The sequence below is a fragment of the Pinus tabuliformis genome, chromosome X (genome assembly GCF_031772625.1).
Source record: "Pinus tabuliformis cultivar Carrire ecotype Pingquan chromosome X, CPIR1, whole genome shotgun sequence".
Classification (NCBI taxonomy): Eukaryota; Viridiplantae; Streptophyta; class Pinopsida; order Pinales; family Pinaceae; genus Pinus; species Pinus tabuliformis.
In genome coordinates, this window is record NC_142308.1 from 671,639,614 (window position 1) to 671,783,792 (window position 144,179).

Sequence of the window (144,179 nt, forward strand, 5' to 3'; positions counted from 1 at the left end):
CTACCAAAAGTTGGGTTGATGGCAATTAAAAGAATTGCGCAAAGAGTAATATATTTTTTGATGCAGAATTAACGCACCAAGAACGCAAAAGCACGTGAAGTATTGTGATATCAATTACAATATGGAATAACCTGCACCGACGTATAATTATTAAAACGCCACATTGTGAAGATATATCGATGTCGGTGCATTTAAAAGGACGTATTACAAAGTGTCGAATCTCGAATATTAAAAATGTTGGGAGAAGGGTATATTAAAAATGTTTCGGAATCATTGCAATCACATGCACAAATAATATCTTAGAGGCGTTGAATGGATTATAGGATTACAGGAAATAAAACATATGATTAAAGGAGGTTCCAAAAAAATGTCGAATGGGCACATATACACTGCCACTAATTTTGTGTTAGCAATTTATAAAGACGCTCACGATGGACAATAAAATAATACATAAAACAATTTATAAAGACGCTTTTGTTACCCATTTATAAAACAAAAGCAATAATACATGATGTTGTGGTTATAATAATAATGCATGATAATAACGCAGGGACTATCACAGGTTTGAATGATAATAACGCATAAAAATAGTAAAACCTATTCAACATGTGAGGAATTTTGACAGAGTTGAAGAATATTTCATCAAATACATCAAAAGGAATGCACAGAAAAGAACAAAAGGATAAAGGATACAGTGAAGCTAAGAATAAGATCGGAATCGCAGGGATATAATTAATTGATCAACCTTAATGTTCGGAGAAAGTAATGATCATTATTTCAAAGCCATGAAATCTCATCACCCTCTCAATACTGATGATATTGACCAGTATTATTTATGAAAATTGTTTCTTACGCCGGAATCGACGGGCCGCCCACCGGCCGCCCGTGGTGGCGCGGCGGTGGGCGGAGGGGGCGGGCGCGGCGGTGGGCGGAGGGGGCTGAGTGTGTTAGGCAAGTTGGCTGACATTAGAACTACTTCCTTGGACTCATTTGATTGGGTACATTAGTGCCCGCTAAGTGCTAGAAGGGGTTCAACCCTATATTTAGGGAGCTTTTTCGAAAGAAAGTATTGGTTTCGGGGTCAACAACGGGCTCTGTCTCCAATACCTTTGCTTTTCTCTTAACCTCCGTGGGTACTCTCTCTGCTGCTTTTGCTTCTGATGGCACAGGATCCGGATCTGCCTCTGATGCCTTTGCCTTAAGTGCTTCCCGGAGAGGAACACATTCTATCTCTTACTGCCTTACCTCCATCCAAGCAAAGTCTATAAGGGTAGGCAAGAGGAGAAGCTACAAGGTCAGACTAAGCCGTGTCTAGAGCTGCCAACGCGGATAATGATACCAGAAAGGCGTAATTGTAAGAATGCCAGACTGTTACGCAAAGAAGCCAACCGCACTAGAGGAAAGAGAAAGTGGAGTTACTGGCCTAATCTCACGGCACCTACACTCTAATAAATACTATAGGGATCTCCTTCTTCAATTACGGGAATAAAGAGAAAGCCAATCGAAGTCCACAAGGTCTGGATTTGGGATGTGAAACCGACTCCACTAAATAAACAACCAGCTTGGCTATTGGTATTTTATAACAGTAAGGGCACCTAACCTATACGTAATTCCACCCAATCCCCCCTCTTTATAACACCTTATTAATGCCTTATTCTCTCCCTTCCTCCATGACAACAAGAAAGAGTAAACTAATTTGAACCAAAGGCCTTGTCCCCCTCCGCCCACCGCCGCGCCACCATGGGCGGCTGGTGGGCGGCCCGTCGATTTCCGGAATCGACGGGCCGCCCACCGGCCGCCCGTGGTGGCGGCGATGGGCGGAGGGCCTACGTGCAGCCCCTCCGCCCACCGCCGCACCACCACGGGCGGCCCGTAAATTTTTTTTTTTAATAATTAAAAAAAAATGTTAATTTTTTAATATTTAAATAAAAAATATATATAATTTTTTTTTTAATTATTATTTTTATTATTTATATTTTTAAATAAAAAACAAAAAAAATGTTTAAAAAAAAGTTTATTTTTTTTTTAATAAAAAAAGAATCGTTTAAAAAAGAAAATTAATTTTATTAATTTTTTTTAAATAAAAAAGAAATGTAATTTTTTTTTTTAAATTTAGGTTTTATTTATTTATTTATTTTTTTAAATATAAAACGTAGATTTAATAATTTGTATTTTTAGGGAAAAAATAAAAATAAAAATAAAAATTGTTTTAAAAAAATTATATATATTTTTTTTAAATAATAAAAAAGGTTGTTTAAAAAAAAAATTAATATATATATATATATATATATTAAATAAAATATGTATGTTTAATAAAAAATAATTACATTTTTTTTAATAAAAATTACGTATTTTTTGTTTTTTTTTTTATAATTTGAATTTATTTTTGTTTTTTTAATATTAATTTTACTATTTTTTCAATTTTTTTTTCGTTAATTTTCTATTTTTTTTTCTAAACTAGTTTTTTTTTTTTTTTTTTTTTTTTTTTTTTTTTTTCAGTTTTGCTAATGTTTTTTTTTTGCGAGATAATTTTTTTAATATTTTTTTTATTATTTTTTTAATTTATTTTTTGGTTAATTTTCTATTTTTTTTTTTAAACTAGTTTGTTTTTAAAATTTTATTCCTAGTTTTTGCTAATGTTTTTTTTTTTTTTTATTTCTCAATTTTTATCGACTTAATTATATATATATATTATTTTATTTTATTTTTCCAAAGTGTTTTATGGTTTATAAGATAATTTTTTTTTAACACTTTTTTATGTTTTATTTTTGTCTTTTTTTATATATAATTTTATATTTTTTTTTTAGAGACAATTATTTCATTTGGATTGAAAATTTAATTACCGATGTATAAATATGTAAAATATGGAAAATGCAAAATATTGACCTTCTTTTTTAAATATGCAAATCAATAAAAACATCACTACCAAAAAAAATAAAAATTAAAATAAAAACAAAAAAATATGAAGAAGAAGACCACTTCCAAAATTATTAAATTTACAAAATAATTATTTACATTATATACATTAGAAAAGTTAAAGTCAAAAAATAGGTCTTTTAAAAAAAGGGTCTCATGCAGAATAACCACTTTTTAAAATCAGCATGAAAATCACTACCATTCTAAAACACAATGTACATAAAAAAAATTAAAAAAAATAAAGTGCCAAAAACTATGCTCTAAAAAAAACATGTGTGTTCTGCATCACCCCTTTTCAAAATCGGGTCACTTTTTTGCTATCTCTACAAAACATGTGTATTCTGCATCACCCCTTTTCAAAATCGGGTCACTTTTTTGCTATCTCTACAAAACGGGTAACAGTATCAGTTCATGTTTCAAAGTTTACATTGTTGATGCCTTAGTTGGTCTTCAATTATGCCTTGATTTCAATCTTGACTCATCAGTTAAAAGTCTTGGAGGTTAAGTCAAAGGTCACACTGGATCATGACATCTCAAATCTAGACGCAGACGAAGTTGCTTTGTCAAGTTGTTTATCTCATTCCAATTCAAATTTTGTTTCAATACTTAAGAGCCTCAAGGATCTGAAGAATCTTATGTCATAAATCGATGCAAAGTACCTCCTGGAATCCTACCACAATGAAAATTTTGAAGAAAAATAATGGTTACAAAGATAAGGTTGAAGTTATCTTTAGAAGTCAAATCCCTTGAGAAGTCGAGCCAGTGTTGTAACAAGCAACCAAAGGAAATCCCTAGAAATACCAGCAAAGTTCTACTTCAAAATATCTCATGGATCTCATATCTATCAAAGTCATGCACTATACTCAAGGAAAGTCTGCTGACAAGATTAAAATATTGGCATCCTAGGTGATAAAGTTGTAGTGTTTAAGCAAGCTTTTTCAAGTTCGCTACAAAGTTGAGTTAGACTCAGAATCCATCGAAATCAAAAGTTTGTGATGCATTTCGAGCTAGTATATTTTGAAGGAAGCGGGATGTAGAAGTGTGAAGAAATCTATGTGTGCAAGAAATGATCATAATAGCAATCAAAAGGAGTATGAGGATCGGGAAGCCAGAGATATTAACTACAATAAATTCTGAGAAGTATGTACTTAGAAATTTGTGTTTGATCAAGTTGCTCAAGGACCAAGTATGAGACTTGTGTCAAAGGATCTCCTTAAAATTGTTGATCACTAGTGAAATAAAGTAATGGGACTATAAGATCCCTTGAAGAAATAAATATTGTAGAAGTCTCATTCAATCTTCAATTGTGTTAAAGAAAGAGTGTTATGTTGAAAATAGCAACAAGAAATGCTAAAAATAACATTTCTATAGATAGCATTTCAGGATATATTTCAATTTTAATTTGTCCTTAAATTAAAATTGAGAATTAAAATTAGAATTTAGTCTCACGAGTTGTTTGAAAATAATTAATTAATTCATCTTGAGTTAATTAGTTGGTAAAAATCAAACATGAAGTCTTTGTGAAAACATGCAACAGTTATCCCTTTAATTGAGGAAGTTATCCCTTAATTAAGGAGATAAGTATGAGTTGTATTTGGGTTGTAATTAGTTAGCTCAGTTAACTAAGTTAGTCTAGTTAAATTAGTTCCAAACAGTTTGTGGAACTAATTGTGAGTTCAGTCAATTAATGCATGCATGCATGCAACTAGTGTTCTCCAGATAACTGAATATTCTCTCATAAATAACTCGTGCATGTCAGTTTAGACAAAGACCCAGTTGAGATTAAAGGCAGGAACAGTGTACTATCAGTTGCTAGAATATTCCCATGTGAATATCTCTTGCATGCAGAAGGAATTCATTCCTTGAGGATTTCGCAGTTACTACAGAGGTCAGAGCAGTGTGTGAGGTGAGAATCACACAGGTGGCAACTGGAGGACCCAGGAGAAATTGTGCAAGGAAATAGGAGGTTTGGAGGACAAAGGGGAAGGCATATGTGTTGTCTATTCTGTCTATGAGCAGCAGTGAGGCATCGTACTGAGAGTTGGATAGCTTGTGAGCTAAAGCTTTGTGTAATCCTGAGATATTTCCACTTGTATGATAATACAGATAGCGGGGTTTTTAGCTGAGGCTTTCCCCGAAGTATTATTCTATGTTTCATCTGTGATTGAATCTTCTTCTCTGGTATATGTGTTTTGTTTGATTTAGCTCAAAATCGATTAAGCTTCCACAAGCTTGATTGTAGAAGTAGATTAAGTATTTTTCTTTAGTACATTGCATACTCAGTTTAATCTACAGTGAGAATTTATACATGTTAAACATATGATAAACATCTTATGAAACAAAAGGAAATGACAACAGTACATTGTGGCTCAAAGTAAGTATTGAAAGAAATTTGACCAATAAGAGTTGTTGGAAACTAACCAAGACCTAATATGCACCTCATATTGAGAATCCACAAATAATAACTTCTAGTACTAAACTATAAAAATTCTTGGTGCCATCATCTATATGAAAAAATTGTGAAATAAGGTTATCATTGATTGATGCTCCTCTCTGAGCCCAAGGGAGTTAAAGAGGGCATTGGACTTGGCAAGCAATATTGCAGGGTTGCCCCCCTGTCCAACTTTGAGAAGCTTGGAAGATTCCTTGAATGAAATAAATGTAAGCAAAAGCCAGAGCACTCTATCTTGTGTCTATAGTGGTGAACATTTAGGTTCTGAGAACAAATGTTCAACCCAGGATGATTGAATCCATTCTCTAAAAATTGAAATGAAGAATGTGTGTCTAAAAGGGTTTTGTACATATGAATATGAATTGAAAATTTTAGGGAAAACCCTAGGGTTTACAAACAAACTCTGGGGTTTGACCTAGAACATCATTTCTACTAAAACAAGGAACCCTAGCCTATGCATGATGATGTGGATGAATTTGTCTTACAAGCTGGATGCCAGAAGGCTTTGTCATCTTCTAATATCAAGAGGGAATTGATATCTTCTCAAAAGATAAGTAATTTATATCTCTCTTGTTTGATATCATTATTTTTATTATTTTACTATTAGTTATTCTCTTGTCTTTGAATTCTTTGCTTGGTTGTAATTTTTCTTCCATAGCCTCCTAGTAAGGATTGTGGGTACCTAGTAAAAGTCGCCAATGCCCTAACAAGCATATAGAAGATGTGTGAGAATGATCGGCATTGGATCATTATATTGTTTTTCATCCATCTCAATGCATTTGGAGTGGAAAAGGTGGAGGAATCAGCTCACGAGACCGTTTTTACCAATGGGACCTAGCTTGGCAAAACAGAGTTTGAAACCTTCCGGGAGCATTTTGAGTCATCAATTTTTATTTTATTTTTTTGGTAAAAAATTGTTACTTTAGCATAGCACCATTTCATGCTATTTTACACACAAATATATTTCCAACGGCGTAAGAAGCGCGTCAATCGGAGTCCATATGCAAAAGTTATGCCACTCAAAAGTTGACCTTCCTGTTTTCACACCTACCGTTCGGGAGGATGTCGCGTCAACTCCCATTATTCATGGAAAAGGGACTAGCCACATGATTATGACATAAAATACTCTAGAATGTTCTATATTGTAACTCTAGTTAAGAGTTGATGTGTTCAAAATTAACCACTAGTAAGCTATCGGGTTGTGTTATAACCGGGTCACTAGGAGGGAGAGGCATTCCATTCTTTCGAGAGAATTTTGTTCCATAGTTGAGCAAAAATAGCCAGGAGAGGTAGGAGGTAGAGCACACAGAGAGGATTTTTGCATTGTAGTAGCCCACAGGCCACGGGCATTACTTCTTTGTACCTACAACCATATTTCCAGACAGAGAAAGAGAGCGAAGCGGCCTCACCTTCCAACTAGGTTTTCTCCCAAAGGGGTTTCCCAAAGAGCATATCTTGTGTCTTATGTGTGTGTGTGTGTGTGTGTGTGAGCTTATTTTGTCGTTCTCTACTTTTCTACATAATTTTCATTCGTATACATGCATTAATTACAGTTAAATCTACATATCTTAAAGTTTAATAAAACTGTAATAGTGTTGAATATCAAATTTTTAATATAATATTATCAGATATGTTGTGACAAATTGTCCAATGGAATATCCACGGCAATTTACGTATCAGAGAACGAAGAAAAGCAAGAGAGATTTCCCAACATCATGACTTGTGTTGAAAGATATTATGATATCTAAAATCAAGAGGGAGCGATTAGGTCAGAGAGCTTGAAGTATGCTTTGATCATGATGTCTACAAGATATAGAATAGAAGGTTCTCCTAGTAAAGAGGGAGTGGATTATTACAAATTGTTTAAGAGGTATTTGTCGAAAGGTCTTGTTTTAACAGGAAGTAGACCTCTAAGATCAATATTTTGGATTTCCATTAACATTGTCAGGCTAGATAGTTGAAAGACAACAGTGGCAGAGGGAGCAGCCTGAATTACCACAGAAAGATATGTCTAAGTTTGAGAGAGAGCACCTAGTTGGGGTAACCAGAAAGCATTAATGATCTAGTGAAGGGAGAAGAACATTTTAAGATTGAGCCAAGATATGTTGCTCAACATGTGTTGGAGTAGCAACATGGTACAATTGGTCATGGATGATTTGACAAGTACAGTTGCATATTTAGTTTGGGTAGAGAGTGTTGAAAATAGAAAGAATTCATCAAGATGTTGTTTCAGCTTGGGTTCCATTATAATTTCTTGGATGAGCATGAAGCAATCACCTGTCACACTTAGTATGGCAAAGGTCAAGTATATTGTAGTTAAATTAGCCAGTTGAGTAGTATGACTTCAAAGATTACTTGCAATATTATCTTGATCAAGTGTTGGTGATGATCGTGATGACAGGTAGAAACACATTGGGATCAAGTATCACTTTATTTGATACATGGTGTTGTAGTGAGTTGAGAAGATCCAGTACATCTCCATTGCTGAGCAAGTAGTTGATATTCTTACAATGCCTCTTTCTAGGGGGAGTTTGTGTACTTCTAAGACAATCTTGGGCTTGTGCATATTGCCTGTCTCGTTGAGAAGGATATTTGATGAGACACCATTATGGATGGACATTCTCCCTGTGTCTTCACGACTTTGGTTGGAAAGTGGTCTCATATTCTCCCTGTGTCATTATGACCTTGGTTGGAGAATGGTTTGATAGATTAGATAGCATCATGGACTAACATTCTTTTTATGCCTTTATGACCTTGGTTGAAGAATGGTCCAGCGGACTAACATTCTTCCTGTGTCACTTTGACCTTGGTTGGAGAATGATCCAATAGAAGACATTCTCCTTGTGTCACTTTGACCTTGGTTTGAAGAATGGTCTGACAGAGGATATTCTCCTTGTGTCGATTAGACCTTGGTTGGAGAATAGTCCTAGAGGTTGCTCAGATGAGAATGAGCCTCCCAGCATCATGCTCAGATCTCTTTCTAGAGTGAGCTTGTTTATCATTGATGAGGCCTCTGGTGTTTCACCTAGACTATGTCTATAGTTGTTTGATGGTGAACCATGATTATGTATGGTTGATGTTGGTGATTATGATATTGATGATGATGCTTATCTTAATCTTGATCCTTCCTTATAGAATTTTCAACTTGAGAACATCTTGATAGTCATTATGAATACCTCCCTAGTTAAGAGGGAGTGTTGAATTTTGTAACTATGGTCGGTCTTCATAATGTATATTTTCATCATTTATGTATTTATTAAGCATGTTCTTCATGCTCAAAAGAAAATTTATATTATTTCTAGTTGCAAAGAAAAAGAAGGCTTGTTCTTCAAGACCTTCCAAAAGAAAATTTGTTTTTTCTATTAAATAGCTCCACAAGGTGACCAAGTCAAACCCTCTTGTTCAAGTCGGCATGGCCCCTTGAGAGGCACTCATTCAAACCTGTTGGACGTCTATAAATATGCATTTGTCCCTTCTCCTTGATACACACATTCGACTCACATACAAGAAAAATATATATGCTCCCAAGCAAAGAGAAGACAATGAAGTAGAAAAGTTGATGAGTCAAAGCAGGAAAGAAAGAAGCTCGCACATGTGGAAGGAAACACTAAATTTTTTGTGATAATTTCTCTGTGATCTGGCCGAACTTCAATGGAGAGAGAAGGTTGAAATTCAGTCTCCTATTGCAGAGCTTGTAGCAAACCTTTAACAAAGTTTTTGTAGAGGATTGACTTGGCATCTTGGTGGTCAATTAGTCTTTAACTTTGATGTCTCTCTTGTTGAATTGATTCTATAAGGAAAGGATTGTTGGGATTTTCCCCCTTGTCAGTTTTCCTAGGGTAATCTCTGGTGTTATTGTGTGGTTGTCTCTTTATGACCCTCATGTCATTTTGTTTTTACTACTGAACTCTATGTGCAATTGCTTTATGATTAAAAGAATCACAAGAAAATGATTAAATTAACGAAAATCATAAGAAGTAATTATCAGTATAGAGGATGCCCTATATTTTCAACAATAAGTTTCAATTTTGGGTTGAAAGAGACAAGGAAGACAAAGGCTTAAATACATTATTGAATGCCATGGGCATCTATCTATTTTTGTTTATATTAGTAAAAATACAAATATTTATTTAAGGGATTAAAAAATGTCATTTAACTTCATTTTGTACGTATTTTTATATGTGATATTTATATAAACTAATCAATTTCAGTCCAACGAAATCTTGTTTTATCAAATGGGTAACACGATAGAAATGATGATCATTGCTCTACTATTATGCAATCTTCTATATACTCGATCGCTTTTTATAATGAAACACATAAGTTAATTTTTTTTATGAGATTTACACTACAATTACTTTCGAGTCATGTTCTAATTTCACATTGATTCACTACAATTGAAGATTGCATCTAGCTAGAAATTTAAAATCACATCGATCCAACATGTTTACATTAAATAATAACAATCTCTTGCACCAACTAATTCTTAGATCATTTTATTTTTACATTTAAAATTATTTTTGTTTATATTGCTACACTGCCACCCTCCACCCTAAAGGTGAGAATGAGATTATCAATGCCATGCCAACCCAATCAACAAATACCTTACAAAGACGCCTAATCGCTCATGTAGGACTAATATATTGCAAGTGAAATTTGAACTATTTTTGCCACTTGAACTAGATGCAATGAACAACACTTCAAATTAATTACTTTATGTTATCTTGTAATTTAAATTCGATAAAATATAAGCCTCTAATACACCTTAACCACGCCAATCCTACCTCCTCCAGAGTTTTCCCTATCTCTCTTTGCAACTCCTGAAAATTCTAACGAAAATCATTGCCAACAAAATTAAACCCTTGCTCCCGTCCATTATCTCTGAGAACCAGGGTGGGTTTATGCAACACCAGAATACTCTGGATAATATCATCCTGGTACAGGAAGCAATGCACTCAAGCAATGAAGAGGGAGAAGTTGGAATGGTTATCAAACTGGATATGGCAAATGATTTTGATCGGGTAAATCACTCCTTCCTCTTTTTTGTTATGGAAAAATTAAGATTTAACGTTGAATTTATCTCTTGGATCAAAGCTTTTATTGGATCTCCTTGGATTGCCCCTCTTATCAATGGGTGTCCTAGGCCTTTCTTTGCCGCTTCAAGTGGGTTGTGACAAGGATGCCCCCTCTCCCCTCTTCTCTACATAATCATGGATGAATCTTTTAGTATCAACCTTGAGGTTGGGCGGTTGGATGGATGCCTTCCGGGTCTCAACATTGCAAGAAATGTTAGAGGAATTAATCACTCACAATTTGTTTATGATACTCTTCTAATTGGTGGAGCCTCCTTAGCGATTACATCAAGATTTAAAAAAATCTTGATGGGTTCCTCCTTCACTTCGAGGGTTTGATCAACAATTGGAAATGTCAGTTAATTGGTTGGAATTGTCAAGGGGACTCATTGAATGCAATAGGTCAGCTGCTAGGAATCCCGGTGGATCTTCATCGCTCTTCCTTCAAATATCTCTGGATTCCTATCTCCCTAAAACAATCATCTGCGGAAGAATGGGGGAATGTACTTCAAAAAATCAGGAACAGAGTGCAGTCTTGGGGTGTTAAATGGCTCAACCTGGCAGGGAGGGTCACTCTTATTAAATCGGTGCTTTCCTCCCTTCCAGTATATTTGGGTGCTAGCCTCTTAGCACCAGGCTACATCAATCAACAAATAAGCAATCTTATCAGGAAATTCTTATGGTAAGGAGGAAAGGGTAACGAGCACAAATTCCATCTGGTAAATTGGAATTTGGTCAAGCAACCTAAGAAGTTGGGAGGATTGGCAATAAAGGATCCTGAATTAATGAACCTAGTGTTGAGGGAAAAATTGGTTTGGAGGCTCTTTTCAGAATCCAATGAGTGGTGGAAAAAAGCCTTTATTAGGAAATATTTCCATAAAAATCACCTCATAAGGCCGAAGGACGAATCCTAGGAAAGGAAAGGATCAAAAATATGGGGACTCTGCAAAGCCTCGTCCTCTCTCATCTTGAATCATCTTGGTTGGCTCCCTGGAAACGGGAAACGCATTCAAATTGGAATTGACGTGCGAATGGTATAGACCCAGCTCTCTCTGGATGGTTGGTTGAGCATGGGTTCTCCCATCTTGCGGACATCTCTTGCTGGGATGATCACAGCATGTGGTGTGGGTGGCTCGCCCTGGATTTACCTTATCACCTTCACACTCAGTGGAATCTTCTAATCGAAAGCCTCTTTGGGTTTTCTCCTATAACCACGAGCAAACTGGACAAACATGTTTGGTTGGGAGGAAAAGCAAAAAAGTATTGTGTTAAGGATGGATATGCCCTTTTATCTAATCCTGCACCCACCCTTCTCCCTTCTAATCTGTGGGGGGGAACTCGAAATGGTGATGGTCTTCCTAAGATAAGCATCTTTTGTTGGGAGTTGGGTACATGAGAAAATTCTGACAGCAGAAAACTTTAAAAAGAGGAAAACCAGTGGTCCTTCCAGGTGCGTATTGTGTGGCAATCGGAGGAATCAATTAAGTACTTGTTTTGTCATTGCCCTTTCTCGTGGGAAGTCTGGAACTATGCTCTAGCTCCTTTGGCCCTTGTTCCCCAAATTGTTGATGACTAGAGTGATATGTTTATCCATTGGCAAAAAAATTTCCTTTACTCCCCAAATCCTTTGCTAAGGCGTTGTTGGATGGAATTTCCTAAATATATGTGTCGGTCAATATGGATGTGTTGTAACCAAGCTATCTTTCAAAATCAGCATCATAGTTTTGAGTCTGTTGCAATTAAAGGATTGACGCTGCTATTCAAGGTCATTTCTTCTCGAGGCTTCGATGCTTCGGACATGAAAGAATTGTCTAGTTCCGAAAAAAATTGGCTCAAGATCTCCTTTCCCACTCTAAAAGCCCCTTGTTTAAGATCTCATGAAACCCTAAAATACTTTATTAGATTGAAAGGAGATGAATTCACTTAATGGCAAAGGAAAGTCGAGAACAAACAATTGTATTTTGATGGAGCACCGAAAGGTAACCCCGGGGAGGTTGTAGCAGGAGGGGTAATAATCAACCTCGAAGAAAATACAGAAGTAAAATACGCATGTGGACATGTTACAACCAACAATCAGGCCGAGACTCCTGCACTTTGGCAAGGACTGGAAATATGCTTGGATAAAGGTTTCAAAACTTTGAATATAGTGGGTGATTCCAAGCTAATCATCCAAAAATGTATTAAGCTTATCGAGAATGCCACTCACCTAGAAGAAGAAACTTCCTCAATCATGGTAAGGATCACATACATGTTAAAAAAACCGAGAAAGTTCACTTGTTCCACATGATGCACGCCAACAACCATTTGGCGGACAGTCAAGCTAATGCGGGAGTTATATTAGGAATCGGTTGAATTTACATAAACCATCATATTACGCATGTCCCATTCCCTAATTGAAGGCTTTTGAACGGTGTTGTATACTGGGGGTACGGGTCATCAAAGCATTAAGGAAGCAATTAAGGAGGCCAACTCACAAAAGCGCCTCAGTGTGATGGCAATTAGGAAGAATAGTCCCCCCTTGGATACAGGGTCAGTGGGTGATGAGTTAATTCACAGTTGTGGCGTCGTCGGAAGGCAATTCATGTATGTGGACAAGTGGGTGATGAGACATTGTTTTCTCACCGGAATTTGCAATATAATTGATTCCCTTCGGGATGAAGGAACCACCGTTGCTCGAATTTGGTTTCGGACGATGGAAAACAAGGAAGGAATAGGAATTGACAAGACTATGCACTGATTCACATTTATGAAAGATAGACTTAGGAGGAATGTCGGGATGGATCAGGTCGTTATATGCCTCAACTGGCTCCAGTCAGTTTACCACAAGATCTTCATCGTACAAAAGTGTCTTGCTGCAAAAATGTCATCTGTGAGAAATGGCAGTGGGGGAGGATCTGGTCCTAGAAGCTCGGGGTCTGGCCATGGCGCAGGGCATGTAAGAGTTGAGAGCCTGGTGGAGGGCTATTGCAAGCAAGTGGTTAAGGAAATTGTCAAAGAATTGAACGAAAACATGGTGGTCATTTATGCCCAATTATCTGGGTTGGGTAAAGACTGGGAACTAATGCAAAAAACCATGGAAGGCCTACGCATGGATGTTCTAAGTGTCCAGCAGAAGGTTGATAATATTGAAATCAAGGTGGAGATAACCACGGTTGGAGTTTTAAAGGAAGTGTTCGGGGTTGGAAATTCATCCATTGTCAATGTTGATAATGTCGAGAAGGTTGTTGTGAGGGCTCTGGAAGAAGACGAGGATGTTGTTGCTGTTGTTGTTGCGAGGGTTCAGGAAGAAGAAGAGATTGAAACGGAGGAATTAAACAAGTTTGTGGGCGAGCCTGTAGGTGATAATGCCGAGACTGGCAATAGTTGATTGTGTTTGTTTTAATTTCCATTTATGCAATTTCGTTGTATAGAATATACAGGAGTTTTTTGGAGAATATATAAATATAGTTTTCCCAATAGAATATATGTAAATAATAGGGGTAGCAAGAAGGTCCATACTCAATGTAAGGAGAGGGAAGATGCAGATGAAACAAATCTGAATTTTGTAAGGGCCCTAGCCCATTTCCAGTCATTACATTGAAATGTTATCCGTTCCTTTAAAAAAAAATATAGCTTAACCACACAAGGCACTTGTTGAATAATTCATGTTACAATGAGTTATTTATTCATGTCATTACAAACCCTTGGAACAAATAGCATGGGCACTATGAACATTGCTCAAAAATATTTAATCACACTTTAAAAAAAAAATACTTAGCCTTGCACAAATCATCAAACTATAATAACTTACATATTTAAAAATATCTCCCAGATGCAACAGCTTTGTTAGAATTCATTTGGTAGAGAGAATAAATAAATAAATTTTATCATAAATGTTTCAGCTTTGCATCTCTCGCACCCTATAAATCACTAAACTTGAAATATTTATAAAGCCATAGTTAAATAAACAGTAACTACTAGTTTAAAAACCAACAATACATTGATAACATCACTAACATATAAAATTACATATGTATTAACGACTTCTAATTATGTTATCACTCCTAACACCCCCAAAATACAAATTAATATTTTTTTAATCCAAATTATAGTCTCCTCCCCCATAATACTAAAGTCCAAATTTTACATGAAAATTTTACAAAAATGGCTGATGTGAACTCTACCTATAGATAAGCATCAAACCGACGAATCACCTAGATAACTAGCTGTAGTGTCTACCAACACTCTCGAAAAGCTCCATAGGTATGTGATATGTCTTTGATACAATAACTTATTTTTCAAAACCTACATCAAAACATGTTTTCTATAAAAACATTTGGTGGGTAGAACATTAAATATTTTTTTCATATAGGAGACTAAATAGAGAGTTTAGCTCAAAATACAATGACAAAAGTTTAAACTAATGAAATTGCGCCTTTGATTGGTTGCATACTACGCAAGTATCCAGGGGGTTCTCAATATGTCTACACGAAATTCTACTTCAGATCAACATGACGGTGGCTAGAAAGTTGGTAAAGCATTTTGATAGACCCTAGCGAATAAGTAGTGATTGCATTAAAGACACACCATAAAGTCAACACTAAATCTTTTGTTGAGTTTGTAAAATTTTGAAGTTTTGTATTAAGGATTAAGATCCAGGTAAAATAAAGTCTTACTTTTGTGTAGTGGGGCTACAGTGGTAGCCCTGAATAACAAATATAAATACACCAATAGATATTTTATTTCACTTAAAGCCTTGTGACCAATCGATTGTTAAATGTCGGGGTTTGAGGGTGGTTAAGCTACCTAACCAACTAGGGGTGGCTATGCCATAAATATGTCGTGGATTATTTATGGTGTGTGAAGTATGTACCATTACAGTGTTAATAATAAAGTTAAACCTTCCAAGAAAACAGAATATCTATGAATTTCGTAAGATTCAACACTCTGACCAAGAAGCGGAAGTTCCCGTTTTCAATTCGCTTCACTAACGAAATTTTGGAAGCCATGTGAATGTACTCTTTCTTAGATGGTTCCCTAGATATAAATATGACCCTTGCTAAAGAAGATAGGTTGAAGACTAATGTATCACAAAGCACAGAACCTGCATATAATATAATGTCGCTTGACTAGTGCAATGCCCCAGTGATGTTCCAAACAATGAGTGTGAGTGTGATTGCTTGAAAATTTAGTGACAAGAATTTTTAAGTGTTTCTGGATGAGTGTTCCATGTATGGATTATTAAAGGAACATACCCAGTTCCTAAAACAGTCTGGAAACATTGAAAGGCGTTATTAGCCTTGAATCGTAAGAAGTGTCTTTGTAACATCAAGTTGTAAATCGTAGGGTCATGTGGTCAATGGTAAGGCATTGGCAATTGGCACTAATAAAATGTCATTATCAATCTAGCACCACCAAAACATGTCCACAATGTAAAGGGCTTTCTCGGGGCATGTGGAATATTACCGACACTTCAAAAAAAAATTTAGCAAAAATTAACCCATTAGAAGAGGAAGAAGGAATTTCCATTTTAGTGAGGTGGTGCACAGCAGAAGCTTTTTAAGAGTAGAAACGGAAATGTTGCATCTCTTCTTGCCTGCCTTGGCTAAAGTAACAAGTTACACATACATTTAGGCACTTCACAATAGCCTATTGGTTGCACATTGGCACAAAAGGGGCCCATTAAGGAGGCCCTTGAAGAGTTGAAACAATGGCTAATTGGCTCACCCACTCTTGTTTACCATGGCATACACGTGTATGCTTCACAATAGTCACTGGACTCATATAGCATAAGAGAGACCACATAAAGCTAGATTACCCTATCTACTCTGCCAGCAGGAAATTGAATAAGGTCAAACTAACTATAGCCCAACCCAGCATCAAGGGTAGAGACTGATCTATGCGATGAATAAATTTCAACAGTATCTATTGCCCATCCATTCCCTCTTACACTGGATTAATAAACTAGTGATTGGTGGAAAGATTTGAGGTGGCTTCTACTCTTGCAGCTTGTCAGGCCAGGCAGTAACTCCATTAAGCAAAAATTGATTCGTATTATCTAGTCCATCAGGTAGGTCTGTTATATACATGAGGGAGAGACTGTTCAGTTCATCTCCCGATCACTGTTCACATTTCTCATTTATTTATTTACATATATTTACCCAATCACAAGGATTAGGTGTCAACATTCCTCCCCTTAATCTGAAGGGATGTTGGTGAGTCCAAGCATCATTCTGAATCGTTCAAGCTTTTCTCTTCCAAGCGCTTTGGTGAAGATGTCTGCAATTTGCTCATTTGTCGAACAATGACGGAGATGGATTGTTTTGGCCTCAACATGATGTCGAATCATATGATATTTAGTATTGATGTGCTTTGTTTGATCATGGAACTTTTGGTTCTTGGCCAACTTTATTGTAGAGGTATTGTCAATCATGAGTGGAGTTGATTGTACTTGTTTTACCTGCAAATCTTGAAGAATTTTCCTGAGCCACACAATTTCTTTTGTTGCTTTAGCTGCTGCCACATATTCTGCTTCTGTTGTGGAATCTGTTGGAACTGATTGTTTGCGTGACCTCCAGGAGAGAGCCCCTGATCCAAGACTCATAGCATATCTTGAAGTTGATACTCCAGTTTCCTTGTCTCCATCGAAGTCTGAATCAGAGTATCCAATCAAGCTGAAGTCGTCTACCTGTGTATACTTGATTCCAAAGTCTTGAGTTCCCTTCAAGTACCTTAGAACCTTTTTTGCAGCAAACCAATGTCCCTCACAAGGCTTTTGCATAAACCTGGAGAGGATTCCAACAACAAACGAAATGTCTGGTCTAGTAGTAGTTAGGTAGTTGAGACTTCCTACAAGTTGTCTATACTTTGTTGCATCCTCAAATTCTTTTCATTCAATAGATGTGAGCTTTAAGTTTTGTTCCATTGGAGTAGTAAGAGGATTGCACTCTGTCATGCCAAACCTGTTCAACAAATCTCCAATGTATTTCTTTTGAGAAAGAAATATGGACTTTGGATGTTGGATTACTTCAATGCCAAGATAGTAATGAACATAGCCCAAATCAGTGATTTCAAAACTATTCCTCAATTCCTTCTTTATGGATGCAATGTAGTTTTCATTGTTCCCTGTCATCAAAAAATCATCTACATATACCACAAGATCTACAACTGTTTTGCCAACTTTCTTGACAAATAAAGTTGCATCATCAAGATAAAAATGTTTGAAATTGAGTTTCAGAAGATGCTCAGTTAGTTTTTCATACCAAGCTCGCAGTGCTTGTTTGAGGCCATACAAGGACTTCACAAGTTTGCATACTTTATGTTCATGTCCTTTCACAGCAAATCCTTCAGGCTAGGACATAAAAACATTCTCTTTTAGATCTTCATTCAAGAAAGCAGTTTTTACATCCATTTGATGGTCTTTCCAACCGTTCTGAGCTACTAGTGCAAAGAGTGTCCCGGGTAGCCCATTTCGCTGTGGGGGCAAAAGTCTCCTCATAATCGACCCCTCCCTTTTGTGCAAAACCTTTTGCCACAAGCCTAGCTTTGTGCTTGTTAAGTGAGCCATCAGCTTTATACTTGTTCTTGTAGACCCACTTGCAGCCAATTGGTTTGGTTCCAAATGGAGGATCAACCAGCTTCCAAGTGTCGTTCTTTATGAGGGCATCATACTCTTTTTGCATTGCTTCTTCCCATTCATCATGAGAAGCAGCTTCTTTGAAGGAAGTTGGTTCAACATATGTAGACAAGTTCAATTCACAATCATAAGAAACATCCATATCAACAGGTGAATTAGAGTCATCTGCATCACCTCCATTTTGTTGGTTTGAATCTCTGGTTCCTGTCTTTCCAACTTCATCAGGATGAACACTTTCAAGTGTCTTTGTCACCCACTTTGGGTGACCTTTTTTAGATGGTCTAAGTTGTTCCGTTGATTGAGTTGAGATTGAATCAAGATTGAGTCTCCCAATTCTATCAATTACATCACTTAAAGCATCATCCGTTGTTGGAGTTTCATGCGGGGGAGAGTGTTCTTCAGAAGAAGATTCCACATGTTGATCTAGTATAGGAATCCCCCCTTCAAGATGTGGAATCTGATTATCAAATTCTTGAAATGATTTTGCTTTTGTGAATCTATCCAAGTGATCAAGTTGTCGCTCAACAACATTGTTAGTTTTGGATGATTCAAAGAAAATTACATCTCTAGATACAACAAATTTCTTATTTACTTCATCATAGAGACGGTATGCTTTGGAGGTGTTTGAATACCCCAGGGAAATACACTTACGACTTCTAGCACCAAGTTTGTTTCTATGTACCTTTGGTATCAAAGCATAACAGGTGGAACCAAAGACCCTGAAATGCTTTACCGAAGGAACATGTCCATACCACATTTCATATGGAGTCTTGTTTCTTATAGCATTGGATGGACATCTATTCTTTATATATGCAGCACATAGAACAGCATCAACCCAAAACATTATCTTTACATTTTTGAAGAAGAGCATGGATCGTACCATATTTAAGATTGCCCTATTCATTCTTTTAGCTACACCATTCTGTTGGGGATTATAAGGCACAGTTGTTTGATGTTTGATCCCATGTTGGCGAAGATAGTTTTCAAATTCATTTGATGTGTATTCTTTTCCATTATCAGTGCGAATAGATCTAATATGAGATTGTGCATCATTTTCAATCCATTTATGAAAATTCTTGAATGTTTGAAAAGTATCAGATTTGTTCTTCAATAAATAAACCCAACACCATTCTGGTGTAGTCATCAATAAATGTCATGATATATTTATTTCCATTTGCAGAAGGAACAAGCATTGGACCACATAAATATGAATGAATGAGTTCAAGTTTCCTATGCGCTCTTGAATGTGAATCATGAAAACACTGTTTGCTATGCTTTCCTAGAATGCAAGCATCACATTGCTTAAGTTTTCTAGGAATTGTAGGCAAACCAGCAACACCATTTTTCTTCAACAAGCGGACACTGTCATAGTTCAAATGTCCAAATCTAGCATGCCATAATAAACTTGATGGAAGTGTACCTTCTTCTTGATGAGAATTGTATGAGAAATGTTGTGCATAAGCAGAGATTCCTTGCAGTTTGAAAAGCCTTTTTTCTTCTATTCCCCTCATGACAAGTGAGTGGTCATATGTTTTTCTTACCTCAAGCTTGCCATCAAACATATGAATGGAGTGACCTTGCTGGCGGATGTGGACCAAGGACAGCAAGTTTCTCTTGAGCTGTGGGAGATATAGAACATAATCCAGAATAAAGTTTGGAAGACCAGGCAGTTTAAGCGTGATTGTGACAAGCCCTGATGGCATGATTTTTTATTGATCTGCAAAGTACACTGCTCCATCAACATTGTCAGTAAAATCTTCAAAAAAATATTTTCTATGAGTCATATTGCAAGTTGCTCCTGAATCAAGCAACCAATCATTTTTCCAGGAAGCAAGTGAAGCATTAAATAAATCTTTGTTTACTCCAATATTACATTGTGCCACAACATAGTGAGCGGATTCAGGTGCTTTACCTTTGTCTGTATCATCAGTTTTACCTTTTTGTTGGTTTTTTTTCTGCTCAATTTTGTCCCATAGTAGTTTGCATGTAGAGGCATCATGTGATCCACTTCTTTTGCAACGAATGCAGTGCAAATCTGCCTTTTCTCCTTGAGAATGTCTACCCCCCCTGCCTCTGAAATATCTTCCTCTTCCTCTTCGTCCACCTCTTTCTCTTGTAGAATCTTGAGCAAGATGCTTTTCTTTATGAGCAAGGCACACAGTGTCTTCAGAAAATTCAGGGGTTGTCTTCTTTCCAAAAGTTTTCTCTCTTTCAGCAAACTTTTTCACAAGAGAGTCAAAGGTTATATCTTTGAGATTTCCATTTGCTTGCAATGACTCAAGATAACTGGAGTAAGTAGGATAAAGTGACTTGAGAAAAGCGATAAGAGGAATATCCAATTCAACCTTAGTGGATTTAATATCATGCATTATAGATTTTACTTCAGATGCAAGAGCAAGAGGATCATTATTTTGCAGTTCAAGAGTGAAGAGTTTAATCATGAGTTGGAAAACTTCAAGTGCAGAATGTGAGTCATAGAGTTCTTTCAGCTTTTGTAAGGCTTCAAAGGTAGTTGAATATAACGAAATATGTCGACTCACCTCTTCATTTACAGATGCTGCGATTAATGCATAAGCTTTGTTGTTCTTGTTTTCCCAAATGACGAGCTCTTTCTCTGAGGTAGGCTGTACTGGGTCATTGTCTCCTTCTCCGACACACACTCCTTTCCACAACTCATTGAAGATGAGGGTGTGTTTTATCATCCGAGACCATTCAGGATAGTTCTCCTTGCCAGTGAGAACTATTCCCACCATGGATATGATTGAATGCATTCTGTAAAAAAATTACTTTTGCTGATAGAAAAATACTTCTGCCAATATACAGTAAAATTGTACTCGAAAAAGCATTCTCAAAAGATTTCAAATCCACAATGTGACCCATATAAATCCATCATTATATAAATCCACCTCACATAAACCTCATATAAATTTCATATAAATCTCATAAAACTTCACCATATAAATCTTATATAAATCCCCTATAAACTTCATATATAAATACCATGGTCATGACCATGTAGGTCAACGCATTCTTCAACACTGGAGTATGGTGAGGAGTGTTCAGAAAACAGCGTATATATGAAGTGGATATGAAAACCGCGTATATATAACAGAGTTTATGTAAAGCAGCGTTTTAACACATAGCATTTCTGTAAAACAGCGTTTCTGTAAAGCAGCATTTAACACATAGCATTTCTGTAAACCGCGTATTCAATGGACTCCACGCTCACCGCATCTCCACGATACCCTGCATCTCCACTCGGCCTCGCATCTCCACCAGACTCCAAACGGGAACGAGGTTTGGTGTTCAATACAAGACTTGATAAGACTATCTTAGCCACAGAGGGTAGGCAACCACGGAGTAGGTCGGACCAGCGATAGAGCAACGTGACCAGGAGTGCGTTACTATAGTTCTGTCTGATCTGAGTTTAGGGCAGCAACCATTCTAGATATAGTTGTTTGAGCTCTCTTAATAGAGTTGTAAAGATGTTGGCAGCGGGTCGAAAAGATGAAAAGAATGAGCAGGTTCTGAAAAATCACATGGGTCACCCCCAAACAGGCAGAGATTGCGCATTTACCCTCCAAGACTACTTCAAGCATGCTCCGCTACTCTCAACCATTGATGGAGGGCCGACTGTCAAAGGAGAGGAGTCGCTAGCTTTCAAAAGAGTCGCCATCATTCAATACATTCAACCTGAGTCTCCAGATATGGAGGCCGGACGCACAGTCGAGTGTTAGAAGCTCATTACCTCGTTCTCAGCAGAAAAGAAGGCAACGGTTCGAATGCCAGCTCTATTCCAAAACGCAGAGGAACGTAGCAGCGTATGGGAGCCAAACGCAGTATGTTTACACATGATATCAGGCTTGACAGAAAAGGTCAGACAACTGACAGGCAGGTAATGGCAGCGTATTGTACAAAGCGGGGTTTGTATGGAGCAATGCTTTTAATTGGAGCGTTTATGGACAGAGAGCACAGGTAATGGTAGACAGAACGCAAGCAGTGTCAGACAGGCGTACGGGCACTCTGACACTGAATTATATGGAGAGCAGAGAAGCAGATAAGGGAGTTACAAGGCACAAAAGCTAAAAAAATGAGTTGGCTCTGATACGATGTCAGGCCAAGCAGTAACTCCATTAAGCAAAAACTGATTCGTATTATCTATTCCATCAGGTAGATCTGTTATATACATGAGGGAAAGACTGTTCAGTTCATCTCCAGATGACTGTTCACATTTCTCATTTATTTATTTACATATATTTACCCAATCACAAGGATTAGGTGTCAACACAGCTGTTCAGGTTTTGTGGGGTGGTGCAGCTTTCAAGGTCCCATGTGACAGCTGCCTACCAGCCAAGAATCACAAGTAAACAGCCCTTTCTCAATGAACTACGAGGTCCAAATCCGTTCTCAATAACAGTACGAGAATGGTACATAGGGATTTTAGAATATCTGTCTACATCACAATTTCCATTCGAAATGAAAAATAATGTAGTAGCATAGTCAAGGGAGAAACTTCCTTTCAGCTCATTTAAGGAAACATGCTCTGATTCTGTTGAGAACGTATTGGTCACCAAGGTATATGATTCATAACACACATCCGTACAATATTGACCTGCACTGTTTACATAATGCTTTGTAATTATTACGTAATCTTCATGATATATCAGCACTCTTATTACTTGTACGCAACTATATTACTTGCATTAATGATTATTTTAGGGTTAACATTCTTTATATCGATAGAAGTTGTCAGCCTAAATCAGTTGATACAGAACATAAACTTGGTAAACACAGTTAGAAGAGCTCCACTTCATGACAGAACAAGGGCCATCAACTTTGCATAACAGGAGATAAGATTTTGATCAATTGAAAGGTACAAGCATTCAATGAGTATTCCAGAACTACCCATGGAGAATTGCATTCCCTTGGCACCATGCTAATGAGACAAAGTTCACTCACACACAAAATATTCAGAATCTCTGGAATATGAAAATATCCACATGGACGAATAATATATATATATATAGTAGATGGGATGCCCTTTCAGAAACAATCATGTTTTTTGAGACATGCCCTTTTGTTAATACTAATTATTAATATTATTTATGTTAATAAAGCTAATGTTCAAACTAATGATCTTGCCTAAATATCAAATCAATTTTGATACAAAAATTTGTATTCATCAATGCTGATTTGTAAGATTATATCAAGAAATATGCACCAGAAACTTGGTAGAACTCTAATTCAGAAGATTTCCACTTTTGAAAAAAATCATGTCATCAACTTTGAACGGAGGATAATTTTCAAACTTTCCTAAATCACCGTGGAGAAATGGATACCCCTGACATCATGCTAAAGTCTCAAACTGATGATCTTGTTTCAATATCTTGCAACCGCAATGTCACTGCTCTCTTATGAGCCTCCAAACCTTCTACCTCTGCCATCTTAACAACATGTGGACCAAGAGTTTTCAGGCCTTCCTCTGTCAAGGATTGCACAGTGATATACTTCATGAAGGAATCCAACGATACACCTCCATACATCCTTGCATATCCGTAAGTAGGAAGCACATGATTTGTGCCACTCGCATAGTCCCCAATGCTCTCAGGACTCCACCTTCCTATGAATACAGAACCTGCAACAAAAACTCTCAACTTGCTTATAAACCATAAAGAATGAAAGAAATGCATAGAATTCTGAATATCACATACTCATAATCTCAATGTTGTTCATGTGGACACTAAAATACAAACATATTACCTGCATTTTCAATATAATCCACCCACTGATCTGCATCTTCAACATTTATGATTAAATGCTCAGGTGCATACAAATTAGAGAAGGAAATTGCCTGGCAGAACAGCAAATTGTTAATAATACGCTGAAAGGATTTTGGCTATTCAGACAAACAAATCAATTACTTTATTTCCCTCTGACCTCTGCCTTGTTATGGGCAAGAACAGTAAAGCTATGAGACAGAGCCTTGAGAGCAAACTGCCCACGTGGAAGACTTTTGCATTGCTTCTCCAGTTCCATCTCAATTTCATCCAGATTCACACCCTCTCCCACAAGCACAAGAACAACCTGACTATCAGGCCCATGTTCAGCCTACAGAAATTACAAATACCAAATCAGTTTAAGAGTAAGCCATGCCTACTTTTCTATATGTGTCAAATCAAGTCACATTTATTAAAATTTGATTGCAGGTACATAGGATCAAACAAATTGTCCCTTTTTGTGTGTTTCCCCAATCACACTTGTTTCCTACTTCCTTTGTTTTCCTCCAAGTTCTTTCAAAAGAAACGATACAAAAGTTTGCAAATGAATAAGAGAAAAATACCGATTGAGTACCTGGGATAGCAAATCTGCAGCTATGTAAACAGGATTTGCATGCTTATCAGCAATTACAAGAACCTCTGATGGACCTGCTGGCATGTCGATGGATATCATCGCTTCACTATTCTGCACAATAAAAACAGGCGTGAAAATTTATTAACAGAACTGTGAATTTAAAATGCAAAGGATCACCTTTATATTGAACATTTCAAATCTCACACTATTTCTTTTGTATATTTAATGGTACAAACAATGAATTTAACAGCTGTTTCTCGAAACAAATTCCACCCTGGTATCCTCATAAGCCACAAGATTTTATAGATGAAAATAATAAATATAGCTTGGGATAAAAATTTATAAATTCTTCCATTTAATTACACCTCCTACAATGAAAGCAAATAGCATTATTGCATTCCTATATAAGGCAAGATAATACAATACAGAATGTTTTGCTGGGACAACTTTTTCTTCAGCAAATAGTTGAGCTGACATCTAGAGGCAAGAGCAAAAAGATAATGACAATGATATAGATAACTACATGCGTGGAAATAATAAAGGATAAATGTAGAAGCACGGTGTAATATTTTGTTCGTTGCAAAACCGATAAACATTCATCGATAATAATATTGTTATTTTATATTTGATTCAGAATAACAAACAGTACCAGCCATAGAAGGATGCAATCTGCCTCACATGTTGCATTAGAGATTCTTACAAAATCTAGGCAACGTAAATGAGAAGAGGCACTTTGACAAAGTTAACCTTCAACCAACAGACTCTAATTTCCTGCCACAATGATTAAGGATACATGTTCATCCAAGGTTTGAGTCCTCAAACCCTAGGTCTTCAACTCTTACATCAACACAAGCACCAAAACCTCAATGGAACATCAAGAATACAATAACATAAACCAAGTCTTCTTCAAAGCAAGGCATCACACCAAGCTCAAGACTCATCGAGCTAGGTTCTCTATGATCTTGTTCTAGCCTCCATGCTTCACACACAAACAAGGCTACTAAATCATGCAAGGCATTAGCTCCACTTTCCCTGCCTTCTACTATAGTAGAAACATTCACACTACAATAAGAGCCACAATCTCCAACAACATATTCTTCTCTAGGGATTACTTACATAGCACTAACTCTAGCTTCTCTCAGGAGAAAACCCTAGCATCACAAAACAGCAATCTCTCTAAGGGCAACCAAAACATCTCTCTTTCTTCTTGTCTTCTATTATTCCTCGTGAACCCTAGTGTCTACTCTTTGCAAGACCTCTGTCAAATCAAGATACAACATAACACAATGAATGATGATCAATACAAGATCTCCCTCCTCCCTTTATAGATAGAGTAGGTGAGCGAGGCTAACATAAGACAAGGATACAAGTCCATACAAGTAACCAAAACAACCCCACATGGAGCGCTCTACTATACAATGATGTACAAGTGCCAAATGAGGGTTTATCCAACCCCCAAGGTGAAACATCCTCCAAGCATAATACTCCTTGGCCTCAACACCCCTCTTCCAAGATGGTGCACTTTCCAACAAGCTCTTAGTCCAACACTCTCTCTTCCATAGTGGTTTGCTGAAGAGTCCTCATGCAAGAAACTCCTTTAACTACGTGCCACATACTCTTTCACATGCCCAGTGTTGTTCTTATAGTGTCAATGTAGGCACCAAGCACCAATGCTCCTCCTCAAAATGTGTCTAAGACCATCACCAACCTCCATGAAGTATGATCCAACCCATCCATCCTCAAGTCAACTGTCCAAATTCCAAGATGTATATCACATTGTCCATGCTCCTAGGGCTAAGTTCCCCCATCCAAGTGCCTAGTGCTCTTCCTCCTAGGTACGTACTTCCCCCTTATTGAACAACCAACTCCCCCATTCTGTGTATCCAATGGGTTAGCCATCATGCCAATCAATGTAACAACCTCCAAGGTAAGGGTGTTATGCTAGCACTCTAGCCAAGGTCAAGCCTCCACCCAAACTGAGTCATCCATATGTTGATGAAGCAACACCAAAAGCTAGGAGACCTAGTGCACTCTTAGCAAGGTGAAAACACTTTTGGAGTAACCCCAAAATCTAGCATTATATATATGACACTTTATCGATAAGCTTCATTTTTAATCATGGTCAACCTCAAACTGTATCATTTATTATGTTTAGGTTTGGTTAAGGTTGACATAGGCTCATAACCCCTCCTGAAGAAAGTGCCCTATCCCTAAAGTTGTGTGTTATACACCAACTATCTTTTGTAATATTCATTCAAGCAAATTATGCTAGTGTTTATTTTCTCCTTATAGGGTTATTTTTCCCTGCCACTAGTCTTTGTTTTCTTTTTCACAAAATTGGAGTTTCTTTGTTCCATTCAAACATCTTTCTCTCTCTTATGAATCTCAACATGGTACCAAAGTAGGTGTGAGCCGCACTCCATTTAGCAGTTGATACAAAGATTTTTTACCAGTGACATTTAACCAAGGATAGCACAACTAAGATTTTGATCATCTCTTTTTTTAGGATCTTCTAGATTTTAAAGCCTCCTTCAAGAGCTCATTTCAGTAGTTTATCTAAATAATTTTGGCTGGTGGCATCATTAAGCATTTCTCTACAACTATGGAACCTTCAAGAGCAAATTTCAATAGTTTATCTAAATAATTTTGGCTAGTGGCATCATTAAGCATTTCTCTACAACTATGGAACTTTGGTTTTTGGATCATCTCTTTTTCTAAGATTTAAACCCTCCTCAACGGCTTATGTCTCTATTTCTAGGGTTTCCTGGAGATTTTCCTAGGGTTTAAAACCCTTCTTCAAAGCCAACATACTATATTTTTTTTCAAAAGTTGGTACCTCTCCTATTGGGTGTATAATGGAGAAACTTCTAAAGACTTACAGAGGCGTCTTCTTTGTTGTCATTGAACCTATGGACTCAGTGGGATGTTTTTTGGATCAAGTACATGGACCCATATTCAAGCATATTGTCTATATGATCCTTCCTCTCACAAGGTGGTTGAAGTTCAAGATGTTATCATTGATAAAGTTCTTATTCATGATTCACAAAGATCTATTCCATTTTCTAATAGTTGATTCTCAACAAGTTTAGCAAATCTTTCTCTTTATGATGTTGGCCCATTCTAGATACATTGCATTCCATAGCTCCATTCTAAGGGACAGTTTGTGTCAAATGTTGCAAACCAATATGTTATCGTGGATCTTTCTTTTCACCATAATGATGTTACTCCTACATCTTGGGTAGATAAATGTCGATAACCATAACCTTACAACTCTTTCAAATCCTATCCTGCAGAAGTCTATTTAGGCCTACTCCACTACATTTGGCAACTTTATTCTCAATGACAACTTGTGCCAATCTTTGTACCCTCATTGAACCAAGTTGTCAACATATTCACAGAACTTATGGGGAAGTGCCCTACCCCTTGAGTGTATATACACCAACTCTCTTTTGTAATATTCATTTGAGTGGATAATTTTGCATCATTAATAGTGCTATGCCTAAGGGCAACATCAAGGAGCGGCACTCTCTTATGATTGGGATTTTCCTCTCTCATGCAGTTATGCTAAGGTTTATTTTCTCTCTAGGGTTATTTTTCCCTACTAGTAGTATTTTTTTCATTTTTCATAGAATTGAAGTTTTGTTGGTTCCATTCAAACAACTTCTCTCTTATGAATCTCAACATGTTATCAAAGCAGGTGTGAACCTCACTCCATTTATCAATTAACTAAAAATGTTTTGGCTAGTAATATTACTCAAAGCATCTAAACTAGGGTTTTGATCATCTCTTTGTTTCGGATTTCCTAGGGTTTAAACCCTCCTTCAAGATCTCATCTATTTTTCTAAGATTTTGTAATATTCCTAATTAGCCATGGCTAATTGGAATATTCGATTTTGCTCAATTTTGCCTTCTATAGTTATTTATAAATAAAAAGGTGAGGAAAGGGGGACATAACTCACTTATGAATAAAGTCACTCCCTAGTAGCACAACGTTGTAACTTAAAAGGGGAGCCAAGGGGACCCAAGGACCACGTAGAGAAGGGGCCCACGTAGACACTTGGAGGGATTGCGCAGATGGAGAAGGAACACGTGACAAGAGAGAGGCTACATTGGAGGAGGTGGGCCTTAGGGTTTTGAGAGAGGCCAACGCTATAAAGGAGAGAGGAGCCTCCTCATTTTGATCATTGGATTATATTGCATTTGAGCTAGTCACTTCGACTTAGAGCACGCTGGCTGTTTAGCCTGTCTGCAACACTGTTTAGTGCATCGAGTGTCTTCGTTCTGAGATCTCACCCTTAGCCATGGGGGACTTCGAGTGCCTACTCGGGCAAGGTAGTTTCATCAGTGTTTTGCAGGAGGAGCGATCTTTGGAGTTGAGGAGGAGCTGAGCATTTGATGACTGTGCAGTCTTGAGAGGGGAGGATGCAGTTTCTTTTGCTAGGAGCTCAGGGTTGGGGTTTTGTGGAGGATTTGAGCTTGGAGATTAAGCAAGGGATCAGCCCTTGCATATTGGAGGATTTTGGCAGAGTTTCGGGTAGAGTTTTGGAGGATTCTCTTCAGGAGCAGCGCAGAGCCTTGAGGGATAGTGTAGATCCTCAAGGGGGTGATTTTCGGGGGTTAGCTATTTTAGAAAAGCTTTCTGGGCTTTTCTGGGTTTATTGAGCAGAGGTTGATTCCAGAGTTTCAACATTTTCTGAGGAGGGGAACAGCCCCAAATCCTCATTTGATTCTAGTAGTAACAGCAGCACAGCAGTTCTCCAGCAGCTTGGACGCAGTTCAGAGAGAGGCCATTTCCTTACCATTCTGAGTGTATTTCTTCACTTGCCTTGTGCAAGTCGAGGTGCTATCTTTCTGATCACCTCTTGTACTCTTTCCATTACTCAGTATAATAAAATGGCTTAGCATTTCTCTCTGCATTTTTCGAGTATCTGCTTATATTCCATGTATACATTATTGTATGTTGCACTACTGTTATTTCTCTGGTTGGAGTTTGCTTGTGTTTGAGGGATTTCCCTGATAAGGGATATTACAGTGGTATCAGAGCATAGATCTAGCTCAGCCTGTGGAGCTAGCAGTCTATGACACCGAGGGAGAAGCCCTACATCTGTTACAGAGGTAGGAAATACAGAGATATTGAGCGTAGGTTGGAGAACACCTACGGAGAAGGAGACTGTGTTCGGGTGGTGGACGCAGAACAGGAGGAGCTTGTGGTGAACACAGAACAAGAGGAGCCTATGGTGGACGCAGAGCAACAGGATCCGATGGCAGATGAGGACGTGAAGAGGTTTGCGGACATGCTCCTCAAATCAGTACAGGATCTGTCGAGGCAGATCGAGGTGATGGGGCAGAGATTCACAGCGGTGGAGGCTAGACAGCGTGAGAACCCACGAGTTTTCCAGGTTGGTGAGGGATCAGGTACATCCCACCATTTGCCAGAGCAGGGTGCCACTCAGCATGATACTACTCAGCAAATGGCCTCACATGCCCCTACACGCTCTACCATGCCCACTTTCCTAGGAGCAGACATGGGGGCCGGAGCCCAGTAGGACGCAAAGCCCGGACATATGAGCAATTATTTCGCAGAGTACCAAGCCTATGGGCAGGTGTTCAGGGATGCTCTCTCATTCAGAGACTTTGTTCAGCTCCAGCGGGATAGTAGACCCCGCGACCATCACAGAGCGACCATCACAGAGGATATCGGCATTATCATGATGGAGACACCCACCGCACAGCTAGTAGATTCCACTTGCCTACGTTTGATGGTTCATCAAACAGTTCGGCAAAGTCTTGGGTGGAGAAGCTAGACATCTATTTCCAGCTTAACCAGATGTCGGAGACAGAGGCCATCAAGGTGGCGACATTACATTTGGATGGTGAGGCTCAGGACTGGTGGTTCCATGGGATGGTTACACTCGGACACTCCACAGTGATGACATATGCCGAGTTCACCAGGATATTGATGGAGAGGTTTGACCGAAGGGATTGGAACAGCACTTTGTTGAGCTGACGAGGCTCAAACAGACCGGAAGCGCAGAGACCTACATTGCAGACTTCTTGAGGGTTTCAGTGATGGTGCCAGATCTATCCACGGCACGGAGCATCTACATGTTTGTTGAGAGGTTAGCAGAGCCACTTCGGGGTCTAGTCAGATCCACTAGACCAGCCACACTCCAGGATGCTATTAGCAAGACCAGGGACTTACAAGATGCCTTACCCAGGACCCGGACACCTTACCCCCATAATCAGGCTTTTCAGCCTAAGGGGAAGGATGTGAGGATTCCGCCTCCAAAGGGGAATCCAGGACGAGCACAAATTGATGATGATGCTAGGAGGGAGCTGAAGAAGAAGTGGTTGTGCTTTACCTGTCAGGAGCCGTGGGCACCGAGACATAGATGTGTTGCTGGCAAAGCACATTTTATTGAGGTCTTCTCCAAGAGCAGCGAGGAAGAGGATGAGGAGGATGATGTGGAGGCAGGAGGTAGTCATGTCGCGCAGGATCCTTTGCCACCTCCACCACCAGCAGCAGGTGGTGCAGCTTTTGCACCTACCGGAGGGGCCCTTGCAGCATTGCGAGGAGTTCCCAAGTATTTGACGTTGCGCGTACGGGGGACAGTACGTGGCCAGCGAGTATCAATTTTGGTTGACAGTGGGGCAACCCACAACTTCATCGATGCACAGATGGTTGAGCGGAGAGGTATACAGATAGAGAGCTTCGATGGATTTTCAGTTTTGGTCCCAGGAGATCAGACCATGGTGTGTGCTCGTTATGTCCCAGAGTTATCAGTGACGATGGGCACCTACACACTGACTGACCACTTTTTCGTGGTCGATATTCCGGACACCAACATGATACTGGGTGTTCAGTGGCTTATCACTCTAGGGAAGGTCACAACAGATTGAAAGGCCCTAGATATGGAGTGGGATGATGAGAAGACAGGGAGGCATGAGAAGATAAGGGGACAGAACACATATCTGCCTCAGACTGTTTCGGCTCATCAGATGGAGGCAGTCTTCCAGAACGGAGAAGTAGAGTGGGCAGTGGAGCTGCGTGCATCAGAGGAAGGGACTACAGGGCAGACGGTGCCCATCCTTGACCAGTATGCCACAGTGTTTGGGAAGATTCCACCAGGACAGCCATCGGACTGGGGGTTTGAGCACACCATTGAGCTTGAGCAGGGAATACAAGCAGTGATTACTACCACCTAGAGGCATCCCAAGGCCTATCGAGATGAGATTGAGTGGTCCATTCAGGGGTTGCTGGCTCTTGGGCACATTCGGCCGAGCACGAGTCCTTTTGCTTCTTCCGTGGTGTTGGTGAAGAAGAAGGACGGCACATTGAGGATGTGCATTGACTACAGGGCCCTGAACAAGAAGACCCTGAAGAACAGGTACCCCATACCCAAGATCGATGAGTTGATGGATGAGTTGAGAGGAGCACAGTTCTTCTCAAAGATTGATTTGAGATCTGGGTACCATCAGATTCGCGTGAGGGAGCAGGACATTCCCAAGACCGCCTTCAGGTGTCACTATGGGCACTTTGAGTTTTTGGTGATGCCCTTCGGGCTAACCAATGCCCCAGCTACATTCCAGTCCTGCATGAATCACATCTTCTGCAATCACTTAAGGAAGTTTGTGTTGGTGTTCTTTGATGATATTCTCATTTACAACAGGACTTGGGAGGAGCATCTCCAGCACATTGAGACAGTGTTGCGCATCTTGGAGGAGCAGCAGTTCTATGCCAAGCTCTCCAAGTGCGAGTTTGGGTTGACGGAGATGTTGTACTTGGGACAAATCATAGGGGTGGACGAAGTGAGAGTCCACGAGGAGAAGATCAGGGCCATCAGGGATTGGCCGGAGCAGAGGAACGTGACAGAACTCTGGGGATTCATTGGCATTTGTACTTACTACCGGAAGTTCGTCAAGAGTTTCTCACAGCTTGCTGCACCCCTAACAGATCTGACGAGGAAGGGGGCATTCAGTTGGTCGGATACAACGCAGCGAGCCTTTGACAGGCTCAAGGAGGTTATGAGCAGCTGCCCAGTGCTTGTATTGCCGGATTTTTCGCAGCCATTTGTTTTGGAGTGTGATGCGTCAGGAGAGGGGATCGGTGCAATGTTGATGCAGGGAGGTCACCCTATAGCCTTTGAGAGCCGGAAGATCCTTCCGCATGAGAGGTTGTATTCTATATACGAAAAGGAGATGCTGGCCATTATGCATGCATTGGCCAAATTTCGGCAGTATTTAGTGGGTAACAAGTTCAGGGTGAGGACTGATCACAACAGCCTCAGGTTCTTTTTGGAGCAGAAACAGCTACAAGAGAGGTAGCAGCATCAGAGGCAGGGACTATAGGGCAGACGGTGCACCCAGAGATACAGTCCATCCTTGACCAGTATGCCACAGTGTTTGGGGAGATTCCAACGGGACAGCCACCGGACCGGGGCTTTGAGCACACCATTGAGCTTGAGCAGGGAATACAGGCAGTGATTACTACCCCCTAGAGGCATCCCAAGGCCTATCGGGATGAGATTGAGCGGGCCATTCAGGAGTTGCTGGCTCTTGGGCACATTCGGCCGAGCACAAGTCCTTTTGCTTCTTCCGTGGTGTTGGTGAAGAAGAAGGACGGCACATTGAGGATGTGCATTGACTACAGGGCCCTGAACAAGAAGACCCTGAAGAACAGGTACCCCATACCCAGGATCGATGAGTTGATGGATGAATTGAGAGGAGCACAGTTCTTCTCAAAGATTGATTTGAGATCTGGGTACCATCAGATTCGCGTGAGGGAGCAGGACATTCCCAAGACTGCCTTCAGGTGTCACTATGGGCACTTTGAGTTTTTGGTGATGCCCTTCAGGCTAACCAACGCCCCAACTACATTCCAATCTTGCATGAATCACATCTTCCGTAGTCACTTAAGGAAGTTTGTGTTGGTGTTCTTTGATAATATTGTCATTTACAGCAGGACTTGGGAGGAGCATCTTCAACACATCGAGACAGTGTTGCGCATCTTGGAGGAGCAGCAGTTCTATGCCAAGCTCTCCAAGTGTGAGTTTGGGTTGACGGAGACGTTGTACTTGGGACACATCATAGGGGTGGACGGAGTGAGAGTCCACGAGGAGAAGATCAGGGCCATCAGGGATTGGCCGGAGCCGAGGAATGTGACAGAACTCCGGGGATTCATTGGAATTTGTACTTACTACCGGAAGTTCGTCAAGAGTTTCTCACAGCTTGCTGCACCCCTCACAGATCTAATGAGGAAGGGAGCATTCAGTTGATCGGATACAGCGCAACGAGCCTTTGACAGGCTCAAGGAGGTTATGAGCAGCTGCCCAGTGCTTGTATTGCCGGATTTTTCGCAGCCATTTGTTTTGGAGTGTGATGCGTCGGGAGAGGGGATCGGCGCAGTGTTGATGCAGGGAGGTCACCCTATAGCCTTTGAGAGTCGGAAGCTCCTTCCGCATGAGAGGTTGTATTCTATATACGACAAGGAGATGCTGGCCATTATGCATGCATTAGCCAAATTCCAGCAGTATTTAGTGGGTAACAGGTTCAGGGTGAGGACTGATCACAACAGCCTCAAGTTCTTTTTGGAGTAGAAACAGCTACAGGAGAGGCAGCAGAAGTGGATCAGTAAGATCCAAGCATATGACTTTGACATTGAGTATGTCAAGGGTAAGAACAACATGGTAGCAGATGCCCTTTCACGTAGACCAGCCACGTTGTCTCTTATGAGCTTGGACAGAGATTGGAGGGCTCGACTCTTAGTAGAGTACTCCAAGGACAGATTTGCATGTGAGGTTCTGGATGGGCAGGTGGCGGATGACAGGTACAGGGTAATCAATGAGATCATCTACTATAGGGACCGGATCTTCTTAACTGAGGGATCTCAACTCAAGAAGAAGATACTTCAGGCATCACATGATTCACCATTGGCTGGCCATCAGGGGTTTACCAAAACCTACAGGGCCATTAGAGAGAGGTTTTCATGGAAGGGCCTCAAGGAGGACGTACTCCAGCATATCCGGGAGTGCAATACTTGCCAGAGGAACAAGGGGGAGATGAGCCATCCTGCAGGATTATTGCAGCCTCTTCCCATTCCGGAGGGGAAATGGGAGAGTATTTCGATGGACTTCATCACAGGGTTGCCCATGGTGTAGGGCAAGGATTGTATCTTTGTCGTCGTTGATTGACTGACAAAGTATGCACATTTTTTCGCCATATCCACACACTACACAGCAGCGCAGGTGGCTGAGCTGTTCTTCAGAGAGGTCTTCAGGCTACATGGTCTTCCTAAGACCATCATCAGTGACAGGGATAGCCGTTTCATGGGCGGGTTTTGGCAGGAGCTTTTCCGGTTGGTGGGGACAGAGTTGACACCGAGTACCAGTTATCACCCACAGACGGACGGGCAAACGAAGATAGTTAACAAGTGGCTGGAGGGCTACTTGCGTAACTACGTCAGTGGGCAACAGTGAGCATGGCTGAAGTGGCTACATCTGGGGGAGTACTGCTACAACACTACACATCACACATCCATTGGTATGTTACCATTCTATGCTTTGTATGGATATCATCCTTTATCTTTTGTTGACGTGATGTTTGGTGCTAGCAAGGCTCCGAGAGCCAAGATTTGGATCCAAGAGAGTCGGGATATCCTCCGAGCTCTCAAGGATAATATGGCTGCAGCGCAGAACCAGTAGAAGTTGTATGCTGACAGAGGTCGGGTGGAGAGACAATTTGAGGTAGGGGACTTGGTCTACCTACGATTACAGCCATACCGACAGTCGTCACTGAAGCAAAAGGGAGCTAATAAGCTCAAGCCCCGCTTTTATGGGCCATACAGGGTGATACGCAGGATTGAACAGGTTGTGTATGAATTGGAGCTGCCCCAAGGCAGCAAGATTCATAACGTTTTTCATGTAGCATGCCTGAAGAAGGCATTGGGGCAGCAGGTGACAGTGACAGATGAGCTACCACCGATGGATGATGAGGGGCATTTGGTGTTGCAGCCAGAAGCTATTATTGATACCAGGGAGAGGCAGCTACGAAGCAGGACGGTCTGGGAATTCTTGGTGAGGTGGAAGAATTTACCAGATGAGGATGCCACTTGGGAGAGTGAGAAAATTTTGCAGCATCCATCACTTCAGTTGCTTGAGTACAAGCAACATTTTGCTGGGGGACACTGTAATATTCCTAATTAGCCATGGCTAATTGGAATATTCGATTTTACTCAATTTTGCCTTCTATAGTTATTTATAAATAAAAAGGTGAAGAAAGGGAGACATAACTCACTTATGAATAAAGTCACTCCCTAGTAGCACAACATTGTAACTTAAAAGGGGAGCCAAGGGGGCTCAAGGACCACGTAGAGAAGGGGCCCACGTAGACACTTGGAGGGACTACGCAGATGGAGAAGGAACACGTGGCAAGAGAGAGGCTACGTTGAAGGAGGTGGGCCTTAGGGTTTTGAGAGAGGCCAATGCTATAAAGGAGAGAGGAGCCTCCTCATTTTGATCATTGGATTATGTTGCATTTGAGCTAGTCACTTCGACTTAGAGCACGCTGGCTGTTTAGCCTGTCTGCAGCACTGTTTAGTGCATCGAGTGTCTCCATTCGGAGATCTCACCCTTAGCCCCAGGGGACTTCGAGTGCCTGCTCGGGCAAGGTAGTTTCATCAGTCTTTTGCAGGAGGAGCGATCTTTGGAGTTGAGGAGGAGCTGAGCATTTGATGACTGCGCAGTCTTGAGAGGGGAGGACGCAGTTTCTTTTGGTAGGAGCTCAGGACTGGGGTTTTGTGGAGGATTTGAGCTTGGAGATTAAGCAAGGGATCAGCCCTTGCATATTGGAGGATTTTGGCAGAGTTTCAGGTAGAGTTTTGGAGGATTCTCTTCAGGAGCAGCGCAGAGCCTTGAGGGATAGTGTAGATCCTCAAGGGGGTGATTTTCGGGGGTCAGCTATTTTAGAAAGGCTTTCTGGGCTTTTCTAGGTTTATTGAGCAGAGGTTGATTCCAGAGTTTCAGCATTTTCTGAGGAGGGGAACAGCCCTAAAGCCTCATTTGATTCCAGCAATAGCAGCAGCACAGCTGTTCTCCGGCAGCTTGGACGCAGTTCAAAGAGAGGGCATTTCCTTACCATTCTGAGTGTATTTCTTCACTTGCCTTGTGCAAGTCGAGGTGCTATCTTTCTGATCAGTTCTTGTACTCTTTCCATTACTCAGTATAATAAAATGGCTTAGCATTTCTCTCTGCATTTTTCAAGTATTTGCTTATATTCCATGTATACATTATCGTATGTTGCACTACTGTTATTTCTCTAGTTGGAGTTTGCTTGTGTTTGAGGGATTTCCCTGATAAGGGATATTACAGATTTAAACCCTCCTTACAGGTTAATGCTCCTCTTTCTAGAGTTTCCTATGGATTTTCATGGGGTTTAAAGTTTAAACCCTTCTTCAAGGTCGGCACAGTACAATTTTTTTCAAAAGAAGTTGGTGCCTCTTCTACATTATTGGGTGTATAAAGGAGAAACTTCTAAAAACTTTATAAAGGCTTTCTTCGTTGTCATTGAACCTATGGACTCAATGGATGTTTTCCCAATTAAATGAGGTTACTTGTGATATTTGGGCAAATCAAATGACACACTTCTTTGGAACAAGGGTTTGCTAATGTACTTGGAAAAAGCCCTTCAAGGAATGACCCCATTAGTTGTGCATCCCAACATTTTTGGATCAAGTACATGTACCCATATTCAGGCATATAGTATATATGATACTTCCACTCACAAGGTGGTTGAAGTTTGAGATGTTATCTTTGATGAAGTTTGTACTCACAGTTCACAGAGATCTTTTCCATTGTTTCTTATAAATGATTCACCTACAGATGAACGATTAAAGATGTTTCTCAACATGTTTTAGTGGATCTTTGTCTTTATGATGTTTATCCATTCTAGATACGTTACATTCGACAATTCCATTTTGAGGGACAGCGTGTGCCAATTGTTGTTCTACTACTAATAGGTGTATAAACGAGAAAATTCTAAAAGCTTTATAGAGGCTTCTTTGTTTTCATTGAGCCTATGGACTCAATGGATGTTTATGTTAAAATTGGCAACTAGGGCCAAACTCCATGTGGGTCGTCTTATTTATGGCAGCTGATATTTTTCTTGGATCCCTCTCATCGAGAGGTGTAGGATTGAACTAAAGATCATCCGATTCTGATAAGTATTCATGGAGATATGAATTTATTTATGTTATGGGACAATTCGTCAAGGTCAGTCAGCAACCAAATAACCCCCATGTGTGCTCAACGTTTTAGTATAAAAGGAGGTAACTTGATAGTCATTTGTACACACATTTCACTCTTGATTTCTATCCACTTGTTTTGGGTAGAGAATTCTAAGAGGAGGAAGCCCTAGACGCAGGAGGAAAGGAGTTTAAGCATGAAGTCTAAACGCAGGCCTAGCACCTAGATCTAGGACGCAGTCATATTGTGAAGAGATGCCCTAATTCTCTGCGCTATCAAGGAAGACAACCCTCATCTAATACGTTGTCCCAAGGGTGACCCTAACTGCAGTAAAAAGGCTCCCTAACTCGTTGTCTTAAAGATGCCCTAACTGCAGTCAACAAAGGCTACTTAGCCGCAGCAAAGAAGGGACCTGTTTAGAGGTTTTCACCTAAACGCGGGCTGAGTATGAAGAGGTAAGACCACAGGTCTGTTGAGGCACATTTTATGGATATGTATCTCTGTTTTGAGCAGGTCGTGAAGATTAGGAAGGGTTGGGTAGGCCGCAGGCCTTAACACCCCATATTAGGGCATCCGTAGGACTGTTTGAGGGTAGTTAAGTACTCAGATCAGCAATGTGGAGGCAGAGGATACTTGTGGAGGAAGTTGCAGCTGTTTAAGGCACTGTGTGGGTATGTTTTAGGGCTGACATAGGCCACAGTGATGCCCTAACCAGAATACAGTCATAACAACAATGATACATGGAACAGCTATGATACATGGTGCAGCTATGATACATGGGACAGCAATGGTACATGGTGCAACATTGGTACAGCAATGGGAGCAGCAATGAGTACATGTTGTACAGTGCAGCATAGTGCACATAGGAGCAACAATGCATAGCATGATGTACAGTGCCGCATAGTGCACACAGTAGTAGTGATAGTGCAGCATGGTGTAGATCAGTGTTGCTGGACATTGGTGCAGCAATGGGACAGCATGGTAATGATGGACATATTGCAGCAGCAGGATGATGAGGTACTGCAGCATGCATTTGGGTGCAGCATAGTGCAATGAAGAGCTCAACATAGTGCAGCAATACAGTGATGGGTACAGTCATGATCAATGTTACTAGACTCGGAATCGGCAATAAATCGGCGAGGCAAAAGAGCGAAGAGTTTTAATCGGATCGGGAAAAAATCGGCAAAAAATCGTTGAATTCATTAAATAAAAATATACACATATATTGAATTAAAAAAACCATTTTTCATTAATATTGGGTAAAGGCATGTCCAAACAATGCATAATATCAATAGATGTCCAAAATATCATGAATAAATAAGTATCTCATATATGTTATGAGTCCAAACATGATCCAAAGCACTGAGTCTTGAGTCCTTAGAAGCATATGCTTCTAAAAGTTTACAAAAAAGTTAAAAACTGCATACTAATCAGAAAAAAATCAGCAACTAAGAGTCTAAGACTCTTAAGAGTGAGAACTAGAAGCGATTCCTTCCACTCCTTCGCTTGCTTGACTCTCAAAGTTCTCCAAGTCATGAAGGCTTAAAAGAGGAGGCTCATCTAATTGAACCCAGTCTGCCGCATTTGTAGCTTGCAAATCTATCTCTTCAAGGTCGATTGGTGAATGATCCATACCTGTCATTATCATGAGACATTGAAATGTGAATTAAAATTTCACTTTGAAGTTTGAAGTTTGAACTTTAAACTTTAAAGTACGAACTAGATTATGAAACCTTCAAATTCAAGCTCTCGAATCTCACCTTGTATTTGTTTGTTGCGAAGTCGTAGATTGTAATGGACAAATACAAGGTCATTCAAGCATTTTTGTGTCAATCGGTTGCGCTTCTTAGAATGTATTTTCTCAAACATGCTCCAGTTGCATTCACAACCTGAAGCACTGCATGCTTGGTTTAAGATTCGAATGGCAAATCTCTTCAAATCTGGTGTATCACTACCAAAGTTTTGCCACCAAAGACCTAGCAAGTGGTAAGGGTTTGTGAGTAGAAGACTAGAAGTACTAAATTAGTAAATTGTAAAAACTTAAAAAGAAAAGAAAATTTAATAAAACATTTAACATACAAAATAAAGTTTAAACAAATTTAATGAATTGATGGAGCCTTCAAGCTGGGTACCTGGCAACATCTTAGACCTTTGTCTTATAGCACTGGTATAGGCAAACAATTTAGATGGTGCCCTATAATCTTGTAGTTGGGAAAAGACACGACTTTGTTGTTCTGGATCAGGGAAGCACCTTTCCACGCATGTCATAAGTCCTCTGCCAACCTCCCCATCCTCATTAAATTTGCTCTTATCATAAAAATATTGTGGGTTTAAGAAGTACCAAGCAGCATGTAAGGGGGAATGCAATTGCCTATCCCAACGTGCATCTATAATGTCCCAAAGAGGCATATACTTTGTCTCATCATCCCCATATCTTCTTTTGATGGCCTCCTTTGCGAGATCCATCACCTCATAAATGTAACCCATAGCGGGTTTGTCACCATCAACCATCCTGAAAGTTCAAGCATTCAAATTTAAAGAAATATGAAACATTGTAAATAAAAAGAATCTTGAAATGAAATTTAAAAAATGAAAAAGTTAAAAGACTTGAAGTACCTGAGAACTCTAACAAGGGACTCCGTCATAGCAATAATCTCTTCGGCGTCTTTCCAGAAGCCATCATTAAACACAAGTGCAGCAATTTCGATGCCTTCGGGGGTCTTGGAATGTTTAGATCCCATCCACTCAGGTCCCAAGAACATCCTCTTCAGATTTATCTTTTGCTCAACCACAGATTGCAAAGATATGAAATTTGTTGCAAATCTAGTCACTGCAAGTCGAACAATTTCTTTACCTTCAATGTATATTCTCATAGTGTTTAGGACAATAGTGTGGTTGTATAGGTATTTGGCTATGGATTTTGCCTTTTCCACAACCTCATGTATCCAATGAAGCTTACCAATGTCCTCAAGTATTAAATCTATGCAATGGGCAGCACAAGAGGTCCAAAAAATAGTGGGGTGCCTCATCTCAAAAAGTCTACCAGCAACCATATAATTAGCTGCATTATCGGTGACAATTTGTACAACATGTTCTTCTCCCACTTCTTGAACGACTTCCTCCATCATTTCACAGATAAGTTGGGCAGTCTTAAGCTTGTCTGAAGCATCCATTGATTTGAGAAACATTGTGCCTGCGGGACAAGATACAAGGAAATTTATTGAAGTTCTATTCCTCTAATCTGTCCATCCATCACTCATGATGGTGCACCCTGTTTCTACCCATGATGAATGAAACTCAGCTAGCACAAGCATGACATCTTCAACACTCTCTAACAACATATCTGTCCTAAGGCTCTCTGATGTAGGGGCTTTGAACCCTGAACCTGCAACAGCAATTGCATCAATCATAGCTTGCCAATAAGGACTTCTGGCACAGTGGAAAGTTATGTCAGAATAGTACCAAAAGTTAGCAATGGCCTTCCTTGCCTGACTATAGATATTTTTTTCCAACCAGTGCCATCCAAGGTAGGTTGGGAACCGGGTTTTGTGCAGGGAGCAAAAAAGGTGTTTATGTTTCCACCTCCAATGTTGAAGGAAGGATTTGAAGGACTCGCATGGCTTTGAGTTTGACTTGGCCTTGGAGGCATGTGTGGAAAACTTGGGAATGGCATTGAGGATTCAACAGATTGAGGTGACATGGGGCTAGTGGCAGAAAAAGTATCAACTCCAACAGTTCCTATTTCAGTATTTTGCTTTGCTTTCTTGGCATTATGCTGCTCTAACATCTCAAGGGCCAAGGCTGCTTGGTATTTGACATTGTCGTCAACCTTGCCGCAAAGACCTATATCATGGCCAGGTATTTGTGCAAGGTGGAACTTGAATCTATAAATGCCTCCACTACATTCCTTTTTGCAAAATTTACAAAGGAGCTTGGATTTTCCGGGAATCTTGTCACAATAAGCCCAAGCAAAGTCCATCTCACTCGGCATTGTTGTTGCTTTGAACTTGCGTTTAATTTGTGGCTTCTGTTAAGATTTGGAGTCGTGGCTTCTATTTAATTTGTGGCTCCTGCGAAAGACAACAAAAAATCAAATTTAAAAATCATCCAAAAATTTAAAATATGCTAGAAATTTAAAAAATTAAATGAAGACAAATGTCAGTAAAGTTGTAAACATATAGAAATGTTGCCTTTCAATAAAAGTAGAACCCTGTGTTGGAAATCTAGATTATTTCTCTCTCTAGTGTACTTGTGCTGGGGTTTATTTTTCTCTGTAGGGCTGCATCTCTTTTGGCTGCCCTACTGTTGTTTAATAGTTAACTCTTTCTTCGATCATGGATGAGAGCATTAGTAGTTCAAATATAAGGCGGAATCAAGAAGACGTGGTCAACATAAGGGCCAGACCATGATTTATGTGAAGATGAAGGGACTTCTGCTGAACATACTGAGTTCCAACTTCCAACTGTCAACCTGAACAGAGAGTGTTTACCTAGGAAAGTAGGGCACCTCCAATCCAGAGAAGGAATTTTGATAATATTAAGTTCTCAGCTCTGAGATCCAATTTCTGTTGTTTTGATAGTTTTTCGACATACGAAATTGCATATATCAAGAGGGGAACAAACTTTCTGTATATAATATATATGACGTTTGAAAGAGCTTTTCTCAATGCATTCTCACGCCTGTCACAGTTCATGGTCACTTATAATTTTACATCCTAAAGCACATTAAAAATTAAATGGGGAACATTGATGTTTTAGGCTTTTAGCCATATTAAATGTTAATCAACAACTTCAAAACTATGCTAAGTCTCCTTTCATGTTTTAACAAATCTACCACTCGGTCATACTTCAGTCTTCTAGACTCTATATGTTAAGTTTATAATATATATGTTAAAACTTAAAACTTAATATGTCAAGTCACTGTCAATACCGAATACGTAACCGTTCAAACTTCACGCAGGTTACCTCGGTCCTCAAGGCTGAAGGCGGCTCACGCAGGTACTCAGCAATCCGGCTCTGCGGCGTCGAATGTGGCTCTGCGGACTCGGGACTATGAATAAAATGACTGTAACTCGGCCCCTTTTCCACAGAGATAGCAGTCCCGTGCAAGGTTGTTTGTATAGTCTTCTAAACCGGCAGCAGGTCGACCCCTTTTCTTAATACTCAACCTACACAAAAGACTGTATATTTATATCAGTCCACTCAGCCAACAGACCAGGGAGTTCATGGTCACTACAACAGGTATAAACTCGGCATAATATGATGACAACTTAGCCAGTGAATTGTGACCCTTTCCAGCAACTCGTGCAACATACTAGGATGAATTCGGGCCTCTAAAATAACTGGACTCGGCCCGACTTTAACACTCAGCTCTTAGCTAGCAAGGAAGGTATACTTGGCCAGCAAAGAGAGATGCGCCCAGCCTCTTGGTATGGTAACCTCAGCTTGAAATGAGAAAGAAATTCAGCGCCAATCGACAATGAGAAAGTTAGAAACAATGAAACAGCGCTATCATGTAACTGATATAGTTATAAACACCTTACCGCCACAATCCAAAACCCAAAAACCGATAAAAAAACTGGCGGGACTCGCCAAAAAAACGCAGAATCGGCTAAATCGCCAGACTCGCGAGTCAAACTCGCGTTGACCACGAGTCAAACTCGGTCAACGCGAGTTGACTCGCAGAGTTTCCAATCGGATCTTTTCACCGCCGAGCCGAGTATGACTCGCGATTAATCGCCAAAGTCGGCAATTCCTGTTTCACTGGTCATGATTAGTGATGCAGCATAGTGATGATGGGTGCAGCATGGTCCATCACAGTGAGGTGCACCATGATGATGAGGTGCAGCACAATGATAGGTGCAGCATGGTGATGGAGTCACTTTGGAGAATCAGTTGAAGCAGCATGTCTTCAACTGCGTTCAGCTACCTCATGTATCATCCTCTTAGAGATGATCTATGCTCTTATTTAGATAAGTCAAAGTGTTGACTTCTGTTGTAATGTACTATCTCTCTCTCTCTATCTCTCTCTCTCTGCTGAAATATTGAAGAACATAGAAGAAGAATTGATCAAGGGTTTCCCCACATTGAGGTGTGTCCCTGGCTAGCGCCACATCTTGTGTCCTCTTGTCTTGGCTTGTCTTCTGCGATTTATGTTTATGTTCTACCTGCAATTTACTATTATGCCAATGTGATTGCTAATCTGGAAAAGATATTGAGCTAACTGTGAAAATTGAAATAAATTGCTCTAAGCATAGAACATACCTAAAATTAACAGTTTACCCAATTAAATGAGGTTGCTTGTGATATTTGGGAAAATAAATGATGCACTTCTTTGGAGCAAGGGTTTGTCAATGTACCTGGAAAGAGGGAATTAATTATGAAGACATCTTTGCTCCTGTTGCTCGCTATACCACCATTTGCTCTATTATTGCTTTAGCTGCTAGTCAAGGGTAGACTCTCCATCAGATGGATGTCAAGAAAACTTTTCTCCATGGTGCTCTTCATAAGGAAGTATATGTTAAACAACCTCAAGGCTTTGAGGTACATGACAGAAGAACCCATGTATGCAGATTGAAGAAAACACTCTATGGCTTAAAGCAAGGCCCCAAGGCCTGACATTCTCGCATTGACAGCTAGATAGTAAAGTTACGATTCACGAGGAGCAGTGTTGATCCAAACCTCCACTTCAAAGTTGTACAAGGTTGATCCAAACCTCCAATTCAAATTTGTACAAGGTATGCATTTGATTTTTGTATTATATGTTGACGTTTTGTTTTTTTACATGTAATGAACTTCTGATGATTTAGTGCAAGAGGGAGCTTTCCTCTGAATTTGAAATGAAAGACCTTGGGATGATGCACCTCTTTTTGGGCCTGGAGGTCTGGCAGAGACCTGGAAAAATTATTCTCTCCAAAGTGAAGTATGTTGTAAAGCTATTGGAAAGGTTTGGAATGGTAGAGTGTAGATCCATCAACACTCCCATGGAGATGAACTTCAAGAAACTCTGTGGTGATAAAGTTGGACCTAATTTATCTGATCCATCTAAGTATCGTCAGTTGATTGGACAATTGATGTTCCTAGTGAACACTCGTCCTGATATTTGCTATGTTGGAAACATCTTGAGTCAATTCATGACCAAGACTTTACATAATCACTAAAGTGTTGCTAAGCATGTGCTTAGATATTTGCATGGGACAATTAATTTTGGTCTTCAATATATTGTTGGCAACATAAAGTTGCATGGTTATATTGATGTTGATTGGGCAGGCAACATTATGGACAAAAAAAGCACTTTAGGATGTTGTTTCGGTTTGGGATCTGCCATGATCTCTTGGATGAGCAAGAAACAGAAATCAGTTGCTCTCAGTTCCACAGAAGTTAAGTCTATTGCTGCTAGCTTAGCTAGTTGTGAAGTTGTCTGGTTAAGAAAACTCTTTGGAGAGTTATTTGAGCAAGTCTAGATACTACAGTGATATTCTATGATAATATAAGTGGGATTCAATTGTTTGAGAATCTTGTATTTCATGACAGATTCAACCACATCGAAATCATATATCATTTCATTCGAGACATGGTACAGAGGGGAGCAATGAGACTCCACCATATTTAGACTGGTGAGCAAATTGTTGATACACTTACCAAAGCACTGCCGGAAATTTCTAGTCTTCAGAGATATGCTTGGATTAAGGGATGTACCTCTTGTGGGTTTGAGACACGACTGATCAAGAACATTGAGATGTGTGCTCTTCCCCCTTGGTTGAGCTCCTAGGGATGAGGAATTGAGCTAGTGAGCTCCTGAGGATGAGGGACCTCCAATCAGGAGTATGCCCCAATCATGCATCTTGTTTCCCACCCATCTGGCCAATGGGTGTTGGCTACTTGAGATCGGATGGTGATCCTTACCAGTCATGGTAAGTTGTATCTCGCTCAAGTTCGAAGATGTTGGTGTTCTTGAACAGCATAGATGTTGGTGTTCTTGAACAACATGGATTCTTAGCCTTTGAGCTGAGCTATTGTGGATTCTTAACCTTCGAAGTTCGAGCTGAACCCTGAGCTATTGTTGATTCTTAGCCTTTGTTTGGCTGAGCTTGGATTCAAGGTGGTAGCAGTGGCTCCACTGCCATGAGTAATCTTCTTTAGATTTGAGAATGTTTTGCATGAGTCATGATGATTTGACAAGTATAGCAATTTTGGCTTTAGTGATGGAAATTCCTCCCTAGTTGAGAGGGAGTGTTGTATTTTTGAGCAACTAAAGAGAAATTTCCCTAAAAATCACTTTATGTGGTTAACCCCTTTCACCCTTGAAGAAAATTATTTCTCAAGAGCAAATTATTTCTCATAAGAGCAAAAGTTATTCCAAAATATTTTATAAAGCAATTAGACATGTGCAAAATAAAATCACTTAAGTTATCTAATTCAAATGGATCACTCTAGGAGCTTCCAAAACACTTAATTCGAGGAAGGGATTTTGCCTCAAAGATTTCTATATATTGAAGAGAAGCCTTCATTTGCAACACATCGAGTTCTCTCTCTCTCGCTTTGGTGATCTAGCTCTCGCATTGGTGATCAAGCCCTCACATTAGTAAATTATCTCTCTTATTATCTGGCAGATCTATTGTTTCGCAGATCTATTGTTTGGCAGATCTATTATTTGGCAAATCTATTGTTTGGCAAATCTATTATCTGGCCGATCTATCGTTTGGCAGATCTATTGACAGATCTTAGAACTCTCGTTCAGCTCTCGCACCAGTGGTTTCTGCTCTTGTTATTTGTTGTTGTTAATGCTCTCGCTCCAGAGAAGTATTATTGCAGTTGGTATTGCTCTCACACCAGAAGTATTTAGCTCTTGTATTGATCTCACTCCAGAGATATTTTATTCTTGATATTGCTTTCGCACCAGAGTTTGATTGCTGGTATATTGCCCTCGCTTCAGTAGTATTCTGATCTTGCATTTGGAGAATATTGCTCTCAATATTTAGCTCTCGTATTTGTGCACTTTGTTCACGCACTTGTGTCTACTATTGTTTTGGAAGCCTTTGGAGGCTTATGGTGATATTTTGAAGTTGTCATATTAAAAAGGGTTGTTACTATTGTTATTTGTAAAAGGGGTTTTGTACTCTGATTATGTATCTCTACTGGATATTTGAAGATGATCTAATAGAAGAGCATTTTAAAAAGGGTTTTCCCCCATATAGGGGTTTTTCCCTGGCCTTGGACCAAATCCTATGTCTTGTTGTTCATTGACTGTCTTCTATGGTTTATGATCTTAGAAATTAAATTTTAAATCTGCAAAATTTAACATGGTATCAGAGTTGTGGTGAAGATAAGCTCAAGAACAGTAAACTTAAGGCAATTATCTACTGAAAGACCTTATTTGTTGCTCAAAATACAACAATAGATCAGTTCAGATGGCTACATCCTTCTTCAAGGACAGCGAGAAATTGACAGGGGCTTCAAATTATGTTGCTTGGAAACTCAGACTGGACACCAACTTGGATGGAGAAGATGTTCTAGAGTATGTCCAAGGAGGTGTACCCCAGCCTCCTGAAAATGCCCCTACTGCTGCTAAAGCAAGATACAAGAAAGGTGAGATCAAAGCCTGCAAAATTATCATTGATTCTTTGAAAGATCATCTTCCTACCTGTATCTCTAAACTGAAGACATCTAAGGAAATGTATGACAAGATTGTTGGCATGTTTGAAGTCCAAAATTTGAATCACATCCTTGTACTAAAGAAACAGCTCAAAGATATCAAATTGAATAAGGGAGAATTAATTCAGTCTTATTTTATAAGGATTATTGAACTCAAGGACCAAATTTTGTCTGCTGGTGAGCCCCTGTCTAATAGGGAATTGGTACTTCCCTTGATGGACTTCCTGTAGCTTGGGAAGTATTCATTACTACTATCAAAAATAACAATGTTCTGCCAAGTAGGAAGAATCAAGGGGCAGAATTCAGAGACATGAAGAAGGAGAATCATCTACCTTTGCTGCACAAGCAAAGAAGAAGAAAGGAAAGGGAAAATCTTCTAAGCCAAAGTCCAAACCCAATTTTTTCAGGAAGAGCATGTGGAATGTTGAATGCTTTAACTGTCACACATATGGGCACAATGCTCGAGATTTTCTAGAAAGAAGATCCTCTTCTAATCAGAGGAGTAGGCAGCAACTACAATAATTAGTCTCCTGATCGAAAAAGGAGGAATTATGGAGGAAGAAGATATGAAGGAAGAAGCAATGCTCGCAGTGATCGTGATCAAGAGCCTCGTCCTCAAAAGAGATACAAAAATACAAGGTATGAAAATAATGTTGTTGCTTCTCAATCTGAGTACTTTCTGATTTCAGCTTTGTCTAGTGCTTCTCCTCCATATTCTTTAGATAGTTGGTTAGTGGATAGTGGTGCCTCTAGGCACTTCTTTGGTTATAAAGAAGTCCTCTCTAATTTGGTTGAGAGGGAGATTGGTTTAAACATTATGCTTGGAGATAACACTCGGTGTTTTAAAATCCGGCCGGTTTGAACCAGTAACCGGTCAAACCGACCAGTTAGCAAGCCCACCGGGTCAAACTGGCTTAAAAACCCGATTTACCTCCTCATTTCGCCTTTCTTTTGCCCTAACTAGTCGATTTAGGATGGAACTGGCCGGTTTATGGTCAAACCAGCCGGTTTTGTCCTAAATCGGCTGATTTTGTCCTCAACTAGCTGGTTTATTGCCAGGGCAACTATAACCCCCACAAAATGCATTTTTGTGAGTTTTGAAGCTGTTTTGAGGGAAATCTGGGGTTGTTTTCCTCCAAAAATAGTCTCTCCAAGAAAAACATGCTTACCCTCTCATTTTCCTGACACATCTCAACCCTAACAATGTTGGCAATTAATGGTAATGTTAAATTCTTAAAGTAAAAGTGACATTTCCTTTAATTTTCATTTTCATCCATTCACTTAAATTTTTAACATTACCATGAAATGACTCGAGACGTTTGAGAGTGGTTTCGACCTCACTGGATTTCATATGGAGAAACTATAATTTTAAATTTCACTCAAAATTCAACAAACTTAATGGTTTTCAGGATTTCATGGTTTGGGGGTTTGCAATGTTTCCATTTGATTCTATCATGCGTGAGGGTATGAGATTGGCATTTGATCAAGAGCATGAAGCCCTTTAAGAACCTTGATCATGGTGGCATTGATTGTTCAACTTTGTTGACGTTGGTGGTACTGATTGTCGAACTCATCTACCATAGCCTTAACAAGAATGCACCCTTCACTGAAAGGAAAACAATTGGTTAGGCATGCTAATCTTGTTCTACCACATTATGAGGTTGAGGAGATGAACCCTTCACTCAAACCAAAATCATTGGTTAGGTATGTTAAACCTTTTCAATTTCTATCATGTTATAAGGTTGAGAAATCCAAGTTTGAAGACTTTGAGATAGATGATGTTCATGTATCTCTTGTTGATGATGTTTATGTATTTCTAGTAGCGTTGAATCAATGATGAGTTTCATGAGTGACCATGTTGATCAGTGATTTGTAGTTTTGATATCTATTTTTGCTACTACTATTAAAGTTGTAGAGGAGTTTTAGGAGTCCTCAAACTCGGAGGCATATTATTTATGAGCTCATGTTGATGATCTCTTGTCTAGTAGTGGTGATGAGTTTGATCATGAAGAGGAGTGATCATGTTGTTGATCACTGATATGTAGACTTGTAGTAGTTTAGTGACCCCACAGCTTAGAGCATTGTTTTCGGACTCTAGAGGCCATTTAGAGACTCATTGATTAAGTATTTTGTTGCGGATATGTATTGCACTCAATGCCATTTTGATATATTCACCTTTACATGGTATATAGATGAGCAAACCTTGCATATTTTGGCTTGGAATCATGGTTTTAAATCCTAAAAATAGTTTTTTTTCATTAAAAATTAATTAATTAATGTATTTTTTTAAACCGGTTCATTTAGACCTGACCAGTCCCGGTTTGAAACCCGGTTCATTAGGTGGACCGGTCCAGTCACCGGTTCCGGTTTTTAAAACATTGATAACACTACATACCCTGTAAAAGGGTTTGGTTCAGTTTCTTTTCATTTGGATCTTGGAGAAACTATTCATCTTCAAGATGTTTTATATGTACCTGGTCTAAAGAAAAATCTTGTATCTATATCTGCTCTAGAAGATAAAGGAATGAAGGTGGCTTTTATAAAAGGAAAGGTGTTAACCTGGCCAAAGAAAACAAACATGAAAAATGCTTTTACTCTTGGATCGAGAGTCGAAGGGCTTTACAAGGTCAATGGGAGACCTATTAAAGTTATGGCTCAAGAATGCAATTTCAATCAGATCGAGTTATGGCACCGCAGATTTGCTCATCTTCATTATAAGGCACTACCCAAAGTAAAGAAGATGGTTTATGGAATGCCAGAAATCCAATCAAAACATGATGGTGTTTGCCCTGGTTGTGAAAGTGGAAAGAAAACAAGAGGGCCTTTTCCCTCTAGCAGTACCAAATCTCATGACATCCTGCAACTAATTCATTCATATTTGTGTGGACCTATGCTAGTGACATCCATAGGTGGATATTTGTATTATATCACCTTTGTGGATGATTTCTCTAGAAAAACGTGGATATATTTTCTAAAGCACAAAGATGAAGGCTTTGGTATGTTTAAAAATTTCAAAACATTGATTGAAAACCAAACTGGAAGAAAATCAAAGCCTTCAGATCAGATAATGGAGGAGAATTCAATTCAAATGAATTCATTGACTTTCGCAGAGAAGTCAGTACCAGGAAAGAGACCATTGTACCATATAATCCTGAACATAATGGTGTGGAAGAAAGAAAGAAAAAAAACTATCATGGAGGTTGCTCGTGCCATGTTACATGATCAGAATGTGCCAAAGTTCCTATGGGGAGAAGCTGTGAACATTGTCATATATGTACACAGAACAAGACTCCTGAAGAAGTATTCACAGGCAAGAAACCTGATGTTAAGGATCTTTGGCTGTCCTGTTTATTTTCATGTACCAAAAGAAAAGAGGAACAAGCTTGAGGCTTCAGGTAAGAAAGGTATGTTTGTGGGCTATTGTGAAGATTCTAAAGCATTTAGAATTTATATACTTGGTCAAAGAACAATAGACTTCAGCAAAGATGTAACATTTGATGAAGATGCAGCTCTTGAAAAAGTAAGAATTAGTCCTCCTTCTATCTCTTCTAAAAAAACAAATGATGATGTGGATCCCTCTACCCATGAACCTAATCATGAGGACCTAGATGAACCTGTTGAGCCTATGGATCCATTAGATCCTCCTCCATATAGGAAAAGGCCTCTATGGCTTCATGATACTCTACAGGATGCTGAAAAACATACTGCTCCCAGGGGCACTTTTAGAGAAAGCAAGAAGCCCAGTCGATATCAAAACTATGTTGTTGCTATGAGTTTCGTCATACAGAGTGAACCTCAATCATTTGAAGAAGTAGAAAAGCACCAAGTATGGCAAGATGCCATGACGGAGAAATATGAATCCATTATGCAAAATGATATATGGGAAGCTGTTCCTAGACCTCAGTGCAAATCAGTAGTGACTTCAAAGTGGCTGTTCAAAATAAAACATGGCATGGATGGCAGTATTGAAAAATATGAAGCAAGTTTTGTGGCTTGGGGATTCTCTCAAAAAGAGGGAATCGATTATGAAGACATTTTTGCTCTTGTTGCCCACTATACCACCACTCGCTCTATTATTTCTTTAGCTTCTAGTCAAGGGTGGACTCTCCATCAGATGGATGTCAAGACAGCTTTTCTCCATGGTGCTCTTCAGGAGGATGTATATGTTGAACAACCTCAAGGCTTTGAGGTACATGACAGAAGAACCCATGTATGCAGATTGAAGAAAGCACTCTATGGCTTAAAGCAAGCCACCAGGGCTCGGTATTCTCGCATTGACAGCTACTTACTAGTACATGCACTTGATGCAGGTGCATGTACCGAGGAGTGGGTGTATGCACACTGGCTGCTGAACTTACCAATGATTATTATTAGTGCCTCCAATCCAAGTGTAAAAATTATGCAAGCTTTTCATCAGGTTGTTGTTCTCATGTGCAAGAAGGATGATTTTGGTGTTCAAACAAGCCATGATGCCTACGGGGTATTTGGTAGGTTGAAACTTGACAGCATCCCTCTGAGCACCCTAAAAATCCAAATAAGCAAAGAATTTTGTAGGTAAGTTTTCCTAGTTCTAAATTGCAAATGAACAAAGATTTTTTTATTAAAATTGAAGCATTAATGTGATTTTTCTCAACAGATATTTATTTACTCTCCTGTGTTTTTCAACTTGGTGATTATGATAATCATATTTTGTTTGATATCATCTTTAAATTGTGCATAGTTGGATATTAAAGATGTTTATGGACAACTGTTGTTAAATTCCCATGCTACTTTCAGTCAACTCATAACTCTATTCAGGGCCTAGAGTAATTTGTTGTTACCATTTTAAAGGTATTATACTAAAATCACCAATTCCACCATTAAGACAAAATGTTCTAAATCTTCACCGAAGTCCCTGGAAATGGCACCTTTTGATTGATAAGAGCATGAAGGATTGTGTATTTATGAACCACTAAGGGTAAAAGTGTCATTCAATGTTTTAAATGGTAAGAAAGGATTTATAAGAACTCCCGAGGCCAAAGATACCAATTTTAGTCTAAAGGTAGAAACTTCTTATGCACCATTGATGTATTATCAAAAAATAGCTGTACAAAAGGTCAGACACCAAAAATAACATACATGGAGGATGCAGTCAATGTGCCCACAATAAAAAAAAAAAAATCTGTCAACCCTCACTTATTCTTGTTGGTACAGAACTTGTTCTAACGAATACTTCTTGTTAAGCCCATGTAAAGATAGAGACTCACACAAGAAGTAAAGTGACTTCCAGTTTAGTTGTTGTCAACAAAGTAACTGCCAATTTTCCCGATATTAAGTTTATTTTTAGTCCATTGAACTCTACCCATAGACAACACAACAAATAAGAGACGTGCAGCAATAAAAAGTTAAAACACAAGGCATTTTTCCTGCAAACGAAATTTGGGCTTCTAGTCCTATTATTTGAGGGTGCAGAATAGCAAAGACTACATCTTTACAGTTTACAGACTTTGAAAATAATAAAGTTGAACATCTCCACAGTAAGAATACCTGCAAAATCATCTTTGCAGCTGTTACATATTGGTTTCCAGGACCAAGGATTTTCTCCACCTGTCAATATTTACAAACACTATCGTAATATTAGAAAATGTTAAGTCAGTAAATCTGACAAAAACCAATACTAACAATAGCCATGGACCACATTATAAATTGATTACACCTCCTAAAGAATGGCATTGAAGTTCCTTTATATTTTTTAGAAAATAACCCATAAAACAACTAAGTGATATGATCAACAAACTCCGTGAATGTAAATTCTTGTTGTAATGACAATAAAAAATGAGAACTTTCAGAGGCAGTGGCCACTAAAACTCCTGACAGAAATTACTTTGTGAAAAACACACTAATTCGAACAAATTTAAGAATACAACCTTATGTTCCTAAGATGTGAGCATCTGGGGTCAAAAATGACATTTTAAAGGTCACCACTAATTGAGCATGTTTCGACATGTTGCATTTTAAATTCAATCTGAACAAGTTCCAAAACACATGACAATAGTTTTAGAAGCTCTTCTCCACTAGTTTTTAGGAATAAAATGCTTCAGGGTTGAACTCAGAGAAACTTCAATGTTTTATTTCATTTCTTTTATGATCTTTCCTGAGAATTTGGTTTGAATTTTACTGATTTGAATGTCAAATGTAGCAAGGTTCACACACTTGGGAGAGGAGGAAGTATTTGGGGGCATCTAGTTTAAAAGTCCAGCATTCGTAAATTCAGAGACGTTGTATATACTTTACTAGACTGGAGTAAACAGCATTTTCGTTAGCTCAAGAGATTAGAATCCCCTCCGCTACTATTTTCCCAGAAGCCCACACAATCACTATAGAAATAAGGGGGTATACTGCCATTAGCACAGAAATAATCACATCTTGCCTTGCATTTGTTCTATTAAACATAAAATGAGAACATTACCCCCTTTACTAAAACAAATATAAAAAACAAATTAAGTCACATTTACTCTTACGTTTTAGTTGTGAATAAGAATTTTGCACCATTATTTAAGAACACGTTTGGTGTTCCAGCAAAATTTGTGTATAAATGCGGTTCAAAGTTCAAACCATCTAGGGGGACATTCAACAAGACAGCAGAGAGAAAAGCATGTACCTTTGGACATGATGTTGTTCCCCAGCCCATGGCTGAAACTGCCTTTCATGTACAACATAGATCAAAAAACACAATGAAAGTTTTATTTTATACCAAAAAAGTAGTTGGCAACATAACATCAGAAAAGATGATGGAAATAAAAATCACAATGCAGAAAGTAAAGAGAACATGAGCAAGTGAACATACCTGAGCACCACCAGCTTTTAGTATGTGTGTTACACCTGCTTTTTTTGCACAATAAAGCACTTCCTGGAGATTTAAAGGAGATAATTCATTTGAGCAAGGGGATTTATTCAAAAGCAATCAAGCATACCTCCTAAGCCCATAAATCATATACATCACTAATGGCAGACATTTTTCTTTCAACTAGAAATGCATACCTTGCAAATGGAACCATCTGGCCTTGGAGGACTTGCAAGTAGAATAATCTTGCAGCCTGCAAGCTGTGCCGGCTATCATACAGAAAATTATATAATCCAAATCAAATCTCCTTGTGCTGGGTATTATAGAAAAATCTTTGCCAATGCAGCAAGAATTCCAATTATTGAACATGCAGAAGCATCAGAAGACATACCACAGCAAGCATTAAAGCTGTTGAAGGTAGAATTGCTGTTCCACCTGGCACATAAAGACCCACTGAGCCAATGCTTCTGGCTACACGTTTGCACCTTACTCCCTGCAAAGAATTAAAGACATATTTATATTAAGGGCACAATTTGTCCATATAACTATCACATGCACCAGAGTTATTCACTGGGAAAACATAATTGCCAAAAAAGGAATGAAATATGCTTGCCCTTTCTAACACAGAACTTACTTTCATGTTCTCAATAACTTGTTCCGGATTTCGTTGAGCAGCATGAAAGGCCCTTATATTGTCATAAGCCACATCAAATGCTGCCTGTACAGCTGGGTCAAGCTACAGAAGGGAAGAAAATCTATATTTTAGGCATATTTGAGAAGAGAAAATAAGAAAGTTTAACATAAGCGTACAACTAATTTCATAAATACATGCATTTTTAGCAATACAATAACTTTATATTCTTTGATATTTGGATGTATTTAATTCCGTTATGTCTATCCTGATGGAAATATTTATTCAATTTGGTGACATTGAAATGTATAAATTGTACTCCCAACCAGGTTTCCAGTTTTAGGTGAAATCACATCAGTTTAATGCCCAACCCAACATGTCATATGCTGCTGTTATAAACATGAATATATTTCAAAACTGGAAACACATGAATCTACTCTACACTTTTAGTATTTGCTGAGAAAAATACTAAAAGCCACACAATTTTTTAGCACAGTGATATTTGGTCCAAAGATCCTGGAAAAACCCCGAAGGGAAAACCAGTTAAAGAGAGCAATATTTTTATTTCTTTCAGAGAAATGTTACAGCAATAAATGCAACAAGCACAGTCAACTTATCTCCGTGGAGAATGTACTGCCAGTACCTTGAATATTGTGCCTGCTATTGCTCCAAAAATTGCACAGTACAGACCTCGATTTATGTGTCCAGACTCACTCAGAAATCAGTGTCTAACAGCCCCCTTGAACTTCATGTCAGCTGCACAAATTTCTAGCAGAACTTCACCCTTGAAAATTGCTCAGTCCCTCAATTTTCATGCTGGTCTACTGTACTGATAGGCTGCAATAAATACCTGTCAGACCTCTAAATATGTGCTCAACCTGCTCAAAAATTCATGTCCAAAACCCTTGAAATTTGTGCTGCTCTGCTGCTGCACTGACAGCCTGCAATTAATACACTGTCCCCCCTTGAAATTTGTGCTCATACAGCTGCAATTAATGCTGGAAGGTGCCTCAATTTCAGTGCTCTTCTCAGCCTAGAAATGTTTGCCAATCTCTGCCTGCCGTACCTGCCCTCTCTCAAGCTGTGAATGACTCTGCAGCATTCTTTTCTTCTCTTCTCCAACTCTCATGAAGAAATGTTCAAAATGGTGTCTTCTCCCCTTTGTTTTTTAACTTTCGTTCTCTCACTTAGAAGAGAGACCTAACCCTAAGATCTAATGGCTGAGATTAGATCTTAGCTAATTAGATCAAGGGTGGAGATCTACCAGCCTGCAATTACTATGCTGTCCCCCCTTGAAATTTGTGCTGATAAGAGCATTTCATCTATTGAGTTTGTTGATGGCTTTCTTAGACATTTTCAGGTATGCCCCACATTAGCATCCAAGAGGAAGCCTTCATTGACCATCATCAAGACATTGAGAATCTAAGTAATGAGAAAGAAGACAAGTCCTCCTCAGGTCCACATGACGAAAAGGATGATTTTGAGAACACGTGTTGGGAAGGATGAAGTTGAGACTAACCTTACCTTTCTCAAGGATATTACTCCTGATGACTCTCCTTTTGAGAACCTTGAGGAAGGTGATCCCATTTGCCCCTTAGAAGATGATATTGGAGATTACTTCCATATTGAAAAGGAGAAATGGGAAATTGTTGGTCCTCAATTTGATTGTGCTCCCATTTACAACATTGACAAGGAGGATGAGGCTGAAATTGGTCCTCCCTTTCTCTCAGGTATTATTTATGATGACATATCCATTGATGCCCTTGGGAAGGAGAAATTTTATTTTCCCTTGCATAAGGAGGGGCAGTTGGAAGTGATCAATTTTCCTGTTAGGAGAGGCCCAATCTATGATACTAAGGAAATCGATAAGGCTCCTCCTTATGATTCTATATTCAAATCACCTGAGCCTTTAGATTATGATTTTGGGGAAGAGAAACCTATTGGATATAACACTCCACCCTCCCCTTTTCCCTCTTCTCGTGTTCATCATTTTGAGAGTGATTCCTGCGCTTGTTCTCATATGATCTCAAGTGACCTTGGTCACTTTCCCTTTTCTGTGTATAGTGTCGAGAAAGAACCTCTCATTGAATATTCTTTATCTCCTTGGGTGCCCCCTCGGGATCATGATCAATCTACAACCTCCCCTTTTCAATGTGATCATCATGGGCAACCTACTTGTGTTTCTCCATCTCATCAGTCTCACGTTCCTACTAATCATATACCTGTAGAGGTCATAAAATATGACAAAAATGATAAGGACCATCATATGCTCGAGGTTGCCATCCATCAAAATCTTATGGGCCTAACATTGACATCTCTATATTTTGGTTAGAAGATAGGATCTCATGGCCTAGATTACATACTTTTCTTACCTCTTCTCACATGATCATCCATGTGTGGGCATTCTATTTTCCTACCTCCCATCGGCCTTATCATCCATGTGATTCTGTCCACATTCGCTTTGGCATTTGCTGCATGAGTAATCATATAGGCTGGCATATTTATATTTATTTGATATGTTGGTTGCACTAGCTTTATGATTACACTTAGTATTAGTTTTGTACAATATGCATCTTAGGGTAGGATGCATTGCATACTGATTTTCGCATTAGAACTAATGTCATATGATATTTCTCATGATAGATTAGTTGCATTTAGATTTAAAACTGCATTTGAAAGTTTATTTTTATAAGTCGATTTTATGCGTCTAATCCAAGCATTTGAGATCATGAGACACCGCAAAAGCATGCTACCCCGTGTTTTCATCTATGTGCAGGTAACAGGTCTGCGACGTACCAAGAGATTGTTGGTGTTTTCGTTGGTGTTTTCGTGACCTCTCGTTCGTGTAGCTTCATCCACTATTCGATATATCACATCCGAGTTGGAGCCAAATGTTACCCACCATTTTGTGGGTGATAGAAAAAAAATTTAGAAGATGGTCCTCAGCCGGCAGGCACCAACTAGCTCGTTGTTCCACTTCTCTGCCACTTGATCCATCCATGTGGTCCCTCACCCATCTGTCATGATCGTATGTTTGAAGGTGGGCCTGCCAAACCTAAAGGTATGCCTTGTTATTTGGTAATTGAGTATTGTAGTTTACTTGTCATGGAAACCTTTGGGCATGGATTAATGGGGGGATTCGGCGGAAAGAGTGGGCTAGGTTTGTGCTCTTGTCCCCTACACCTTTTTTGGATATTAACCTTGGACCCTAGTCCCGTGGGATCTCTTTACTGGGTTGCAAGGATGGTACTTCATGGGAAACATTGATTTTGGTTGTGTGGTACCGCTCCTTAATCCACATTTATCACTCCCCTTCCGCTCATTATAACTCCATTCATCATTCCTCCCACCTGGGTCCACATTCCTCAACTGAGTCCATATAGGTTTAGCCTTCCCCTTGCCCACCTTGGGTCGGGCCTGGAATGATGCCCCAGAGGTTGATGTAGTTGAAAAGAAAAGTAAAAGCATAACCGGCTACATTCAATAGGAAAATGTACCACAAAATGCAAAATATGGTCGAGACAAACACAATTAGCACGTGGGAAAAAGCCAATGCATGAGCTCTACCCCATTCTCATGGCCATCACCTCGGTTCCTATAGGCCCTAGATGACCCTCTTTTATCATTCAAGAACCCATGACTGTCCCAACCCCGGGTGGGAAATGAACCACCCCACCTCAAAGGGTGTATCCAATGCTATACCTTACATATCAAGCTTTTACTCCTTGAGCTCTGAGCAGTTAACCAAAGAAAAATCATAAAAGGCAAAAGGCAAATGAAAAAAGGTGGAAAAATCAAGGTTGAGGTGACTCATGTACCACGATTGCTCCCTCCTATACATCATATACCCAAGTGTGGGTTTCCCCTTTATTAGCTACCCTTGTACCTTGGCATGTGACACAGGATTGCCCCCTCCATCCCTTACTCCGCACCATCACTTTATCACATACCACCACCATTTGAAGGATGTACCTTGGACATATCATCCCCTTTAAAAGTAGAAACCACCTAATAGGGCACTTGGTTAACCCCCCTTGGAGCTTGGAGACATTAGCACATGCATGTTGAAGAATCTAGAGCAATTTAGGTTAATATGATTCTTCTCATGATGATAACTATTTGCGAGGTACTTTTACTTTTTCTTATTAACACAATCTTCTCTTGTTATCATTAGAGTGTGTTTTCTTACTTCATCAAATAGTTACCAAAACAAAAGAGACAAGAACACAAAATATTGGCTTTCTGTCGGGGCCAAAACCTCTTACTCTTTGAGAGCAAAACCCGCACAAAAATTCTTCTTATAGAGATTCCAATTGACGAATACCAAGATCATGACCCTTGACCTATTTGGCCACTCTAAGACTAAGACACCAATCCTCTTCTTTGTCATTGCTGAGATCATCATCACCGTTACTGAAGTCATCACTGCTGCAACACTGAGATCATTACCGCTGCATCATTGTTGCACCTTCACCGAGATCTTCATCATAAGAATGAGATCTCTATACTGAGATATGTATATATATATATATATATATATATGAGAACTGCATCAAAATCTTCATCAAGATCATGAACTTGTAACTACGTCTTCATCAAGATCATGACTGAGACCAAAATTACAACTATGCCGAGATCATGACTGTGTCTAGAATGTATGCCGAGACAGAGTGTGTCACTGTGGTATCACCGAGATTCGCCTCATCACAACTATGTCAAGACTGTGACTGTTTCTATAGTGTATGCCAAGAGTGTATCACTGTGGGATCATCGAGATCCTCCTCATCACAACTATGTCGAGATTGTGACTGTGTCTAGAGTATATATCGAGAGTGTATCACTGTGGGATCACCGAGATCCTCCTTATCACAACTATGTCCAGATTGTGACTGCGTCTAGTAAGACTGTGAGGAGGTCGAGACTTCATCCCTATGGTACCCATCCAAAAACACAGAGATGCTTGTCTGAATTCTCAGCCTTCTGTAGTGACCCTAGCCGCATATATATAGTGGTTTGCCTCTACACGTGAGCCGACATGTCATGTTGAACAAGTGTGTCTCCATATGTGAGTCGACTTGACTTAATTTGCTATTGTTTGGAGGCCGATTTCTTCAAGAGGGATTGTACTTGTCTTTGGAGGGCTTCTAGACATTTCTATAGACTTGTATACGTTAAACATAGGTTCAAGAAGAGCTCTTCATACATGACATTAATTCTAGACTCTAAATGACAAATCATATTATTCTAAAATCACTTGCTCATGAAACCCATGAAACAAGTTTACAATAATAATTTTGTTCTCTTTATTGCATCATTTACATCAGTCATAATTACATGTCGTTAGGAAGACCGGATCTAGGTACACTTTCTTCAACACTCCCTCTTAACTAGGGAGGTATTCATAATGGTACTTGGTCATTCTCAATCTAAAGAATTTCTCATAAGAAGAATCGGATTGGTAATGCATCTGTATAACATCATAGTTGCAAGGCCTTGACTGACAACTCTATCTCTAATCAGATCAGGGCACAATGTTGGCAAGACCAATGACTATAGACACCTTCATCATTGTCTCTCAAGGTACATACCCACCCAAGTGTTCACTAAGTATGACCTTCTAGGACTATTCTTATCTTGGGTTCCCAGCCCTCAAAGAATATCGGTCCTCTTGCCTACTCTTATCTTGGATGCCCTACACATCCTCAAAGAGCATCAGATGCCAGATGATTACCCAATCCTCCATTCTTTCTTCCCAACTGAAGACAAGAATGTTGTGTCTATCTCTCCCTCTCAACTAGGGAAGATATGCCCATTCCTATAGAGGAATGTACCCAAGAGCTCCTTCTGACCAGGAACTTGTCCAATCTCCATCTTAAGTTGGGACTTGTCAGAGCTCCCTCTTAACTAGTGACTCTCCTTTTCATCAACAGCTTCTTCTTCGTGGGTCCTTCAGCTACTTGATCAATTTATTTTCTTGATGTCATGAAATTAAGTTGAGCTTCTTCCTTGTAGGGCATTGGCCATCAATCACTTTCCTCCTTGGTTAGTCATGTCATTCCTTTCTTCATGGAAAGTGGCCTTCTTGGTACATATTTGGAACCTTCTTCATATGGCTACTTCTTTCTCATCATGCTTCTTTTAGGAATTTCCATTCACCACATGAATGTTAGTTGTACTTGTGCTTACAACTCTTGTTCCAGTAGCCCTGCATGAACTCATCCAGATATTATTCAAAAAATCAAAACATAACATTAAATCAAATAGTACCTTACGAGATGGCTCTTCATCATGACATCTTCCTGTAGGTATCAGCATCATGCATACACATTGACACATCTCCCAAAGATATCCATTTTCAAGGGTCTCCATCTTTTTCAGACCTCCATCACAGTCTTCATATCTTTCTGAGAGATTTCCTAGTCAAATCTTCTTGGTCTTTTGGATGTTGATCGCCTTCATCATGGTTGCATATCTCACGATCTCTTCCTCTTACACATTCCATTCCCAGGAGCTTCCAATCAGAGTTTCTTATTTGTAGTCAACCATCTCATCCATCATATGAGGACATATTATGTTGATTTCATCTAGTGTGACTTATGCCTTCCTTCATCCTTCCAGAACAGGAGATTCTTTTCCCTTGATCATGCTTCTCATGACAGAAGTAGTGATCCAAGTTACGTGCAACCATACAACATGACATTATAATGTTAAACACAAGCATACAAACCTCATTTATCTTTAGGTCATCTAGACCTCTTTCAGCAACTCCCTTGATTGAAGTGTCTTCAACTTCTTGATCTACTTCATCTCTTATGTCATTATACCATCATCCATGAATTCCACAAATTGTAGTTCCTGATGAAACACTCGCTTCCTCTCTAGATTAGTGAACCCTCTGATGAGGATTCCAACAGAGAATCCCCATCTGGAAGATGTTTCTTTTTTGACTTGATGTATGATGAGCCTTGCCCTAGATGACTTCTTCAATGTCCAATGAGGTTCCCAAGAGCTATATCCTTCATGTTTGACTGCAATGGATTTTGTTCCTTTTGTCATGTTATCACTCCATAATTTCCCAAGGTTGTGGAGAGAAATCCAGGGGTAGCCACAAAACCACTTTAGAAGTTGGGATCTAGCCCTTCCAGCTTCAGAGAGGATCTCTCTATATGATTTAGATTTGTTGTTTTAAGATATTAGGCTAGTTATTGAGTTCTGAGTTTGGTTTTCCAAAGATTTGGTTGAAAACTGCGGGGAAAGTCCATTGGGCATGGAGTCAATGAGTCTTGGGGTGATCAAATATAAAAATGACAAAACAGAGGTAACAGGGCAAGGTAGGCAAGCTTTTGGATCTTTAGAGCACTTGTGGAGTGAAAGGGATGAAAAGATTTAGTTTCAATTAAATATAGAGCATGCTAGGATAAATTCTTTACTTAATATTAGAGTGAAAACATAAATATGGTTTATAAGCAAAGCAGAGTGTATTTAAACAAATTCAGCCCTTAATCTTCTTTAAACAATAGAGACAGAAAAAACATATGAAAAACTAAGGAAAATAACAATTTCACATGAGAGGAGACATCAGAGTGAAATATAAATACGGTTTATAAGCAAAGCAGAGTGTATTTAAACAAATTCAGCCCTTAATCTTCTTTAAACAATAGAGACAGAAAAACATATGAAAAATTGAGGAAAATAACAATTTCACATGAGAGGAGACATCACCAATTGCCTAACACAGGAATCCTGGAACAAACTTTATGTATTAATGAAATTGATCACTTCAGTACATGCACAGCTTACATCAAAAGGTCTGCTTTCTTCATACAAGTTCCAACCTTTTCTAAGTCTTATTTCTAAATATTTATAGAAAACTATTACATCTCAGATCGGATTTCAAAATAAAATATATTTGCAAATAATATATGTTAAAGACACAGATATTTTAGATATAGAAGAAGAAAAATAGGGAAAAACTGCTGAAATTTGCTATGTTGTTGAGGCTATGTAGGAATCTGGTGATGACTGTAGCTATTTCGCTGCAAATGTTGTTCCTCTGATGCTGAAAATTATGTACTTCAGTTACACTTCACTCGATCAACTCTAGCAACCAGTCCCACCTTTCTTCACTTGGGATAGAAAAGTTAACCATATTTCTGAACCTTTCATCCACCTCGGTATAAGTGTCAAAAGTTGGCTTATTGACAAAAATGTGGTGGATTTCATGTTGAATATTCAAATCAAACTGTATTCCCTGTATGAATGCTTCTCCACTAATAATTCCTTTGGCCTTTACAAATTTGGAAGCATCAGCACCTATATTACACAGTTGTTCTTGGTAGTTTTCTAATGGGATCAATTTTCCATTAGAATGTCTTAGAGTAGGTAAACCCTTTTCTTGCAGCAGTGTGAATTTTTTGTTGAACCTCTTGACCTGCAACTCAAGGTCTTTGCATTTATTCTCTAGTTGTATCATCAAATTCTTTTTTGTTAAGACCCTCTTAACCTCCATGACTGTAGCTGTCCTGTCTGGAATGTTCAGGTCTTCTAGTTCCTCCCTGGTCTTAGAATTTAACAGCTTGATGATCTTTTGTGCCTCTTCCAGTCTATGCTCCAAATCTGCCTTTGTGTTCTATATTGCAGTTTTGACTCTTTGCACAAGTTCTTCCTGCTCAAAAGTAATCTGAATTGAAGGCCACATATTTGTTATGTTGGCATTTATATTCTGCCAAATGTTGTTCTTAGCCTCTGCCAACATCTGAATGATAAAGGACTGGTCCTCATATTTCTGCAACTGCTGGATGAGCTTGTAATTTTTTTGCATTTCTGACAAATAGGCATTGTCAGTTTTAATTTTATTCTCCTCCATCCGAGTTAATGTTGCTGACAGTTTCTCTTTCTCGGCCTGAACTGATGACAATTCATCCAGAGCTCTGGTAAGCTCTTTTGTAGACCCTGAAGCTATGGTCTTTGCTGAAGTTTCTACTATTGTACCTATGCCTAATGTAGATGCTCTTGCTGCTTCCCACTGTTCTTTTTCTTTCAACAGTGCTTCCATGCCCTGCTCCATATTTTGTATTTGTGCATTCTGCTCAACCACTATAGTAAATAATTTTTCTTTCTCCATTTCTATATTAGCAACCTCTTTAGCTTGAGGATGTTTTGTGGAGGGTAGCTTCAGTTGCTTCCTCAATGCTTGAATGTCTGCCTCCTTGCTCTTTATGAGCTCTTCTGCTGCTTTGATATCCTTAGGGTCATGTCCTAGCTTTATGATCAAATCTTCTAGAGATTTGATCCTGTTGTCCTTAGAAAATGATGACATCTTCTCAATCTTTAACTGAGAATTCATGTTGTTTAAAGATGACTGTAATTTGGAAGCAGTCATGGCTGAACTGGTAAGTGTTGAGAAAATCAACTCCCCTGTCTGCTTGTGTAAATCGATTTGATTGATTTCATGTATCTTGTTGGTATCAATTGAGAAAATGGAGGCTTTGTAGTCTTCAGCACTCCTAGGGCTGGTACTAAAGGTTCCATGAAGGCCATTTGGAACTGTCCTTTCTCTTAATCGAATGCAAAGAGTAATCTATGTTGAGTTTTAGTTGTCTGCTTCCAAAATTCAGAGTAGGTGGAAGCCTTCAAAGCTTCATTCTTCAATTTAATCTCCCTGTATCTTGCAAATATACTCTGCTGAGTTGAAATTTGGGAACTGGATGATACTAGAGATTGGATTGTTGTTTCTGCAGTAGGTGACTGTATTGTTTCTTCTATTTGAGTAGAAGAAGTGATAGGAGTTCCTGACAAAATCACTGTGGTTGTTTGTTGTGTGTCCCTTTCCTCTAGAGTTTCATCTTGAATAGTAATTACTTGAGGCTTAAACAGAGGATTTATTTGAGAATCTGACTTTTGAGTAGTGGTTGGGTCTTTCTTCTTCCTTTTAAAAACAATAAACTCTGCATCTTGATTGTCAAAATCAGTAGGGGACATGGCTTCCCTTTCCCTTTTTCCCTCCTTTTCCTTGGGAAGAGGTGTTTGCATAGATGACTGACTGACCAGTTGTTCTTCAACTTCCTATAAAGTGCCCTCTATCCATTCCTCTTGATTAGCATATTGTTCAATTTTAGGCCTTGGTGTGTGTGCATAGGAGGTACTCTTCTGTTCCAATCTGAGCTTAGAAATGATGCCTAGGGGATCATAGGACCAAGAGAAACTAAGCTTGAATTTCATCTGACTTAAAATAGCATCCACTTCCTTTGCTGCAGCTCTGGTGTTGATAATATAGGGCCCTATATGAGCCTTCAACTTGAACTGTGCTTTCTTCTTGTAGGAGACAAAATGCAGCTCATCCATGTTTAGCATTTGCCTAGTGTACTCTAATGCAAATATCCTGACTGGTACAAACACTGGCAACCTGTAAGGAGGTAATTCTGATCCATAAACTCTAATCTCAGTGTAGTTTTGGTATAAATACCAGTCTCCAACTTTGGATTGCTCTGACAAGTGTAAAAATTTATTTATCTCTGGTGAGATCCTTGGGATCAAATCACTGCTAAGCAAACATAGTGAGGTATGTAAAAATTTATCAACAAAATCAGTAAAAGAATACTCCTCTGAGTTATTTCTAACCAGATAAGTCCAATGAATCACTGACCAGGGGTTTCCTTCGCTATCTATCTTATGTAAAGGGAACTTAAACCTGTTTGACTGATAATATAGCATAAGGTAAACTAGCACTGATTGATACTTAAAGACACCTTCTGCTTTGAAATTGACAAACTAGTCATGGATTGAGTTGGCAAGAAACTGGTTGTAATTGAAAAGGATTGATGGTTGTTTTCCAACTACAAAAATAGATAAAAATCCTAACACTATCTCATCTACCCACTGATCATTATGGTACCCAAGCAGTCGAGTTACCATAGAAATTACCTGCTTGGACATTTCAGGAAAAATTGAGACTGGATATGGGGGATTGGTCCAGGGTAATTCAGCATTTTCTGGAAGAAAACACTCAAAAAATTTGGGCTCTCTGAGGGAATGTCAATTTTTATACAATTCCATTAAAACATCAGTAGAAAAGGGATGATGGGAGGCCTGATATTCAATTTGCAGGGCCTGGTAGATACTTTCAGGGGAAATGGAGAAAAGGACTTCATTGTTATGGGAAATGACAGCCCTTTGACTTGGCAAATATTGGAGATGGCACCAGACAGAGAAATTAGGGAAAAAGTGAGTTTGGGGGAAGACAAACTGAGGGAGAAAGGATTCTCAAACACTCAGGTCATCACTTTTGTCCATGAACTTCTGCTTTGCCTAATTGTGGAGCTCGTATAGGTCAAATTCGGACTGGGTCTCGGCAATCTTATAGTAGGTGTCTATCAGGGGTGATTTGTCAAAGTCTGGGACTGGGGGAATGAGGGGATTTGACTCTGTAGCCTTTCCCTTTCCTTTACAGTTTGACATCATGAAAATGAAGAAGGGTAGCGGAAGAACAATATTGGAGAAAAGTTTGATAGAGAAAGGGTCGAAGAAGAGGGTTACCTGTGAAAAACTGCCAACTGTGCACAAGGAAGGATGTTATAGAAGGATGGAAGTTGGTAACAGTTTGTTCTTTGTATGCAGGATCAGTATCGTGCTAAAAGGGACAAATGCAGGCCTCGAGGGATTTTTATAACAAGTCGAGTTGATTGTATAACGGCAAGATTAACGTCCAAGGAGCAGGAGGGATTTAATTGCAAAACGGATAGACCACGGGAATTAATGACATAACATCTATTTGGTAGTTTGCGGCAATTTTTGAACATTCAACGGGTATATGACATGGAGGGGAGTGAAGTGGTCGGATAGGTGGCGGTAGCAGAGTGTTGAGGGGTAACGGGTATGTGGTGGGAGATGAGTGGTGAAGGGGGAGACACATGGAGGGAGAGGAATGGCAGAGGGACGAACCGTTGGCGAGAGAGACGAAAGTGATATTTCGAGGGGGTGCAGGCAATAAGCGGTATCGTGAAGGGACCCCTGAAATGCCCCAGGCGCTGCCACGTTTCCTCCACCGTCTAAGCGGGCTTTATCACAACCTATGATTTCAGTGCGACCTTTATTTATATACGACAAAACAATCTTGTCGTTTTATTACATAGCATAACACATAAAAAGAAAATAAACGATAAAAACCAAGGTTTAAAACCTTATAATTTGACATTTTTTGGAATTTTGTAAGCAGCATTTTGATTAGCTCGCTGTAGGGAACCACTTTTTTTATTTTTCTAATTTTTTGTTCATTTCTTTTGTTTTTTCACATATATATCATTTTTTATATCCCCTATTTTATTTTTTCTTTCCTCTCTTTTTTTTTCCTTTTTCTATTTTTCATTTTTCTTTTTCTTTTGTACTTATTTACAACATCTCCTAAGATAAAAACAACATATAATCATCAATTGATCTACAAATTATATGAACCTAACATGTCCTTCCTGATTCCCATGGTGATGTTACGAGCTCTTGTTTCTAATGCTTCCATGATGCCACGATGCACCTTATTATTTATCATGGTCATATCTATAACAAAAGATTTAAGAGCTTATGATAAGACCCTTTTGTGAGGCATACCATCTCAATCACAGTCGATATCTGTTATTCCCTCTTTCTTCAGCTTCCTCCATCTTTCCGGTGATATGAGCTTTCTTTTCATAACATTGAATCTTAGTTATATCGTTATGGCTTGTTTGAGGACCAAACTTCCCTTTCCTTTATGCAAATGTTTGAGTCCTTTAACCTTGAACACTTTTGCCCTCAACTTGTCTTTTTCTATCTAGCATAGAGACCACAAGTTGTCGAATGAGTTAACTTCAGTGCATTTAAGAACAATGATGATTATCTTCTTATCATCTCTGTCGGATCTCCCAATTGAGATCTTTAAAGATATCCCTTCATTCTTTGATACCTTCAATTTTGTGTAGATCAGGTCTAAGTGATATGACCTTCTTTACTGCATTTTCAGAGAATATATCTTTTAGCATTTCATATATCTCTTTGATGTTTCCTCTGCTACATAGGGATGAGAGGACCTTTGACTGATTTCATAAGAATCCTACGAGTCCCTTGATCATTTTCCATGCATTCAAACAATGCTTGACCTTCAAAGACTTTCCCATAGATATCAATGACTTCTCTTTCGGGGACTATATCTATCCTCCTTTCTTATGCAAGGAATTTCGATGACCTATCCAACTTATAGATCTCCTTGCAACCACGAAGTCATTTTACCAAATAAATTAATGAATGAAAGATACTTACTTGACAAGTGAAGATGAACTCTTCTACTTGATCACTGGTTGAAGAAGATGTATTAGAGCTTCCTCTTGGATGATCTTCTTTCAAATGAAAAAGCCTTTCTCCAATAGAAAAGGTTACTCCTTTTGATGAGGATGATTTGTTGCTTCCTTGGAAGATCTTCTTCTAGGGCAAGGAGATGATCCTTGCTTGTTTTATAACCTTGAAGATGATGACAATGCCTTCAATATGCTTTGCCTTCTTTTGTAGTGTAGATCAGAACTGCTACTAGGGTTTCAACTTTCTCCAAGATGATGTGATCTTTGTTTTTAAGGTCCTTCGAGCTACCCTGCTTTGTAGACTACGGTCTTGGTGGCCTTTTGATGATGACTACGGAAACAAAAGGTCTTGTTGTTGTAGACTGCTTCTTCGATCTAAGGTTTGATATAGGGTTTGATTCTTCAATGTAGATCTTGATCCTTTTCTTTGATAACCTTCAACTTGCTTTGATGTCCTTCATGAAACTTGATCCTTGAATGTCTCTTTGTTGCCCTTCCTTTGACTTCAGAACCGGCCTCTGATACCATGTTGAAGAATCTAGGGCAATTTAGGTTAATATGATTGTTCTCATGATGATAACTATTTGTGAGGTACATTTACTTTTTCTTATTAACACAATCTTCTCTTATTATTATTAGAGTGCGTTTTCTTACTTCATCAAATAGTTACCAAAACAAAGGAGACAAGAACACAAGATATTGGCTTTCTACCAAGGCCAAAACCTCTCACTCTTTGAGGAAAATCCACACAAAAATTCTTCTTATAGAGATCCCAATTGACGAATACCAAGATCATGACCCTTGACCTATTTGGCCACCCCAAGACCAAGACACCAATCCTCTTCTTCGTCATTGCTGAGATCACCATCATTGTTACTGAAGTCATGAATGTTGCAACACCGAGGCCATCACTACCGCCCCACCGAGATCATTATTGCTGCATCATTGTTGCCCCTTCACCGAGATCCTCACCATAACAATGAGATCTCTATACTGAGATATGTATGTGTATATATATATATATATGAGAGTTGCACTGAGATCTTCATCAAGATCAAGACCTTGTAACTACGTCTTCATCAAGATCATGACCAAGACCATGATTACAACTATGCTGAGATCATGACTGCATCTAGAATGTATGCCGAGACAGAGTGTGTCACTGTGGGATCACCGAGATCCTCCTCATCACAACTATGTCGAGACTGTGACTGTGTCTAGAGTGTATGCCAAGAGTGTATCATTGTGGGATCACCGAGATCCTCCTCATCACAACTATGTCGAGACTGTGACTATGTCTAGAGTGTATGTTGAAAGTCTATCACTGTGGGATCACCGAGATCCTCCTTATCACAACTATGTCGAGACTGTGACTGCGTCTAGTATGCCGAGACAGTGATCACCAAGATTGTGAGGAGGTCGAGACTTCATCTCTGTGGTACCCATCTGAAAAACACAGAGATGGTTGTCTGAATTCTCTACCTTCTGTGGTGACCCTAGCCGCATATATAGTGGTTTGCCTCTACACTTGAGCCGACATGTCATGCTGAACGGGTGTGTCTCCATATGTGAGCCGACTTGACTTCCTTTGCTATTGTTTGGAGGTCGACTTCTTCAAGAGGGATTGTGTTTGTCTTTGGAGGGCTTCTAGACATTTCTATAGACTTGTATACATTAAACCTAGGCTCAAGAAGAGCTCTTCATACATGACATTAATTTGAGACTCTAAATGACAAATCCTATTATTCTGAAATCACTTGTTCATGAAACCCATGAAGTAAGTTTACAATAATAATTTTGTTCTCTTTATTACATCATTTACATCAGTCATAATTACATGTCATTATAAAGACCAAACCTAGTTACACTTTTTTCAACAATGCCAAAGCCCACTATGGAAGGGCATGCCATTATGAAGTGCCCACTTGTTGACCATGGTTTGCAAGCTCTTTAACTCGATTTCTTTAAATGACTTGTTGTACTGGAAGGCAAGGGAACACATTGGATCTTATGCAGGATTATAGATGGTTTCCATTTTGGGTTTGGTTTCCCTATACGGGGTCCTAACCCTTCAGAAGACTACATTGGCACATGTAGGGTGTGTGCAGAGAGTCATGGGCCTCCACGGCAGTAGACAACATTCCATGCATCCCCGGAGATGTTCAAATATTGCTCGACTTTCATCTATTAGACGAGGAAGATACACCTAGTTCACCATGCCAAGTCGGCCCCATAGTTGTATCATGCACTTGGCAAATGACCCATGACTTGTATGTTGATGTGGCATCACTTACATTATCATCTCAGCCCTTACAAATGGTCTACAAGCATCTTCAATCTACTTAAAGACCCAAGAGGTTACTTATGTACCACCCCACACCCATTGGGAGCACCACATGTTTATTATTTGGAGAACAAGGGTCCAACCCCTTGTCCACTACTTTTGGGAGTCCTATTTCTCATTATGGCACCTATGGACTTCATCAGGTCTCTTAGAAGGCCCAACGACATGTATTATTGATCATTCAACCTCTTGAGAGGCTTATTCTTTTGTTTATGAGCTAGTTTGGTGGGCTTGTCACCAAAAGTTAGTTATTTTGCACATTATTTTATTTTAGGGGCTAATGTAGGCCTAATTAGCTAAATTGAACTCATTAGAAGTGTATAAATACAAGTGATGTGAATTCATTTTAGCATCATCACTTGGATTGGACTTGTATCTCTCTTGAGAATTTCACTATCCTTCTTGGAGGACGAATTTTGGAGCATGGAATGAATTTTGATGTTTGGATTATTTTCTCGTCTTGGAGCTTCTTGATTGGAAAATTCTTGATGGAAATATATACTCTTAATACATGTAAGTACAATTTAATGCTATTTTCTTTTCTATTCTTGTCACATACATTGTAGTTGGGATTTCGCTATACTAGGGTTAATTTACTGCATCCATTTATGTGAAGTTGTGGAAATTCTGTTTCTAGATAGTGATGCTTCATGCATGGGCCATGTATTATGAATGAATGTTCCTAGAGATGCTTCTTCATTGAAATTCATCTTGATAAGCCATCAATCTTGCAAAATGAAGTATAAAGTTCTTGAAGTTGCTTTTGTTGCTGCCCTAATGCTATGTGAAGTTGTCTTTGAGGCCTCCTTGACATAGAAAATTCAATGTCCATAGTCATAATTACTCTTGACTCCAAATCTCCCCAAATGATTAGGCAATGGTCCACTATAAGGTGATCACCTTAAATCTATTTTCCTTCTCCCTCTCCTCTTCTCTAGGTCTAGTCCTCTAGGTCACCTAGGGCATCAATTATCTCACAATCTAGCCATCCAAATACTTCGGTTTTTGTTCAACAACTGTGTTGGTGTGTCCTCAAGAAGCCCTCCAAATTTAATGAGATCCGACGATGGGATCTTGAGATATCACAACCCCTAGCTCGAAGACCAATTCTTGCCCTTAGTTTCCATAGGCTAGAAACCTCACTGGGATCCTTGCATTGCCTTTTATTGAAAATTCATCCCTTTCCCCTCCCTAATTAGGTCAAGCATATCATTGGTTGTTAAATCCTATCCCCTTGACCTAACCTCAGGTCCACTTGGTCCCTTGTGGTCCCATGCACTATCAAGGTTAATTCTTCAAAGATCACTTGAAACCCAAGTTTCCACAAGAATTCTAGGGCTTAGGGATCTCCTTTATAAGACACCTACTCCAAACCTAACCCTTGAAATTCTCCCCAAGCCCGCCCTTGAGAGCCTTCCATCTTGTCTTCCAAGACAAGCAAGCCACATATTTGAAACTCTCTTGTGAATAGGCTTCCATGATCACCTCGCACCCTATCATTGGTCCATCCATTTCGTGATCCTTATCATAACAGGTCTCCTCTATCGGTGAAAGTCCGTAAATATTATGGAGCCTTAGTCGAGGTGACAGTGGGTTATCACTCCATTGTTGCCCTTAGCCTAGTAGTAGCCCTTCAAGGATCCCCTTTTAGGACCCCTGCTAATTTGAGCGGTAATAGGTTATATTCTTTATAACGGGGTAAAAACAATTTTGTCCAATGTTGGGGCAACGTTGTGCAAATATTGGGTCGGCTAGGGCAAAAGAGCCCAAAATTAGGGGTTGCTTACACAACCTTTCAAATATGGAAGCCCATAGAGAAAACTATAAATTCAAGAGAGTTAGAATTCATTTGTTCATCGAATTGAAATTGAGTTGTTTATGTTTTCTTGATCCTGAGGCCATGACGGCTTTAAGACCCCTTTTATCCTACTAATTTCAGTGGTGAAAGATTCCACCCTAGTTAGTAAATTTCTTCTGTTTCTTTTTTGTTATGTTCTAGAAAAAAATAGGAAGAAATCATCTAGTAGAAGGGCATCAAACTAATGGAAAGGTCAAGCAAATTTCGTGAGACTGTTCAAGATCTTTTCAGTGTCTTTCCTCTATGTTCAGTGAAGGTTTGTGGGCAAGTTGTGGAGGGTTTTGCAGAAGCTACCCTAATGCACTTCGGCTTTCTTGAGGCCCAGCTCGCCCCACCCCCCTCATAAATGTCATTTCTTGATCAGAATTATGAGTTAAACATAGCTCTAATTTGCAAGGTGACCCTAGACAGAACAATGACTCCTTCCTGGAGCAATCTGAAGGGGGGTTTTCTAAGCAAAAACAAGCAGCATTTCAAGCAGTACCGAGTCTCCCCTAAGGCTATTCGAAGGGTGACATAGATCTATGGCAAAACCAGAGTTCCCTAAAACAAACCAACAATCCTTGTGCCAAAATTCGGAGGAGTTCATGAGGGAAACCAAAGGAAGACCTTGAGAAAAGATTTGAACATCTTCATATATAGATCTATTCTGAGTTTATTCAATATCATTTCTTGTCAAGAAATTGTTCAAATCTCTCTGGATTAGTCTAGACTAGTTCAGTCTCTGGTTAGGGTTACTTATCAGTCAAGATCGATTGAATTTTGAGACTGTACTGAAACTGTTGAATCTGGAACTTTCTGGAACTGTTGAATGGTTGAATCATAGCTACTATATTAAATGTTTTATTGTGTTGATTGAAGGAACAATGTTATTTACTGAAGATTGTGTTGTTTATTTACATCTGTAATATTGAATAATTTGTATAATTTCCAAGCCACAAAGGATTTTGTTGAAACCCTAAGTTACCATAGGGCAAAAATTTCCCTTGGATATTACATCCTTCTTTTCCTTAACCAACAATGTTGTTCTAAGCTTCTCTGAAACAGGAGGCACATACCCCAACAGAGCCCCCTTGAACTAAAGCTCGACACATCTCAATAAATAAAGGTGATCATGCAACAATAAATGATTTAATGATATGAAGTTGAGATAGAACAAAAAAAAGCCAATGGTAAGATCAATCTCTTCTCGACTCTCTTGCTAAAATATCTTGTCCATTGGACTAAGTGCCCTCCTTTTTGTTGCTTGACCTACACCCCTGGAACTCCCAAATGGATAATTGTTTTTCCTCAAGAATGCAAGGGGATCCTCATTCTTGTTTTTCTTAGATGTTGCAGCCACCATTGCCACACCAACATTGGCCTCTCTTTCTAGTTATTTCCTCTTACATGCACTCACTCCTACACATGCTCCAATTCCACAAGATGTGCCCAACAAATGCCCTTTCACACAGAAATAGGTGCTCTTGAATTGATGGTTGCAAAATTTGCATGTCCAAAGAACATTGCCTCCTCCCTTTAACTTGCTCCCTAGCTCTTGATGTCTTGTAGCAATACTTCCACAAGGGACACGATTTTGGCATGTGTCCGACACGAGTCAAACTCGTGTCCCTCACCTCGAACACAAGTCAAACTCATGTTGGGCACATGTCATCATCGTGTCGTGTCCAACACGAAGGATTCAAGACACAAGGGGGGGGACGTGTCATGTGACTTAGCTTGACATTCTCCTAAGTATCCTGAAATGTTTGTTCAAACCATGGTGGTCTCCTTACAGAACTGGTAGGAGATGTTGTTGACTCCTGCCCACCTGAAGTCTAACTCCCTAGCATGTCCAAAGAACATTGCCTCCTCCCTTTAACTTGCTCCCTAGCTCTTGATGTCTTGTAGCAATACTTCCACAAGGGACATGATTTTGGCATGTGTCCGACACGAGTCAAACTCATGTCCCTCACCTCAGACACAAGTCAAACTCATGTTGGGCACATGTCATCATCGTGTTGTATCCAACACGAAAGATTCAAGACACGAGGGGGGGGATGTGTCATGTGACTTAGCTTGACATTCTCCTAAGTATCCTGAAATGTCTGCTCAAACCATCGTGGTCTCCTTACAGAACTGGTAGGAGGTGTTGTTGACTCCTCCCCACCTGAAGTCTAACTCCTTGAACTGAAAGTAGTTGATGATAGTTGCTCATCTTTCGAGGCCTCCTAGTCCTCGTCCTCTATCACTGGAAGTGGACTTCTTGGATGATAGGTCCTTCTTCACATTCCTGCTAACCATTGTCTTCCTCCTTGCCAAAATGAAAATCCTATATGCCTTCAAAGTCTCACTGTACCCCACAAATATGCCTTTCTCTCGTGAGGGTTGCAGCTTCGTCCTCTTCTCCATAGGAACATGGATGTACACCAACCAACCAAAGATGCGAAAGTGCCCTATCTCTAGCTTCACCCCTATGAATGCTTCCTCGAGAATCTTGCCCCAGAGATCCTGTGAGGACCCTTGTTCTAAACATAAATTGTCATGTTGCATGTCTCTGCCAAAAGAAATATTGGCAAATCCTGGTCACGAATCATTGCTTTGGCAGTTCCTATGATGGATTATCTCTTTCTCTCTGCAACCCCATTTTGTTGAGTCATGAATCATTGCTTTGGTAGCTCCTATGATGGACTATCTCTTTCTCTCTGCAACCCCATTTTGTTGAAGGTTGTACAAGACTATCATCTCCCTCTTGATCTGCTTCCTTGCAAAAATCCTTGAAATCGTTGGAGGTGTACCCTCCCCCATTATTTGACCTCCAGACCTCAATCCTCCTCTTTGTCCAGTGCTCCACCTGGGCTTTGAACTCCCAAAAACAATTGAAGACCTTATCCTTAGCCTTCGTGAAGAAAATCCAAGTATTTCATCCATGAACATGACATAATAGAGTGCCCCCTATGTTGATGCCACTAACATCGGTCCACACACATCCTAAATGAATGAGATCTAACATTCCCTTGGACCTGCTCTCACTGCTTGGAAAAGCAACCTTGACATTCTTGCCAAGTCCACACCCTCTGCACAAGCCTTGTTGCTCAATACTAAACTCTGGGAGACTAGTGACAATCTCCATTAGCATCAACAATGCCATATAGTGCAAATGTCCCATCCTCCTATGCCATAGCTCACAAAGTTTGTCATTGCTATGTACTAAGGCCTGTCTTGGCTTCCCCTGCAACCTATAATGACTGCCCTCTCTAATCCCAATGATCCCTACTGGATCAAGACTAACTCCCTTTGGGCATGAGTACTCTATCCTCCATAGCTGAGACTAAGAGCAAGTTCTTCCTTGATCCTGGCACATATAGCACATCCTTAACCTCTAGTGACCCTCCAGACTCGAGTTGGGAGTGGGACATGATGGTTCCAACACCCCTCACTGCATACCTAGCATCATTGTCAAGCTCTACATGTAAGTCTAGGTCCTTCTCTGTAATATTGTTAAAGAGCACTCGTGTTGTTGTCATGTAGCATCATGCAACATTGTCCAAGTACCAAGCACTCCTAGGGGTGGTGCTAGTAGATAGACAAGAGACCAACAAGAAGTCTTTTTTGAACTTCGTTGCAAACTCATCAAGTTATAGCTCTACTGATACTGCTATTTTTTGCGACTTCCCCTTCCCCTTCTTCTTCTCTGGACACTGGGATGCATAATACCCATTCTTGTGGCAAATGAAGCACTTGATTTTACTCAAGCCCTTCTTCTTGCCCAATTATGAGGTTGACCCCTCACCCTTACCCTTCTTGCCATAACCTTTTGCTTTACCTTTTTTGGCCTAGCTAACCAAGGCCGGGTTCTCTCTCCACCTCCTTGCCATTTGGCCTTAGACTCCTCCTGAGCCTCTTCTAAAATGCACTCATCCTGAAGCTTCTCCTAGTTGAGACGATGCTACTGAGTGCAGATACCCTTGAGAAATGGTTCTCATAACTTGGTGAACCCATTCAACGCCACATTCACTAATTTTGCGTCCTCCACTTTCTCCCCAATGGCTACAAGTTGATCTCACATCCAGGTGATCTTCATGAGGTAACTGGTGATATTATCTGATATTGACATCTGGATGGATCTGCACTTGCTTTTTATGATCATCTGTTGATCCACATTGTCGTTCTGAAATAAATCTATTGGACCCTTGAACATTCCCCTAGCTGTCTTCTTTTTCTCCAAGTGATCCTTCATGACATCGATAATGATTTGTTGAGCTTTAATGTCCTCCTTTTCATTGGCTTCCAACAGTTGTGTATCTATTGGTGACTGAATCTCCATATCAACAATCTCCCAAAGATCATTATCTTTTAGCAGCAAGGTAACCATCGCCTTCCACGATAGGAAGTTAGAAACCCCATCCAACCTATCTTCAAACTTGACACTAGCTGTTGCCATTTCTATATCTGAACAAATATATTGTCGCCTGCTAATTCCTTCTAGCACTCACAAGAATTTATTATTGGTTTTCTGTTGTGCAAACTAAAAAATGAACCTGCTCCTCTTTAGAGATTCTCTGATACCATATTAATTTTCTAACACCAGTAAATGACTATTTATTTCATAGTAAATTTCCTTGCTGCCTTTCAAAATTAAATTTAGCTTTATTGAATAAAAAGTACTATTGGGATTTTAACTAGCAAATAAATAAATAAAACAGTGAAAACAAAACCGTCAATTTCCACATAAATATACACAGAAATATTTGTCCTTCAAAAGCTACCTATCATTTAATAAATTTCCAGGCATACAAGGGCTCCCTTACTAGGAAAATAGCCCACTTCGAAAACAATTTAGCTACAACAAAATTCCGAGAATAAATTGGGCACCTATACAAGTTGTACAGCCCTCCCAAAAATTTCTGAATCAGCCACAAACCACTTATTCCCTGCTGATGTGACCTGTACAACCTGTATGTCCTCTCCAGCCTATTGTACAGCCATGTTACTTAGCAAATTTGTGCCCTAGTCTGATGTAGGGTTGCTGCACGGCCTGATCTATGCCTTACCCTATTGGATCTGCCTGTGTACAGCCACGGCCTCCACATTTGGATGATTTCCCTTGCTGCCATACATTTTTGTTGTCTTCTTTAGGCTGTTGCACACTTGGATGAATGTCCTTCACATAATCACTAAGATCCTCACTTATCTCACTGTGTCTTGTGCTCAATAATGTGTCTTATCCCTTAGCCTAGCGGCTAGCCTTCATTTTATAAGTTTCAGTATTGACTATATCCACAACCCTAATCTCCAAAGTGGTTGATGGTTGAGTTTAGATCCCAACTTCATTTGAGATCAACAGTTGAGATTTATCTGATTCAGTAATGCAAATAACCTCTGCATTTCATTAGATTAACTCACTTTTTCTTATAAAAAGAAATCACTTTAATAATTAAATTAATCACACGTTTAGACATATAAACTTGTGTAAAAATACTTGTCTAAATTACAAACATCAACATAAGTTGTCCTATTCAATCTAGTTGATGAAGAGACCAATTAAAACATACATCGTAGAAAGTTCCATGAGGACCTTACAGGCCCATTTGGAGATCACTTATCATTTTATTTCTCAGTGTTGGCCCTTTAAGGCCACGTCCTGCTTACAATGCAAGTACTTTGAAAGTGGCCCAGCGTGAAGAACAAAACCTTGGTATTGTGGACTTATTAATCTTGTTCGATTTTGGGATCACTGTATATGAAGCTTCGCGCATTTTTCCCAAGGCATTGAAATATCTCAATTCCAAACGCTCTTTGGGGATGTCTCTATTCATTGAATTGTTATGAGAAGACGTTTAACGGTAGATAACATAGATGTTTAAAGCAGATTCCATAAATGTTGCAGGTCGATATAGGAAGACCCTTGTCTTGGTCTTAAAATTGATCTTGGAAGAAAAATCACTCACATTCGGATCTCCTGGGTGATTCAAAAGTGGTGATCAATTGGATTTCTGGTTCCATTGGCATGCACACCGTGGTTCTAAAACCCTCTGTTTAAGCAAAGCAAAGTTTTTCGTGAATAGTCTTACATTCATTGCCTTCCCTCATATCTATAGGAAGTTAAATTCTGAAGCATGTGAATGATCTAAGAGCGCCTTGGAGCTGGCTGATGGAGTTTGGGAAATTCAGTGCAAAGTTTCTGGTGAATAGTGTCTTACATTCATTACCTTCCCCATATCTATTGGAAGTTAAATCCTGAAGCATATGAGTTATCTAAGAACGCTTTGGAACTGTCTGATGGAGTTTGGGAAATTTCTGAGTTTGGAAGGGGGTACCTCTCAACCTCCTACCATTAGATCCATTTATCTCTAGTTTCTGCAGCTGCTTATTAGGACTCTCCATGAGTCTGTTTTTATATGTAGTTTTAATATTTTCAGCTATTTAGCTTGAAGTAATTCGAAGCTATGCTGAGCTCTCTTTACTGATGCATAGCTGGGCATTTGAGTCCCTGGACTGTTTCGTGGGTTTTTAGGTTTTTATGGATATCTTGTGAGTTTTTAAGGATATTTTTCCAGGTTAGTTCCATATCTTCCCCTCTGTTTTATTTTTCAGAGTGGACTGTGTTGAGTAATATGCACATTGGACATCTCACCGTTTTGCTTCTAAATGAAAGTTACGATATTTCCTTAGCTCTGAGTCCCTGGACTGTTTCGTGGGTTTTTAGGTTTTTATGGATATCTTGTGAGTTTTTGAGGATATTTTTCCAGGTTAGTTCCATATCTTCCCTCTGTTTTATTTTTCAGAGTGGACTGTGTTGAGTAATATGCACGTTGGACACCTCACCGTTTTTCTTCTTGACTGAAAGTTACGATATTTCCTTAGCTTTTAAATAACAATTATTTACTTGATTACATTACATAAATAGACCTAAAAGTTTTAAATACCAGAATCTACGAAAAATACAAAAAATGATGGAAAATACTAACCTTTGGATCTGGTAGATCAGCAACACACTCCACAACTTTATCCAAGTTAACACCATCAAACTTGGTGGTATAGCTGTGGATACAGAGTTGAAGAGAGTAATTACTAGCAAGCAAGACAACTTCAATATTTGCCTATATCTCAAAATAGAACCTTGGCAACGGGAATGGGCACTGCCACTTGCAATGGCATTCCCAATATAAAGATATAAATGCATACTCGATAACAGCAGCGTCCCCTCTTTTACGAACATCCTCAATAATTGGCCCAACCTGAGTTGCAAATCCAGCGTGTTAGCCAGCTGAAAAGAGCAAAGTTAGCGGATAACCAATCCTTTTGATGAAATGAACGAGGGGGAATTGAGAACGGCTTACCACACCAAACATAGAAGAAAAATCAAGACGAGGACGAGACTTGAGATTGTGAATCTCTGTAGAGTGGAGGTCTGCTAATCTGTATGTCTTCATTCTAGTAGCTGCAAGCAGTTCACTTCTCGTACCTGTGACAGAGTGCTGTTCGTTCTTTCAATCTGTAAGATTACAGGGCGGATATCTAGTAACAAGACGATGCAAAATGATAATTAAAAGAAACAAATCTACCTGAAGGAGAACGGAGGTTAAGCCTGTTGACTCTGCAGATCAAAGATGGATGTTTAAATGGTGAAATGGATCGGCATGGAATGCGACAGCCCGCCAAGCTTCCCTCCAAACTCATTGCAAACGAACACCCATACAAAGCCTCCTGCAAATTCTTCAAACCCTAAGGCACTCCTAGGATAACATATCGTAATAACTGGAACCGCGTCTCGGTTTTGTTCGAACAACGGTAATGAAATTGTTTGACGGTAGCGAATTGAAAAACGAAACATTATATAATATAATTAAAGAGGTTCCACTACGACTTGTTTGACTTTATCTCTCATTTGATTATGGTTTCGCTTTTAACTCGTCAGGGAAGACTTATTCACATGGGAATTAAAGAACAGAGGAATGGAGATTTATTTCATAATGGTAAAGGCTATATCAAAACATTAAAAATAGGAATACATACATACATACCAGAAGTAAATAATTGCAATATATATTCAATTTGTAATTAATTGTAATATGCATTCGATTTGTAATTAGTTTTTTTTTTTTTTTTTTATTTATAAATTTCATTCCGGAGTAAAGATTTTATGAAAAAACTATTCTCAGGCATTACAAAATAAGTGTGTTTAATTTTTATTTTATTAGCAAATATTTACATGATACTATTGCGAAAGAGGTGTCTATGTAAAATTTGTAAGTCTTTCTTGACTATGGTTGTATGGATAAAAAAAATTATAACAAAAAAAACTTCCAAAATAAAATTTTGAAAGTAAAATAATATGAACTATTAGTTTGATTAATTTTATTGAATGTATTAATATAACGTGACGAATAAATAATATAAATTTATTGAATACTATAAAGATGTAAGAACAGCATAATAATTTAATAAATAAATTTATTAAATACAACAAAGATTTAATAATATCTTTAGACATTTAGCCTCGAGAAGTAATGGAAAAAATTTGACATTGTTGGTTTAACACAATTAAAAATATTATCAAAAAGTAATGAACAAATGATATAAATTTATTTTTTTTGCTTAAGTAAGAGCGGATCTTTCTATTCATTTATTTAGAAAAAAAAAACTAAAATACAAAAGATCAAGGAGGTATGACCTACCAAAAAGACAGGCCAACCAAAGCCTTGTTCCCGAGACATAATCTCAAACAACGTGCCAAGGGCGCACAAAACAAAACACAAAGACCATCTAAGACCATTCGATCCCCACCACAGATCTAGTGACCGAGACTCATTTCGGGGGACTAACAAGCACACTCTTTAACCAGCGATTCGGACGCGATGAGCCCAATGAACCATATTTAATAAGTATATTAGGTCAGTCTGGGGCTTTAACCTCTGAGCACTTTATCTGCCCAAAATCCACCATTTGCGCGCGATCCCGATGAGGTCGTGCGACTAGCACGGAATTTAACCTTTGATTCGGACCCGAAGTTGGATTAATCTTCCGCCTATATAATTTTGAGTCCGGTTTCCTCGGTAACTTTCTTGTTGTTCTCCACGCGAAATGCATGGGATTTCTACGGTTTCGTCGACCTGCTTCCCTTTTATCTGCATCCGTGTCCCAATGAAACAGGATCTGTGTTCTAATTTTGATGTAATTAGGGTCCATAAGTATATCTTTAGCCCATCTAATCTTGTTTGTATTCTTCGGCCTTAGCACCGTTAATATAAAAAGTTCGAGGAGCAATTTCCCGCCCGAAGGCCCAATGGATACTTACCCTCCTTCGCGCTTTTTTCCATATACTAATTTCCCTTGTGGACCAAATTTCTTTGTCTCCCACAGTCTTCATCTTGCTTATTCTCCTTGCTCAGATATAGCTCTTTGTCTAAGGTAGCCTATCTAGAACATTCTTCCCTCAAATGTCCTTGGGGAGTCCCTGTCCAGTCATATCTTATATTGGTTTTTGAACAGAGCACGCCTTCATTTGCCAAGATATCCGCTAATTTATTGGTTGTTCTTCGCACATGGATAAAACTAATGGTTCTCATGTTTTGCAGATGGGATTGAATGCGCTAATAAACTTGCAGTAACCTCCAGTGTCTCGACACTTTGTCTGGTGCTGATCCATTACCAATTTTCTTGACCGAATTAATTATCAATTCGGAATCAGCTTCAATTATGATGTTATGTAGATTTGAGTCCCTTAGGATTTCTAGGCAATGTTCCATGGCCATGAGCTCTGCCATATTGTTGGTGGCCTTCCCCAAATGACAGTAAAAGATGGCTTTTATGAAACCTCTTTCATCTCGTATGATTCCTCCATACCCAGCCGATCCCGGATTTCCTTTTGAGGCTCCATCTATATTGCATTTCATAAAACCCTGAGGTGGAGGTTGCCAGAATTCCTTATGAGTTGTTATATTACTTACTATCTTGTTGTTTCCCTTGGGGGTAAGCCCCAGTAGTCCCAAATTTACAAGTATCTGATTATCCTGATCTTGAGGTTGGTTATCAGGGAGATTTTTTAAAAGGGTTCCTATAGTCTCTTTGAGTTGTCTTATGATCTGAGTCATGATGCTCTGAGGTGACCCAATCTTGTTCTTGAAGATTCTATTGTTGCACTCTTTCCAAACATCCCAGATTATGAAGCCTAGAACCAAAGCCCATGCTTTGTTCATTATTTCATTTGCCGAGAATTTTTTCCTCCAATTCTTCAAAGTCCTGGTAATGTTGTCAATGTCCCTGTCTGTTTGTTTAAAGATTGAAGCCACCCAATTCCATAAAGTGGAGGTGGAAGGACATAGGTTGAGAAGGTGATCCATAGTTTCTTCCTGTAATTCACATAGCTGGCACCTGGATGGTCCAGCTACCCCTCTTTTCCTAAGATTTTCCCAAGTCAGAATTCTTTTATGTTGCATTAACCACTTGAACACTTTAATTGTCGTCCAGATTTGGTTTTGCCATAGGTCCTTCCATACCTTATCAAGGTTTGGGAAATCTAGCCCCAGGGCTATTCGCTTGGCCTCTTTGAGGTTAAAGTTGCCTTCATTGTTTTTACCCCATTTTAGTTGATCTGGGGATGTTGATATTAGAATCTTTCTCTGTTCCAAGATGACCATAAGAGCTTCTGCTTGGGCTTTCAATGGGGAGTCATCTTTGTAAACTAGGTTCTTCCATTTTCTCCATTTTCCATCACTTCTTTCCTGATCCCAAAAGTCATTTACTTTGAGTAACCGTTTATTGTTAGTTTCAATCTTGAGATTGACAAATTCTTCTTATAACAGTCTAGGTTCCTGTTGCCAATTATCCTCCCAAAACCAAGCGAGGTTTCCATCTCTGATTTCCCAAAAACTGTGTTTCTGAACTATGGCTCTATTTTTCCAAGCTTTGTTCCAAATGTGGGAGCCTTTGATGAGTCCCGTCATCTTGATGTAATCCCTTTCTTGCCAATTGCTCGCATATTTCTATTTCCATACTTTGGCCCAAGGGGAAGCCGAATCTTTTAGCCATCTCCACCATAGTTTCGCCCCCAAGACTTTGTTTAGCATTTTAGGGTCATCAAGTCCCAATCCTCCATGTATCTTAGGCTTACATATTTTATCCTAGGCTACCAAAGCCCATTCCTTTTTCTCTTCCCCTTTGCCCCAAAGAAAATCCCTTTGGATATTCCTGATGTGTTGCATTACTCCTTTAGGAGCTAGAAGGACTGACAGCATAAATATGCGGACAATTTGTAGGATAGCTTTTGTAAGCACTAGTCGTCCTACTATATTCAAAGATCTGATAGTCCATTTCCTGATATTGTCCTGAAGTTTATTAATGACCAGCTCCCAAACTGCCTTGCTGAGAGGTTTGTTTGTTAGAGGTACTCCCAAATACCTAGAGGGTAGCATATCTCTTTGGAAGCCTAGAATTCTGGCGAGGTTTCTCTTAATAGCAATGTCAGTATTAAAAAAAAAGATCTTTGATTCACTTAGGTTTACCTCTATTCCTGCAGCAATAGCAAAGTCGTTCAAGATTTGTTTGAAGGCTTGAGCTTCCTTGACTGTGGGTGTACCCTGCAGCATGGTGTCGTCCACAAATTGTTGATGGGTCAAGGTATCCCCATTTAAAATGAGTCTGAGACCCTGGATTCTGCCTTCTCCTTTAGCATATTTAATCGCATCGCCTAGCCCTTCCATCATGAAAATAAAGAGGAAGGGTGAGAGCGGATCACCTTGTCTAAGTCCTCTCGAGGGCTTAAAGGTCTTTGATGGTGAGCCATTTAGCGGGATTGAAAAATTTGGGGTGGTTACAAGGGCCATTACCCATCTTATCCAGTTATGGTCAAAGCCATATGCTATCAGTACTTCCTTGATGTAAGCCCAGCTCAGTTTATCATAAGCCTTTTTTAGGTCAAGCTGAATAATCATACATGCCTGCTTATTACTCTTCAATGAGTGAACCACCTCGTGAGCTTGAATGATGTTATTAAGAATTTACCGGCCTTCCACATATCCAGTTTTCTCCTCAGACACGAGAGTTGGGAGCAAGGGCTTAAGTGTGTTCGCGATTACTTTTGGAATAATTTTATACACCACATTGCATAATGCTATGGGTCTAAATCTGTCCGGTGTGATAGCATTCTCCTGCTTTGGAATCAGGGCTATGAAAGAGGAGTTGAGCGCCTTCAGAACAGTTTTGTTTTTCCTTGAGTCCTCCACCACATCGGGGATATCTTTCTTGACTATTTCCCATCATGCTTTGAAGAAGTCAACGTTGAAGCCATCCGGACCTGGAGCTTTCCCATTTTGCATTTCATTGATGACTTCATTGATTTCCGCTTCATTCACTAGCCTGTTAAGATTATAATTGTCTTCTTTTGTCACTAGCTTAGGAATGTGCTTTGTGAAGTCCTTGATAAATTGAGATCTTTCTATGAGGGGCTCCTCGGCTATGCCTTGGAAGTGATGAACCATAACAGTTTCTATTTCTCGGTGCGTAGTGAGCTGTTTTCCGTGCGTACCTTTGATTTTTGAAATCCTGTTTTGCGACCTATGATCCATGGTAGATTTGTGAAAAAACCTTGTATTTCTTTCTCCTTCTTTTAACCATTGTACCCTCGATTTGTGTTTCCAGAAAATCTCCTCTTGCTTGCATAAGCCTTCCCATTCTTGTTGAACATAATCAGTTTTTTCCTTACTCTCCTCGGTGAAGCCCTCCGTAATGAGGGTTTGGTTAATTTCCTATAGTTTCCGTTCTACTGCTCTTTTGGCTTCGAATATATCGCCAAATTCATTCTTATTCCAATCTTTTAGCCTTTGTTTGACGTGTTTCAATCTCTGATGCAGAAGACACATTTTAGTACCCTGAATTTGTGTATCCTCTATCCACCATTTTGTAGTATTGTTGATGAAGTCAGGATGGGTAAGCCAGATGTTTTCAAACCGGAAAGGTCTGTTTCTTGGAGTTCCTATAAAGGATGCTTCAAGTTGAATAGGCCAGTGGTCCGAGCCTCCAAAAGGAAGTATCATTGCTGCTAAGTTATGGCCTGTGAGGATTAGGTCCTCTGAGATAATGAATCTATCAAGTTTAGAGGCCACTTGAGACGCTCCTCCCCTCTTATTATTCCAGGTAAAGATGCCATTACTTGTTTCTGTATCTACAAGCTTCATGTTATTTATGAAATTTTGAAATGTTATTGAATCTCTGCCTAGTGATCTGGTTCCCCCTTTTTTTACTGTTAGAGATTTGATCATATTGAAGTCCCCTCCTAGAATCTAGGGGATGCCCGAATGTCTTCCACTTAACTCCTTCAATGAGGTTAGAAATCTGAGTTTATCTTCCGGCTTTTGTGTACCATAAACATTAGTGAGCAAATAAACTTCCTTGTCCCGCAAAGGTTGGATGACCACTGATAAATAGTTCCTGGATGCTTCTGCATCTAGGATACCAAGTTTCTGAGGGTTTCAGAGTGTGAGAATCCCTCCTGCTGCTTTGTTTGCTTTAACTTCTAGATATTCATATTTGATAAGCCATTTGGTATGTATCTCTCTTATTTTTTCTACTGAACATTTTGTTTCCTGGATGAAAATCATATATGGTTTTTCTTCTTTCATTCTATTGCTAAGATTCCTTTGTTTCCTTTTACTTCCTAGACCCCTAATATTCCATGTTGTGAGCTTCATTAAGAAAGATTTGTAAATGAGTAACTAGTTAGGTCTTTCATCTTACCTGAATCGATCATGATTTTTTCACACTCTATCAATAGCTCATTCTGTTTTTTCATTCCTCTTTTCCTACCTAGGTTCCTAGGAGCTAGTCTCGTTGTTGCCTTCATTGTTTTCACCCCTTTGTTGTTCTGACTATCATGGTTTCTTTTGACTCCCGAACCTTTTGCCTGAGTTCTCCATAGGAATAGCTGTTGCACTCTATTAAACTCCTCTTATGGTAGCGAATCCATTCCTTTGGTGGTTCCCTGCTCCAGGAACTTTTCCAGATCTAGATGCTCCCTATCAAGAATATCCTGCAATTCATGATCCTCTGTTCCCACCTCGCTCGGGGTCATCTCTTGGTCCCTATCAAGTTCCATAGTGTTCAGCAGATCCTCCTTTTGTTGATTGTTTTCATGTGTATCCTCCATGCTCTCTTCCTTTTCCTTCTCTACAGGGTTGTCCTCCAGTGTTTGGTTCGTTTTATCATGCTCCTCTTCTTCTTCTAATACCTTGTACCTATTCTGACTTAACTGTTTTTCCTCGTAGATTTTCTTTTGGTACTTTCTCCCTCCTTTACCTCCGTTCCCCACTTTGTTAAAGCTTTCAGTTTCTTTCCCTGAGGTAAATTTAGTTATGCTTTCCACTTTGTTTAAGGGGCAGTCTCTGAATAGATGCCCATGTTCATGGCATTTGAGGCATCTAAAAGGAACATGCTCATAGTCCACCGCTTGCACCCATTCTTCATCAAAAACTTATAGAATAATTTCATTCGGTAGAGCTCTAGAGAGGTCCATCTCTACGCATATACGGGCAAAGGAGGTATACTTTCCCCGCACAGTGGCCTCTGATATTTTTACAAAATGCCCTAGTTTATTTCCTATTACTTTTAATGATTCTCGCTGCCAATAATCCAGAGGTAGGGAATAGAGCCTTACCCAAACCGGGACTGAAGTGAATGTCTCACACTCTGGGACAAAATTCATCACCCAAGGCCACATATAGAGGCCTGTAGCAGCATAGAAGTAAAGCCCTCCTTCAAACACCCTGTCTTTATCCTCTATGTTTGCAAAAACTATAGTGCAGAAACCCTTGGATCCAAGGTGCAGATCTATATCCCCCTTAGGTTTCCAATGATTCTTTATCCATGCCTGTAAAGCCTTCTTCGTTGGCCATAACCCACGAATTTACAAATGACTGCATAAGTCGCCATGTGTTCCCTATGCGCTTGTAGCGCTGGATCACTTAACACCACTCGGGGTGTGATGGTTGCCCTAGGCCTACAAGGTCCAATCTGATTTCTGGTATCAGCATTCTGATTTTCTCCTTCTATTTGCTTTTCTTTTCTGACTTCTTCCTACGTATTTTCCTGCCCCTATGAGCTTTTGCTTTCCTGTTTCCCTCCTTCTAAAACTCCGGTTTTAGCCTCCAAAGGTTTCTTAAATCGATTAGAGACTACCTGACTATAGGAGGGAGTGGAACTCCCCCCCTCTCGCCTCTCCCTGGTGCCCAACACTGAACTTCTGCTGCAAACCCTAGCTCTGCGTGTTTTCTACCAGCACCAAAAAAACTATCAATGACATAAATTTATTGAATTGAAATACATTTCATAATATCTTTCATCCCCATCACTAATTAACAAGTGATATAAATTTATTAAATGTGACTAAAATTTAATATTGTTAAAGCATTCAATCTTGAAGTAATGGAAATTTGATATAAAATTTATTTAATGTGATATAGATTGAAAAGAGGTAAGGTAGGTTTATCTCAATTAAGGAAGGAAGTCTTTCTTGGTACTAGGAAAATATCAAGCCCGTGAAAAAGTTCACTTTAGGCAAGGAGCAACCAATTAAATTAAGGAGAGGTAAGGTAGATTCATCTCAATTAAGGAAGTCTTTCTTACTATCAGGAAAATATCAAGCTCACGAAAAAGTTCATTTTACCCAAAGAGCAACCAATTAAATTAAGGAGACTCGTAAAGTAAGGATGGCCTCTTAAAAGAGAAAGAGATGATTTGGCTATCAGCGAATATAAGAGTTATAGGAGCACCTCATAAGAAGAATTCCTTCAAGAGATTGGTGCACAAATATAGCATGGATGTAATTTTCTCTCGAGAAACTACATCAAAGGATTGGAAGTCTTTAGGGCCATTAGTCATGTTGGTGTTTTATGGCATCCAATCAAAAAGAAAGATCACATAATTTATCAATTCCATGGAACTCCTCTAGTAGACTCAAAAAACATTTTTGCTTAAAATCAACCATATATGTGCTCTACAAATATAGGGCCTAAAAAGAGAGGTTAATTTTGTTGATTATTGTGGCCCTTACCATAATATAAAATACCATTTAGTGAAAACAATCAATAATAAGGCCTTTCCTTCACAAAATTTGGTGAGCATAGGGGATTTGAATCTAGTGATGAAAACAGGTGAAATTTAGGGAGAAGGAGGAGGGTTAGATGCCTTGGTAGCTTTCTTCTCGTATATGTGGGGAAAATGGCCTAGTTGATCTGGAACCTATTAAACCCAAACCTACTTGAAGGAGCAAGTGATAATGCCCAGATGGCAAAGACTAGATATGTTCCTTGTCTTGAGTGATCTATTGGTTGGCTTAGGACGATATAAAAAATGGGGCAAGGTGGAAGGAAACTTTGGACACTTTCATATGCTTTTGTAGTTGCAATTTGATGTGAAGAAGTATCCTACCCCATTAATTCAATGCTTTTCAGTTAAGCAATGAGGAATATATAGACAAGGTTTCTAATGAATGGAAGTCTTCTAACACATGACTATGAAGGCCTTATAAGAAAACTTAAACAACAAACTAATGAATAATTGAGTCGGTAATCATAATACCCATGCAAAAGCAATATTAGATGAATGAGTCTCTCTTTGAAGTTTTATATGATAAATTTAAGGATGATAGGGTGACTGAAGGCCTGCAAAGAGAACTAAAAAAGCCAAAAAGTAGAGAGGACCATGTTAATGTTTTGGGAGGAAGTTTTTTTCAACCAAAAAAATGGTGTTGCACAGCAAAGGGAAGGAAATGAAAATACAAAAGTTTTACATTTTGGGTTCCAAATATTATAATGGGGTTAAGCATGTGGGATCTAAGAAGATAGCAAAGGTGGCAACCTCCCATTATAGTGAGATGTATGCACAAATTAGAATTGCAGATATTACATAAATGAAGTCCATTCTATCAAAATTTCAACATTTGACTAGTAAGCCTTAAACAAAATGCCAATATCATATCTCAGTTGATGAAAAGGAATTAATGGAAATGTTGGCTTATTTTTAGCAAGAAGGAGCTTCTAGGCTAGATGAATATATCATGAAGTTTTAAATGATCCTATTTGACATATTAAGAAAGCATCTTCTTGAAGTGGTTGACAAATATTGAAAAAATGGGAAAATATTAGGCCCTTTAAATTTGGCATTCATTTCTAACATCCCAAAGGAAGATAACATTTCACCTTTTGATTGTTTTAGGTCAATAACCTTATGTGACAATGTCTACGAGATTATGACACGTGATTGTTGGGAGATTGAAGTTGGTCTTATCGAATATTGCTTGTTGAAGAACAATTTGGGTTTTTGTAAGGAAGATTGATTTTTTATGTTGTCATAATGTCACATTAGACTCTACGTTCCATTAAAGGAGGATAAGTTACCTTATTTCATTATCAAGTTGGACCTCCCTAAGATATACAACAATGTGAGCTCAACATACTTGAGGATAATCATGATCCATATAGGTTACACCATTCCAATGGTAAAACGGATGAAAGAGTGTTATTCCATTATATCTCCGTAATTCCAATAAATGGGCATCTTCTAATTTGGCCAAACTTTTGAGAGGTGTTAAGAAAGGTTACCCTCTCCATCCCTTATTGTTTCTTATGGTGGCTAAAATATTAATTTTGAATGTACAAGAGAAACTCAAGGGATTCAAGGTCTCTAGATATTTATTCATCACTCATTTGTTTTTGTTGGAAATGTACTACTCTTTGGAAAGTACACTACAAAGGAAGCCATAGTACTAGATATGAAAATTCACCTTTTATGCTCAACTAAATGTTTGAGAATTTCAAAAGTCCACCTTAACTTGTCATAAATAAGAGGAGACATGGCTTCAACTTATCAAATCAGTCACCCCCTTCCAATTAAGCATGCACGAACCTAGGCTTCCATTTGAAAGGAATTTACTACTATATGAAAGATTGTATGTGGATATATGAAAATATGAAAGAGGAGTAACTCACAATGCATTAGGCCATTATCCACGTGAAGAACACTAATAAAGGATGTTTAATGCAACACTAGTATATTCAATGACCTTGGATATCATTCGAAAGAGTATATTGAATCATGTTCCTAAACTTGGTCCTTTAATGATGCCAAGTCCTATAATAGCTTAGGGCAAACCCTGGGAAACTCTACAAAAAATTCCCATTGTCACCTTCATATTCATCACTATTGCTTCACATCCATTACCTCTATAGTTACAGGTGGTGTCCCTAACCTTTAATTAACGAGGCTTACTTCATTTAAATATTTATTTAAGTTCTCAATATGTGAAACATAAAGAAATGGAATGAATGTTCCAAACACTCAGGATCAATACTTGTCAATGGGAAATAGAGTAAATTGTTCATAATAAAGGTCCCATTACAAATGGAAAAAAAATATAATGGGGCCAGACATTTTCCTTAAATATCGATAGATTTGGTATGCCAAATCACAAAGCAAATACAAAATGAAAGAATCAAGTCAAGAGTGTATAGTTTTTAATATACAGTGACACAATAGCTAATTAAAACAAACAAAAAAATGTGGTTCATTGCCCCAATATGGTATTAGCTACGTCCATGAACAACATCTACCTGATATTATGAGGAATCAAGGTAGATAATCACATTACATAGATAGACATGTCATAGCATGAGATTTGAACATGGGTGGGTAGGAAGACAACAGACAATCCCCACCACACTACCTACACTCGCTTGACTAACTAGCTAAAACAATTAAACACAAGAATGGTGACTTTTTATCATTGTAGATGTAAATCTAAAGGTAATAATTTGAAAACAACATAACGCGACTCAATTTGTTTGCAATAAGCAACAACAGATTATCAATAGTCACTTCTCTCACTCCTATTGATTTGACATATGTGTGAGATGGAATACAAGTCCATTGTAGATTTACAATAGTAGTTAGATCAAGGATACTAGACTATGGTATTTAATACAATATAAAACACAACATACAAAAAGAGAAAGAAGGAAGGTAAAGATATTATTGATCAAATTAACTACATAACCTCTCCAAGGGGACAACATCAAATACCTAACCTTTTAGATATAGTAAGTTTTTGTTTCAATAGAAAATTTACTTCTTGCCACTTTGATCAAAATCCCCAATTTATTAGCCTAATAATATTAAAGTTCTAAAAGTCTAAATAAATCATTTTTACAATTATATATTTAAACATGTTTGTTAATGGGATATTTAATTTAATATGTAATGGGCACTTGTCATACTCATGTGATGGTCATTCATTTAGAGTTTAACTTAGAGTTGAGTTATAAAACTAACTCATTTTGATGTGTACATAGACTTTTGGCCTTCACTATCTTTGTAATTCTAGTTTCCTTATTTAATAAAACTAACAATTGCCCCTAAAGATGAAAAAATACACCAAAAGAATAAAAAATTTAGGAAAATCATCTTGTAACGAATAAAATCCATTGTTGAATGCATAAAAGAGTTCCTTTATCATTATTTGTAATTAAATGCTAACTACCTGAAAAGCGACTAAAAAGTTTGTTTTGCAATATTTCAAAGTGTAATTTCCGTTCACTCTTAGGGGAATTCGTGTGTTGCACCCCTTTACTTGTGACTTGTTTCAACAATTAATACTACATAATAAATTTATTCATCTTAAAGTTGATAAAAATGGCAATGTTTATATTAAAAAATAAAACCCATTGGTCAGCTCTACGAAAGAGAGTATGAACTAGAAGAGTCTGGCTCTGCAAAATGCTCTACATTGTTCATCAACATTACACATTAAATAGAATACATGGTTTTAGGGAAGTTAGAACAACATCCTAAGAAATAGAAACTAATTCCTATCCTGAGGTTACGTGAACCAACTTTACCTATTCTAGGATATTCTCCATTATCTTCAACACTCCCCCTTAATGGAGAATGGGTTCACATATATGCTTAACATCTCCCTAAACATTTGAAACTTAACTTTTCCAAGAGGCTTAGTGAAAATGTCCGCAACATTATCACATGTATTACAATATTCCAGATGAATTTCTTTAGATTGCACTTTCTCCCTTACAAAATGAAATTGAGTATCAATATGTTTAGTGTTTTTGTGAAACACCGAATTGTTGGCTAGCTTGATTGAGCTTTGATTGTCACATCTGATTGTTGTTGCGACTGTCTGTTCTTCCCCAACATCCTGGAGAAGTCTCTGCAACCAAACCGCCTCACACATTGCTGCACACATGGCTTGATACTCTACTTCTGCTGAGGACAAGGACACTGTGTTCTGCTTCTTGCTGCTCCATGTGATCACCCCAGATCCAAGACTGAATGCATAACCTGTTATAGATCTGCGCTCATCTACATTTCCTGCCCAATCTGAATATGTAAACCCTACCAATCTAACATCAGAAGAGTCAGTGTAAATAATTCCATAATCTACAATACCTTGTAGATACCTCAAAACACTCTTCGTTGCATTCCAATGGCTTTCGAGTGGCTTAGACATAAATTGGATTAACATGCTGACTACATAAGCCAAATCAGGTCTAGTGGTGGTTAGGTAGATCAGACTCCCAACCTATTGTCTGTAAAGTGTTGCATCTACCGCTTTTGAGCCATCCTCACACTGCAATTTGATGTTCTGCTGCAATGGTACTGGTGCAGGCTTACACTGATCCATTCTAAACTTTTCTAACAGGCCTTTGACATACTTTGCTTGAGACATAAATGTTTGACCTGAATCTCTCTAGATCTTGAGACCTAAAGAGTATCTGAGTTCACTGAGATGCTTCATCTCAAACATCTGCGACATCTGTTGCTTGATTTCATCAATTAGATATGTAGCATCACTTTTAATTATCAAATCGTCTACATATAATGAAATCAGCACTACACACCCTTGTTCTTCTTTCATGGTGTAAAGATTAGGGTCATTCTATTATATCCAGCTTGTAGAAAAAATGAATCAATTTCCTCATACCACGACCTGGGAGCTTGTTTTAGTCCATAAAGTGCTTTATTCAATCTGCAGACTAAATGCTCTTTCCTTTTCTAGACAAACCCTTCCAGCTACTCTAGATAAACCTCTTCTTTTAGTCACCATTCAAAAATGCAGACTTTACATCTAGTTGGTGCATCATCCAATGTTTCTTAGTAGCTAAAGCTATTAACATTCTGATAGTGTTCAATTTAGCTACCTTTAGGAAGTTCAACCAATTCCCAAGTGTTATTTATGATTATTGAATCATATTCCTATTCCATGGCTATTTTCCATTCACTACTTTCATTTGCTTCTTTATAACTAGATGGTTCAACCACATTCATCATACTAGTTATAAAAGCATTTTCCCTATATCTTGCAGGCATTTGAGCTTTCCTACCTGATCTCCTAAGTGGTGGGGTAGTGGTTTCAAACCTTATTTGATCATCATTTACTTTTTCTTCCTGTTGCTACTACTGCTGTTGCTATTGTTGCTGTTGTTCTTGTTCATCCTTTGCCTTTGTTTTCTGCTGACCTTGACTGTTCTCTACTTCTTCTTCTTCAAAGTACGGAATGTCCCATCCATCATAGTTCTCATCAGGATCTTCATTATCCTGCTCATGGCATTTAACATCTCTACTAACAAAGATCTTGTGAGTAGAGGGATTAAATAATCTGTATGCTTTATATGAGGAACAATACCCTATAAAAGTGCATATGATGGCTTTTGAGTCTAATTTCCTTCTATCTTCCTTTGGTATATGGGCAAATGCTTTACATCCAAATATCCTTAAGTGTTTTACTGTAGGCTTATATCCATATAATGCTTCAAAAGGAGTTTTAGACTCAAGACTTCTTGTGGGACTCCTATTTTTTAAATAAACTACAACATTCACTACTTTAGCCCAAAAACCAGTTGAAAGATTCTTACCTTTAAGCATACTTCTAGCACATTCCACCAGAATTCTGTTTTTCCTTTTTTTTACTCCATTCTGCTGTGGAGCATGGGGCACTGTAAACTGCTGCAAAATTCCATGGTCTTCACAATATCTGATGAGTTCATTCTTCCTGTATTCTCCCCCTTGATCAGAACAAAGAATTTTATCTGTTTCCCTGTTTGTCTTTCAATCATATTTTTAAATTGCTTAAAGTATTCAAATGTATGACTCTTCTTATTTAAGAAATACACCTAAGAAAACTTCGTATAATCATCAATAAACAATAGGAAATACAGTGCACCTCCTAATGATTTTGTCTGCATGGGACCACAAAGGTCTGTGTGCACTAACTCCAGTATATCCCTCTGTTTCTTTTCTACTCTAACAAAGAATTCTTCTCTATGCATTTTTCCTAAAGTACAAGCATCACAGTCATTATGTACTTGCTTTAGCATAGGAAGATCTCTTACCATTTCCTTCCTTTGTAGTAACAACAAATCATTGTAGTTGATGTGGCCGATTTTCTCATGCCAAAGCTCCTCTGTAGTTAGGCTCGCTGTTGTCAATGCTTGAACCATTGCAAGTCTCACATCCAACTTGTACAGTCCTCCTGTTCGGATCCCTGTAGCAATTGTCTTCATGCCATCTAGCAGATCTTTAATGTAGCAGTTAGATTTTAAAAATTCAACTTTCAAGTCTTGATCTGTAATCACTGATACAAAAATCAAGTTCTTTGTTATGCCAGGCACATACATTACATTATAGATTTGTTTGATATTACCATCAAGTAGAATAACAGAAACTTTCCCACATCCTTTGATTTGATGACTTCTGTCATCACCTAGGTAAATCTGTGCGCCTTCGTTGATCTCTTTAAAATCCTCCAGCCAGTGCTTGTTCCCTGTCATGTGTGTTGACGCTCTTGAATCTACATACCAGATGTCTGCATCAACATTTTCATCACGATCTGCTATGAACAATCTTAAATTCTGCACTTGATCACCATTCGTGAGATGACCTACATGTCTCTTTGGCTTCTGCTATTCTTCATGATATTTCTTTTTCCTACATTCCCTGGCAATATGACCCAATTTTCCACAATTAAAACATTTAGTTTCAGAGTAGTTTTTATTCGAATGCATACCTTAGGTCAAATTTGGTCGTTTCTGTGAACTTGCTCTGTTTTGTTGTTGTGGACTCCCTTTCCCTTTGTAGAAGTTTTTCCTCGCCATCAATGCAAGATCGGCACTCTGGGGCTTCAGAGTCGATCTCCTCTCTTCTTCCTGCATCAATATACCTGTCAGATCTTCAAAATGCGGGATCTTCTCTCTGGCATTTATCCCAGTGATGAACATTTGATAATCACCAGTGACACCATTCATTGTAATGGTTACAAGATCTGTATCGTCCATTGTATGAACAATGTCTGATAATTTGGTTTTCAAATCTTTAATCCTTGCTACGAATGAAGCAATTGTTTCATTCTCCTCCATCTTCATGGACATGATCTTACTCTAGAGAAACAAAAGACGACTTGAATTTCTGATCTCGTACAATTCCTTCAGAATTCCCCAGATCTGATTAGCTGACTTACCTTCTCTGATGTGTGGTATAATACAGTCTTTCACTAACATCTTTAACATTGTCCTTGCTCTGCTTTCTTGTTTCTCCCAATCTAGGATCGATGTTGATCCAGCCGCGAGCCTCGGCTCATCCCCATTCACAATCGTCCAAACACTCTGCGCTTCTAGCAGAGTCTGCGTCTTGAACTTCCAATTGTATAATTGGAACCATCGAGCTTGTTATGCTCATTCATACATACTTCAGATATATTTTTATTCATCTTGGCGATTTAGAAAAAAATCGACAAGTAAAAAATGTTAAATTTACCCCAGATTTGTGACAGAGACAGATCATTGTTGTTTGATCTTGCAGCACACGTGCAAATCATCGTGGCTTCCTTCTCAACCTCTAGACAACCTCCTGTTGTCAGCTACAACCTTGTTATTGGCTTCTCCACGCAGCTCCTCTAACAACTACAGCCCTGTTCTTGGCTTCCTCACACAACCACAACCTTGTTATTGGCTTTCCTTGATCATCGCAGAAGTCCCTACCTATTCTGCAACATCATCGCAGAGGTACATGCCTTTCCAGCGATGATTTTGGAATCGTCGCAGTTATCTACCTTACAACTGCGATGATTTCGGTTCAAAGAACCACCCACCAGCCAGCGTACAAGTTTCTCAGCTCTGACACTCTGATACCATGATAAAAATGGCAATGTTTGTATTAAAAAATAAAACCCACTGGTCAGCTCTACGAAAGAGAGTCTGAACAAGGAGAGTCTAGCTCTGCAGAACGCTCTACATTGTTCATCAACATTACACATTAAATAGAATACATGGTTTTAGAGAAGTTAGAACAACATCCTAAGAAATAGAAACTAATTCCTATCCTGAAGTTACGTGAACCAACTCTACCTATTCTAAGATATTCTCCATTATCTTCAACAAAAGTATCACAAAATCATTTAGTGAAAACATGAAAGAACAACTTTAGGCTACTAAAACTAGTCTTAAAAATGATTTAACCACTACTCAAGCAAATGTAGCCTAGGTATTATTACATTTAGATATAACATTATAGAAAAGATATAGTGTGCACATGATGATGTCCTTTACCTCTGGAGATAGTAGCCCTAACGATAAAGATCGGAGATTGGAGTCACTTATGGTGAAGGTCTAGATCTATAGCCAGTACGAATGATAGTAAAGGACCACTGCCAATAGATGATGGCGCCATACGCAAATAAATCTATATATTATAAGGTTTGACCTGTGCTAAACTACGTCTTATAATTTTCCAAACGAGCCAAGTGCCAAGGTTCAATGCCTATAGCTACGTATGGTTTGTCGTCTATAATGCGCCAATATGCGTCTAGTTCTTACAGCGAGAAAACGAAGCAACTATGAGAACGACATGCCACGGGTGCTTATCTCATGATAGATTGTATAACGACAAATGTCACAGGGATGCATTAACTTGATCAATAGGCATCATTATCGGTGGAAAATTGTATTAAAAGGTCAAGATTTGAGCTATCGAATTGGAGCTTTGCATGTTGAATGAGTTGTTCGGATTTGTAGATTTCCAGATTGAACAATTTAGTGGCCCAAAGCAATAGAGAATGAATGACTTGAAGCGTCGCACTGCTACCCACTCCCAGTTCGCTTCATTGAGAGAGATGTTATTGTCTATGGATACTCCATATTCGTTGCCTACAATTCAATTTTTTTCACATGGTATTAAACCTACCAAAGTTGTCACAGGCTCGCCTCTGCTCTCTTTGCTCGTAATATCTCGCCAGGGGATGTTGTAACTTATTTCACATGGTATCAGACCTACCAACATATTCACAGGCTCACCTCTGCTCTCCCTGCTCGCAATATCTCGCTAGGGGATGTTGTAAGTATTGAAAACTTTCATACAAAATATCATTTTTATGGGAATTCCTTAATATTTCAGGAATCCCAGCAGAGCATAAATTAAATGTTAATTTATACTCCCCAAAATCATAGACAGAAGCTAGCCGTGGGCTTATTTTGACGGTTCGGCTCATGTGTTGGGGTTGTTCTTCATTTAAATGATTCTGTTTTTTTTCAAAATTAAATTAAAGTGGGGCTTAGGCACGGAACAAATAATTTTGCCGAACTAAGCAACTTTAGACACCTCTTCCTTTTTGCAAGAGAACAACAATGTCATAGAATTCAGATATTTGGTGACTCTCAACTTATCATAAATTGGATTGATGAGACCTATAACTATCACTTGCACACACTCAGAGATTTAGTGGAGCATGCTATATAATTAAAATTTCAGTTTGAGTTTTTTTGTTTGCTCTCATATATAGGGAAAAAAATGAAGTCGCTGATTTTCTTTCCAAAGAGGCAGTCCAGCTCATGCGAGGACACTAGTTGATTCAAGTGTTCAGGGACGAGGTTTTTTCCCGGCTCTACTACAGACTGAAGGGGCAGGAATTCTACAGGATTGATCTATGAAATCATCCTATGTCTTTTTTGTTATTTTGTTTATATTTGCAGATATAGATTTATGGCCCTGGTTTGCCATCGATCCTTTATTTTAAGAATGATGATATGTAAATAATTTTTTATGCTCATGGCTTTTGGACTGATAAACTTCTGGATAGTAGTGAAAGCATTCTTCATATGTTGGTATATAATATGTAATTTTCTTAACTCAATAATGAAAATAACTTTTTTTCCTTACTTATTTGGTGGCCACTCTCAAATAAGTAACTAAAGAGCAACTAAAGTTCCTCTCCTCTCCTCTGGGTTTGTGATTTTATGATGCTTCAGTAGTTAAATTCTCTCGTTGGTTCTGAAGTTCAATTTTCTGTCATATTTTTTTTTTCATCTTTTTAAGATGTTCAACTTCCGGTTATGTTAAGTGCAAATCACTATGTCCAAAAGTTTACATTGCAGTTCAATTCGTTTTCTGGGTTTTGGGTTTTATGATGTTTCTATAGTTAAATTCTCTAGTTGGTTCTGAAGTTCAATTTTCTGCCATGTTTTCTCTTCACTGTTCTAGCTTTTTTAGATGTTCAGGTTGTAGTAATTTTAAAGTTGATTGTCAAAGAGAATTTGGAATAGAATTCACTCACTGCGATGCGTGTTTGGGCTTTGAATTTTGAGTTCACTTTTTCTATTAGTGCATTGATCTTTAAGGTCATGTTATTTATTTGTTTGTAGGTTTCAAGTTTAAAGATTTGAGTTTTCAATGTAATTCCGAACTGCCAACCATTTTTTTTTGGCTTAGCCACATCCCACTGGAGGTGGAGGAGCTTGAGCGAATGAAAATACCCAACCAATCAAATTCTATCTATACCAGAGCTGGCACCTCCAATGTTATCGTTTTCCCACATCCACCGGCTGGATAAGCATGCAAGCAGTTCGTGCTGAAAAAACATGCAAGCAGCTAGATTTTCTCCTTCTGATTAGAGCAATTTCGTTTATGCGAATGAGGTTAGATTTTCGCTTTCCAGTCTTCTGGTGGAAGATCCGTTGCCCTCTCAAGGTCATTTTGTTCTCCTGGTTGGTGCTTTTCAACAAGAATCTAACCTGGGACACCTTGAGGCGGAGGTCTTGGCATGGCCCCAGCAGATGTGCTCTCTGCAAGATGGACGAGGAAACAAATTTTCATCTCTTCTTCAAGTGCTCTGTTGCCCAACACATCTGGTATGTCCTTGCAAATTATTTCTCTTTTCAACACCTATGTTTCATCTCTGTGGATGCAGCCTTTGCCTGGTGGGGGCGTCAAAAATCCCTCCGCCCCATTCTCCCCATTACCATCTGGTCTCTATGGCGATGGCGAAATCGGTTAATTTTTGAAGACTCCACTCTCTCTGCAGCTTTTGTCCTGCAATCTGTCTCCGCTCTGTTCTCCCCGGACAGCTGATCGATCTCCATGGGGTCTGCTTTTTCCATCTCCTGACATAGGTGCACGTATACAGGTTAAGTCATATGGGCGATTTTTCTATCAGATGTTTATCAGAGATGTTTTTCAGATTGCCTTTAGTTCTGAACTGTTTCATGCAAGCCGCACATGAAAGATGATACATGCTGTTTTTTGTGTCATATGGCGCTCCTTCAGATCTCCAGATCTCCTAATCATTTTGTATGTATATTTACTCAATATAATATAAAGATTTTCTTTCTAGAAAAAAAGATAAATGTAAAAACAAATGTTGGATTTTTTATTTGATTGTGGTACAGGAAAATGGGAAGCAGTGGTACAAGAAAATGGGAAGTAGTGGTGAGAGGACAATAAAAAAAAAGGAGGAGAAAACACTAAAATTTCAAAAATCAATTTGTTGATTTTCGTGTACATTGAATCTTCATCTTATTGTTCAATAGAATTCTAGTCTTAACTCTTTATAAGTCAAGACTTTGCCTTCAGTTTTGTATAAATCAAAATTCTAAGTTTGTAAAAGTGAAGATCATAGTAGATTTATTACAAATTTTCTTTTTTCGGTTGTTAAGATATTGTTATTTTTCAGTTGATGAAAGGGGATATTGTAGTAAAATTGTGTTAAATCTGTTTAAATTTGCAATTTTCGTGTGAATAATTCTCATTGTTTAAGATCTATTTCAAACTATTAATTTTTATTATTTTAGATTTACAAGAGAATTGAAATTTGAGATTTATTAGAAACTAAATAGGTTTGATGGCGCGCTGAAAGGTTAATGAGATGTTGAAAAAAAAAACAATTGGGAAAATTTCACATAAAATCAAGAAAGATCACTTGAGTGGAATTTGTGCTTTCTACTATTACATAAATAACATTACTTGATTCCACCCCATTGGGAAAATTTCACATAAAATCAAGAAAGATCACTCGAGTGGAATTTGTGATTTTTACTATTACATAAATAACACTACTTGATACCACCACTTGTTTATGAAATATTAAACTAGCATAAATCCATCTTAATTTTAGATTTACAAGGTGCTAGAGGGATCAAATCTGGAAGACACACTTTTTTTTGAGTGCAAAACTTGAGAAAATGTTTGTACCTTGAGCTATTTGATTCCTCTCATTCCTTGGTAGACTCTTAGTTAAGATGGATCTATGATGGTTCTTAATAATATTACTTGTATTATATAAATTTCACATCTTTATATATAAAGTATTTTCATTTTTAATTTTATTAAAACCTTGATTTAATCCTTATGGAATATTCATTGAATATTTTTAGTAGTAGTAGTGAGGATGGAGGGTTTAGATATATCTCAAAAGTAATTATAACCTTTTCGCTATTAGATTTGAGTAAAAACTATTATAAAATTAAATTAAAATAAAATATTTTGCTTATGAAATGAGTTATGGTTTTTGGGCGTGTGGATAAGCCATGGTGTATGGTACATAATTATCGTGAAGTTTTGTGAGCACGAGAAGCTTCGCGATAATTATGTACTTAATTGTGGAAAATGTACATGCTAAAATACTTTTATATATGTTTTAATTTGAATATCAATTAAAAAAAACATATGAAACCAACATTTTTTTAATGTTTTGCTTTGAAGATCCGAGTATTGTAGAACAAAACAAAAGGAGGGAAAAAAGAGGTAGAAGGAATATACAGGAATTGATACAACTCATGGGTGAAATGCTAGTGAACACTGGAAGAGTAGTTCCGCTCTCGGCGGTATTCCACCAAACCAACCCAACGAACAGGAGAGGAAATATAGAGAGACCGCAGAGGAAAGACCAAGAAGAAGGAAGAGGACAGTTGGAGGAAAGGACAAACGCAGAGAATGAAGTGAGAAGACAAGCGATCAGGCAGTTGATGGAGCAGGGTAGGGAAGGTACGCACCCCGAGAGTACGAGGGAGAGGAAAAACCAAACTGTTAGAGAGGAGGGCAGGACAGAGAACAAAGAGGCAGACATAGGAAGGACACCAAGTGGCAGAATGAGGTTAGAAGTGACACGGCAAGAGTAGCCAGGAGAAGGTGGGAATTAATGAAGGACATCGGGAGAAAGGACAGGAGGGCAGCATCCCGAGACAAGCTCGAAGGGATCCGTGCTGGTAACCAAGACAACTAGATGCCGGTAAGGGTTAAGGGTCGGAGTAAGAGAGAGATTAAAACCAAAGAAAACTCGCAAACATCTCTTTGCATGCAGACGAAGACGAGGAAAGGTGGCGAGAAGGGAGGTGGTAGCAGAGTGAAGACGCAGGCAGCAGCAGGAAGAAGCAGCCACACAGTAAGCAGGTATGTAGCCCCTTCACCCCCCAACTCTGAAAGCATCATGAGTCTCTGTAGCAGGAAGATTGATAATCAGCTTAGCTTCCGGTTTAAGATAGGAAAAAACAAGGGAAAAGCCTCCAGAATTCCCAGAGCAGTAGACACCATTCCTGTAGACCATAGGAAATTCCTGAACAGAGAAAAAGGGAGGCAAGAGCTAACACCCAGAAAGGGAGAGGGCCAGCCTGCAAAATTAGCTAGCAATATCCCCCAAAGGCTCTCGATCTAAGCCAGGCTCGTAGGAATGGAGGGGATTGTGACAGTAGCTATTAAGGAAGAAACTTGGGAAGGGAAAAGACTAAGGACCAGAGGAATGTCAGAATTCAAGTGTCCTAAGGGGGAAGAGAGGAGCTGCACTAGGAACCCTATACATACGTCTGAGAAACCCCGGGGAAGGTGGGAAAAGAAAATTACCTTGATCCCATCTGAGGAGGAAAACTCGGGACTGAGGAGAAAGGAATGGAAGGGCTTAGAAAGCTGTAAAGGGGGGGTTAAGGGAAGAAAACCTAAGAGAAACCTGACCCTGAAAAAGAAATTAACAGTCACAAAACCCAAACTGCCTGGAGACAATGAGGTAGATGGTACACAAACCATGGCTGGAAACCAGAAGATAGAAGGCACAAAAAAAGGAAAGAAAAAGAGCAATTGGGGAATTGAACTTTGTAAAAACCATAAAGCTGATGAATGCATCGATTTTGTGATAGGCAATCCAATACATCGGAGTAAGAACTCTGACCAAGACAGAACACACCAGACGCAAGACAACAACACCCAAACAGGGAGCAAAATGGCCCCCAAAAGAGGAAACAGAGGAACCAAGGAGGAGGGAACAAGCGGACAACCAAAAAAAAGAGGCAGGAAACCTAATGGGGAACACATGAAGAAAATCATCGATGCTTACATGGAAGGAAATCCGCCAGAAGTCAGAGCTCAGATTGCGAGTTGGGAGAGAGATTTAAACGCCAATCTCAAACACTGAGATATCCCCATGGATGAATGAGAAAGCATGGTGCCAGACCCAGAGTCCACTCGAGGGAGGCACTCACTATTCAAGCAAACCATACAACAATACTGGATTATGAAGAACGTGGTGGCTCGGGCCATGACCCTACACCAAGAGCATGTAGCGGGAGAAGAAACAGAGGCACAAAATCAGAACAAAGAAAAGGACCCAGTCCGTGCAGAACTATTACGGGAGATAGTGGCAATCCAGATCCAGACATACAGAAACAATCTAGTACTGGGTAGAATTGAACAGACTCTGACAGACCTGAAATGGAGAATTGAGCAGTGAAGCGAGATGCCAGGATCCAGTGCAAAGGCACCTGCACCAGTAACATCCTCTGATGAGGAGTGACACAGTGAACTAGTTGGATTCAAAAATGGTTTTGACTATGAACAATATAATTATGTTTATTTTGATAAGTAGAGTCAGTAGAATAGACAACCAATACAATGCTGCTAGATGGATAGCAATGAACTTATTTAAATTTTGGATAGGATTTAAAGCTGACAGGTGGATACCTGGTTTCCTTCGGGCAGGAAAACCACCTGCAGCAGCAAATGGTTGTGAAAAGTTCTTTTGAAAATAGAAATAAATAGAGATCTGCCAAGTTTACAAAAAAAAAAAAAAAACTTTTTTTTTTAATGTTATATTTATTTCATGACATTTAAAAAATGTTGACATACATACTTACATTACACTTACACATTTCTCCCCTATACTGGCTTGTAGAGCACCTCTCAAAACAATAAATTTACATGCAAAATGAATATCCATTTACACCTCATGGTTCTAATCCATCCAATTGCAATGTTAATGAAATTTGATAAAGATCCCCCCAAATCACATTACATCGTTGGCTCTTGTCATGTAGAAAGTTGCAAACAATAAATCCTTAAAGAGTATTGATCCAACACTGGAAGGTTCTTTATATTCCTTTTCTTCTTTGTATTTAATGAAAAGACAATGTTTGTAAAACATAATTTGTGGAGCAAACATGAAGCTAGAGATAAAGTTATTTGATCGCTCAACAATGTGTGGCTAAAATTTCACCCAGTAAATCCATCGAATGCTTAATAAATATATGCCTTGCAAAACATCGGCTTTGACGAGAACACAGTGCCCTCATCCTGAATCCAAGCTTGTACGTTGACCCCCATTGTCTTTATTAGAGAAAAAAGTAAATATCAAAACACATTGTTTAATTTGACGAAGTAACTTTTTTTTTTTTAATCAATTTTTGAGTGTGAAAGTTTCGCAAGCGTATATGGGAAAAAGAGTTGGGTAGAAAGAAGAAGTATTATTTTGAGGAATTCAACCTTACTTGTGATCTCCAACAAAAAGATTACATTGGAGCTACCATTCCATGGAGAGCAAAGATTCAGTACTAACTTGCATCAACTTTGGTGTGAAACGAAATGGTGGAAAAGACCTAAAGAAGCTTGGGAAGAACAAGTGTGTATTTTTTGAACTTCTGGGGCAATGAAATTGTTTTTTTTTTGCAAAGAAAAAATCAAACTTCTTATTAAGGCAATAAAAAGTTACATAGTATATGCATTTAAGCATTCAGTAAATTGTCTTTTATAAAAAACATAGAGTTGTTCTCAGATGGTAAATAAAAACCTCTTACTCTTCCATCTCAATGTGCAAATAGAGAGCGCTGGAACTAGATCCCAGGCCTCCTCATAAAGGAAAACAGCCCAAACAGGATTATGATCAGCATTTCGTTATCGCTGTTTTTTAGCAAAAAAACAAAAAAAAGATAGTTGAAAGTGTCTGCAAACAATAAGGAGGCTTTGTACCAATTCTCGGGCCTCCTCATAGAGGAAAACAACCCAAACAGGAGTATGGTCAACATCTATTCATCGAGTATATAACAACCCAAATACATTATCTGTTTTCAAAACCCATTTTTACATAGAAATGAAGTTTGTGTTCCGAAAATAAAAGCATAATAAAAATAATGAATAAACACAAAAGTAAAAGTTATAGGCTTACTTCCTGTCTTTGGTCTCAAAAAGGAGGCTGATCCGACACATGGATCTCTTTGAACTTAGTTTCTTCTATCCTCCAACAGTCCAGAGCATGTTGTACACCCGCTTTAGAAACTTGATCTGCTGCATTGTTACGTTCCCTATAAATATGACATATTTTGATATCATTAAAAAACTATTTAAGATATTTAGCTTCTTCTAACAAAGGAGATAGAATATAATTCTGACATTTGCTCTCGCCATTGAACCATTTGATAATATTCATAGAGTCCCCGAAAATCTGAACCGAATGGATGCCTAGGTGGGTGAGCCAACAGAGAAGCAATTTTAGTGCTAGAAGTTCAACATAATTGTTGGATCCTTCCCCCAATCCTACTGAGGCTTTAAGGCTTCTGTGTTCGTTGAAGTGAATCACCATGCCTGCCCCACATCTATTATTTTGGTCTAATGCCCCATCAAAATAAGCCCAGGGAGTATTTTCTCTAATATGTTCCTCTCTTACTACCCTTGGAGTTGTATCCCAGTTTGGCTCAGGTATGCTTTCATAGATTGCAGCGCATTCTACAACAATGTGTCCTGCTGAGGGAGTCAAGTCCTTGAAAATACTTTTGTTACGAGCCAGACAGATACCCTAGGATATAATTAGAGGGAGATTTCACATATTTCCTTCCAAAGAGTCCTTCCACCATTGTTGCCATACCTCTGATAGGACTTCCCCTTCCCAGTTCTTCCTGTTCTGTAGCAGCCTCCTGGATTCCATCCAAGCTTCCTTAGTGAATGGACATTTTATAAAGAGGTGGTGGATCGATTCTAGATCATATTTACATAAGGCACACCTGACAAGTCCCGATTTAAATCTCCTCTGTAAATTGTCCCAGGTTGGAACTTTGTTTCTTAGGATGCACCAGAAGAACATTCTTGCTTTTGTTGGGCATTTCAGCTTCCAAATGTGATTCACCCACCATTCTGGATTCCCCCATCCCTTTCTTGACATAAGGAATTTGTAACCATATTTTGGAGAATAAATACCCGAGGGGGCATGTGCCCAGACTAGCTGGTCTGGTTTATCTCTGAGCCTGACATTTGACCTTGATAGTTCCTTGATGTAGTTATGCCACTCCTCCCTCCATTGCTGGTCAAGGTTTAGATCTGTCCCAGATAGCCATGCTTGGCCCCATATAGTGGAGTGTCCAGTTTTTTCGATCTGGTTTAGATGGTGTATGCCTCTTGATTCAAGCTGATTTGTAATACCCGGGGATAGTGAATAACCTTCGTTTCATCCCACCCATGGATCTTTCCCATTCCTTGTTTTTTGTTCCCAATCTGCCACCCAGGGCAAAACCGAGTCCTCCTTAGAGCCTACCCATAGGAAACGGCTACATACTCATCTAATCCTTTCCAGGATTCCTTTCGGAACCCAGGTAAGCGCCGCCCAGTATACAGGAATTGCCATTAAAACCGATTTTATGAGTACCAATCTACCTGCTCTGGATAGCCATTTGAAACTCCAATGTTTTATCCTGGTTCAATTTTTGCAACTAGCCAAAGCCAATCATGTTTTCTGTATGAGTGTGGCTTTAGAAAGAAACCAAGGTATTTGAAACTATCTTCCATCTTCCGATCTTCAAATGGTAGATCTTCTGCTATATTCCTGGATTCCAATCTACTGAATCCTTCCAGGATTAATGAGGATTTTTCCTTATTAACATTGATGCCTGTTGCCTTGAGGAAAAGTTCCAGAATATTTTTTAAGGTCTTTGTTTCACTCCTCCCATTACTGAAAAGAATAATATCGTCCACAAAGAAAAAGTGGGTTATATAAATATTAACTACCACTTCTACTCCCTAAATGTCTCTTCTTCTCCTTGCTTCGAGTAACAATTGACTGAGACCTTCTACTGCTAGTAGAAAGAGGAGAGGGGATAAAGGACATCCTTGTCTAAACCCTCTTTGACTTTGGAAAAAAAGTGGATGTCACCTCGTTGATCAAAATAGCAAAACTAACATTGTTCAAACAACCCATAATCCAGTTTATAAAGCCCACTTGAAATCTGAGATGAGTTAGAAGCATACGGAGATACATCCAACTAATTCTATTGTAGGCTTTGGAGAGGTCAATTTTCACTACTGCACCTTTGGTTTGTTTGTTTGTTTTTTTTTTTTTTTGTTTTTTGTTTTTGCTTTTTTGTTTTGTTTTTTTGTTTTGTTTTTTTGTTTTTTTGTTTTTTGTGTTTTTTGTTTTTTTGTTTTTTGTTTTTGTTTTTTGTTTTTTTTTTTTTTGTTTTTGTTTTTTTTGTTTTGTTTTGTTTTTTTATGTTTTGTTTTGTTTTTTTTTTGTTTTGTTTTGTTTTTGTTTTGTTTTGTTTTTTTTTTTTGTTTTGTTTTGTTTTTGTTTTTTTTTTGTTTTTTGTTTTTTTTTATCCTGTGGATGGTGCCACTCCAACAACTTCATGTATCTGTCTACCATCCAAAAATCCAAATTGTTCTTTTGAAATATTCCATGATAGGATCAGTTTCAATCTTACAGCTATCACTTTTGCAATTATTTTGTAGATGCAGTTGCACAGAGATATCGGTCTAAAATCCTCAAAAGAAGAGGGGTCCTCCTTTTTGGGGATTAGGGCTATAAAAGTGGTATTGAAGGGTTCAAAAATTGATCCTTTCCTCCTGGATTCTTCAACCACTTCAGTTAATTCACTTCCTATTGTCTCAAAAAAGTGTTGAAAGAGCTCCACTATCCAGCCATCCAGACCTGGGCTCTTGTCCTTTGGCATTGATTTTATGATTCCTTCAACCTCCCCTCTTGAGACTTCCCCCATGAGCTCTTCATTGTCCTCTTCACCCACATATCTAGGGAAAGCCTGAGCTGTCCTGATCACCTCTGCTAACGACACTTCCGAAGAGGCTTTGAAAAGGTTTTTGAAATGGCTTCTTCCCATTGAAGACAACTCCTCAAAAGAATTGGCCTATCTTCCATCCTCTGTTTTTAGAGACCAAATGGTGTTTGAGTTTTTCCTTCCTTTTGCATAATTTTGGAAGAATTTTGTGTTTTCATCCCCAACCCTCAGCCAGATAGCCCTACTTTTCAGTCGCCACTATTCTTCTCTTGCTAATAGGATTTTCCTCCGTTGAGTTTCCAACATCTTGATCCTATCTCTTTTATCTACTATTTCATATCCATTTACTTCTAGACATTCAAGTATATCCAGTTCCATCCCAATCTATTTTAGATATTCTTCTTCTTTTAATTTCGTCTCTTTGGCCCATTCAATCGTTGCTTTCTTTAGTCGTTTTATGTTTTCCATAAATAAGAAGGCTTTCTCTCCATTCTTGCTTGGGTCCACTGGTCTCCAAGTTTTTTTAAAGAGGGTGTTATAAGAGTCCTCCAAAAGCCAGGCTGGATTGAATTTGAAAGGAGCAGCCAGCTTTCTATGAGGCCCTTTCATTTCAAGCAACACAGGTAAGTGATCTGAATCACCTCCCTCTCCTACCCAATGTCGAAACACTGGAATCTTAACCGCTACCTCTTCTCTCATAAGAAACCTATCTAGTCTCTTGGCCACCCGATCTTCCCCTGTTCTCCTATTCCTCCAGGTAGGTCTAGGTTTCAACAGGTTGATGTCGATAAGCTTTTTCTCTTTGATTTTATTAGAGAAGTAATCAGAGAGAGGGTTTTCATGTGCAGATGGGCCCCAGGTTTCAGAAATTCCTAAAGAAAAATTTAGGTCGCCCCCGATCACCAGATTTAGGTTATCCATTAGAGACTTAGAGCAGAGGTTATTCCAGAAGGAGACTCTATCCTGACAAGGTCCATAGATATTAAGGATCAACAAATTTGTGCAAAGATCTAAGGAATAGACCTCTATTCTGATGGCCTGGTCCATCCCCCAAGCATTTAGAAACTTAAGTCTACCTTCCTTCACTCCCGATGCCAACCCCCCTGATTTGCCTTTAGCATCCAATGCCTGGAAATGCCATCCAGGCATTAATTTTGACCTAGATTTCATTACCTTTGTTCCAGTTCCCAACATTTCTTGCAAGAGCAGGATATTCAGATTGTAATTTTTTATCAACTCCTTCAAAGCCATTTTTTTAGGACAACTGGCTAAACCCCTACAGTTCAAGGACAACATGATAATTGGGAAACCACGGGGGGTGGGGGGTGGGGGTTCTGCACTGCTCTAAGCACCCCTCAGATGGATAGTTGCTTACCATCCACAGTGTCTATTTTGGCTCTCAGTTGAGCCTCGGACAAATTTGATTTCCTCTCTCTTGATTAGGCTGCATGTCTAAACCACCCGCTGCATCCCAAGGAGGGGGTTTTTTTTCACGAGGTCGAAGATTGTAGTGGGGGTTTACTAAAGGAATTTCTTCTATACCCTCGGCTTCATCACCCATCCCAGGCCTTCGGTTCAGATGTAAATCAGGGATTGAAGTAATAATACTATCCAATTTATCACATACAATGTTTATATGGGAGATAACATAGTTCTTTGGCTTGGAAGGACCACGCTCTGATTTAGAAATAATCAAAGATTGAATAGGAGAAATAGTGGTAGGGATAGGTTCCAGAACCGTACCCTCATTCGGATGAGTGAGACTCCTGTCAACCACTGCTGTTGGGTCTGGTTTGATCGCCTTTTCCTGTTGCTTATGCAGGATGATAGGATGACCTTCCTCTCACACTTCCATATTCTCCGCATTGTCCTCCTGAGGCCCGTCAACTTCCATTTGGTCCTCCCCGGTCCCGGATTAATATTATTCCCTTTATTCTCCTCCTCTGTTGCTTTTCCTCCCCCTTCCTTCCTCTGCCTCGTTCTTCGCCTAAATCCTAGTGGGCATTCCTTTGCCAGGTGTCCATATTTATGACACTTGTGACATCTAAAAGGAAAGTGTTCATAATCAGGTAGTTGAGTGTAAGTAAAATCCTTATATTGCAGGTTTATTTATTCTACCAAGCCTTCTCGGGGATTTAGGCTAACTAGTGTTCTAGAAATCCCTTGTTCTCTCGTTTGCAGGAAGGACATATAAGCTTCCATAAATCTTCCCAAGGGGTTCCCAATTGCCCTAAAAACTGAGTCGACCCATAGGAACGGTGGTAGTCCAGGCATTTGAAACCACACAAGTGATTCATCCACCTTTTCTCGTTGTGCATCGAACACAGGGTTCCATTTTGTGAAGTATATCGGATATCTCTCGAAGCTCCAGTTCCTTTCCAAGGCCCAATCCATCGTTTATCTCTTCTCAAATTTAATAATGAACCATCCTTTTGCCAGTGATGTGACCACGAAGGAATTATTCGATGCTTCCTGCCAGTTTTTTGCTGTCCATTCTTGGATGTAATTAGCTGAGTATTTCTTCCCTCTTGCCCGACCTACCAGGGTTAGTTCCAAGACCTCCATGGTCTCGTCGATTTAGACATCCATCCCTAGGACCAAATTTGCTACTCTTTCTGTCTTCTTGATTATCTTTTGCTTTTTCGTTTTTCCCCCAGCCTGCCGATGCCGTACCCCTCCGCCCCTGTCCTATGAGGTTTCTTTCGCATTGACTGCTGCTACTGGGAGTGTTCTAGGATGCCCCTCCTTCCTAAAGATTTTGAGACCTTCAAATGACCTTCCGTCCACTTGGTCTGTCGCCTCAGCCCCTAGAAAGGTTTCCCTTTCTCCTAATTTCCCTTCCGCTTCCAGGTATAATTCATTTCCTACCTCAGTCTACTTTCCTTCCCCTCCCCCAGCCTTCCCAGGCACCTCCTTCCTTGCTTCAACCGTCTTCCAGCCTCCTGACAGTTCCTTTCCTTGTCCTAGCAACCCAACTATGCCCGCCCCGACATGTGGGTTATGCCAAGTGAGATCTTTGCTTCCCACATTTAGTGGGCTTTTGCATGCATGGGTATTGTTCAGTCGTGGCCCTTTTCCACCTTCTTTCGGCCCCAATTCTTCCACCAGGCAAGAACGTAAGCCTTCTTGGCCCTTAAACCCACAGCTTATGACTGTGTCCTCTAAACCCCCTAAGTAAAAATCTTTTGACGAGTAAGGTGTAGCATTACTTACTTGAAAACCCACATTTTCTGCTCCACTGCTTTGAAATTGACTGCCTCCCTTGCATTTGTTGCCCCTCCTAGTTCTCCAGATACGTCAAGCCTAAGCTTTCCTCCAAGAGTCCTAGGGATTTGCTCTATTTCCAAACCACACCCAAGCCACCTTTCTTCCTTCCTAGTTGTCCAGCTAGACGAATATACCTCTCTATGTTTTGGTCTATTACCTCTAACCCCCAGACCGACAAAATGTCCCCAGGTTCGGGGTCCAGATCAACAACTTCGCTTTGTTTGACCATCTTCCACCCTACAGTTTGTTGTTAACAATTTAACGAAAAAACCGGTTGCCTAGGCTTCCACCACGGGCATGTGCTGAGGAGTGAAGAGGACAACGCAATGAAAAAACCAACTTAAACCTGTTACTATGTTCGCCATTCTCTACATAGCCCTAAGTCTCGTTGGTATGGTTGTCGAGACATCAATGCCTCTGCATGGCGGCTTCCATATGCCTTCCCGGTCCTGACAGGTACGTGCCTCCCTATGCCATCTATAGCCGCCCGTACCTCCCTCCTTGTCGATGTCTCGACCTTGCAGGCCGCCCGCCTGCGTTAAGGTTCCCGCCTAGTTCGAAACCCTAGCTCACAATTCCAATAGCATAATGACATTTCTTCCTGAGAAGCACCGAATCTCGTAAAGAATTTGGCAATGAAATTGTTATTTGGCTCATGACATGATAAAATTATTATGCATTTGTAAAGAAAAGAAAAAGAAAATCATTGTAAAAATCAAAGAAAAAATATTTTTATAAGCATGGATTTTAGGCTCAAATTATTATGTTTATAGGTCAAATCACCCATTGAGTGTTTCTAGGGTTGTGTCATGAGTCATAGTCCTTGTCATCATGTAATAGACCCTTCTTGGGCTTTTTGTATCAAGAAAGAAATTTGTTTTTATGTCAAAAATATAAATTATGCCTCCTCCATCAAGTCGACCTTCTCCTCTTATCAAGTCGGCCTCATGAAGGTTGTTCAACCTCACATGAAGACTATATATAGAAAAGATATTCGACATCCATCCAAGAAGTATTTGATCTGCAATTCCAGTGAATAAAATAAGTGCAAAAGGCATAAAGGAAGATATATCCCATTGCAAGAGAAGATAAACCCTAGAAAAGAAAGGAAGGAACAATCTCTAAGCAAGAAAGACCAAAAATATCTTTGTTTTTATCACACGTGTGAGAAGTTAGGGTTACTGCAGGTTCGAGCTACTGCAGGTTGATAATTTCAGAGCGAGGAAGATGGTCAAGACCCTATTTGACTTGGTTTTGAAGTGTTTGACTTGTATTGACTTTGAAGGTCTTAACTAGACTTTGACTCATATTTCGTGGAAGGTTGACTTGGTGGATGGAGGAAGGTTTGATGTTGGTCTAGAGGTCTTGGTTGTCCCATTTGATTTGGTTCTTGACGAAGAGAAGAGAATTTTGTTGGGTTTTGCCCTGGCTGGGAGCCTACATCCTGTGTCGTTGTTATTTTGATATTCATGTATTTATGTTTTGGTAGTTGCTTGATGATAAAAAGATAAAAGAAGACATAAAGAAGTAAAAGAATATCTAAAGAAGATAACAATACATCAAAAGTAATTATCAAGATAAGAAAATCTTTCTCCCTTTTTTATTTTCTAACATGGTATCAGACGTAAGGTGAAGAAAGGAAAAAGCCAGCTTGAAGATTAGTTTCCTCTCTAGTAGTTCAAGAAAGGATTCAAGGAGAAATAAGGAAGTTTTGAAAGAAAGTTTTGGACCTCTGGTGGGCTCCAGTATTGTAGCAATAATGCTACAACTCCTGGAGCTTCCTTCTCTAATTTTATCAACCCGGTAGTTCGTAACAAACTTGGAAGCGACGGTGCTGTATGCACAAGTACTAGCTCTTGTCGCAGCTGTCACTTGGTCAGCTGGCACAAGTCCACTAGGGCTCAAGCCAACTTCTATGAGTTCTCAGAAGAAGCTTTTTAACCGATGAATGAAAGCTATCTCAAAGGAAGTTAACCTACTGCAGGAAGAAACTGAAAGCCAACAAGGAATGAAAACCCTAGCAAACCCTAACTCTACCAGCTAGTCCTACTGATGCAAAGGTGGGAATGCAAACTAATGAAAGAGGTGCCATTACTTCTAGGAAGGTGAGATGCATGTGTCTATACTACTTTGATCTAAATAAAACGTATTTTTGTATTTTTGTTCAAGTTGTTGGAATTATTATGTGTGTGCTTCTATCTGGGTCTTTGACTGTGCAGGGATAGATCAAGGAGGGAAATGCTTGGAAGAGGTCAGGAAGGCTCAGAGAGGGTCTAAGGGATCCCTAGCATCCCTTCAGAGAAGTTCATAAAGTTCAGATGCTTGGAAACCGTGTTTACAAGCTTCTACAGGAAGTCTGTAGGGGTTCTACAGGATGTTCAGAATTTCTACAGGAAGTCTGCTAATTTCTACAGGATGTTCTGCAATAGGATTTCTGGGTGAGGGATGAATGGAAGAGGCTATGTGGATGGACAGGGAGGTAGGAGGGGAGCTTGTGATGACTTATGGACAGAGAGATGAGATGGAGAGGGGGTGTGCAAAGCTGGTTGGTCTGGAGGAGGTTAGAGGAGATGGAAGGCCAAAAAGGTGGAACCACGTGGGTGATAGAAGAGTTTTGGAGGTAAGTGGTCTAACTGAGGGAAGAGTGGATGGCCTAGGCACGACCTAGGAGGGTAAGGGCGTGAGAGAGTGATACTGCACAGTGTAAATGAAACAAATCATCCGTGTCTTGCACAAAACTGAGATTTCATCAACCTATTCTAACTGTTTTTTTAAAACCACAGAACAACAACGTGATTTTGTAAGGAAACTCTTGCATGGTACTGAAACAAAGATTCATTCCACAAGATCTGAATGCATGGATGCTGCTACAATCGAGAACATTGCATCAAAGCTTGCGTGAACATGTAAAGTTGTGTTTTTGGTGGGTGGCACGGGCTGCAATCCCAATCTCTAAACAGAGGTGGAAGTGAGTGTGCAATCAACCCTTTTTGGAGCTCTGATTAACTCTAATCTCCTTACTCTAACCTAAGCTACTGGAAGCAACTTTATCCATAAAACTAACCTACTTAATCACATCAAGAAATTCAACTCAGCAAACTGTGTTTCCAAATGCATGTAAAGGGAAAGAAATACAATGCTGGAAGAAAAGTAACAATACAAAGAAAGGAGGTCTATTGCTCTCAGGTTGGACCCAACCCCGAGAGCTATAGCTCCTCTAAGAACTCAGAACTGAACTCAAATCTGCCTGCCTTTTTATTAAAAGATGATAGTAATAAGTCTAACAACATGCCAAAAATGGCTTACAAAGAGCAAAACAGAGCTATCAGCTTGTAGTCCAGAATAAACAACAAAGTTTCAAAAGTCTCCATCGAAGGCTACAGCCTCATCATTTATACATTACAAGGGCCAAGCTGGCCTCCTAAATTAGTGGGGTTTGGCTGTCCAAACTAAGAGTAATCTGCTGTTTCCTTTCAATCCGTTTGGCTGCCTTCTAGCTCGGTGCTGGTTGGAGCTCGGAGTTGGGGTGGAGATCACGAGGAAGGCCATTCAAGGCTGTGGACAACCTTCCTAACAAACCGCAATCCCATCATGGCTGTCTCCTAGCCTTCATCTGCGTGGTTTTGCTCCATTAATATGTCAAAAAACCTGAAATAAACATGTGTTAGCCACCTAGGAATAGTGACTGCCCTCCTTCGTACAAATAACATGAATATACTAAAAAAATGATGCGTAAGTGATGAAAAATGAAGGGTTGAGCAAGGGTAAGTAGGCCAAATGAGCCCAAAATGTTACCAAATTTGGGGCTCATCATCACCCCCCAGCTAAAGTGATTGCTCATCCTTTAGCAACTAGTCCAGCTCCTCATCCTTCATTGCCTTTACTGCCACCCTCACATTCCAAGCTTCTGCAGTAGTGTCCTCTTTACTGACATGGAACCCAGCCTTTCTCTCCACCTCTTCCCACTGTTCCTGCTCATCTGTCTCTGTGCTGCCTTCCATCAATCCTAACAGCAGAGGTGGGCTTAGTTTGAGGCCAATCCAGCTGGCCTGGAGGTTCTGCATAGATTTCTTATAGAGGGGCACCCGTACTAGAGCTTCCCTCATTCGAGTTGGAGTATGCTATTCTCTGATTTTTAGACTGTGGGCCAATGTATTCCATCGGCGGGTGCAAGCTTGAATACAGTTATCTCCTAACAGTCTCTCCATATCCTCGAAATGCGCTATGGCTTGGGCCTGCTGATCCATAAACTTCAATGAAGCTTGAGGATCGGTGGATAAGTGTTGGTGTGCTGATATTAGTGCAGTTGGATCCCCTGGTTCTGGTCTAATTAGTAATTGCTCATTCAGCTCTCAGTTCATGACCGCTTTGGCTTCTGCTGCTCTCTTGTCTTCATGGTTCAACCATGAGGCAAGTGCCATTAACTGCATATCCCCTAGGACCGTGTTGGGATCCCATGAAATTACATTAGGAAGGGCCAAATTATGGAGGTAGAACTCCGATAGTTTGGCCTTATCCTCAGATGAACTTGTATTGCATAATTCAGTGAACTGCTACGGGTCTTGGAGCTGAGAGATACCCCTTTGCGCCAAGGTGTTGATTTGAAATTGTAGCCATTGGTCTCTCAGGTATAGGCCATAGGATTTGGCCGGCTGTCTGCACTGTATAGCATCCATGGCCCAACTGGCCATGCAGGCCAATTGTGCCTCTTTCTGTTGCAGCTGTTGTTTGAGAGCTTGCACCTCAATTTGTGCTTGCAGCTCTGTTTCCTGTAGATGCGTGGTTGGCTCCCCAAGACCGATGTGCAGTTCCTTTTTGCCTTTATGTTCTGCTGTGGTGTCCCCGGAGGATGTGCCTGTTCCTCTCCTCAGCTCCTGTAGCTGCAGTCTAAGCTTTTCTTTTTCTTCCTCTAGGAACACCCGTTGGCAATTTGCCACGTGTTTAGCCATGGCTAATTCACTTCTGGCCTCCTTGAGTTGCTCCTCCAAGGGGCCTATGTCCGCCACACCTTTTGATTTGGCTATTTTCATCCACGTGTGTGTACGTACTCTCTCTTCCTCCAATGCAAAGAACAGTGGCACAGTGAATTTCTGTGGTATAATTTTGCTAGCTTCCGAGAAGTTATAATATGAGCTCAGACTTGGCTGAGGGCTAGGCTCCGGGATATGCTCTTTTTCTTCTTCTCTTGGTGGCTCTACTTCGCCCTCCCTCGATGGTGATGAGGATGCTTCCCCTTCCATTCTCTCTGTTTCCTTAAGCCGTGCTAAGGTTTCCTGTAAAGCAGCTTCAGCATCCTATAGCCGGGCTTTTGAAGCCAATTGGTCTAACCTTTCTTTCCAAGTAGTTGTTTTTGGGCTCCCCCTCTCATAGGTGACTGATATCTTTGAGGGGGACCTCTCCTTGGGCGAAGTAGGGGCATCTTCGATAGTGATTGGGTTGTTGGACGGAGGCTGTGGCTTGCCCGTCTTTGTTCTCACACTTCTTCTAGCTTTAAAATATAGAGGGTCCTCCCTCTTTCTCTTTTCCTTGGGCTTAGGAGGTGTATTGAGGGCGGCCAGCACAGCTGCTGCCTCCCTGCAAGAACGTCGGCCTTCTTTTCCTTTGATTTTCTCTTCTCAGGGCTTCTTGTAGAAGGCCCTTTTTCAGCTGATTTCAGGCTTCCTGTAGAAGCCGGTTTCGGTTTTCCTGTAGGAACAGGTGGCACCACCTTAGTTTGCTTTGCTGAGGGTGTTTTACTTTTTGACTTGGTCGAGGTTGCTGTCGAGGTGCCTTTGCTGATGTGGACCTGCTCAGTCTTGTCCACCCTGCTTTGTAATCTCTTCTCTCGGGGTGTTAACATGGGTGCTTCCTCTTTCTCCTTGGCACCCTTTTTCTCTTGTTTCTCCTTTTTCTCTGTCTTTGGTGTTTTGGCCGTGGGTCTCTGGCCTTTTTCTTTCTTCCCTGCGGGTACTGACTCCTTCTCCTCGCTGCTGGAGGAACCAAGCTCTTCAGTCAACATTTTTATATTGCCATCCTTGGTCAGATTGCGGAAGGCTTCCCATGAGAGAGGGACCTTATATGTGTGGAGTGCATCCTCCACGAGGAGCTTAATGAGCCCGTGATGAGCTACTTGGTCTGGTGTGCCTTCCCTCAACTTGGTGGAACATTCAGTCATAGACTGCAATAGAAAGTAGGGAATGCTTAATTTGTTCTCTGCAGGTAGGTCCATCTGATGCCTTAATTCTGTGAGTAACCGAAAATGGTACCCATACACAATGCTAAACCGACCTTCGCAGGTGATGTATTTCATGATTTGGAGGCTGACTTCGCTCCAAAGTGGCAGTAAGCTAGTCTTGCGAACCCTGTTCTTATCTTCTGAGAACTGCTCCTCTGGTGGAAAGAACTCATTCTTAGCTTGTTGGCCTAATTTCCTCTCTTCTTTGTCCCATGGTACTCCCATTGGGAGCTCGATAACTCGGCTGATGAACTGTGGGGTGAGTCTGAGACTCAAACCCCTGAAATTGACGGTGGCTAATGTCTTTGATTTCGGCTTCAGAGCCCGCAAGAATTCCTCTGCCACCTCATCATCATACCCCTGCAATTTGTCGCGGAACGACATCCATTGAGCGCGGGTGAACAACTCCACCACCTCAAGGTTCTCTCTTAGTTTCTTAGAGTCGGTTGGTTCCTTTCTGATGAACCCACCCGGCATGGTGAAAAACTGCTACGTTGGCTGGAGGTGGCGGATGCAACAAACTAGCCTTTTGGGACAGAGCCACGCATACAATTCACGAAAACTATCTCTAGATGAGTTTTAACAGAGCTTTAATTACAAATTATATCCTGTAGGAGACTTTACATACACCCCGATGACAATTCATGCAAACGGCAGACAATACTTGCATTCCTTTATGAGCAGACTGTAGAACGTCGACTCCGCCACCCTCGAAACCAATTGCATGGGAGGCAAGGTTCAGGCTTACCTTTTTAATTCGCCACCTTTGACGTGAAGAGCCCAATTTTCCCGTGGCAGTGAGCTTCCTGTAGAAGCAGCTTTCCTGTAGAAACAGCGCACAGCATCTAGAGAACACTGCAGTGATTCTGCGCTCTCTGTGCTGCTTAACAGACGTTCGAATGGCCGAAGACTTGGAGTGTCAAGCTTCAGAGGAATCCGGATGCTCACTCGACTTTCAAACGGCTGATGATAAATGCGTGGGGTGGCAATCTAGCCGATAGATTTGAATCCGGCGGAATCCGTGGCGCGGGGGTGAGCTGTCCCTGCCGGACCGTTGGGCGACGTCACTTAATCATTCTACTGCAAGTTCCCTTACTGCCGCATCATTCCCCGCAGATCCGCCGCCGCCATTTCTGTTAAAACGCGCTTCTACCCGACTGGATGGCTCTCACGTGTCCACTACCCGTTCCTTTTGCCACGACCACCTTTTAAACATCCGACTGGACCATCTGACTGGTCGACGTGGCCAGTCGAATGGCCATACGACTGCTCAACCCATTCACTTCACACTTGCAACCATTTCAAAGTAAAATTCATGTAATTCGACGAAAGAAAGGGCGAGACACTTACCTGTGCGGCCGCGACATGATCTTTCAGGCCCTTGGACGACGATGACTAGATTTGCTTGCTGCTGCTTAATTGCACAGGCCCGGAGGTTCCTCTTCACAGGCCGCTGACGATGAAGCTTATGATTCGGCTGCATGTGCCCGCGTTATCATTGCATGTTGCAGGCGCTTGAATGGTGTACACTCTAGTTGGCTTAACTGCTACGGGACTCCTGCAGGATGTCCTGTAGCAGTTTTTCCTCCTCGGGTGCATGCTGAACGATGAAGACAGTGGCATCACGATCACGCTCACAGGGCCCTTGGATAGCTGGGATGGGTATTGCATGGCATCTCAGCATCTTTTTTCATTTAAAAATCGCTTCCTCTTGATAACTCACTGATTTGTTTTGATTGTGCAGGTACTTTTATTGCATGTCAACTGGGGTGGTAGCAGAAGGTGACAACAGTGTGTGATGGAGGAAATAGTAGCTTGCATGCCTCCGTGTCGAACCTTGGTCGTTAGATCTCCCCACATAATGAATTCTGGGCCGTCCCGAACTTCTACAGGAAGTTTCCTGTAGAAATACAGAACTTCCTGTAGAAAGTCTGCACCTTCCTGTAGAAGACTAAGCTGTGATGAAATCGTGCCCATACCTTGGAGAAGATGAGTGTTTTCGAAGGAGGTGCTGGTGAGGTCTCCTGGAAGCATGATAAGGATCCTTGACTTCGAGTTGAGAGACCTCCTCTCCTTCATAGAATACCTGCAACCTGCATGCATTGCCACATTATAAACTTGTTGTCCCTGTCTTTTTTTTGCTTATTGTTTTTTCTTTTCTTTTTTTCTCTCTTTTTTTTGAAAGACAGCAGGGGCGCTTCAATGAGGTTTTCACCCTTTGCCATCTGCCTTAAGCGCCTCAGAGAGGTTTTCACTCAAGGATCTTTTCCAAATCTTTTTTTTTTTGAAAGACAATAGGGGCGCCTCAATGAGGTTTTCACCCCTACCACCTGCCTTGGGAGCCTCAGAAAGGTTTTCACCCAAGGATCTTTATTATATATATATATATATATATATTTTTTTTTTAGATCTTTCAGGGTATGCCCAAAGCAGAGGCAAAACCCTTCTCTATGACCAACACTGATTCCTCCATAGTTTTGATGAACTCTTGCCTTGAGAGAGGTTTCCTGTAGATCTTCAGTCGATGCCCATTGACAAGCATGGGGATGGACTCCTCATCAATGGTCTGAATAAGAACAGATCCATTGTCATGACATTTTTCCACTGCATATGGTCCCAGCCATCTGGTTCTCAGCTTCCCCTTTAAATCTTTGTGCCTGGAGTCATACAACAACACCCAATCTCCTGGCTGGAATTGCTTGTCATTGAGGTGTTGGTCATGCCACACCTTTCTCTGAAGTTGAACCACTTCTGAGTGAAGGAGGGCCTGCATTCGGTGCTCGTCCAGTCCATTCAGCTGCAATAACCTTTCTTGTTGGGCATGGCTGAGATCTAGGTCCAGCTGAGCTGCCAACTTCAAAGTGCTGTATTCAAATTCAATTGACAGCAAAGCTCTCTTCCCATAGACCAGCTCATAAGGTGTGAAGCCGGTTGTGGTCTTCCAAGTGGTGTTGTAAGCCCATGTGGCCTCAACCAGGCGATCTGCCCAATCTTTCCTACTGCTGCTCACCACCTTAGTCAAAATCCCTTCCAATGCTCTGTTGGTGATTTCCACTTTCCCATTTGCCTGAGGATGATAGGGGGTGGAAGTCCTATGCTTGATTTTGTGATGAGCTAGTAGGTCCTCAATTAAGTTGGATGTGAACTGGCTTCCTTGATCGGTGACTAGCTCTCTTGGGTAGCCAAATTTGTAGAAGATGTTTTCTCTTAAGAACTCAGCCACCTTTTCTTCTGTTGCTGCTTTGATTGCCTTAGTTTCTGCCCACTTTGTCAGGTAGTCAGTGCACACAATGATGTAAGACCTTTGCCTCGAAGGAGGGTTGATTGGACCCACAAAGTCCATACCCCACTTCTCAACTGGCTCAAGAGTCACTTGAGGTTGGAGAGGCATCTCATCCCTTTGAGTCGGTTTCCCCATTCTTTGGCATCGGTCACATTGGTTGATATACCTTCTGACATCTTGATGAAGTGTGGGCCAATAGTAGCCTGCCTGCATGATTTTGAAGGCAGTCCTCTTTGCTGAAAAATGTCCTCCACAAGGCCCATCATGACAGGTGAGGAGGATATCAAAGACTTCCTCCTCCCTTACACAACGCCTTAAGATCTGATCAGGGCCAAGCTTGAACAGGTTGCCCCCGATCCAAGTAAATGAGGCACTTTTTCTGATGATTCTGCTCTTCTCTCTTGAGGATAGGTGCGGAGGGAACTGTGCTGAAACAAGGTAGTTTGCTATATCAACAAACCATGGAGAGAGTATTGAGATAGCAAACAGATGTTCATCGGGCATCTGGTCATCCACTGTTTCATCCTCATCTGCAGATAAATCCAATCTAGATAAAAAGTCAACAACAACATTTTCTTTACCTGGTTTGTCAACGATAGTCAAATCAAACTGCTGCAACAAAAGTAACCATCTAATAATACGAGCATTCACATCTGGTTTATTCATTAAATATCTAATTGCAGCATGATCAGTATGTACAAATGTTTGATAGCCAGTGATATAATGTCGGAACTTGTTCAGTGCATGGACCACAACCAAGAATTCTTTCTCGGTTACAGTGTAATTCAGTTCTGCTTTGGATAAGTTTTTGCTAACAAAGTAAATGGCATACGGAAGTTTTTGTTCAACTTGTCCTAAGGCTGCCCCTATGGCTTTGTTCGAGGCATCAGTGTGGATGTGGAAAGGTAGGGCCCAGTTTGGACCTCTCAAGATTGGGGCAGACACCAACTTGTCCTTTAATTCATTCAAAGCCCTCTGACAATCGTCAATCCATTTAAACTCCACATCTTTTGCCAGCAAGCCAAACAATGGTGAGGCTAGCTTGCTGAAGTCTTTAATGAATCTCCTGTAATACCCTGCTAATCCTAAGAAACTCTGAACATCCCTTACCTTTTGGGGAGGTGGAACACTCTTGATGAGAGCAATTTTGTTAGGATCCACCTGTAACCCTTGGCAAGAAATGGTATGGCCTAGCACGGTCCCTTCAGTCATCAATAATTCACATTTTTCAGGACTAAGGGACAGGTTCATCTCAATGCATTTGGTTAGGACTTTTCCCAGATTGGACAATGCTTTCTGGAAGTTGGACCCATAAGGAGTGAAGTCATCCATATAGATTTCCACCGCATCATGGACCAGCTCAGAAAAGATGGTCAAGACGGCTCTCTGGAAGGTAGCAGGAGCATTGCATAGCCCAAAGGGAAGAACTCGGTAGGAAAAGGTACCCCAAGGACAAGTGAAGGTGGTCTTATCTTGGTCTTCCAGGCTGATTTGGATTTGGTTGTACCTGCTAAACCCATCTAGGAAAGAGAAAAACTTCTTTCCTGCCAATCCATCCAACACTTGATCTATGAAAGGTAGAGGGAAATCGTCTTTCTTGGTAGCTTTGTTCAGTTCTCGGTAGTCCACACAGATTCTCCACTTCCCATTTTTCTTGGGAACCAACACCAGAGGGGACACCCATTCGCTATCTGAGATGGGGTAAATGAATCCGGCATCCAACAGTTTTTGCAATTCTTCCTTGACAATGTCCTTAAGGGCTGGATTCATCCTCCTCTGGGGTTGCCTAACCGGTTTACAATCCTCTTTGATGTAGATGTGATGGGTACAGACCGAAGGATGGACTCCTTTCATCTCCTTATAGCTCCAAGCAAAAGCATCTAGATGACTGGCCAACAAACTACACAGCTCCTTTTCTTGAGAAGGAGATAGGGAGGAGCTGATATTTAACGTCCTCTCAGGGCCGAACTCCACATTCTTGACTTTGGGAGTGACAGGGTTGGTCGCACAAAGGTCCACTAAGGTGCTGGCTTGGGCATCCTCCACCAATTCTTCTAAGGTCAGTGCACTGGGAGGTGGATTCTGGATCAAGGTCTCAATCAAATCATCCTCGGTTGGGGGGTCTCCCCTAGTGGTGTCTAGGGTGCACAAAGGTGCTGAGTACACCTCATCTTCTTCTCCTTCCTCCAACCAAAGTGGTAAGTCATGCTCTAATGAGGGTTGGGCAGGAGGTTATAGGACTAGCTGCTTGGACATAGGACCATTTTTGATGGTCATGTTTCCTGCACGACAACTTATGTAAGCATCTGCAGTGGCTAACCAAGGCCTTCCCAAAATAAGAGGATATCCAGTGAGCTTTGCTTTTGGTTGCAGCACCAAGAAATCTGCAGGATATTCCCAAGAGTCAACAGAGACCAAGACATCCTCCACAATCCCTTCGGGAGTCACGGTGGAGCGATCTGCTAGTTGTAGGACTGTCGAGGTCTTCCTTAAGGAACCCTGAAGGTTGAGTTTGAGCATGGTATCCCTGGTCATCACATTAATGGCAGCCCCCAGATCAATCAAGGTGTGAGGTATGATGGTGCCATTGATGTAGACATCTACTACAGGACTCCCAGGATCTAGATACTTTGGGCAGATGACTTGTCCCAACATAAGGTCAGATAGTTGTCCTATGACATTGATGGTTGAAGCATCCCTCTTTCGCCTGCCTGGGTGTTTGAAACACTTTTCCTTAACCAGTTTGTTGTATATTGGCACATCCTTGATGGCTTGGAGAAGTGGTATTTTCACACACAACTGCTTGAGCTCTCCCAGAAGCTCATCCTCCTCTGGGTTGGGTTGTGTGGTGGCTGTTAGTCTCTCAGGAAAGGGTGGAATAGCCTTTGGTTCACTTTCCTGTTTGTCTTCCTCGTCCTCTGGGGGAGGAGGTTGGCGATTCGGAAGAGTCTTTCCAGATCGCAGATTGATCTCCTGGATCTCCACAGCATAGGTAGGGCATGATGTTTCCCCAGTGTATACCTGCTCGGCCTGTCTGTTGTTGGGGTTCGGGTTCAGTTGAGTAGGCATTTGAGGTTGCCTTGGAGGAGCAGGAGGTAATGGTTGAGGTTGAACTGGTGGTGGAGGCAAAATGGCGGGAGGAGTGTTGTACTGGGGCCTCCACCCCGATTGAGGTGCATTCCACTGAGGCTGTGGCTGGGCATGTGAGTGATACGAATGAGTAGTGGGTTGAGTATGGTACTGAGGTGGGTAAGACCATGGAGGAGGCATAGACCAGGAAGGATGAGCAGGGGGACCCCAGGAAGGCATAGGAGTAGATTGGTTGGGGTTGTAATAAGCTTGGGGTGCCCCTTGCATCCCCTGCTGGTAAGGTCTAGGTCCTTGTGGCCTCCTTTGGTTGAGGAAATAGAGAGGTTCGGTGGGGGCTTCTGTCCCTTGATACATGGCTTTAAGCCCAGGTAAGGTTGGACATTGGTTTGTGGGGTGGTCCTCCTCACAAACGAAACATACTTCAACCGAATGTAATGGGCATTCGTTCTTAGGGTGTCTCCTTGTACACCTAGGGCAGAAGATAGCCAAGGCCCTCTCAGCTTCTTCCTTCTTCTGCTGGATCCTGAATGTATCAAGTTGCATGGAAATGGTCTGTCTCACCTCACTTTTGAGATCCTCTAATTGATTTGCAAACTCATGTTTGGAGAAAGGAATACCAGCTGAGAGGAGGTTTCCCCTACCTCGTTTCCGGGCTGCCCTAGAGTGGTTTCTAAACACAGTCTTTATGTCCTCATAAGGCAGTTGGTAAATATCTCCTGCAGCTAACATGTGAAGGGTATCTAAGAGGTCTTCAGGGACTCCTCGGAGCAGGACCAACTTGAGGGATTCAGGGTCAAGTGTGCACCTGGCCTGTTTATAGCTAAGTTGGAACCTTTCCTCATAATCCTCTAAGGACTCATCATTTCCCATGGTCATCCGAAAGATATCTCCCTTGGTTTCCTTGGACCTACAGTAGTCCCGGTACTTGGTATTGAAAGCTTGCTGCATCTGAGCCCAAGTGGTGATACTGTTCCCAGGTAAGCCCATGTACCAGCGTAATGCTGCATCCTTAAGAGTTGAGGGGAAGAGTTTCAGCTTCTGCTCATCTTCAGTATAATCATAGGTTCGACAAAGGACAGCAAACTCAAACAGGAAGGTATCAGGATCTTCAGTAGTCAGTCCATGGAAGTGAGGTAAAGCGGAGGGGCTAATGTTCTTCATTTTCATGTCTCCATTGGTCTCTCGGATGGGGAAGGAACCTTCTATTCTCTCATCTTCTCCTCTATTGTCAGCCATAGCTTCAGATGGAATGGTCTCTAATTCTTCTTCTGCTATAGGATCTTCGTATATCTCAGGAAGTTCACCTATAGGTTCTTCTGGATCACTGTCACCGAAGAAGAGAGAAGGATGACTCAGTGATGTAGTGGGGGTGTTGGGTAAGAATTTGCCTGTTTTATCTCGATTCCTACGAGGCATGAAATGGAAAGACTTTTGATTGCTTTTGTTTTTTTTTTCTGGTACCTGCAAAAACTGAAACAGATTGATCTACAACTAACTATCTTGCTGAAATGAAAATGCAGAATTGAAATGAAAGCAGGAAAGAACTAGTCTACTTTGCTCAAATGAAATTGCAGGAATGGAAATGCTAGTCTACGCTTGCAGAATTGAAATGCTAATCTATGCTTGCAAAAATGAAATTGCGGAATTGAAATGTTAATCTATGAAAGCAGGAAATGTCTATGCTACTTTTGCAGAATGGAAATGAAATAAACTACTTGGCAGAAGGCGAGAGTAGGAAAATAGAAGAAAAGCAACAATTACTAATACTCTGACGCTTCCCCGGCAACGGCGCCAAAAATATGGTGGGCTCCAGTATTGTAGCAATAATGCTACAACTCCTGGAGCTTCCTTCTCTAATTTTATCAACCCGGTAGTTCGTAACAAACTTGGAAGCGACAGTGCTGTATGCACAAGTACTAGCTCTTGTCGCAGCTGTCACTTGGTCAGCTGGCACAAGTCCACTAGGGCTCAAGCCAACTTCTATGAGTTCTCAGAAGAAGCTTTTTAACCGATGAATGAAAGCTATCTCAAAGGAAGTTAACCTACTGCAGGAAGAAACTGAAAGCCAACAAGGAATGAAAACCCTAGCAAACCCTAATTCTACCAGCTAGTCCTACTGATGCAAAGGTGGGAATGCAAACTACTGAAAGAGGTGCCATTACTTCTAGGAAGGTGAGATGCATGTGTCTAGACTACTTTGATCTAAATAAAACATATTTTTGTATTTTTGTTCAAGTTGTTGGAATTATTATGTGTGTGCTTCTATCTGGGTCTTTGACTGTGCAGGGATAGATCAAGGAGGGAAATGCTTGGAAGAGGTCAGGAAGGCTCAGAGAGGGTCTAAGGGATCCCTAGCATCCCTTCAGAGAAGTTCATAAAGTTCAGATGCTTGGCAACCGTGTTTACAAGCTTCTACAGGAAGTCTGCAGGGGTTCTACAGGATGTTCAAAATTTCTACAGGAAGTCTGCTAATTTCTACAGGATGTTCTGCAATAGGATTTCTGGGTGAGGGATGAGTGGAAGAGGCTATGTGGATGGACATGGAGGTAGGAGGGGAGCTTGTGATGACTTATGGACAGAGAGATGAGATGGATAGGGGGTGTGCAAAGCTGGTTGGTCTGGAGGAGGTTAGAGGAGATGGAAGGCCGAAAAGGTGGAACCACGTGGGTGATAGAAGAGTTTTGGAGGTAAGTGGTCTAACTGAGGGAAGAGTGGATGGCCTAGGCACGGCTTAGGAGGGTAAGGGCGTGAGAGAGTGATACTGCACAATGTAAATGAAACAAATCATTCGTGTCTTGCACAAAACCGAGATTTCATCAACCTATTCTAACTGTTTTTATAAAACCACAGAACAGCAACATGATTTTGTAAGGAAACTCTTGCATGGTACTGAAACAAAGATTTATTCCACAAGATCTGAATGCATGGATGCTGCTACAACCGAGAACATTGCATCAAAGCTTGCGTGAACATGTAAAGTTGTGTTTTTGGTGGGTGGCACGGGCTGCAATCCCAATCTCTAAACAGAGGTGGAAGTGAGTGTGCAATCAACCCTTTTTGGAGCTCTGATTAACTCTAATCTCCTTACTCTAACCTAAGCTACTGGAAGCAACTTTATCCATAAAACTAACCTACTTAATCACATCAAGAAATTCAACTCAGCAAATTGTGTTTCCAAATGCATGTAAAGGGAAAGAAATACAATGCTGGAAGAAAAGTAACAATACAAAGAAAGGAGGTCTATTGCTCTCAGGTTGGGCCCAACCCCGAGAGCTATAGCTCCTCTAAAAACTCAGAACTGAACTCAAATCTGCCTGCCTTTTTATTAAAATATGATAGTCATAAGTCTAACAACATGCCAAAAATGGCTTACAAAGAGCAAAACAGAGCTATCAGCTCGTAGTCCAGAATAAACAACAAAGTTTCAAAAGTCCCCATCGAAGGCTACAGCCTCATCATTTATACATTACAAGGGCCAAGCTGGCCTCCTAAATTAGTGGGGTTTGGCTGTCCAAACTAAGAGTAATCTGCTGTTTCCTTTCAATCCGTTTGGCTGCCTTCTAGCTCGGTGGTGGTTGGAGCTCGGAGTTGGGGTGGAGATCACGAGGAAGGCCATTCAAGGCTGTGGACAACCTTCCTACAAAACCGCAATCCCATCTTGGCTGTCTCCTAGCCTTCATCTGCGTGGTTTTGCTCCATTAAATGTCAAAAAACCTGAAATAAACATGTGTTAGCCACCTAGGAATAGTGACTGCCCTCCTTCGTACAAATAACATGAATATACTAAAAAAATGATGCATAAGTGATGAAAAATGAAGGGTTGAGCAAGGGTAAGTAGGCCAAATGAGCCCAAAATGTTACCAAATTTGGGGCTCATCAACCTCCCTTGGAAAAGTTATTATAATATTAAGAAACTCTTTGGAAGTTCAATAGAAGACCTCAAAGAGATCTAGTCTTCATCAATATAAACATTATCAAATATATCTATGGCATCATCAATGAAATCCAAGAATAAAGTTCAAGGAGGTTATAACTTTAGAGCATGGAAAACAAGGATGGACCTCATCCTTGCAAGAAATAAAGTACCAGACTTAATACAAGGAATGTTGAAAATGTGTAACTAGGTTTGGTTTACATAAATATGAAATGTACTTTTGATTCTTATATACTATAAAATGAAAGAAAAATTATTATTGTTATTTTGGAGCATGGGTTTCATGCTCAAGGTCTTTTATTTTAGAGGTCAAACACCCATTGAGTGCTTCTAGGGTTTGTCCTAGGTCAAGAAGTCAAAAGAGTCATTGTCATATGATGAAGACCCCATCGGGCACATTGTAACTTGTAAAAAGAATTATTTTTGTATTTAAAAGTGTCAAAATACCCTCCAAGACCAAGTCGACCTGGCAGCTAAGGAGTCGGCCTCAAATGGGGCAATTCATCCTCCTTGAAAGGTTATATAAAGGAAGGAACTCGACCTCCTTTGGACACACATTCACTTCTCATCATCTAAATGAAAAGCAATAGAAGAAGGCTAGCAAATAAGGAAAATAACAAAATAAAAAGTGTTTGGGTTATTTCACTCTCTCTCTCTATCTCACAAGTGCGAAGAAGGAAGGTTAGGGTTTTACTGCTTCAAGGTCGAAATTCTCAAGTTGTTGGGAGAAGATCAAAATTGTTGGAAGAGGAGCCTAATACGTCACTTACTGGCCCTAGAAAAGAAAGCAAGCCAGGCGAAGTTATTGGCAGGTCTTGAAAGGATGATTTTCGCTCAAACGTGTGGATGCAGTAGTAGTTGAAAAAATCAAATCTGTAGTAGAGATCAGAATTTTGTAGTTGGGGGTTGAAGTTGTGTTACTGGAAGAGATTTGAATAGGTTTGACTTTGACAAAGGAAGCGCATCATCAAAAGGTTGAACTTGGTCTTGTAAGGGTATTGGTCTTGGTGTAGAGGTCTTGGAATTCGTCAATTGGAGAATTTATAAGAAGAGAAGAGATTTGTGGGTTTTCCTCTCAAGTGGAGAGATTTTGGCCTTGGAATGTAGCTTATATCATGTGTTCTTGTACTATTGATATTCTTGTTTTTTGGTAGATTTCTGATGATAAGAACAAACATAACAATAAGATAAGAAGCTAATAAGTAAGAAAAAAGTAAAAAGACATCACAATTAGTTATCAAGTAGAGATAAATCATCCTAACTACTGCCCTATAGATTTCGCAACATGGTATTACAACTAAGGTTGGCTAAGGGCATAATGAAGATCTCTACTACATTGAAGAAGTTATTAAAGAAGTGTACTATGGTGGCAAGTCAACTCAAGAAGGGCATCAAAGAATGATGGGATCTCCTATTTTCTCTCAAAAAGGATATGACCAAGACACCTACAAAGGACGAAGGACTATTCTCAACACTTACTGGCACATTTGAAGATGAGAGTATTTCGGTAATCGACTGTGGAGCATCGAGACATATGACTAGTGAGCACAAGCAACTAAAGTCATTGTCAAGAGGAAAATCTTCTTACTTTGTTGAGCTTGGTGACAAGAAGAGTTATCATGTGAGAGGAATGGGATCAACCTCGTTAGAGCTAGATAATGGAGGAAATATTCATCTCAACAACACCCCATTTGTTCCAGGTTTGCATAAGAATCTACTTTCCATTTCATGTCTAGAAGATAAGGGAGATAGAATTGCTTTCATAAATGGAAATGTTGTAGTATGGGATAAAAACTCTAGTGTTGAAAATGAAAAGATAATTGGTATTCGTGAAGGAAGACTCTAAAAATTGTTGACTCCCCTCTGTCAAGCTTTGGTTCACATTAAAGTTAGCCCATGTGAAATTAGGCATAGAAGGTTTGGTCATCTTCACTACAAAATATTACCGACTCTAAATTCAATGGTGAATGGTGTAACAACCTCCTCCCACACTTACCCAAGTTCATCGATCCACCAGGGTAAATATGTGACGAAGAGTTATTATGACATGACTCAACCTCCTAGATCACCTTAAGGAAGTGGAATCGACAAAACCAAAACCTTACTGACTTCCCTCAGGTGCTACAGGACCCCCAAGGGATAAACCACCCTTCCAGGTGCCCAAACCCTGAGTTAAGCCTCTTTTTCAATGTCCTGGACTCCCAAACACTGGCACAACACTGCAGAATTTTAATTATAACCCTCCAGTCACATGAATAAGTCTACAAGCAAGCAATTACAGTCTTTTTCACATAGTTCTATGCATACGACCCCGAGATCTGAGCCACTTTTTCAGAGCTAGTCTCCATACCATTGCCCAAAACTTAATGAAACTCTCTGAAATGATAAATGACACAGGGATAAGGCCTTCCATACAAAACTTAGGCAAGAAATTGACCTAACCAGACCTAACCATGACAGTAATTTCGTCAAACACATCATGAATATGTAATCTACAAGTAATAATTACATATCTGGACATAGGGATCTCATACTTATTTGAGAATCGTCAAGAAGGTTTGATGCCATCTCACAATCATCTATTAGGTCATATATTCATTAACCATTCATTTACTAATCCAAACATGATGAGAGCCCTAACTAAAGTTTGTCATAAATCCATGCTTATAACTAACATATAGTCAGAAGAATAACAGTGATAGAACAACCACCAAAGCCACATAATAACAAGTATACATATTCATGAAATATAAGAGGAAAATAACTCCTCTTAACATATGCAAAGGCCAACCAAGTCAGAGACTTCCACATACCATCCTACCATATATTAGGCTAAACCAAAATTTTCTTTCAGCCAATCACCCTCGTGCCATATTCCAAGCATGAATGTGGGACTCACAACAAAATAACCATGGCTTCCTTAGGATTTACCGTGTATCCCGCCATTACTGGTCAAGGTATTCCTAGGTCCTAAACCCTCATCTATACAACCAGGCTTTACTGTGTATCCTGCCACTATCGGTCAAGGGATTCCTAGGCCCAAACAACAAACATACACTACCAAACTTTACCGCAATCCCTCCAAAACTGGTTAAGGGATTAGTAGGCCCTAAACAAGTATGGATGCATCCACATTTCTTCACCAATACCTTGAGGAATTTTCCCGTATCCATCCTTAGGCTTTACCTTGTTTCCCACCATTACCAATTATGGGATTACTAGTTCCAAAACCATCCGACAATGCAGCTCAACTAAATGAAAGGACGTCATCACACCATGGTTATCCAGAAATGGCAAGGCAAGGCTGAAAACCACTGTCACACCTGGAAAAACCCATGCCAATGACAACAAGATAACCAAATATACACATGCATATACCATGCATGCCAAAACTAGCAAGGAAATCATACATGCAACTCGATACCTGCAAGTAATCTTGTTGTAGCCACTTGATCCAACTCTTCCTTGCTTTATCTTTGCTTACCCTTGCTTTCTTGTTCTTCCTTTGCCTTCCTTTCTCCAATGCTAGAGTGCTCCAAGAATTATCTAAGTATACAAGAGTATGAGAGAGAGAGCTCCAAAACTTAGCTGACAAAAGATTGTGAACTTATCCTCAGAAGCCTTTTTATTGATTATGCCTTTATTTCCTTAAATTTCCTCCATTTTTCCTTCAATTTCCTCTTCACATGCAACTTGTGACCTTTCACCTTCCTTTTCTCCCAATTTCCTTTATTTTCATAAATAAAATGCCAATTAATGCATCTTTGCCTTTTCAAAGCCTTTGTCAATTTCCATTTAGCCATAATAAACAAAATGAACACCCACTAGGATGTTTTGCCCAACATTCAACTTGGAATACATGTCCCATGACCTTGTCTTATTTTTGCCTTTATTGACTTTATTACATGGATTTTTAACCAAGGCTATTACAAATGGCATCTTGGAACTCAAAGAGGATCATGAGGAGTATGTAAGGGATGTGCATTAGGTAAAAATACCAAGAGACCATTTGGAAGTAGTGCTTCAAGGTTACAAGAAATTATGGATCTCATTCATTCTGATGTCTGTGGTCCCATGTCTCCAAAGTCTCTTGGAGGTCATCTATATTATGTGACATTCATTGATAACCATTCAAAGAAAACTTGGGTTTATTTGTTAAAATCTAAGGATGACATATTCGTCAAATTTCAAGAATTCAAAGCTAAAGTGGAGAACCTTAGAGAAAAAAGAATAAATATATTAAGGTCTCATAATGGAGGAGAATATACTTCAAAGGAAATCATAACTTTTTGTAAGGAGTTTGGGATTAAGAGGGAGATGATAGTCCCATACAATCTCGAACAAAATGGAGTTACAGAACGAAAGAATCGATCTAATGAAGAAAGTGTAAGAACCATGTTACGTGATTAAGATTTCCCAAGATTTTTTTCGGGTGAAGAACCTAAGATTGGTGTATACATTCAAAATTGAAGTCCCCATGGGTCACTAGATAACATGACTCTCGAAGAAGCATTCACTGGGAAGAAACCAAGTGTGGACCATCTCTAAATTTTTGGTTGTGTTATCTATATTCATATATCAAAGTATAAAAGAAAGAAATTGGATCCTACAAGCATGAAGGGAAAATTTGTTGGTTATAGTATTATTTCAAAGGCATATAAGATCTACATAAAGGAAGGACACCGAATAGAAGTTAGTCGAGATATGATATTTGAACATAGTTACCGATCAAATGAGAAAATTACCTAATACCCGTTTTTTGAAGTAGCAAAAAATCACTCGATTTTGAAAAATGGTGATTGAGAATACACATTTTTTAGCATATTTTTGGCACTTTAAATTTTTTATGTATCAAGCATGAACATTTTTTTAAATGTAGGGATTTTCATGCTGATTTTGAAAAGTGTTGATGGAGCATCAACACATTTTTTTAGAGGGCTTATTTTTGACACTTTAAATTCTTTTATGTATCAAGTATGAACATTTTTTTTGTTAGTGATTTTCATCTTGATTTTGAAAAATGCTTATGAGCATCAACTATTTTTGTTTAGAGGGCTTATTTTTTACACTTTAAATTTTCTAATGTGTCAAGTGTGAATAATTTTTTTAAAATGTTGGTGATTTTCATGTTGGTAAAAAAAAAAAAAAAAAATCTAAAACCAATTTTTAAGTAAAAAAATAAAACTTCATTAAAAAAAAGAAAATTAAATAATTACAAAAAAAAAAATTGTTATTTTTTATATTTTATTTTTTTATAAATTACAAAAATAATATATATATATATATATATATATATATAAAAAAACTAAAAAAAATAAAAAAATCTCGGCTCACTCCACCTCGCCCATCCAACGCCGCCCTCTCTCACCACCCCTCCGTCCCTCCTCGCCCACCCCGCGACCCAATTGGCCCGAGGTGGCGAGGGGCCGATTTCGAGTGGGGAGAGAGCATATTTTGGGGTGGGGTGAGGTGGAGTAGGCGGGGAAGGGTGGAGTGGGTGTGGAGTGACGACGGGGTAAGGTGGAGTGGGTAGGGAGTGACGACGGGGTGGGGTGGCCCGAGATTTTTTTGTTTTGTTTGTAATTTTATTTAAAAAAAAAATTAAGTTTTTGTTTTTTGCTAATTATTTATAAAAAAAAACTTAAAAAAAATTATTTAGAATTTTTTGTTTTCCTTAAATTATATGTTTTTTTGAATACATACATACACATATATATATAGACAAGTTAATTTTGGGTTTTTTTTAACATTTTTTTTGTCATGAATTGGCCCCTTGCCAACCTTGGCCAATCAGGGTTCGGGTGGGCGAGGAAATTTATTTATTTTTATTTAATTTAAATTATTTTTGTAACTTTTTACTTTTTCTTTTCTTCCCCCCCCCTTTTTTTAATTTAACTTGAAAAAAGAAAATGTTTTTGAATTTTTTTCATGAATCTTTAACCTTTTTTTTCTTAAATTATGTCTATTTTTGAAATATTTTTTGTTTCATTCTTATTTTTTTTTGTTTAAATTTTTAAATTTTATAAGTTAATTTTGATTTATTATTATTATTATATATTTTATAGTTTTTTTTGTCCTTTCTATATATTTTTTATATTTGATTTTTTGTCACGTTTGTTCGTTTGTTTGTTTGTTTGTTTGTATTATTATTATTATTAATTTTGTGTGTGTGCGTGTGTTTTTGTTTGTTTGTGTTTTTTGTTTTGTTTTTTTGTTTTTGTTTTGTTTTTCTTCGATATTTTAATTTTAATTTTTCTTTTTTGTATTATTATTATTATTATTATTTTGTAAGAAGAACTTCGGCATAAATCACATGTAGAAAGACCTTTGTCGACGCGTTTCGAACCAACCAGTGTGGTTCATCGTCAGGACAAGTTGAAGAAACAGATCCAGCTTTGCATGTTAAATAGTCTGAGCAGAGCCCCCAACGGCTATCTTGACCAACGACTAATTTTGACTTTGGGACCAGAGTCAAAAAGTCATTTTTATAATATAGTTATATTCGGTGACCATTCCTTTAAAATATATAAAAACATATATATAAATAAAATAATTTAATAGGTGCTTACGTTAATAGTTAGTTAAAAAGGTTTAATAATTAAAATTATAAGTTATTAGAAATATTATAATAACAATATACATAGGGTATTTTTAGGATAATAGTTAGTTAGAACGAGAAAATAAGTAAAAAAAAATAAAAAATAAATAAAAATAAAAATAAAAAGAAGAAAAATAATAAAATAATAAAAATATAAAAATGAAACTAAATAAGTATAATTAAGAACGTAGCTAATAAAGGTAAAAGTTAGTTAAAAATAAATAAAATAAAAGAGGGAATAAAAATAAAATAAAAATACATAAATATATAAAAATATAATAAAGAACATAGCTAGTAAAGGTAAAAGTTAGTTGAAAAAATTAAATAAATAAATAAAAATAAAAGTAAAAATAAAATAAATGAATAATTAGATAAAAATAATAAATAAATAAATATATCTGGCAAAAGAAAAAAAAGGGACAGGAAAAAGACCATTAAAAACCACAGAGCAAGACGGATAAACCCTAGGAGGAAGGAAGGGGGCGGAAGAAAGAGAAAGACTAAGATGACAGGGTAGGGATCCAACAGCTACTGATCTTCCAGCCGTCATCTCTATTGAGATTGTTAGGCCTTCTTTCAATCTCAATAGCTTCCCTAAATTTACAATGATGGAATTGAGAAAATTTGGCAACAACCTTGGCCTCCTCAATACAAACCTGATGCTTGGTCTTTTCCACATGCTCTGCTAACGCTGAAGACTTGGTTCTCCCATGTCTTAGGTCAGCTGCATGTTCGTTGATCCTCTGATGGATGGAGCGCCCTGTTTCCCGATATAGGGGGTTCCACAAGAACAAGGGATCAAGTAGACACCCTTCATGTCCTTAGGGTCAACTGGATCTTTCACCGATCGGAGGGATTTACGAATGGTGTTGAGGGGCCTAAAGGTTGAGGGAATATCATACCTCTTAAGGATCTGAGCAATTTTGTCTGTGGTTCCTTGAACATAGGGAAGATGGACACCTAGTCGGCGCTCATTCAGTTCTTTATTAATTAACGCATTTTTAGAGGCTTTAAGGAAAGCCTTATGACCTAGTCGCCTACTATAGCCATTCTCCACAAAGACATTAAAGAGATGGGATCTCTCCTTATCGAAGCTCTTATTATCAGAAATCCTCAGGGCACGAGTAGCAAGGGTGTTAAGAACACCCATCTTTTGAGCAGGGAAATGATGGGAATCGGCATGAAGATATTGCTCAGTATGCGTTTTCTTCCGGAATACTGAGTGGGAGAGCGAGCCGTCCATATTCTTAGATATAAGAATATCCAGGAAAGGGAGGCAACCATTGACCTCTTTTTCCATGGTGAACTTAATGGCAGAGGACTGACAGTTGAGGTGATTGAAGAAGCGATCCAGCTCCTCTTGGCCATGGGACCAGATGACATTAGTGTCATCAACATACCTTTTCCATAGCTTGGGAAGGAGACGAGCCGAGGCTAAAGCTTTGGCTTCGAAATATTCCATAAAAAGATTCGCAACAATAGGGGAAAGGGGGGAACCCATGGCAACACCACAAGTCTGTTCAAAGAACTCACCCTCGAAACAGAAGAAAGTGGAAGTGAGACAGATCTCAACCAGATGCGCGGTATCGGGATCTGTTAGGCGATAGATCACTTCCAAGGCCTCCTTTATAGGGATGCAAGTATAAAGGGAGACCACATCAAAGCTGACGAGAATGTCATCAGGGTCAAGTTTAATATCCTTAAGCTCCTTAATGAAGGATGCAGAGTCTTTCACGAAGGACTCAGTGCGGCCAACCAGGGGCTTAAGTTTCAGGGCAAGGAACTTAGCTAGAAGGTAGGTCGGACCACCAATGGTGTTGACGATAGGCCTCAGAGGGACCCCTTCTTTGTGAATCTTAGGTAACCCATAGATCCTAGGAGTAAGGGGACTGCTCTCAATGAGTTTGTGGCACAAAGAACTCACCGAACTACTAGACTTGATGGCGAGAGCCACAGTCCTAGAAATCTTCTTAAGAGGGTTCTTGGGTAGTTTTCTATAATTGCCACTATTGTGAAGATGATCTAACATCTTCTTACAGTAATCATCCTTGTTAAGGATGACCGTAGCCCCTCCTTTGTTAGCCTTCAGAACTACAATATCTTTGTTCTGATTTAAGGATTTAAGGGCAGAGAATTCCTCCTTGCTGAGGTTCTTCCGAGGGGGCTTAGCCTTTCTAAGGACGACAGCACAATCCTGCCTAATAGTGTCCTTGATATTATCCGGAAGATCTCTAATCCCGTATTCCACGTCGCAAATAATGTCATCCACCGGGATTTTTCTAGGGGCAAGGGCAAAGTTTAAACCTTTGCCTAAAAGACTAAAAACCGAAGGGGAAAAAGAAAAGCTAGAGAGGTTAACCACTCTCTTATTCCGGGAAGAAGGGGGAAGAATGACCTGGTCCACATTCAAAACCTTATTGCTTAGGTTACTAATATTAATATCATCGCTAATGTTATTATTAAAAGATTCTTTGTCATCAAGGTATAAAATATTATTATTAATGACACATAATTGTTGCAGGGTCCGTGTTGATGTTCGTCTAGCAACCTGATCCCATTATGTGCAATTTGATAGTTGATTTTAAATTTTTCGTTATAATGAATCGATTATGCTCCCACAATGTGTCAATTTTATGGTTGGTCTTTAAGTTTTCATTACAATGGGTCGAGTTCACCTACATTGCGTGTCAATTTGATGGTTGATTTTTAAATTTTTTTGCAATGTATCAAGTTGTCTTAGGCTAAGATTTTAAAATCGCTATACATTTAGCATTTAAAAAATAATTACTCTTGGTATAATAACTCTTTCATTCAGGTCAAGTTTTTTAGTCATAAATTTTTTCCATAATGTCATGCTTGAAATATTTTGAAAACTTAAGATTTTTTTGTAGTCATAATCTTTGGTTGTAATTCCATGGTTGAAAAATTGTCAAGATTTTAATGTTTTTCTAAGTCGTGATATTTTATCTTTAATACTATAGTTGAAAACAGTTATAAGTATTTTTTCTTAGCACCATGTTTGAAAATTGTTGGAATTTTAAGTTTTTCAGATACGTGATATTTTAAATTTAATGTCATGCCTAAAAATCGTTGGAATTTTAAGGCTTTCCAAAGACGCGATATGTTATCTTTAATGTCATGCTTGAAAATCGTTGGAAATTTAAAGTTTTTCAGAGTCATGATATTTTACTTTTAATGTCATTATTAAAAAATCTTGAAAATGTATTTTTTGCTGCGACCTGCGAAGTCCGCACTTCGCGGGAGCTGAACCTGCGTGCGCGCCTGCACCTCACGCTCTCTGAGCCTGCATGGGAGCCGCTGAAGACCCTCTCGGGAGCCTGCGTGGGAGTCCGCTGAGAACCGAATTCTGTGCCTGCGGGGGTCCGCCGAGGGCCTGGCTCCAGGCTGCGGCCGCCCTGGCTGGAATTGGCCCGCCATGGAGGAGCCATCTCTCATTCCCCCTTCAACTTCTGCAACTGAGGCCTTTAAAACCCTCCTAGCCTCCCTGCCTAAGAAGAAATGCACGGAATCAACGAAGTTTGTGAAAAGACTGGAAGATATTCCGGAGATCGCTCTTCCGCCGGAAGGACCGATTCAAGTAGCCCTCTCGCTGGCAGATCGGGCTCTGGTAGGACAGTTTACAGGACTCTGGCCTTCACCGAAGACGACCGAGAACTGGGTTGCCAGGAACTGGGCACCTCTGATCCAAAACAAGGTAACCTCTTACTTCCTCGGGAGAGGCTACTTTTTGTTCGAATTCTCTGCAAAAGAAGACAAAGATTTAATTTTCAGGAACGACCCCTATTTCATGGGCCCCCAAGGGCTGTACTTAAACAAATGGACCCCAGACTTCGATCCGGCGGTGGACGTGCCCACAACGGTCCCGGTGTGGGTGAGGCTCCCAAATCTCCCTGTCCACTGCTGGAACTGGGACTCTTTGAAGCATATCGGCAATACCCTGGGAAAATTCATAGACAAGGCCAACAGTAAGGACCAGTATGACTGTGCCAGAATCTGTGTGGAGGTAGATCTGGAAGTCGGACTGCCGGAAGCCGTCAAAATAGTGGTAGGTCCCTGGACCCACATACAGAAACTGGACTATGAGCAGCTGCCATTCAAATGCCGGAAGTGCCATGTCTACGGGCACTTTGCCAGGGACTGCCCGACTAAAGGAGTGGAAGAAAAAGGAAAGGACGAGGGATGGAACCAGGCAAAGCGATCCAAAACCTCTCACAGGAAGAATACAAATGGGGGTGCCAAAACCCACCAAGAGGGCATAGCTCAAAAATCAGTCAGGGAAAGTCAAGGGAATAAATTCGAAATCCTCGGATCTGAGATCATGAACACACATGAGACAGAAGTTCCAAAGGAGACCTCTCCCCCCAAAGCCTCCCCCTCCACCAAAAGCCCAGAGCCTTCCAAAGAAAAGGCTACAGAAGAAGAGGATGAAACCCAAGAGTCTGAAGAATCAGAGGAAGAAGGGGAAATCGGGGAATCCCAGTCTTCTCCCAGAAGATCTACTCGTGGGCGCAAATCTGCAAAAGAAAAAAGAGAACAAGAAACCTACAAGGACAAGCTCCAGGGCAGCCAGCCAACGCTAGAGAAGCTTCTAGCCAAAACCCCGAAGGTGACAAGGATTCAAACACAGGGCTCTAAGGGAGCCCCCCAAGGCAGAAATAAATGATGAAAATAATCTCCTGGAATTGTAGGGGGATGGGTACCTCAGCTAAGGAAGAAGCAATGCACAGCTTAACAAGATTGGAATCCCCAGATATCCTCCTCATCCAGGAGACTAAATTGGAGGACTCAGCTTTCCTCCAAGCAAGCAAAAAATTTTGGAAAAAAAATGGAGCGCATGCAGTGTCTGCCCGTGGAGCATCGGGAGGGCTGGGGGCGCTCTGGAACTCAAATAAGTTTTCTCTAATTTCTGAGTCCCTCAACACTCATTGGATCTTTTTAAAAATGCAACACTTAGATTCAAAAGAGATTATATGTCTGTTCAATGTGTATGTTCCTAACAATGCAGGTGAGAAAAAAGATTGTTGGGACTCCATCAAAGGCCTAGCAGATATAGAAAACTTGGAAAATGTCATTATAGCTGGAGATTTAAACCTCACACTCCAAGCATCAGAAAAAAGAGGAGGTAGCATAGTCAGGGACCCGGCAAGAGAATGGGCAGAAGACCTCATGCAAGATTGGGATCTGCTAGATATAAAACTAGTCTCAGGCACTTTCACTTGGTCAAACAAGAGAGTGGGGCCGGGACACATAGCAGCAAGACTTGACCGTTTTCTTGTCCAAAGCTCCTTCCTTCTCTTGGGGTTGGAGGCTAGAATGCGCATTCTCCAAACCAGTGCCTCTGATCATAAGCCTATCAGTCTAGAGCTGACTCCCACTAAGGATTTAGGACCTATACCTTTCAGGTTTAGCTCCCTATGGATCAAAGAGCCTGATTTCCTGCATATGATTAGAGAGAGCTGGAAAGAGTCGGTCAAGGGGTCCCCCTTCTTTGTATGGGAGGAAAAACTTCGTAGGATCAAAAAAACGCTGAAAGGTTGGGTAAAGACATTGCCAAATCCTGCAGTGGACAAAAAAAATAATTCAAAACGAATTGGAACTCCATCACCTACACCTGGAAGTTGCCGAAATCACCAAAGAGGAGTTAGATAAGGAAAACCTGCTGCAACACAAATTCCATAGAGCGTGCCTGGCAGAAGAAGAGTTTTGGAGACTCAAGTCAAGGAGTCTATGGTTAAAAGCTGGAGACCGTAATTCCTCCTTCTTCCACAAACAGGCCCAAGCTAGAAAATGCCGAAACAATATATCAGAAATAAAAAATGAGAACAACACCATAAAAGATTTTGACAGCATCAAGAAGGCAACATCAAACCATTTTGGAAAAATGTATTCTGAAGATATGGGGATCAGCCAGACTGCCAAACTGATAGACGATGTTCCCAAACTCATAACTGCAAAAATGAACCAGATTCTGGAAAGTAAAATCTCAGCTAACGAAGTTAAAGATGCTCTGTTTGCAATGGAACCCGACAAAGCCCCGGGTCCGGATGGCTTCACGCCCAGGTTTCTTCAAACTTGCTGGCAAATAGTCAAGAAGGATCTTATGAAAATGATACAAAAATCCCAAGAGTGTCAAAAAATTGGGGGCAGCACAAACTCAGCGTTCCTGGCTCTCATTCCTAAAGAAAAAGGCGCTAACTCCTTCAACAGATTCCGCCCAATATCCCTATGCAACATCGGATACAAAGTGATCACCAAAGTTATAGCAAACAGATTGAAGAAAATCCTCCCTAAAGTCATCCCGGAGAACCAAGGTGGCTTCATTCAAGGTAGGCAGTTGGTAGACAATTTCATCTTGGTCCAAGAGGTGATCCACTCAAGCCTCCGACGGAAAGAAAAAGGTATGGTTATTAAACTCGACCTAGCAAATGCTTTTGATCGCGTAAGGCATAAATTTCTATTTGATGTAATGCACAAGCTAGGTTTTGGACAAAATTTCATAAAATGGATCAGAGCTTGTATCTCTGAATCATGGATTGCTCCTCTAGTGAATGGCAGGGCTACCGATTTCTTTAAAGCAACTAGAGGGCTGAGGCAGGGGTGCCCCCTGTCGCCTCTCCTTTTTGTTTTGCAGGCCTCTGTCCTCAGTTTCCACTTAAATAAGAAACAGCAAGAACAAGAAATAGTTGGATTGGGCATAGCAAGAGGGATCAAATGCATCAATCATGCACTCTTCGCAGATGATACTCTGCTTCTTGGGGCTGCTTCTCATCTAGCGGCAAGGAAATTCAAAGAGGTGCTGGAAGATTACTGCCAAGCATCGGGCAACGAACTAAACAAGGGTAAGTGCCACGTATATTGCTGGAATGTATCAGTGGTTGCTGCCAACTCCATTGCCAGATGCCTGGGATTTGCAGCATCAGCTTCTTGGACTTCCTTCAAGTACCTCGGGCTGCCAATCTTCCACAAGAGGGCTACAAGTAAGGACTGGTCTCCACAGATAGAAAAATTCAAAAACAAAATGCAGGCCTGGGGGTCACATTGGCTCAATTTGGCAGGGAAATCAGTGTTAATAAAATCAGTAATAAGCAGCCTGCCTCTGTTTAAATTTTCTGTACTGTTGGCACCAATGGGAGTCATTAAAAACATGGAGGAATTAATCAGAAAATTCCTTTGGAAAGGAGGCAAGAACAATGAAAAGAAACTCTCATTAGTAAACTGGGATATAGTTGCCAGGCCGCTACAAGAAGGAGGATTAAATTTCAAAAATTTAAGCACTCAGAATCTAGCATTGGGTGCTAAACTGATCTGGAAGATCATAACACCAAAGCCTGGATGGGTCCAGTTGGTGTTGTGGCAAAAATATTTCAAAGGGCAGCGACTACGTTGTCTGGAGCAACATAAAAAACAGATCAGATCCCCCCTCAAGAAGCTAATATTTAAAGTTGGGCCTCTTATCAGAGATAACGCTTATTGGATTCCCGGGAATGGCAAGCACATTAGAATTTGGGAGGATAACATTATGAATAGACCTCCGATTGCAAACTCGAGTCTAAGGAAAGAACTGAAGGCGTGGATGGAAGAAGCGAATCTAAATACGCTATGGGACATATCTTCTTGGCATGGAGACAGTTGGGCAGGCTGGAAAACGCCCAACGTTCCAGCTGCGTGGTTACCAGATTATGCAATGCTTCTTCAGATGCTTCATGGAGCTGCCCCTATCCACGCGAGAAGGAAAGATTCGAGAGGTTGGGGAGCGCATCAGACAGGATATTCAGTGTCTCAGGGCTATGCCAAAATCACGGAGAGACCCCACGTCCCCCCCAATCCGGCGCCTTGGAAAGGTATCTGGAATTTTCCTACTATCCCAAAGATTGATTTTTTCTGCTGGCTGTTATGCCATCAAAAAATCCTAACAGAGGATAGACTGCTGAAAAGGGGATTTCTTGGTCCTTCAAGATGCGTTCTATGTAAAGAAAACTCCGAATCTGCTGTCCATATTTCTCTGGAATGCAAATTTACAGTTCAAATCTGGCAGGAGCTCCTTGGAACGCAAAAACTGATGCCCAACCTCCCCCACGCAGTTCCGGATTTGTTTGCTGGGTGGTTGACTAGATATCCAGGACCAAGCCCAAAAAACAAGATTGTCAAATTTGCTTGGACTGCCCTGCCCAAATTTATTAGCTGGAAAACCTGGTTGGAGAGGAATAGGAGGATCTTCAGGGACAAGGAACAGAACTATAAAGTAGTTGCACACACAGTTAAAGGACAGCTAAATGAGTGGCTGAGTGATAAAGATGACGACTCAAATTTAAGCTAGCATGACATGGAGTTCGGAGCAGCTCTCAATCTAAAATTTCAAAAGTCTACAATATCTCCTCTATGCCTTAAAGACTGGCAAATAAGGAAAAACGGAGAAGAATTTCAAGCTTGGTTGAATAATCAAACTCTTCCTTTCTTGTTCTTTGATGGAGCAGCCAAAGGAAATCCAGGAAGGGCTGGAGCAGGAGGCATAATCATAAATCCAAAAGAGCCTTCCACTCACAGATTTGCTTGGGGTCTAGGCCTCACCACAAGCATTCAAGTGGAAGTTATGGTGTTTTTCCAAGGGATCAAAACACTAAGGGACCTGGGACTCACAAAAGCAACTGTGTTGGGAGATTCCCAAATCATTATAAATGTAATGGTGAACAATGCAAATCTAGCAGATCTACGACTGGCAAGGACAATTTCAAGAATCAAAAGCATGATAAAACACATGAAGCTGACATTTTTCCATATTCTGAGAACAAATAACAAGGAAGCAGATGTAGAAGCAAATAGAGCAACCCAGCTAGATGTTGGATCTATCCTTAGAGATAATGAACTCTCCTGGGACCCAATCCCCTAAAAAATCTCTATGTTCTTCCGTCTTTTGCTAAAGCAGTTTGTTTGTATCCATAAGCTAGGGAAGATAGCAGGAAAAGATCATGTGAAAAATTGTAAAAAAATGCGATTCAAAAGTGTTTGTGGCATGCTCAGCTGGTTGGAGAGATTCCAAGAAACCAGTATCAGATTTTGTAACTGAACTCATGGTATTTTGCCAGACAGTTAATGAAAGTCCCATAACCGTTTCTGTAAAAAAAAAATGTTGAAAATGTACCCTGCAAAAAAAATAAAAAAATATTATTCCAACATCAGCACTTTTCGTTTTCAGGGTGTTTTTTTCACAGAAATTTTTGGTTCTTACTGTCATTTTTAAAAAATGTCGAAAATATACCCCGAAAAAAAATGTTATTCCAGCATCAACACTTTTCGTTTTCAGCTTGTTTTTTCATGTTTTTTTGGGGCTTTTGGGCTAGAGTACTTGTTTTGAGGTAATAGTTCCCGTTTGATCGGTAACTATGTTTTTTATGAAAGTGTTGCATTTAAGAAAGTGGTACCCAATCCCGTGAATTGATGACCTCTTAGACCAACTAAATGGGGCGAAATATTTCAGCAAGATCGACCTGAAGTCGGGATATCACCAGGTACCAATCGAACCCTCCGATGTGTGGAAGACTGCCTTCAAATCCAAGGAGGGCCTCTTCGAATGGTTGGTCATGCCTTTCGGATTGACGAATGCTCCTGCAACCTTTATGAGGCTAATGGATGACATCTTGCGGCCATTCACCAACTCCTTTGTAGTCGTATACTTGGATGACATTCTGATCTTCAGCCAGAGTTGGGAAGAGCACCTCCACCACATCCGACAGGTTCTCCAAACACTGCGGCAACACCAGCTATGTGCCAATTTGGAGAAATGCACTTTTGGCATGACCCAGGTTCAATATCTGGGATACATCATTGATGAACAGGGGGTGCATGTCGATCCAGCCAAGATCCAAGTCATTCGGGATTGGCCCTCTCCAACCACTCTAACAGAGCTCCGCAGCTTTCTAGGTCTTGCCAACTTCT

The 144,179-nt window shown here is 39.7% G+C and overlaps 2 protein-coding genes across 3 annotated transcripts; both read right to left on the bottom strand.

The window, feature by feature from the left end:
- Positions 1-23,033: 23,033 nt before the first annotated feature.
- Positions 23,034-80,082, bottom strand: HDH (histidinol dehydrogenase). 2 transcript variants are annotated; one of them, XM_089453216.1, is made up of 14 exons: positions 79,823-80,082; positions 79,598-79,722; positions 79,443-79,495; positions 79,226-79,298; positions 54,755-54,856; positions 54,512-54,613; positions 54,318-54,389; positions 54,124-54,186; positions 53,938-53,979; positions 52,824-52,883; positions 24,407-24,517; positions 23,993-24,163; positions 23,816-23,906; positions 23,034-23,690 (listed from the first exon to the last, which is right to left on the bottom strand). In XM_089453216.1, the coding sequence occupies exons 1-14, from the start codon at positions 79,935-79,937 to the stop codon at positions 23,416-23,418; spliced, it is 1,455 nt and encodes a 484-aa protein (XP_089309342.1). In that variant the 5' UTR covers positions 79,938-80,082; the 3' UTR covers positions 23,034-23,415. The 2 variants fall into 2 exon arrangements, with proteins under 2 accessions (XP_089309342.1, XP_089309343.1); XM_089453217.1 differs by having other exon boundaries at positions 79,598-79,735; positions 79,823-79,979.
- LOC149141749 (uncharacterized) lies at positions 38,870-40,279 on the bottom strand. Its single transcript, XM_089449374.1, has 3 exons — positions 39,777-40,279; positions 39,405-39,620; positions 38,870-39,279 (listed from the first exon to the last, which is right to left on the bottom strand). Exons 1-3 carry the CDS (start codon positions 40,153-40,155, stop codon positions 39,110-39,112), a joined length of 765 nt encoding a protein of 254 aa, XP_089305500.1. The 5' UTR covers positions 40,156-40,279; the 3' UTR covers positions 38,870-39,109.
- Positions 80,083-144,179: the final 64,097 nt, after the last annotated feature.

What these genes read in the sequence shown, in the direction of transcription:
- LOC149141749 (XM_089449374.1), bottom strand. Translation starts at nt 40,155, where the DNA reads ATGGTTGATGGTGACAAACCCGCTATGGGTTACATTTATGAGGTGATG. An exon ending in AAGGTCTAAGATGTTGCCAG is followed by an intron (nt 39,621 to 39,776) that starts GTACCCAGCTTG and finishes ACCACTTGCTAG; the next exon opens with GTCTTTGGTGGCAAAACTTT. An exon ending in TCGCAACAAACAAATACAAG is followed by an intron (nt 39,280 to 39,404) that starts GTGAGATTCGAG and finishes TGATAATGACAG; the next exon opens with GTATGGATCATTCACCAATC.
- HDH (XM_089453216.1), bottom strand. Translation starts at nt 79,937, where the DNA reads ATGAGTTTGGAGGGAAGCTTGGCGGGCTGTCGCATTCCATGCCGATCC. An exon ending in GGGGACGCTGCTGTTATCGA is followed by an intron (nt 79,299 to 79,442) that starts GTATGCATTTAT and finishes CTGTATCCACAG; the next exon opens with CTATACCACCAAGTTTGATG. An exon ending in TAAAAGCTGGTGGTGCTCAG is followed by an intron (nt 53,980 to 54,123) that starts GTATGTTCACTT and finishes TGTACATGAAAG; the next exon opens with GCAGTTTCAGCCATGGGCTG.